General features: G+C 39.5%; 4 protein-coding genes across 8 annotated transcripts; 3 read left to right on the plus strand and 1 right to left on the minus strand.

The window, feature by feature from the left end:
* Positions 1-1,414: 1,414 nt before the first annotated feature.
* Positions 1,415-40,024, minus strand: Caps2 (calcyphosine 2). The gene is given in 17 exon segments (XM_059245754.1): positions 1,415-2,327; positions 6,126-6,222; positions 8,338-8,463; positions 12,441-12,595; positions 15,035-15,111; positions 15,996-16,114; positions 19,490-19,583; positions 19,670-19,765; positions 20,460-20,534; positions 23,616-23,735; positions 25,838-25,905; positions 32,103-32,225; positions 33,519-33,692; positions 35,221-35,346; positions 35,437-35,482; positions 38,025-38,080; positions 39,926-40,024. Coding segments are annotated over 17 exon segments (1,827 nt in total). The 3' UTR covers positions 1,415-2,151.
* Positions 40,025-45,904: 5,880 nt separating this feature from the next.
* LOC131895308 (GLIPR1-like protein 1) lies at positions 45,905-54,871 on the plus strand. The gene is made up of 5 exons (XM_059245753.1): positions 45,905-46,234; positions 48,086-48,328; positions 50,083-50,180; positions 52,072-52,157; positions 54,732-54,871. The coding sequence occupies exons 1-5, from the start codon at positions 46,040-46,042 to the stop codon at positions 54,809-54,811; spliced, it is 702 nt and encodes a 233-aa protein (XP_059101736.1). The 5' UTR covers positions 45,905-46,039; the 3' UTR covers positions 54,812-54,871.
* A 4,801-nt stretch (positions 54,872-59,672) lies between these two features.
* On the plus strand, positions 59,673-84,476 carry LOC131895307 (GLIPR1-like protein 1). Of its 3 annotated transcripts, none has more exons than XM_059245750.1 (5): positions 59,673-59,991; positions 61,459-61,701; positions 74,230-74,330; positions 76,111-76,196; positions 84,337-84,476. In XM_059245750.1, the coding sequence occupies exons 1-5, from the start codon at positions 59,797-59,799 to the stop codon at positions 84,414-84,416; spliced, it is 705 nt and encodes a 234-aa protein (XP_059101733.1). In that variant the 5' UTR covers positions 59,673-59,796; the 3' UTR covers positions 84,417-84,476. The 3 variants fall into 3 exon arrangements, with proteins under 3 accessions (XP_059101733.1, XP_059101734.1, XP_059101735.1); XM_059245751.1 differs by lacking the exon at positions 84,337-84,476 and adding an exon at positions 80,339-80,408; XM_059245752.1 differs by lacking the exons at positions 74,230-74,330; positions 76,111-76,196; positions 84,337-84,476 and adding an exon at positions 69,538-69,702.
* A 3,730-nt stretch (positions 84,477-88,206) lies between these two features.
* Positions 88,207-109,027, plus strand: Glipr1l2 (GLIPR1 like 2). 3 transcript variants are annotated; one of them, XR_009375057.1, is made up of 6 exons: positions 88,207-88,483; positions 92,319-92,567; positions 94,810-94,913; positions 99,280-99,411; positions 107,933-107,959; positions 108,045-108,107. XR_009375057.1 is itself a non-coding variant. In XM_059245304.1 (6 exons), exons 1-6 carry the CDS (start codon positions 88,238-88,240, stop codon positions 108,332-108,334), a joined length of 1,002 nt encoding a protein of 333 aa, XP_059101287.1. In that variant the 5' UTR covers positions 88,207-88,237; the 3' UTR covers positions 108,335-109,027. The 3 variants fall into 3 exon arrangements, 2 of the variants coding, with proteins under 2 accessions (XP_059101287.1, XP_059101288.1); XM_059245304.1 differs by having other exon boundaries at positions 99,280-99,365; positions 108,045-109,027; XM_059245305.1 differs by lacking the exon at positions 108,045-108,107 and adding an exon at positions 108,186-109,027 and having other exon boundaries at positions 99,280-99,365.
* The last annotated feature ends 19,437 nt before the right edge of the window (positions 109,028-128,464 follow it).

Genomic DNA, 128,464 nt, shown 5'->3' on the forward strand with positions numbered 1-128,464 from the left:
ACTATTTATTATTTGTTGGCAAGAGCAGAGGGGAGACTGCTGGAGCCGCTGCCAGGACAAGGAAGATGTAAGGTACCAGTAAGCCACAAGCCATGTGGCAAAGCATAAATTAATAAAAATGGGCTAAATATAAGAGTAAGAGCTAGACAATGATAGGCCTGAGCTAATGGCCAAACATTTTAAATAATATAAGCGTCTGTATGTTTATTTTATAAGTGGGCTAGGGAACTGCCGGGGCTTGGCGGGAACCAGAAAGAAAACTCCAGCTACAATTACTCACCAAGTTTAAGTGACTAACTCACTGAATGGTGACCAAATTAACAGTTCATCTAATGTTCAGCATTAATTGGTGTGGAGGAGAGGTGTGTGTGTGTGTGTGTGTGTGTGTGTGTGTGTATGTGTGTGTGTTTTATATATGTGTGTGATGCAGAAATATAAGTGTGCAGAGTGCACTCATGCAGAGACCAAAGTCAGAAATCAGTTGTCTTCCTCCTTCTATTTCTCTCCCTACTTTCTTAGTATGGGGTCTTTCACTTTGTGCTACACTGGCTGACCAGAGAGCTTGAGAGATTTGCCTATCTTTACCCTGTAATGCTGGGGTTATGAATATCCTATGACTGCTCCATCTTGTGAACGTCTAGTCTTTCCATTAAAATACAATTTAAAAATTTAAAAAAAATACAATTTAAAATCCCTAGATTATATCCCTGTTTTTCTGAACATTCTGTAAAAAGAAATGTACAAGAATAGAGACAGTACAATCAATACATTTCTGGTCAATGAAGTCATTATGGTGAACTGTTAGAATGATTCTATACCACATCAGGCAAGCAACTGGCAAGTATCTAGCTAATTATAAAATCCATTTGTTACCCAATTCATGGAACAAAATCACAAGGTAAAACATCTTAAACTTAATAAAAGGTATTTCAGAATCTTAAAGACTGTTGGGAATAGGGAACACCAGTTGTTAATGTTTGAATGTTTGAAAATGTCCCTTCCTTCAATACTCTTCTACTAAACTGTATACTAAGTAATTTTACTATGCCAATGTCTAAGAAGAATGTTGGTGGTGAAGCTAATCAAATCAGAATGATAGGTGATAGAAAGGTAGACAGATGATAGACAAACAGACAAACAAATAAATAGATAGATAGATAAAAAGGAAGACAGATTAAAAACTAACCATGAAAAACTTATACTTCTCATTGGTAAGTTTCTCGTATGACTTCTTTATTCCATGTTCTTTCTCCTAAAGTGTTAATTAGCATTGGTAATACAGATATGAAACTAACAACAATTTAAAAGTTTCATATCCATCATCCCAATGCTCAGGACATTCCATGCATGGAAAAGTGAAGAATGCAATTTAGAAAGAGTGAGTGTAGAACTGGAAGACATTAAATACACCATATTTAGAAGAAAACAATCTGACTGTTTATTATACCAAAAAGAGGTGCCTAGAATAATATCACATCTCCATTCTGTGCCACAAAATATGCTTTTACACTTTGTCTTATTGTTGAATTATCCTTGAATTTTTCATTTAATAGTCTAAGGAAATATTTCTACATTCCAATATTTTCTACATTTTATTTATATGTAAGTACCATTTGTATACAGATAATATGACAATTAAAGTAAAAAACACAGTGTAATTTTTCCCATTGAACAAAGAGTAGTATGTAATTTTGAAGACAAATATATATATGACAAGTCTTTTAAACAAACACTAAGGGATAAACACCAACCACTCAAAATATAATGCACAGAAAACACCTACAATCATACAGATTTAGACATTGCTTTTGTATATACATTAATAATTTGATTACTATATACAAGTCCTCACATAGTTTAATGAGGGTGTTACTTTTCTATTAAGGCTAATTTTTAACTACTTTTCTAAAATATAAGGATAAGGAGTAACACAAAAGATCTGTCTTTATAAACATTTGGACAGGTAAGCACATGTGCTCACAAACACATATCCACATCTATTTCTAAGTAAGTCTTACCAGACTCAACTATTTTTGAAAAAAAAATTTAAAAACCTTAGAAAAGGTATATTACAAGTTAATCACATTTGATATAAAATTCACCTTTTCTATAAAATACTTGGTGCCTTTGAGACTGTGCACTATTAAAAAACTAAATTCCCCATGGAATACGTAAGATGCTAACAAAATCTTCGTCATCTGTTATCCCTATACTTAGGCCTTCATAGTAATCTTCAAATTCACCATATGAAACTTCATCAGGCTTGCTGCAGGCATCTCTTAATGTCTCTAGAAAAGATGATTTGATTTCCTCCTCTGTTGAATGCCCTGCAGGAAGAGGACGAACTGTGAAATATTTTCCATAAAAGTTCAGCAAGATGACGGATGATGATAAAGGGATACTTATTCATCTTATGAAATAATTTCAGCAGTTTAAAATCATATGCCAAACTTCCCTCTAATTTATTTAAACATGAAGCAGAATTCATTTCTCTCATAATCGGCCTATCGTCTCCCCTTCTTTCTTTCATACATTGATCTATTCTCAAGCTTTTAGCACGGAGTGTAGAAAAAAAGAAAATATTCATAATAGTAAACAGATTTAAGGATGAAACGTTACAGAAAATGGTCAGATAATATCCAAAATAAAATGAATAAAAGCATGTGTTAACAAAGCAAAAACAATGGCAGTGGGTAATCTATGATCTTTAAAATGGCCTTTAAAACTATTTTTAAGTCAGAGGGCTCAATGACCAAGGATACTTGCTGCTCTTCTAGTGAACCCAAGCTTGGGCCCAGCACCCACATTGTGTGGCTCACAGTGGCCTGTAACTCCAGCTCCATGTGATCTGACACCATTTTCTGGCCTCAGTGGGTACCCACACCCCCAAGAACAGACACAAACACACATACGCATATGTAAAAATAAATTCAAGAAAGACATGTCGCCGTCACTTAAAAATATACATGATAAATAGGAAGAAAATGATCATTTATTAAAATGAAAGCAGTTTGGATGGAAAAGGAGTGGATAGTGTGCTATGTAAAAGATAATACTATGTGAAAAAGTAGATTTGTGATTGTTAGTCAAAGCTAAATCTAATCAACATCTAATGTATAGGGAAACAAATTTTAACATAAATTCTCTAATTAAAACAAATTTTACTTAAACTTATGCCTCAAATACCAAGAATTGTATACCTTCTTAAAACCACCCACCTAAAAAATACCCATCTCCCATTATCCATGACTGAATTTTCTTTCATTGCTCTGATTTAATTGTTACAAAATTAAATATTGGATTTCTATCATTAATGAAAACCTGTATTGGGGATTTCCCACTTCTATTAAAGCATGTTTTTCTCCAACAGATTACTTAAGGAGAGAGAGAGAGAGAGAGAGAGAGAGAGAGAGAGAGAGAGAGAGAGAGAGAGAGAGAGAGAGAGAGAGGAGAGAGAGAGAGAGAGAGAGAGAGAGAGAGAGAGAGAGAGAGGAGAGAGAGAGAGAGAGAGAGAGAGAGAGAGAGAGAGAGAGAGAGAGAGAGAGAATATTTTCTACAACTTAAATTAAACTGTGAAGCCAAGCATCATGCAGGAGGCAGAGGCAGAGGGGAGCCAGGAGAAGACTGTCCTGGTCTACACAGCAAGATCCTGTTTCAAAAAGAAGGAGAAGAAGAGGAGAGGAAGAGAAGGAGGGAGAAGAGGAGGAAGAAGAAAATGGAATAGTAGACAACTTTTATCCCAGAAATTGTCATGTAAATATATTACAATCTATAATGAAACATAAAGATAGGATTTTCTTTGTTATATTAAAGCATCGCTGGGTTTTCTCTTTTAGGCACATGCAGCCTGCTTAGCTTCCTCTCCTTATTGTGAATGCAAAGACAAAGTAAGTCATCCCTGGAAGGAGCCAAGGCTTACACAACAACAAGAGTGAACCCCAACTCAATCTCTGGCCCATAATAGAAGTAAAGCTGTCCAAGCAAAGTCAATTGAGATTATTAGTCACAAAGACAAGATAAAAGATAAATGATATTGAATTCACCTAATTTTGAAATAAGGAAACTCTTTTGCACTTGTGTTAGGTATGACTAACTAAATAGAAAGATGTGGGGGTGGTATGCCCAGGCTGGCCTTGTCCTTCTGATCCTCCTGCCTCCCGCTCCTGAGTGTTACAAGCATATGACACAAGCGTAGTTTATTCACAACTGGACTCAAGCTCAAGGCATCACACACATTAGGCAAGCACTCTACCAACTTTATTACTGAAAGAAATGAAGGTGGGGCTGGAGAGATGGCTCAGCAGTTAAGAGCACTAGCTGCTCTCCCAGAGGACCTGGGTTCAATTCCCAGCACCCACACAGCAGCTCACAACTGCCTCTAACGCCACTTCCAGGGGATCTGACACTTTCATGCCAATGCACATAAAATAAAGTTAAATTATTTAAAAAAATGAAGGTAACTATTATGTATCCTTGTTAATATAAAATGTAAAAAATTAAATTCCAAAAAATAGTCTTTCATATTCACCCTATGTAACTATCCAGAAAAGGGAGTCAAAATACTCATAAACAAATTCATAAGTGGACAGGGTGTGGAGGTAAACACCAAAATCCCAACACTTACAAAAGTGGAGTTAACTAAGAGTCTGGCCATGCTCCAATGATTCTACGGCAACACAACTGAACTTGGTATATTATTTTCTTTTGGGGGGGGAGAGGGTGGGTCTAGAAGGAATGAGAATCAAGTATGATCAGGATACATTGTATGAAATTCTCAAGTAATTAATAAAAATATTATGTTGGGAGAAAATGTGAGTCTGGGGGCTCTCAAGGGCAGCCTGGGTCACATGGCAGGACCCTGTCTCCAAACAAAACTAGAGAATATTCAATAAGTAATGAAAATATTTTACCTCTGTATTAGAGAACTTCAAATGAAGTTAAGACCAGGGAGTTGAACAAAAATAATTCTGCAACAAAAGGCATTATAATCTAGTGTGGACCTAGCTATCACTGCAACAGCATTTGGAAGTGCCAGTTGATATTGGAAATGTGGATAGCCTAGATAAGTCTAGGTATTGGTATCATATGAGGGAATCCGAAGAAAAGGAACCTAAGGAGTCACGGACAATGTATGGCTCATTAGACGCACATAAATAATTAGAAATTAAAAGTCCACCAATAAGAGAATAACTGTACACATTGCAATGTATTGATTATTAGGAGAATTATACGTGGCAAATAAAAATAAACATTTCAGTGTGGATTTACATGGAAATAGCTCCAAAATACACTGTTGAGTGAAGAGCAAATTACAGAATATTACCTCTAATACAGCTTTCAAGTCAGAAAAAAATCTGCAAACTGTTAGCAAAGTATGAGCTATGAAAAACCATAGAGTAAGGTCTGAAAGATATGTCACATGGTTACAAGGTTTATTCTTTTGAAGAAAAGCAAATGAAATGAAGGAAGTTTCTGTGGCCAAGCATTGTGATAAGTTGCAGTCATAAATCAACTACACAAAAGGGTAAGAAATATAATAGGAAATGTATCTTTAAAATTACTTTAGGAAATTCATTATACACCCCCTCGTATTTTTGAGGCAAAATCTCACTACATAGCCCAAGCTAGCCTCAAATTTGCACACCTTATGCCTCTCCCTCCCTAAGTGCTGATTATAGGTGTGTCCCGCCACTCATGGCTGGATTTTAACAGACACATAGGTGCCACTGTATGTATAATCCCGCCCCTGGATAAAGAGATAAATCCTCTTCAATCCTCAAGGATGGTTAACTGTATACAAGAAGATACAATAATCCCATCAGGGAGCCTAACAGAGGTTTTTACCAAATCTCTTTTCAACTGCAATTCCTTACCCATTGCAAGCGAGAGATGAGTGTTCTATCTTGATTGTAAGTGTCAAAGAAATCAATAAGTACAGACAATAGACCTAAGAATTTTTAAATGAATAAGGGAAAGCGGCCCTAAAGCCATTGTCTCAAACAAAATTGGTTCTACTTCCTTCCTTAACAGCCCCAGCTGATGTTTCAGACTTAGCATAATTTAAAGAAGACACTTTTATTAACAAGCATGGTAGAAATCAAATGTACTTGGCATGCAGTAGTTACCTGAAATCACACGTGGATGCTTCTTGGCACAGTAACACTTTCTTATGTCTATAATGGACACAATGCCAGTTTTGTTGAAATCCAGTTTCATGAAGACCTAAAGAAAGACAGGGTTTCCCTCTGTGAAATCATTAGGCTTGAGAAGCTATTGTGCAGTCAATGGTTTCTGAACTGTGAACAGGCATTTTGAAGGAACTAAACATGTGCTTGGGAAAAAAAGCATCATATACACAAGAGGGAGGAGACTAAAGCAAAAACCAGGAAACCCTCACTCAAGCATTTCATGTGTTCACTGTCTAGCATCCTGACCTGCAGAAAACAGTCAATCCCACTGTCCTACCCTGGTTCTGCTGGGAACCTAACTATCTGGTCAAAGCCCTTGGTAACTTTCAGCTCCAGGACTCGTGAAATTGATAAATGACCCAAACGAAAAGCTAGGAAGTTATTTGAAGGGTGTTTTTTGTCTATTTGTGTGTGTTTTAGTTCAAAAGGGAAGCTACAAACTCCATATCCAAAGAATGAATGAACAGATGAAATGTTTATTTCTCAACACTGCCTTTCCAATTACTGGTTCACTTACTGTTCTTCCAACTCAATGCAACGCTGCATCTCAAAAATACTAAGAAAGAAACCAGATAAACAGAACACCAATCTGTCCACAGAGGAAGCCTGTGTTTGCCAGGAGTCCAAACCAGGAGCATCTTCATTCACTCACAATAGTTAATTCACTGCAGCCTTGTACCAGCTTTAGATTTACTTGTGCCCCAAATTCCTTTCCTGAATCCTAATACTTAGCTGCCTCAGAAGAGGACTGTGTGCAGAGAAAGAGTCCTTGAGGAAGTAATTAAGACGAAATGGAAGCATTAGGGTAGGCCCCAGTCTAGGGATTAGTATTCCTTTAACAAAGGACAACACAATGCATAGGGAACAGCCATGGGATAACAGTGAAAACAGCCACCTGCAGACCACAGAGTGACCTCAGAAGGAGCCAAGCATCCCCGCCCTGTTTGGATTTCTATTCTACAAACTATGAGAAAATAATTTGATAGGCCAGTCTGATACTCAAAATTTTATCATGGTATGCAAAGAACAATTAAGTCCAAAGTTATAGATGGGTAATAATCTCGCTTTACTTAATGTTCTTAGCACATCTCTTGGTCAGTAAAGGTAGAGAGCTTTAGTTTTTTCACATTAGACTGATACTCATTATAATTACTTATCCTACTCTACATAGAATAGCTTTTTGTAAATGTAATATATATACATATTGTATTAAAAACATACATAAAAGAAAAACTATACAACTCAAAATTATACTCTAGACATGTCTACTAAAACTGAGTTAATCTATATTTTCTATTTAAAAAAATTAGGGATCTATGTGTATGTGATGTGCATTGTGTGTGCATGTATGTGTGTGTGCAATATAAACATGCAGGGTGTCAGTCCTTATATCACACCTTGTTTGAGGCAGGGTCTCTTTGTTGTTAGCTAATCCATATTGATGCTAGTCAACTATGAGCCTCATGGAGTTTCCTACCTGTGCTTTTCATTCTGCCGTAAGAGCACTGGGATTACAAACATATGTTACTAAGTCTAGGTTCACTACAAATCTAAGTTCTAGATTTGAACTCAGGTCCTACACTTGCACTAGAGACATTTTACCCAATGGTCTGTGTCTCCAGCCCCAGGACTCTAATTCCAACTTAATATGACCTTGGTTATTTTCATTCTAACACTTGGCATGCGTATCATAAAAAGCACAGAAACGCTTTTAGTCATCACCTTAAAATAATCTATGTTGAGCACTGATACTGGAATGGTTGTAATTTCTGTGAATGGAACTATCACTTTCAATCTTTCCACTAGTTCTCTGCGGGAGGAGAGCAAGTGAGGCTTAGGATTTCACACAGCAATGTAGTTGGATAACTAGGAATTTACAGACACCAATAATTTATGAAGAGAACTCAATCCGAGATTTTCTTTTTCTTTCATCAAACCTTTTCTAAGACATATATACATATGATTTTGTTTTATTCTGGGTAGACTTGGACAAGTATATATAAGCTTGCTTACTTTTAGCCTTTCTAAGCCCAGTGTGCATGACAGCTAAAGTGATGTAACATGTTTTCATTGATGACCCATCAATGATGCTAACCAGTGGATCTAACAGTCTAGTAAAAGTAATAGTTTGAGATCAGTTAACAGTTACCTTGCGAACAAATGATTTCCTATATTCATTCATTTCACCAAAAATGGCACGTTTGAAGTCTCCATAATCAACCGTGTTCTTGCCAGGGCCATTGCCTTGCAGAATTAGCCAGGAAGACTCAAAGTCCTAGAAATTCCCACAGAAATCGCCATTATATCTTTCAATTATGTAAGTCACAAGATCAGAGTCATATTTTGTTAGATTATCTGTGGTCCTAGACAAGGTGGCCTACTTAGTAAAAAAAAAAAAAATCAGAAAGTTACAGATAAACCTAGTAGAACAACTGTGGAAGGAATTCTGGGGTGCACACTTAAGCAAGGTCCAGGGCCTGTTCTGACTGTTCTGAATAAGTGAGAACTCACAATATATCCTTTTTAAAAGTATGTGATTTGAGGGCAAGGAATTGCTGAAGGTTGAACCTAGGACCTCTTGCATACCATCAAACACTGATCTACATCCTAAGGGTCTTATCATGATCTTTTTGCTAATAAATAATAGTATATGTTGGAAGCATAACATGATATCTCAATGTACATAAATGATGTAGAAAGAACAAGCCAAACTAAATGCTATCTCTGTCATTTCAAATATTTAACATTATTGTAGTGAGAATATTTAAATTCTGTTTTAGCTATTTTTAAACACACAGTACATTATCCTTGACATTATTCACCCTGCTGTTCAATAGATAAAACTCATCCTCTTATCCAAATGCAAATTTATGTCATCTGGTCAAGCTCTCCCTTTCTCTTGATACTTTACACTCCCCACCATTTACCTTTCAGTGTCTTTATATATAAAGTGTAGTGGTCGTTGTGCACTCGGTCTTGGATGTATTTTATTCTCCATTTTTAAATTATATCTGTGGCAATTTGAAAACCTGCTCAGGTTCTGAAATACTACTTAGACACTAAGACTATTAATGGAGGTTCTTCTGGTCTTGGGAGCAGAGAAAGTTTGAATGACTTCCAAACTATTTCCAGATTTATACTAAGCAGTATAATTCTAACTAAACACCTTATGTTTGTTTGCTCACTGCCGTTCCCATGTGCTTCTTGGGGACAGGTGCTATTTAATACAGTGTTCTAGTCAGTGATCTTGATAACAAAAGAAAGCATAGCATTCCTTTATTAAATCTCCGATAGATATATTTTCAATGCTTCTATCAAGTTGTTAGCTTTGAATGAAAGTGTAAATAACACACCCACCTTGGCAAATAAGTACTCAAAAAGTATTCTCGTCCACTTCCTAGCATTTACAAATAAAACTGTAATTAGAAAACTAAGATCCAAATTACCCTGCTTCCCCTCAGCAGCCAATGATCTATACAGTTTTTGCATTTCAAAATGCTTCATACATTACAAAGAAAACATGTATATACACATTGAGTTAAAACTGAGTTGAAGTTTAACATTTATAAACCATGAGTAAAATGGAGGAGAGGAGACAAATGTGTTCACTTAACTAGAAGAATACCAGACTTAAAAGGACTTCTCAAGGCTCAGAAGAAATGTTTTCAAGAATTAAGCAGTGCAACATAAGTGGAAAAAACATGCATATGACTATGTCTACATATGATTCAGAATGGACACTAATTCAGATGGAATTTCAACTTCATTGATAGTACTTCTATATATAAACTTGGCTCTTTGTAGAGCATATCACTTTTCATTTAAAATCAGAGAGAATGACTATGTCTTTTCATAAATAGGTTCTATTTCTACAGTGAGACCCAGACTGGTGATTCTTATATCTGATTCTCCCATCCCCCTGCATGCACTTATGATTGCATGAGCATATATATTGCATGGGTAATACAAGAAGGAGCAAAACAAGAGTATTAGTTAAAATATGTGAGATGGTTGGACATGTAGATCAATGGTAGCAAAATTACTTTGCATGTATGAGACTCTGGGCCAATTTCAAGCACCAGAAAAAATTAATTAATAGATTAAGTTTATAATAAAACAAGATATATGAGAAAGGATGAGACATGTTCTTATGTTATCTTGCTTAGCAATTGTGGTGGTTTGAATGACAATAGCCCCCATAGATTCATATATTTGAATGCTTGATTCCCAGTTTGTAGAACTGTTTGGGAAGGATTAGGGGGTGTGGCTTGTTGGAGGAGATGTGTCACTGGTGGTAGGCTTTGAGGTTTCAAAAGACCATGCCATTCCCAGTTAGCTCTCTTGCTCTGCCTCAAGATTATTGTGTCAACATGTAGGATCTCTACTGTTCCAGTGACATGTCTGCCTGCCTGCTGCCATGCTCCATACCATAAGGACCACGGACTCTAACATTCTGGGGGAACTAAGAGCCTTCAATTTAGATGCTTTCTTTCATAAATTGCCTTGATCATGGAGTTTTTGTCACAGCACTAGAAAAGAAACTAAGACAGAAGTCTTAGGCAACTACACTCTTATTCACTAGCTATTAACATTTCATAAACAAATACAGAAGCATCGAGGTAATATAGTACTTTCCCATATACACAGGGCCAGATTATCTGGACACCGGTCTCTATCAGTTATAGGTTACTTGTTTGTTTAGCAAAAACATACCAAAGAATTCTAATTTCCTATTATTGTTTTATTTTTTTCATCTATGAAAGAAAGATGTGAAGGTGGATGGCCCCTGGGTTATTATCACTAGACAGGCAACAAGATTAAATGTCATCATCACAACCAACCAAAAGACAATTATGTCACAACAGTGATATGCAATGTCACACTGACACAGAATTTTATACTTGATAAAGCAAATTCCCATGTAATTTTTTTTATTTGAACTCCCATGCCTCTCTAAAAATAGCAATTGTCTAAGAATTGCTCAGGCGGAGCCTATCAACGAAAGTCAAAACACTTGAGTAATATTACCCAGCTAAGTGACTCTTTTCTGGATAGTTACATAGGGTGAATAAGAAAAACTATTTTTTTAATTTAATTTTTTGTACTTTATATTAACAAAGACACATTGTAATTACCTTTGTTTCTTATCATTAATAAATATTGTGTGTGTTGGGGCCTTGGCTTGGTGGGCAGAGTGCTTGCCTAATTACAGAAACATATATTATGTGACAAGACAATTTTTTCAGCAAAAGAGAAAAATGCAAAAGAATCTTGTATATGAAATAGTTGATCTGAATCATTTGTGTACTTTTAACATACAAGCAAAATTTCCCAGTACAGAACACAAGGCTTTCACATACCAGATTTAATTTCTCCCACTCTTTTATCTGCTTGCTCAAGCTATGAACTATCAGTTCCATGTTTGCTATACCAGATTCAGTTCAAGGTGCTAAAGAAAGAGCAGGAGCCATAGCCACCCTGGTCCCCATCCAGATGAGACCTGCCATTTTATTGACAGGCAGACATAAAGTGCCATGAAGAAAAAAAAAGTGGAAGCTGATATAGAACTGATTGGAGATCAGATGGCAGAGAGCTCCTCTGTAAAGAAAGCTGTGTCCAAAATGATGAGAAAAAAATCTAGCACACACAGATCTAGTGCAAGATCGTTCACATCAGAGTGGAGGAAATGAGCCCCTGAAGCCTGGGCTTGAGCCACAGTTCATGCCTGGAATACACTTCTCCTTTCCACGAAATGACAATTGTCTGAGCCATGCTCCCCTCTTTATGGAAGATCCACTGTCCACCTCTGCTCTTCCTTATGCTCCTCCAGTTCATTCTTCCTCATTATCCAAAACCCAACTTGTAAGCATCCACTTCCCAGAGCCTTGTCATGGTCTTCCCTCTCCTTCCTGCTAGCTTGGCTTAGAACTGAGGACCACCACACATGCTCCCAAAGCATCCTCTATTTGATGCGGGTATGAAGTTAACCACTTTCTTCATTTAAAGATTACGAGAACGGAGAATATGTCATCTCAGAGGCTAGCACATGCCTGGCTACTAAACACTTGACAAATAAATGGTAAAGGAATCAATGTCAAAATTCTAAAAATCAATGGGACTTGTTGCCTGGTGGCTTAACACTGACAGGAAGGCATTAAAAAGGAAACAAATGAGCTATTAAAATCTCATTAGAAAAGTGAGCGAGGCCATGCAAGAGTACACCCACAGCAGAAAATGGTGTGTGGTACATACCTGTTCAGACACCTCTAAGTGAAAGGCTTTCAGAGCTCGCTGAAAATCTGCCTTTTCTAAGAGCCCGCTTCCTTCCTTGTCCACGTGTTGAAAGTATTTTCCCAATCCAGTCAAAATACGAGCACCTCTCTTGTGGAGTTGTTCTTTGAGTTTATCTGTTTAATAACAAGAGACACGGAAACAAACTAATTGCTTCTGTGCACAAAGCTATCAAAATGCAGTTGTTTCTCTTTTGAGAAAATTATTTGGCAATAATGAAGATAAGGCACGTGAATATTCAAGGGAAACATGCATTGGTCTGACAGAGACTTTGGAAAGTGGAACGTTTTTAGTAAAGACAACAATAGCAGATACAACTGCATGTTTATAATATGCCAGAACTACAGTGCCACTGTGTGGTCAAAGTGTTACATTTTACATACAGGAAAATAAAGTTTCTCTTTACTCAGAACAATCGAAATGTTACAAAGAAAATCTTAGTTTCTCTTGTTTAGACCCCTTCATCTAACTACCCATATCTTCACTGCCTTTCTTATCTCTTTATTTAGATAACTGAATTATGAAATTGATGCCAGGCAAATCTCTCTCTCTCTCTCTCTCTCTCTCTCTCTCTCTCTCTCTCTCTCTCTCTCTCTCTCTCTCACACACACACACACACACACACACACACACACAAACACACAATCAGTTCAGAAATTTTTAAGTAGTCTGAAAGTTTCAAACTGGATCATAATGTGCCAAATGGCATCTAGGCTTTGGTGTCCTAGCCTATACGTACATATTCACAGTAACCATTCTTATCCTGAAATTCCTAGAGGTTACAAACTCTGGCTCCTAAATTCTCTGTGTGGCAACGCCATCTGCATCGTATTACAATGAACACATTAGAAAAAAAAAAGAAAACAAGTGTCACTAGCCTTGGTAGTGACAAAAACTGTATTGGCCATGACAGAGCAGGGAGAAAAAGAAATCTGCTAACAAGGGGATTGAGAATCTTCTATACCAACCAGTCTCCAGTCTCATCAAGCCAGTCTCTCTCTCTCCCTCTCTCTCCCTCCCCCCCCCCCCCCCCCCTCTCTCTCTCTCTCCTTTTGGTTTTTGTTTGTTTTTGTTTTTTGAGACAGGGTTTCTTTGTGTAGCTTTGGTCATCCTGGAACTGCTACTCTCTTTCCTCTTTCTTAATGTGGATGCCTTATCTTGACTAATATCTCAAGATTCATAAAATTCTACAAGTGTGTGTTGACTTCTGTGATGAATTGTTTTATACCTTTCTCCCTTCTCAGCTATGAAATCCAACAAAGGAATTGTTTATTACAGCTAGTATGCCGCACTAGTTATATGACAAGGCCTCGGAAGTTTATAAAAAATGTTTGAGTGCCCCACGCCTACCCACATCTGGTTCGCTCCCTGTGTCTCCCCGGAGACGTTAAGGAGACATCACCCTCACTGAGAGGTGAAGTAAGAGTTGCCAAGGATTGACACAAAGTTGCATGTCTACTCAACAGCAGGGTCTATTCACAGACATCAGAACACATTCAATACAACATGAGATATACAGTCAAACACTAAACCAGGAGTCCCTTCAGGACATCATCTGAGGCATAAAACAAGTATATGATGGGTCATGCCTATAATTCAAGAACTCTGGAGTGAAGGTAAAGGACTGCCATGAGTTCCAGGCCAGCCTGGTCTGTACAGTGAGCATCAACCCACCTGAGCTAAGTGTGAGGAGCCTTTCTGTGTGTGTGTGTGTGTGTGTGTGTGTGCATGTGTGTGTGTTTGTGTGTATGTATGTACATATGTATGTCACATATATCGTGTATATGTATACACCATGGCCCAAGGACATGGGTTGGTGAATAAAGGTAGCCACCAATCCTGATGACCTAAGTTTGAGTTGCAGGAAAGAACTAACTCCTGCAAGTTGTCATCTTACTTCACTCCTGTGCTGTGCCACACATGTCCACACACAGAAACACACACATATACAAATAAATATATTTAAAACTTTTTAAAATTCAGTTTCATACTTTATTTAGCTTATAATCAAAACCCATAGTATCTAAAATTTCTAAAATTATTGTTATAATTCACATGTTTTTTACTTAGTATGATTAATACAGAAATATCATGAATTTTAATAATTATTTTATTAATTAGTTATATATATATTTGTGTGTGTCAAGATATATTTTATTAACTATTTATGTATATATAATTTTTGTCTGTGTGTGGGTACAGGCACACAGGCTTATGGGTGATCGCAGAGGTTAAAAGAGGGCATGAGATCCCCCAGAGGTGGAGTTACAGAGGGTTGTGCACTACTCGATGTGGGTGTTGTGAACCAAACTCGGATCCTCTGGAGTAGCAGCAAGCTCATCTACGTGGTTAGTCATCTGTCCAGCCCCATAAAAGATATTATATATATATAATAAAAATATATGCTCTTTTTAGAAAAAATATGTGTACTTCCTAAAAAATAAGAATTATAAATCAAAGTCCATAAAATATGGAAGTATCAGGAATACTGTTTTAACTGATAACAAGGAAACTAGTTGAAAACTATAAATAGTACTTGAGAATAGAGACAATACCCTGAATGGCCTGTAGTACCAGCCGATCCTGAGCCTCCTGACTGATTGTGTCCTCCCCATCTTCCTCAGAGGTAGTTCTGCAAGTGAGAAGAGACAACCTAAGCTGCACTTCCCCACTCCAGACCCAAGGACGTTCTCAACAGACACAGAGGCATACCGCTAGAGCAATCCCAACCTCTGCCCACTGCCTTGGATTTTATGGAGAATTGTCTAGAGCTATAAAAGGATCACAATCTTTGATGATATTAACTTTTATAACTGCTTTAATGTTTTCAAATATTTAACTGAAACTATTCATTTTAAAAGCAGTTGTCGCTTGCAAAGTATGAACTGTAAAAATGCTTTTAAAGCCCCCAAAATATTCTTAAGCTAGATTGTAGCTTAAGAATATTTATATATATATACATATAAGGGAACACAGTCTACAATCTATATATGAATATATATATATATATATATATATATAGGCATTTTAATCATATTTAGAGTAAAAAAATTCCACAAAAAAGTGTGTATTTCTATTATTTAAAACAACCCTTGATGTCATTATTTATTCCTAGCACTTTTCACTATGTAGTTAGTCAATGAATAGCACCACCATAAGGACTGTGACTTTTCATGTGATAAAAGGCATCACACCAGCAATGTAGGAAACAGTTATAAAGATGGACTGATACCCTGTCTTTTAAAGCACCACTTTGATGGCATTTAGTAAAATAGCAAAGACAAATGAATAAATTATTTTATTATAAAATAAAACAACTTTAAATTTTTAATTGTCATAATTGTTCCCAAACATGGAGTTTGATTATAATACAGGACATAAAGTAGATTCGCATAGCTATTATTTGTAAATACAAACCTTAACTTTAGCCTGAGTACTTTGCAATGGCAACTCCTTTTAAGATACAAACTATAGCGGTTTCACTTATTTTCAAAATGACAAATGCATTTGACTTACTTCAGAGAACTCAAAGCTATTTGATCAATATTTGTAATTCGAAGTCTAAATAATATATTTTCCTTTATGCTCTTTGGAAGGCTAGGATGATCACAGCTCAAAAATGTCAAAGTTGCACCCTGAGGAAATGAACAGACAGATTTTTTAAAGCTAGAAGGTATCCAAAGTTAAAATACAACTCATTCTGATTGAAGAGATTTAATTTTTATTATAGTTGCCAGGATATTCTAATAGTGGCCAAAATAAAGTAGATTTAAAGAATACTTACAGACTATATGGATCCAGCTAATACTATAGAAAAATGAACTAATTTGAAAAAAAAAACCTAACACAGTACACTTCTATACAATAACCCACATGACTAAAGGAGACTTCATCTATTAAATAAGAGCCATGGGAAATATGACATGAGTTCCACTGAATGTGTGGCAGTCCCTGTGGTGGTTAGTTTTGTCAACATGACATGAAGCAGAATTACCTAGGAAGGGAGTCTCAATCCAGGGCTGTCTAGTTTAGGCTTACCAGAGAGCATGGGGTTGGGGCAGGGGGACTATCTTTATAACATTGAGTTGGGAAGACCCATCCACTGTATGTGGCATCATTCCCTGGACAGGGGATCCTGGAATGTCTAGGACTGGAGACAGCAACTTGAGCATTGCTCGCTGCTCTTGGCTATGGATGTGACATGACAGACCGTTTCAACTTCCTGCCGCCTCTGACTTTTCTGTGATGACGACTGTAACCTGGAATTGTGAGGGGGAAGAAACTAATACAAACCCCAACTTTAGAACTAGAGCTCTTGGTTCACAGAAAGATGCCATGTGGAATGGGGAACTCTGGTAGACTGATCACACTCTTGCGCCTGCTCTTTCAATAATACATATCACAAAACTACCAAACCAAATTTTAACCTAATTAGAGCATCAGTTTCAATGACAAAATTCCAACTAAAAATTCTCGACCCAAATTACAGAATTACTATTCTAATTTCAGAGTTGGTCTCACGCACATGTGACCAATGTGTGGACAAATGCAAACTCAATAAAAGAGTCTTCGTTCTTCCTATAAGGAAAAAGAAGGGGCCAGGCCATGGTGGTGCACTCCTTTAATCCCATCACTCGGGAGGCAGAGGCAGGAGGATCTCTGTGAGTTCAAGGCCAGCCTGGTCTACAGAGTGAGTTCCAGGAAAGGCTCCAAAGCTACACAAAAGAAACCCTGTCTCAAATAAATAAATAAATAAATAAATAAATAAATAAATAAATAAATAAATAAATAAATAAAATAAGAGAATAAGAATAAGGGAAGTGTTTTCCCTTCCTCCTTCTTGGATAGTTACTTAAAAAAAAAAACTTAATAACTGTGATGTAGGCACTTTCTTCTCCCTTTAGGGCACATATAACCTCTTTTGAAAACTAGATACCTATTGTTAGCTTTATGACCAAGCAAAGTCTTTCCCCAGGACCATAAACCATCTCAGGAAAGAGAAATGTCAAGAGAAAGACAACACTCCAAAACTGCTATTGTATATAAAGCTGCTGAGATAATCTTTCAAAATGTGTCCTGTAAACACAAAGTTCACACCTGAGGGTGACGCTTCCTTCCTCCCTCCCTTCCTTCTTGCCTCTGTTTACCCCCCTTTCTCCATTCATAACTCCTTTCTACTTCCTTTCTTCCTCACTTTCATGGAATTGAATTCCCACATTTGGTTCATATGAAGAAGGAGGGTAACCATAGATCAGCAGCTACACTGAATTGCCAACAGCAGCAGCTCAGAAGTGGTAGTAACTGTCACCTTCAGTAGACAGTAAGCATGCTATCTTCAGAACGCACAGAAGGGGTCGGAACCGACCTTCTCTAGACATCAGGAGACAGGTATGAATGCCATGGGCATGGTGTATTTAACCCAAGACTAAGAGATCTAGCATTTCCTCCTCCTTTGCCCCTTCACAACTTGGTCATCACATCTTAGTGGTTGTATCCCTAAGGATTTATTTTCTATCTCTGTAGCCACTGCTCTTGCTAATCAAGTAATATAGTAATATTTGGTTGGAATATAGCCATAGAGTGGGGATGAATGAAAGTAGACTCGGGCTGGGGAGACAGTCCAGTTGGCACAGCACTTAATCTTGCAAGCAGTCGTGAAAGGATCAAATTCCAGAACCCATGTGAAAAATTCAGGACTTGGTAGCACATACACACACCATGAGTTCCCTCCCTCATTAATATCCATCCAGCTCATGCCTGCCTTATGTGCCTGGTCTTCAAACCATTCCACACGATGAAATCAGAGAGATATGTCTAAATTACAGATCTGATCATATAGCCTCTCCATTCTACCCACATCCTCTTTTCAGTGACTCCCTGATATATTACATATTGCTCTTTAATATCAAGCTACTTTTTTATTTAGTTGGGGGAGGAGTGGAGTACAGGTACTTGTGTGTGGAAGTCAGGGGACATCCTTAGATAGCATACCATATGTACTATCCACCTTTTTTAAATAAGATGGACCTGTCTCTCTCACCCCAGCACTGAGATTACAAGGGTGGGCTGTCAAGTCCTGAATTTTTAACATGGGTTCTGGAATTTGATCCCAGGTCCTCCTGCTTGCAGGTCTGAACACTCTGCCAACTGAGCTATCCCCCAGCACAAGTCTACTTTCTACCATCCACACTCTATGCCTGTATCCAACCAGACTGACCTACTTTCACCTCTCCAGATAATCCATGTGCTTTCTTGCTTTTGTTCTTTGTACATGTTCCTCTCTGCCTCGAAGCCTTTTCTGTACCCTCACCTAGTCCTTAACTCAGCCCAGATGGCATGGCACTTTCTCTAGGAGCTCTTACAGCTTATACAGTCAGGTCCACTGTTTCTCCACTCTGGCTCCTATCTAACTGGTTCCCATTACACTCCAAGTGCCACAAAGCAAAGCATGGCTCTAACTTACCCAGTATTCTATCTCCAATGTTCAAAATGTGAACATACGTAAGTGTTATATGAATGAATGGTACAGAGAACGTTTCATTGTAATGTATGTACATTTAATGATCTAACGGTTCAGCACACTGGGGAATATGGGAGAGTCACAAAAATAAAGGCTATCATAGTCACAGCTCCAGAGGACTGTGTCACTCTACAGAGAAAATCAAGTACCTCCTGAGGTGGAGCATTGCTCCCAGTGCTCCTGAGGTAGTCACTTACCCAGAACGGGCCTTCTACAGAGAGCTTCAAGAATACCCAGAGACAAGCTCTCTTGGCAACAGTCTCCATTAAGGAACAATGTGCGGATGTTTATGGAAAATAAACATTATGCTTAAGATTATGATCAGGATTTAAATGGGAGGCAGAACCTTCCTGGGAAGTATCAACCATTCACCATTTACACAAATGTCTCTGCTCAGGAAAATAAACTGGACCCGCACCCTCTCTCCACACCAGAGAGATGCACATAGTACAACACACGGCGCTAAGTGCCAGCACACACACGAACTTACGGTGTAGAAGTCACCAAGCCGATACTGCTTTCCCTGTCTTCGTCCACACTGATGACTATAAATGCCTTTTTTAATAAAAGGAAGCACATTTGTTCTAGAAGTTAAGCAACAACAAAATGAAGTCATCCGGTTCTTCTTGGGAGCAATTCTCTAGCATTCTTACAGGGTTTCAGAGCATACCTGTTTTTCCCGAACTTTCGATATTCATACACGGTTAGCGACTGGTCATGGGTAAAGAAAAACCCAATCAGTTCTCTGCAGGCATCACGTCCATTTCTAGAAAAAACAATGTCAATGATTTTAAAATACAGTGATTTTTTTTTAAAATTACATAATAAACTAAGATCATACATCACAGGTGGCAATAATGTAAGTCCCTTGAATGTGTGGCAGTAAGGGTCACATAGGTTTGTGGGAAATACACTACAGTTTGCAGAAAGCCCCATTTGAGTTAGATTTGGATAAAGAAAAAGACATAAGCTTAACAGTGGTGAGCGTCCAGCTCTGTCATAACACAGGATGCTAATGGCAGACACTTAAGATAAGGCAGAAGGCTTTAAGAATGCTGAGTTTGCAAAATGTACAAGATTGAAGTAAAAAAAAGTAAAAGCCGTCTTCCCTGTCATTGGCTCTATCAGTAATCTGCTAACTCAAACTATTAAAACTAAAGTAACCATCAGATATAAAAATTAGCTTCAAAATGGTTTAGAAATGTCTATTAGTAATACACTTATCCAATCTTTTCAAAAAAAGCTTAAGATCAATTTTTAAATACTCTTACTTAAAATACTTATAATATAGTGTCTTATTGTATATAGCAATAATAGGTAATGCTTAAAATTATATAACCCAAAAATTCACATTTTTTAAGTATTAGTATAAATTTATCTAATCTTGACATTTCTATGAAAGAAGAGAATATATTATTACAATCACAGAAGTAAAAAAAAAATAATAAAGTGGCAGTTACCTTGATAAGACCCTCCCATCAAATTCTACTTTCTGAGAAAGGTCATTCTCTGTTAATGTGGAGGTGGTTCTCACCCTGTCAAAATACATTTTGTAAGTCATTGTTCCAGAGCAATTGCAATTGATACAAATGACAAGGGTACCAAAGGGCTATGGCAATATTTTGAAATGGCACAGATTAAAAATGAAAATGAAAATTCAAAAACATGATTATCTAAAGACGCAAAAGACATAGTACCCCGAGCCACTTTGTCTCCTTCTATTCCCTTTCTCTTCCTTTGCTGTTACACCCTTACTGGACAGTCTAGGCTGGCTTGGCATGTGCTATAGCTGCAGACCTGAGCCTGCACACCAGCTCAAGCCATTTCCAACCCTGTTCTTATGCCTTCCTCCCAGCATAGAGCTTGGTTTCTTGCAATTATGACCAACGAAAGCAGTTTTGCCAATAAACTCATAGGAAAGCTTCATGTCCTTGTGAGATGGGAGGATGGGCAGAGTTTCTTGAAAATGAACATTAAGGGGAATACGATGACAGAGGCCACCACGGCCCAGAGCTGCAGCACCACTGAGCCATAGGACCAAAAACAATATGTGCCTCCTTCCAAGCAGCTCAGTGACTACACAGGGAGACAAATCCTGGCACACTGAGCCCTATCCGTCAGATTTTCTGTAACAGGCAGCTGATACTATTCCTCACTGAAACAATGGAGGGAAAGAGTGCTGGATGAATGAACCACATCAGGCTCTGGATATATCAACGATATATCATCATACTCTATAGAGAGCATTGCTGACCTTCTAAAGGCTCCTAGCCCTAAAAGTCTTTAAAATAGGAAGCAAAACACAACGCGTACCCTTTCATACCCTATACTTAATGGTGTCCTTTATCTTAAGAGATGAGAGTCAATGATGTGCCCTTGCTGTTCATCTAGTTTTATGAAAACTGCAGGAATAGTCAAATAGCAATGTATGACAGTGATAATGTGGGCAGCAGTCATTGGAAACAGGCAACGCTTTGCCTCTGTAGTGTCTAGGTCCCCCAGAACGGAAGCTGGAGATAGGAACCAACAGCCTGCTAACCCAGCGAGAGCTTGGGAACACGGGGAGGAGCCCTGCAGACTGCATCATCTCAACACAGTGTAAGCCACTGGAACTAACGAAGTCATCCATCGTTCACTATGTTCCGGGAACGACTTTAAATGCTGGGAAAGTAGCAGCAGCAGTACCGGCTACCATTTATTGAGGACTTTGTAGACACTAGTCACTATTGAGTCACTTTAATATGCAGTGGTTTATTTAATGCTTGCAATAAAATTTAAGAGTAAAATACTGAGGTAAGCACTATTATCCCCGTTTAATAAATGTATTTATCATGGAAGGCAGGCTAAGCAGTTGCTTACGGCCACAGGAGCATGTGACAGATCTGGAAAACAAATTGCTTCCTAGTGGTGAGCAAAGGTGAGATAATCGCATCAGGGAGCCTGGAGTCATCACAGAAGGACACCAGCAAGTACATACTTATACTATGAAATGCAGAGTGCCGCGTGAGGTCCCAGGTGCCCAGGAAGTTGCACAAATGCTTCTCTAGAGAAGTTCCGAATCAGTTGGAAAAGAAGAATTAAGCACACTGAATATTAACTGAAGGTGACTGCTATCACTGACAAAGTCGGTGGAAAGCACGGTTTGGGCATGCGGCGGCGACAACAGGCTAAGTGTGTGGCACTAGAATGACACAGACTAACGGCTTCTTTTCACTGATGAAAAGCCTGTGACGCCTGATACAAGGATGAAATGTATGCATCTGCAGGAAGCTGACTCCAGAGAAAAGAGAAGACAGGGCTCGCTATGCACGCCGATCCTACTGCCTACTTATAAAGCAAGGTTCCTTTTCTCTTCCCCTCCTCTTCCTCCTCCTCTTCCTCCTCCTCCTCCTCCTCCTCCTCCTCCTCCTTCTTCTCCTCCCCTCCTCCTCCTTCTTCTTCTCCTCCCCTCCTCCTCCTCCTCCTCCTTCTTCTTCTCCCCCTCTTGGGAAAACAAAAGAGTGGGAAGCCATGGATCTGAAAATCCTAATGGATAGGCACCATGGGATTTTCTGAACTGGACTGACTTTAAACAAGCTGTATGTATTTGTTATGAAGCAATACTTAGACAGGTGCAAGAAAACAGATGAGAACTGAAAAACAGGCTACAAACCATCTGTGCACTTATGACAACTTGACACACAATATAGTAAAATTAAAACTCAGGGTGATATTTACTCTCAAGTGGGTTCAGATCTCTTAAGAAAAGATGCAAAGGATACCAACAATCTAAGAACAGATTGGGCAATTTGTCAAACTCCACATGAGGACATCTGGATGAACAATGCGCACGTGAAAATTAATCAGCATCATTAGTCTCCAGTGAAATGCAAAATAAAAGCACCAATACACATTCAGTAGGAGAAAGACAATTAAAAAGACAGGCAACACCAAGTGCTGGCAAAGAAGTACAGCAATTACAACCAGACCATGCATCCTGCCTCCGGGGTTACTATTTGACAGTATCTTGTAGAGCTGAACGTGGGCATGCTAAATAGTCCGGAAAGGCTAAGTATTCCCTCAGCATAACGGAGTATGTGTGTTTACCAGGAGGCATGCACAAGCAAGTTCACAGCAGTATGATTCTTAAGTCACCGAGCACATTAAGCATCTGCAAATGGTAAGCTGTGGTATATTCATATGATGGGATGATGGGCAGCAATGACAAAAAACAACTACAAAGGACAACATGGATGTCACTCCTAAAGATGATGTTGAGGAAAAGGCACCAGGCAAACTTCATTGAGAGTCTTTATAAAACATCACATTAGATTGATAATGATGATTATGAGGAAGAAGAGGAAAGCCGGACAAACAGATAAATAGGATTACAGGAAAAATAACTAGACACAGGGCTAGAGAGGTGGATCAGCTGTTAAGGGCATGTATCTTCCCTTCTAAATTATAAATGTAAAACTTGGAATGCAAGGAAGATAGAATAAAAAATTTTAGGAGACAGCATTGAGGTCTGAAATTCCTAAACTTTTACTTCTCCTTATATGGTTTTAAAAACATGCAAATGCATTCAGTAAAGCACAGAAATACATTCTAACAATGCATCATGAAGCTTTTCTTACTTCGTTTCATGGAGAGTTCGTCTCCTAACTCGAAGTGGCACCCTCTCTGAGTCTGGAGGGACATGAGAACTCTCTTGTTCCTCGGTGTTTAAACTTTGTTCTGGATCGCTGATGACAGCCCTGATTAGGAAGACACAAAACCTGATGTCTGGCATGACAAAATGTGTGCTCACTTATTTCCGAGCAGTTGGAAAATGTCAGACACCAGATGGCAATTTGTCCCGTTGTCGTAATAATATTTGTCATATACGAGTGTACTTGATTATCAAAATACTGTCCACGAAAGGTGAATACAGTTATTTGCATTTTCATCCAAAAGGAATGTAAGAAACTCCGAAGGCAAACAAGAGCTTTGCGTCTTTCTCTTAGTACTCTTCACTCGCTGGTTTCTGATAACACTGGGAGGAATGATGGTAAAGAAAATTTGCTCCAGTTTTCTTCCTGTTTCTGTAAAAGCACTAATCAAAGGCAACTTGGGGAGGAAAGGATTAATTTCATCTTGCACTTTACATTTCATTACTGAGGGGAGCCAAAGCAGGAGCTTGAAGCAGAACCCAAGAGGAAGGATGCTTACTAGTCTTCTCCCAGGTCCTGGTTGTCAACTTGACATGCCTAGGAAGAAGGAACCTCCAATGAAGAATTGTTTCTATCAGACTGGCCTGTGGGCATGTCTGTGGAGGCATTTTCTTGATTGTTAACTGACGCAAGAGGACCTAGCTCTCTATGATTGGTACCATCCTTAGGCAGGTATCCTGGGCTGTGACTGAACCTAGAAGATGCGGAATTCATGGATCACAGCTAAAGACTCTAGATGAACAAGAGCTGAGAACAAAGGCTACAAAGAGAACAGCCAAGTGCAGCGAGCAGAAAGCCAAGCAGATCAGAGAACATTGCTTCTGAAAGATGCAAGGTCTCCGTGGAGACAGACACTGCTCATGGGCCAAGAAGATGAGAACTGAGAAGCCCCTTTATCTAGTGTCGTGACATCACCACTTTTCTTATGAAAAAAAAAAGACATCTTGCAGACCGTGACCTCACAGAACTTGCTGGCACTTACACAGTATATGGAAGGCCCTAAGTTCAATCTCTTGCACCAAATGCAAAAAAGGAAAAAAAAGGAATATGCTAATCAGATGTGGATAGCCACCAAACCAAACATGTTTCTGTCACGTTATAATTTATCAATTTATGTATATTTCATACAGTTTTCTGAGGGATGTAAAAATTATTGACAATTACTTTCACAGTTCTCAACTCTACACCACCCTGGTTACCACAGTGACTCTGTGGGATTTTCATTTCTAATGGAAAGATAGGATGCTCGTCACCATTTGGAAACCATAGCAACAGGCTCAGGGGTAAGTGCTGGTTTCAACAAGGTATCTTTCTAGTCTCCTTAAATGATAGCACATCTTTGAAAGGCAATTTTCTAAGGTGCTATGACAAAAAGCCAATATCATGTGAAAATCAATATAGATCAGAAGGTAACTCCAAATAATTCTATGGTGCTCAAAAGCATACATCCCATTAGAAAGTAATTCTAGAAATCTAATGATTAAATAAAAAAATGTTGTCTTCTAATTCATATGCAATTCAAATGTCCGTTAAGTTGTCAGGAAATAATTAAGTAGTTTAAATAAAAATATTTAATAAAGACAATCAGTAGAATTTTTAAGTGTGTGTGTGTGTGTGTGTGTGTGTGTGTGTGTGTGTGCATGTGTTGCACACATGCATGCATCTGGGCCTGCATGCCTGGGAATACATGATCATGTGGGTGCATATGTGTGCCCATGTGACCGGACGCCAGTGGTCAAACTCTGGTGTTACTCCTCAGGAGCCACCCTTCCTGTTTTTTGAGACAGGGTCTCTGACCAAGTAAGCTAGGCTGGCTGACAAGCAAGGCCCAAGGACCCACCTGTCTCCTCCCCTGCATGGTAATTACAGACACTGGCTACCACGCCTGTCTTTTTCACATTGGTTCTGAGGATTTAAAGTAGGTCCTCAATACTTCATAGACTGAACTGTCTCCCCAGCCTGAATGTTAAGTATTTCTACTCATCTATTTAAAAAAAAAAGTTGCTAAAATGAAAAGAGTGCAGTGAGCAGAAAGTTTGGGAACTGGCAGGTACGCATCGGTTGACAAGCATAGAGGTGTTTCGCAAGACAACGGTATTTAGTGGTCAGTTTCAGGATAGAGGACACTTATGAGTGACCAGCCTCACCTGGATAAGTGGTCGATCATCATTTGCTCGGCAACAATTTGCTTCTTCTTCTCTACAGCCACGGTTTCCTGAGAAGATAAAAGAAAAACAACTTTATTGTCCACAAAGCAGAACCGTTAATGCACATTATAAAATATGAATGTTTTGTTCTGATTGTCCCCATAAGTATAGATTACTGTTGTTAATGTTAAATTCCAATTATTCAATTTTTTTAAAAAATTTGGTTTTTTTCAAGAGAGGATTTCACTATGTAACAGACCTGGCTGTCCAAGGACTTACTTTGTAGACCAGGATGGCCTCTAACTGGCAGAGATCTGCCTACCTCTGCCTCCCAAGTGCTAGGATTAAAGGCATGTGCCACTACCGCCCAGCTTTATTTTTTTTAAGACTTATTTATTGATGTACTTTGAGTGCTCTATCTGTATGTACATTTGCACGCCAGAAGAGGGCACTGGATCCCATTACAGATAGTTATAAGCCACCATGTGGTTTCTGAGAACTGAACTCAGGACCTCTGGAGGAGCAGCCAGTGCTCTTAACCTCTGAGCCATCTCTCCAGCCCCATTAAATCTTAAATTACCATTTACTAAAAAAGAATGCATTAAAATTTCAGTCGACATCCTGCTCCATTTCCAACAAGCTGCCTTGCATTTCGCTGTCAGAACAAAGGAGGAGAATGTGGTGGCCCTTTTTCCCTATGAGCCCCCTGGTGAGACACCCTGCAAAACCCATCTCAACTTGCTGTAGTGAGATCCTCAACACGAACACACACACACACACACACACACACACACACACACACACACACACACACGGGGGGGGGGGGGGGGGGGGGCGGGGAATTTTGTCTAAACAAGTCACAGTAGAGAAGACAAACAGAATTGCAGTCAGTCAATTTTCATCACAAACCTAAAGAAAACTGATGAGGTGGTTCAGCGGGCAAAAGCACCTGCTGTCAAGCCTCATGATCTGAGTTCAATCCCTGGGACCCACATGACCAAAGACGAGAGCTGACTCCTGTAAGTTGTCCCTGACGACCAAGGGCTCACTGTGGTGTAGGCATGCCCACATACATACATGTAGCTAGAGTTTTCCTGCCTGGCCCACAGTCAGGACAAATCTTTCTCACCTGCCAGTCCCACAGCCTCAGACCCGACCAAGTAAACACAGAGACTTATATTAGTTACAAACTGTATGGCCGTGGCAGGCTTCTTGCTAACTCTTCTTACAGCTTAAATTAATCCATTTCTATTAATCTATACTTTGCCACATGGCTCGTGGCTTACCGGCATCTTCACATGCTGGTTGTCATCGTGGCGGCTGGCAGTGTCTCTCTGACTCAGCCTTCCACTTCCCAGCTTTATTCTCCTCCTTGTCCCGCCTACACTTCCTGCCTAGCCAATGGCCAATCAGTGTTTTATTTATTGACTAATCAGCAACACATTTGCCATACAGAACATCCCACAGCACATACATGCTCAAATATATTAACCAATTAACATTAAAAACGCATATTATAGAAAGAATAACAATCTTTGCCCTGCACATAGTGAATTAATAATAATAATATTTTTTCTTGATTACTGATTGTATTAAACAATCTTCATAAATGCTTCCTTCTGGATGCAGCATGACTGCTGTACTCATAGACCCAGAGCAGCAAGAGATACTTGCACAAGATCTAGACAACCAAAATTCTGCCACAGGTGCGAGAAGTGCTCTCCAGGCCCCACCGCTTTCTGAGAAGCTACTGGTAATGGATAGCTACTGCAGAAAAAAGAATCATTCTTTTTTGAAAGGGAAGTCCTTAGCAGGTTTGTCATGCTCTGGTTGATTGTCCCACACCCCTTCATATACGGACAACACTAAGCAGACTTTAGTGCTCTCTGTCTGTCTGTCTGTCTGTCTGTCTCTGCCTCTCTCTGCCTCTCTCTCTCTCTCTCTCTCTCTCTCTCTCTCTCTCTCTCTCTCTCTCTCTCTCTCTCTCTCTCACACACACACACACACACACACACACACACACACACACACACTAGACATTAAGTTGAGAGCAGGATGTGTTGTGGGATATAAGGAGAGAAGTTGGGGGGACCAAATAGGGGCAAATATGGGTCATATTTCATTGTATATGTGTATGGAATTTGCAAAGAAAAATTATTAAAAAATTATAAAAACTGTCTTCACATTATTTTTTCACTTTCCAAATCACCTGAAAGTATGTTTCGCTATTTTTTAGGAAATATTCAATTGTAAGGTTTGTTCAATTTCAGTTGGCTTATCGTGCAACTGTAAACACTAAAATATTTCGTTTGACAGATATGTCAGAGTTTAAATTTAAGAGTCAAATCGAAGCATGTTCTGGTGTTAGCATGTAATTCCTGCCATCTCTACTCGTCACTCCAATAAATAAAAACAAGTATGATGGCATTGTTTTAAAGAGAGGCTTTGCAAACATGGTTTTGTTTGAAGCAGACATAAAATAGTTAATATTAAAATCATAGCAGCAAAATAAAAAGTAAAGAGTCCTTAGAAACCTAAGAAATGGGCACAGTCACCTAAATGGTAGTCTTAAATTAAATTTAGCTTTTATTTGTCAGAAATTTAGGATGCAACATTCATATATCCAAATAGAGCTTATATCACTTAATAGCTACATTCTGTGCTGTTTTCTAAGATCACCACATTACAATTTTCATCTAATAATAAATTTAGAGCAGAAATTAAATAAAGCAATGTGCACTTTATGATATTGAAGGGTGGTACAAAGAGTAGACAATAACTAAAACATATTTAAACTATATACAGAAAAAAAAAATCCATGTTGGCCAAAACATAGTTGTAAAACCCGAGAACAAGCAGAAGAGAGTGATTAGTGACTGTCACAGTCCATGAAGAAAGTCTGGTTTGAGCTCTAAGGTTCATGGTGACTTAGACTTCCTGTCAAAGATTGGACCCACCCTCAATAAAAACACAGGTGACCTGTCCACACTGCAAAAGTCGCAGAGGAGCTTGAGAAGAAGGTCATCAAAAATCACAGCTCTGTTCTTTGTTTAAGTTGCTGGAAACTAGATCAAGGTGCTTCCACGGGCTTTTTTTTACAGTCAACAGGTATTCGTTGCAGATGCCTTCAAAATTCACTCATACAAATGTTTCCGGGGAGGTGTGCGGGCACAGAACAGAATCCCAGGAGTACCACAGCCGGGAAGTATGCCTTGGGCTTACTTGATGATGCCATTGTAAAGAAATGAAACCCATTCATAGCCAGATGGTTTGGGGTTTTGCAAAGTACAATATCTATGGGACTTAGGTATGGGCAACACCCATTTCAAACACAACTTTGGGAGATGACAGTCAGCCTTATCTGGGACAGAGTTTTGCCTCGTGAGTAGCTTTTGTTATTTTTGTATGATAACCTGGGTAAGGTTCTTTATCCCTCTGAACAATAAAAGGCACAGAACTGCTTATGTGGTTCTACAGCAAGAACTGTAACAGACTCACATCCACAAAAAAAAAAAAAAAAAAAAAATTACCCTCCCCATCCCGCTATGAAATCCATTGTGTACTGATTCTGGATGACAACAATTAAATGTCTATATCTTGATTGTTTTTCCCCTTTAAACCACAGGTTCTCAACCTGTGGGTCATGACCACATTGGGGGGGGGTCACACATCAGATATCCTGAATATCAGATATTTACATTACAATTCACTACAATGGGAAAATTACCTTTATAAAGTAGCAACAAAAATAAACTTATGGTTGGGGTCACCACAACATGAGGAGCTGTATTAAAGGCTCCCAGCATTAGGCAGGTTGAGAACCAATGGCTTAAATCATAACACTTTTATAGCTGGGTAAAGCATATTGCTTTGTTATTACTTGGGCCATCCAAACCACAGCTTTCCAAGTTTGTGAGTTATCACATTGGTGTTTTATCAGCCTTTGTGGGATGTCTAAGGTGTTAATCTCTTGGCAGTTAGGGAGGACCAGAGGACTTCATCTTTGCGCAGCCTTTTCCCCCCTTACTACAGGACACCAGAGAAGTGTGATAATTATGTATAACAGGCCTGGCCTAAGTAATAGTTATCAGCTTAACTGATATTGAAAAAAAAAACACCACATAAATTTAAGTTTAATATTAAAAGCCTGAAGAGTGAGTGTGTGTGTGTGTGTGTGTGTGTGTGTGTGTGTGTGTGTATGTGTGTGTGTGTGTGTGTTCATATGAACATCTGTGTGCAGGTCAGATGACAAACTGGGGTGTTATTCTCCAGATTCCAAATACCTTTTTTTGGTTTTGTTTTTATTTTTTGAGACAGAGTCTCTCATTGGCCTGGAGCTTACCAATCAGGATAAGTGAGTGGTTCTCAACCTTCCTAATGCTGAGACCCTTTAATACAGTTCCTCATGTTGTGGTGACACCCCACACACATACACTCTAAAATTATTTTCATTGCTACTTAATAACTGTAATTTTGCTACCATTATGAATCATAATGCAAATTTTGAAGATCAAGGTTTGCCAGAGGGGTCATGACCACTGGTTGAGAATCACTGGGCTAGACAGCGGGGACACTGTGCCCAGGATCAGCATAGCCCACTGGGTTAGAAGGCTGGGGCCACTGTGCCCAGGATCAGCATAGCCCACTGGGTTAGAAAGCCAGGGCCACTGTACCCCCAGGATCAGCATAGCCCACTGGGTTAGAAAGTCAGGGCCACTGTGCCCAGGATCAGCATAGTCCACTGGGTTAGAAAACCAGGGCCACTGTACCCAGGATCAGCATAGCCTACTGGGTTAGAAAGCCAGGGCCACTGTACCCCAGGATCAGCATAGCCCACTGGGTTAGAAAGCCAGGGCCACTGTGCCCAGGATCAGCATAGCCCTACCCCTAGCACTAGGATTACAAAGCATGTAACCGTACTCAGCTTTGGTCATGTGGGTTCTAAGCATCAAACTCAAGGCCTTGTGATCTCAAGGAAAATACTTGCTAACTGAACCATACCTCTGGCCCCAAAGTCTACAGTCTTCATTTTTCTTTTTCTTTCTTTTTTGGTTGTTTTGAGACAGGGTTTCTCTGTGTAGCTTTGGAGCCTGTCCTGGAACTGGTTCTGTAGAGCAGGCTGGCCTCAAACTCACAGAGATCTGCCTGTCTCTGCCTCCCAAGTGCTGGGATTAAAGGCATGCGCCACCACCCAGCTACAGTCTTCATTTTATCTAAAGAAAACTTACTTGATTCCTGGACTATTGTAATGATATTGTGTTCCCCAAAATATTGTGCACCCTAATAAACTTATCTGGGGTCGGAGAACAGAACAGCCACTAGATATAGAAGCCAGAAAATGGTGGCACATACACCTTTAATCCTAGCATTCCGAAGGCAGAGATCCATTGGGATCTCTGTGAGTTCAAGCCACACTGGAAACAGCCAGGCATGGTGACACACGCCTTTAATCCCAGGAAGTGATGGCAGGAAGCAGAAAGGTATATAAGGTGTGAAAACCAGCAACTAGAAGCTTGTAGCCTGGTTAAGCTTTCAGGCTTTTAGCAGCAGTTCAGCTGAGATTCATTCTGAATGAGGACACAGAGGCTTCCAGTTTGAGAAAACAAGATCAGCTGAGGAACTGGCAAGGTGAGGTAGCTGTGGCTTGTTCTGCTTCTCTGATCTTCCAGTATTAACCCCAATACCTGGTTCTGGATTTGTTTTTATTGATAAGACCTTCTAACAATTTGTGCTACAGACTATTCCATAGCTGGCCTAAAATGTCTATAATATCAGTAGCTCATGAATTATATACATGTGTGCATAAATATATACATATGCATATATGTGTGTATATATGTATATGCACATATATACATATATATGTACACACACACACACAGAAAGGGTTTTGAGGGAGAAAGGTGAAGGGATAAATGTTGTAATCAAAACATAATCTTAAAAATAAACCAAAATATTAGGCTTATTTTTGTGGCAAGAAACTGGTATCAAATTCAAAGCATACTAACATAGTGGCCAATAAATATTTTGAGCAGAGTAAACTAAATTTTTCACAGACTCAATGATTCAAAACAAATTTTCCTCAGAGACTATACCTAACACAAGTAAATTGTTTATAAACACTGAGGACTCAATTTTGATATTAATGAGTAGTTAACCTAGTTCAAATTCACTGTTATAATTCTTTACTCAATTATGACTGTACAATCTTGGAGTGTAAGTACCTTAGTGACTTATCAAATAAACCAAACTGCTGACGGCTTACCGCATCTGATTTCCTTGCGCTGTTCCTTATACGGTAAGGGCTATCTGCATAGCCTTGCTGTAGGAGGGCTTTCCTGTCCAAAGTCACAAGGTCATCCACACTGGCTTCTTCAACCTGATCACACTATACAATAAAAGCCATAAACAAACCATCAGGCACATATTCACAATACCTGCTTTTAACAAAACCAGGGAAGAGATAACCAGGAAATAGATCAAAGGCTGTTTCCGAATTAAGAGTACAAGCCTGTCTTGGGATGCAGTTCTTCCATTTGTTCAGCTAGATGACCTCTCTGAGCCTCATTTTAGTCATAAATTGGGAATACTATATCAAAAATGGTAAGTAAGATGATAAATGCTTAATGCTTAAAAAGTACCTGATATACAGTAAACATTAAGGAAAAGACAGAAATGGCCATAATTACCATTGTACACATTGAGTCCTTAACATTTTCATAAATGTGGCTATGTCCTGTGGCAAGGAGAGGAAGTCCTGTGTGGTATGAAGTCCTGAGGGGATGTGTGTTGTTGACATGGGCACAGCTATGTCAAGGACCAATGCCTCAGCCCCACGGGAGATCTCAAAGCCTTCCCCAGGCTAGGCTCAGGGAAATGGCAAAGCCCTTCCCTCCTGGTCCAAGTGCCAATGTCCATTAGGTGTGCAGAAAATGTCCATCGTAGCTTTCTCCCTCCAGAGGTTTGCAGCCTGAGGACTGTCCCCTGCAGAGACGGCTCTGTAGATTAGCCACACCTGCCTCCTCATTCAGCAGCAAAGAACAACCCTGGCTCCTTGTTTATCGGACGAATAACTCTGCCTTCCTATTCAACTCTATATGACAAACAGGCTGAGCTTCTGGGGTGATGCGGGTTTTCTACTGAGAGCCCAGTCTACCCACTCCCAGTTTTTCTGTGCCCATGGGCTTTCCTTCCGTCATTCCCTCACTGCCAAAGTCAGGTCAATCCTCGGAGCCATGAGGAGCAAGGACTATTCTCCTTGAAGTATATTCAAAAGTACTAAGGGAGTCTTTGGGATTTCAAAAAGATAAACACCAAACTTCCTATAAATGGGAGATATGTAACTGCTTATACATATATATATATATAACTAGTCAAGAACCTGACGGACTTCAGGAGTCTCTCCTCCAAGATTTCTCCTCACTGTCTGTCTTCCTTGCAAGGTCACACATATAAGAGTATAGGAATACAATTTTCTGTGTGAAAGATACTGACAATAGAGTTTTGGGTTTGTTGTGAAGATTAGCCTAGTTGATATATATAAAATACTTCAAGTAGCCCTGGCTTATGGAAATAAAGGTTCGGTATTAAGCTTTCTAAGTTAACAGCAGAAACGGCATTTTTAAGACACAGGCCTTGTCCACTTTAAATTTCATTCATACTTTACAAAGGTTCACGTTACCTCTTCATTCACTTTGAGTTTTAAAGTGTCCGGCATTCGAGCGGCTTTTGCCTTTTCTGCCATCCTCTGAAGGTACTGTTTATAACCTTCTTTCATGTCAGTCGCATATTGCTGATACTTTAGCTTGTACTTGCCTGTTGGTGCTGGCAAATCCTCAGGAATTATGTCCTGTTCCTAGGGGCAAAACAGAAAGTCTACTGTCCACGAGAAAAGTATTCTGTTCCTAATATTTTTATGGATTATTGGGGAATTTCACTTCATAAACAAACCCCGGGCACACTCACTTCCCAGTCCTCCTAGGCCCTCCCCACAACCCTTGTGACACGCATCCCCCACGGGGGAAAAACAAAAGAAAAAATAATAAGCCCAATTTGTGTTGCCCATATATTCACTGGAACAGGGTCGAACTCCCTCCCAGTGACCAGCCTCTTAAAGAAAACTGAGTCCTTCCCCATCTGCACCCTGCCTAGAAGCTATTAATTATGGAGAGCTACACTTCCGCATCCTTATCACAATTTTTCAGAGTTCTTGTTGATGGCCAGAGAAGGGTTTTTGTTTTTTTTTTAACTTTTTGGTTTTGGGGGTGGTGGGTGTTTGTATGTTTGTTTGTTTGTTTGTTTGGTTGGTTGGTTGGTTGGTTGGTTGGTTGGTAGTTTTTTTGTTTTGTTTTGTTTTTCCAGACATGGTTTCTCTGTATAGATCTGGCTGTTCTGGAATTCAAGCTGTAGACCAGGCTGGCCTTGAATTCACAAAGATCCGCCTGCTTCTTCCTCCTGAGGGCTGGGATTGAAGGCGTGCGCCAGCACTGCCAGAGCAGAAAAGGATTTTCTTTTAATAGTAATTTTCTGGTTGACATTGCCAGGCTTACCATTTACTTTAGCTCTTAGCTCTAAAGAAGACTACCATAGTCCATGTTCCAAACAGAAGGGACATTTAAAACATTCGGCTGAGAGCACTGACCAGAAGTGAACTGACCAGAATGGGCACTTGGCCTCAGGAATCCTTTACCTTTTGCTCGGCTGAAGGTCTGCTTACAAAAGTCAATTTAAAGAATTAACATCAAAGTTTTTTCTTAGGTATTTTATGTAGGTTTTTTTTTTTATTTTCTGATCAAAGCTGTCCTAGAAATTAGAGATTAACAACACTAAGAAGCACTGGTCGCCATTTCTAGAATAGTACCATATTTTACCCCCTAGTACTTTGTGGTTGCTTGTCCAATTTCCATGGTAGCAAGAGATAACAGATAGAGTCAGTGGACATCCGTTCAATCTTAGACAAGCCCTGAGGTCACAGTTAGAGCAACAGCCATTGAAACATACAGACTAAGGTGGTATTATTTATTACTATTATTATTGATGAAGTAAAATTATTTTCCAACTCCATAGTATTCTAGGAACTTAAAATCTGAACTAATTTCTAAGAAATCAATGTTCTGTCATTCAAATAATAAGATATGATCTCATTTTCTAAATTTTTAAAAAAATTCCTGTCATCCATATTTAGATACACCTGTAATTTCCCAACTTTACAGGAACTACTTAAAATGTCATTCCCACATTTGAAAACTATCAGTATTAAAAAACTATCAGTAACATTCTTGGAAAATTTTATATGCAAACTATGTAAACCAAGCAGAGCATAGACCTATCGGCAAAGAGTTTAAGCCCCAGTGATGTGTAGTAACAGTGAAACACATACTGACCACTTCGTTTAGATGACGTTGAATATATGGTCTTTGACACGGCATAACCCAACCCAGAGCAGAAGGTAACTGTGGTGGCTTGAGATGAGCACGCATTGTACTACATGGTGCTTGTGAAAAATTATCCTAAAAAAAAATAAAATGGAATGATAGTACATGCTCATGGGTGCTACTGTAGTCAAATGTTTACTACATTAAATATAAAGTTAAACTTACCTCCTCATCAGAGTCAACAAGGCTTCCCAAATCAAGCGGCGGGACCCTAAAAGAAATAATCTATACAGCTCATAAAATTTAAAGTGAGTCTGTAATAACAGAAAAACCATTAATCAAATACATCATCTACACAAAGTCACAATTAAGCACTTCCTGCATGGCAGGAAGTGTTGTAGTTTTTTGATAAATATTCATTCAGTAACTTTTCAAACTGACTGTTAAATACAATCATTATTAATAAAATATAATAATAACAAAGTGTACAAATTTATAACTAAATAAATTATATTCAGAACAAGTGTGGGGCTAAGGAGGTGCCTCAATGACCAATGCATTTTCCAGGCAGGACAGTAGTTCAGATCCCCTGAGCCCACATAAAAGCTAGGCAGGTATGGCAGCTGCTTGCCATCAGCACTCAGGAGAATGAGAAGGGCTCCCCGAAGCACAGATGCACAGCACACACATCTACAGACACACGGGAAAAGAACAAAGGCAGTAAATACTCCACATCCACTGTCCTACTGGTTTTCCTGCTCTATTGTACATGCCTGAGGGTAACTTGTGTGCTGCTGAGGTGAGGACGTAGCAGGTTAATAAGATCTGTATCTGTGGCGTATTATAACTGCACATGTCCCGTCCCAGTTCTGTTCACCAGCAGTGGATTGTTTGCAAGGAAATCAGCAAATACTATGAATCAAGAATTGATTTAATATTTTGTTGACTTCTGAGACTTAAAAAGATGAAGGAGAAATATTAATAATGAAAATCAAATGAAATACACTGTATATGTAGCTGTCAAGTAGTGGATAGCTGTCTCAGTTAGGGTTCCGATTGCTGCAGTGAAACACCATGACCAAAGAGCAAGTTGGGGAGGAAGGGGTTTATTTGGCTTACACTTCAGCATTGCTGTTCATCACTGAAGGAAGTCAGGACAGGAACTCAAATAGGGCAGGATCCTGGAGGCAGGAGCTGATGCGGAGTCCATGGAGGGGTGTTGCTTACTGGCTTGTTTCCTATGGTTTGCTCAGCCTACCTTCTTATAGAACCCAGGACCAGCAGCAGCCCAGGGATGGCTCCATCCACCACCGGCTGGGCGCTCCCCCATGATCACTAATAGAGAAAATGCCTTACAGCTGGATCTCATGGAGGCATTTCCTCAGCTGAGGCTCCTTCCTCTGATGAGTCTAGCTTTTGTCAAATTGACACACAAAACCAGCCAGGACAGTGGCACAAAAGAATATTCAGCAATATTATTTTAAGCATTCAAAATTGGTTTTACTAAGTAACCACTCATAATATTTTTTAGCAAATAGAAATATCAACCAACATTCAACTTGCAACTGGTTCATCACTACAGCTATAGGCTGATTACAGATATTTAGAGAAAAACAAAGCATTCTATAGGTACAAATTGGCTAAATAGACTTTATAATAGTTTAACTATTTTATTAGCTGTATAAATTTCTTGCTATATATAATTTACTTAACTTTGATTAACTTAACATACACTTACTTTTTATAATGAGCAAATAAAAATGTATAGTAAATAATAAATTTTCACAACTGTAAAACATATATTAGCACACAACTGGAACACCACTTGCTACACTCTGTTGACACACCCCTTGCTACATTATCTATATTGTGTTCAGTGTGTAAGCTTAAATTTTTACTTAAACATAACTTAAGTGTCACGTTTAGCTTAAGATAAAGGTATCTATAATGATGACAGAAACAGATGAAATTATTGAGTTTGCTTATTTTTAGTCTACAAAAAGTATTAATGTAGTGTGAGTCAACCTAACAAATTACATGTCTTGCCTGGCGGTGGTGGCGCACACCTTTAATCCCAGCACTCGGGAGGCAGAGCCAGGCAGATCTCTGTGAGTCTGAGGCCAGCCTGGTCTACAAAATGAGTTCCAGGAAAGGTGCAAAACTACACAGAGAAACCCTGTCTCGAAAAAAAAAAAATTACATGTCTTGTAATCGAAACTATATGAAAAGTACACTTCAAAGTATTTAAGACTTTTCAAATAATGTATGACATATTCTAAATAAAAAATAAAGCTTTAATAATATCAATAACATTCTCATGTGCTTCAGCATAACAGTTTTAGACACAGGTATAGTTACTACTAGATGATGTTTGCTATGCCAATCACAAAATGAAGAATGTCATAAATATGCATTTAATATATGCATTTAGAGTGGGTATACTTACCCTGATTTTATACATGTATCAAAATACCCTACAGAATTCCTAAACTCATACAGTTTTGTGATGTTATGTACCATTTTAGATTAAACTTATTCTTAAAAGGACAGAATGAATTTTCTAAGAAAGAATTTATTTTTTCAGGAAAATGTGAGAACAGTATTAAGTAAGAAAAACAGAATATTATCCATATCCCTATTATCCTATTAAAAGAAGTTTTTCAATTCTGGAATGATAATATTCAGGCTTTTTCTATGTAGATGTTTCTGCAGTTCACAATAAAATTTATATGTATATGGATAGTTTTTAACTACTCAAGCTATCATAAACATATGCCAGTTCAGCAATAAAAATGTGAAGAAATGTAGCTCACACAGGTAGGCATGGATGCTGGATTGCCCATGATCTGGAAGTCCATCCTTGCTTTAACTGAGAGAGAGAGAGAGAGAGAGAGAGAGAGAGAGAGAGAGAGAGAGAGAGAGAGAGAGAGAGAGGAATCAGTGTGCATTATACATTAAAAGTATACATACATTAAGTCATGACTGGATGCGATTCAAGACAATTATATTTTTTTTCAATAAACACCATAGAAAATGTGCTAGAAAATGTGCCTCCCAAGACTCATTGTATTTAAGATACAGAGAAAATGATAACTAACACAGATAATGGCCACCTTCCCAGGACTCTGTCAGTTTTGAAAGATATGCCCTCAAGCAAGACTGGAGCAGGCAGGAACACTGTAACAGCCAGAGGACTGGGATGTCCCCTGTTAGGTATATACATGACAGGGAAGCTGTACTCATGGACCCTCAATAACATGGTTGTTTAACCAAGACCTGAAAAATAACACCACCAGTTGACATGCCATTGTGGATGGAGGAAATCTTTCAAGGTCCCACCCCTACATAAAGAGCTACAGGCAATAAATAGCTGCTGAGACAGAGAGAGATCCCTCTTCTCCAGGAAATAGCCCCTAATGAGTTAACCAATCGCAAGGAGTTAGCCCTAAATGCATATACCTATGAACAACACTAAAGGGACTCAGCAGGTTCTATTTATAAATTATATACATATGTATTATAATAAAAAGTAAGCGGCCATGTAGGAAGGAGTTTGGGGAGCGTGGGAGGAGATGGAAGGAAGTGAGGGAGTAGAAAATCATATAAATATAGTACTAATATATGAAATTATCAATAAACAAATAAAATCACTACAATATATGAGAGAAAGAGAGAAATTGCATTTAGTTGCTTCATTGAGAGTTGAGAAGAAGGTTCCTCACAATACAAATCCAGATGCCCTTCCTACATAACCAATATAAAAGCATAAGATGTGCTGTGCCAACTTTTTATTGGGTTTAAATACAAAAAATAGCAAGGTGGCGACTGCTCTATGATCCACAGCTCTGCGGCTTGACGCTGTAGCCATGGCTAGTGTTGTTAACTTCTTTACCTTTTTGCCTTTCAGAGTTCTGAACACTCAGAGAGAGTGAAGGTGTCATTCCCAACGAAACCTTTTGTTGCAGCCTCCATGTTACCATCTTTCTGCTTTAAACGTCTACGGCTTTCCTTTAAATATTTTCTTTAATTGAATTTAATCCTGTGAGAATATGACTCTCTTCTGTAAGACTAGAGGAGCTACTTCTTCATTTCATTCATTGCTGGGTCTTTAGTACTTACCATTATGCTAAGCAGGTTATGAGTACAAAATAAATAAAACTCAAGCGATTCAAGTCACTGAAATTCCACTTTAAATAAACAGTATACAAGTTAGAGAAAGTTCAGTTTATGAGCTCTTAAATCTTCCTTTGTACATAAATTACACTATATCTTATATGAACACTAATACTTTTAGAGTATTTAATATTTAATAAAATGATTATAAGGTGTGTAATTAAATATGCAGTTTAAAATGATGTACCAATTAAACATGAACCCCCTAGCATGTAATAGGGGCAACATTGTAAAGAAAATAGTATTTTCTTCTTCCTTTGTATTTTCTCCTTTCTCTTATATTTTCTGTAAACACATGGGGATTTTGAAATAACAATGATAAAGCAATAATCTTAAATTTTAAAAAATTAAAACTATATCGATCAATGGCAAATTTTAAAATAATGATTATCTTCAATTTTGGTGGCCCCGGACTTTCAAATCTAGGAAACGCTGATCCTGAATATTTGTGGGTATGAACAGTCATAATAACAGGAGGAAAGGACGGTGGAAGCAATTGAAGGAATCGTTCTATAAGAGGAACATTCCGGGGCTCACATACTTGTAGTGAATTCTTTCGTCGAGAAAACAGGCGAGGTTGGCTCCTAGATGCGGCCACTCCTTTGACCTCTAAATCCATTCAAATGTATGTATTTCTCATGCAATACGCTGTACTTTAAAAAAATAAAATAAAATAAATGCAAAATGGTCATTCTTGTTCTAATTTTAAATAACCCATACACAGTACTTTTCCATAGAAAGAAATTACACTGAAAGGTTATGGCTAATAATAAATCTTTAATAATTTTATAAACTGAAATCAAGTTTGAGTGATGCAAATATGTCACGGTTCATGAAAGTCTGCATGACGTATACACAAAGAGGTCCATATCTTAATCTCTACACTCTGTGAACGTGTGTCTCTTTCACGGCCAAAGAGATATTTCAGGTGGAGTTAAATTTAAACTTTGATATGGGAAAGCTGACTCCCTGGGGTTCACTGGCTCCACATGGGATTTTAGAAGAGAGATGCAGGAGGAACTGGGTGAGGCAGAGAAGGTTGGGAGATGGAATCACAAGTCCGAGAGGAACACAGATGCTATGCAGCTGCCACCAAAGATGGAAACGATGCTGAACGCCTTCTAGAAAGGACAAGAGACAAGGAATGACTCCTCCCCTGGGACCTCCAAAAGGAACCAGTCCTGCTGGTAGCTTGTTTTTAGCAGTTCCAGACAAAATGTGTGCACTGACCTCTAAGACTGTAATACAATACATTTGTATTATTTACAGCCACCCAGTCTGTTCTAAGATTTTAGAGCAAAATTGGGAAACTAATAATCTGCCTATCTTCCCTACCACATGATCTCATTCTTCTTTATACTCATTTCTCAAGCCATTATGGATTTTGATATTGTCAGAGTGGACTAACGAAAATATTTCTTCTGAACTGGTTCGTAATGTATAAGACAAGTTGAATATCAGCACCTTTTTCATCCTGATGGAATGACATAGCATTTAGTAGATGGCAACAATATCTATTATTTCATGCCCAGTATACTCTAACCCCAATTCTTTTGTACCTTATCTTTTTTGTGCTCCCCACCCCACCCCAGATCCTTCTCCTCTAAAAATCACTCACCTTAGGCCAGGAATCCTATGCTAATAGTAAATTGAAGATTATTTTGCAACCCAGAGAAAACATATTCTGAAAATGGGACAAATCATCAGATTTGAAAATAATCCTAACCATGCTTCAAGTGGCTCTCTTTTCAGTGACCTTTCAAAAGATGCAACTTTTATGTTCTAAGCCCAAGGCCCATTATTTGATCATGTCACACAAGTTACCACATTTGTAGGGTAGGCTTGTAGTCCAGTGGTTCTGGCACTTGTCCAACACATCCAAGGCCATGGCTTCAATCCCAGAACAAGTTACTGTTATCAACTAACAAGTGATTCTAATTAGGAAGGTTCCCATAGGCTCACATGTTTGAATATATGGTCCACACTTGGTAGATTGTTTAGGAAGGACTAGGGGGTGAGGCCTTGGTGGAGAAGGTGTGCCTCTGGCGGTGGGCTTTGAGGTTTCAAAAGCCTGCATTAGGCACAGCCTGATGTAAGATCTCAGCTACTGCTCCAGTGCCATGCCTGCTTGCCTGCTGCCATGCTACCTGCAATGATGGTCATGAACTCACCCTCTGAGACTGCAAGCATGCTTCAGTTCAATGCTTTCTTTTATAAAGTGTCTCAGTCACGGTGCCTCTTCACAGCAACAGAACAGTCACTAATACACAAACCAAAGTTGAGATGGAGATGTTGAGCAGCCAATATATGGCTGTCTCTGATACACTACCAGCCTCCCAGCTTCATACCTTAGTAACTATTGTGGCCATTTCAAATAATTGTATGACATATTAAATCACTTGACTTTGTTTGCAATTAATAAAAAGAGCAATGTCCTGCTTCTACTGTTTCCCGGAATTCTCCAATGTCATTAGCTTTCTGAATTTCTAATGTCCAATCACAACCACAAAAACTGGTATTTACTGCCCTTTGTATGTCATAGATTCTTAAAAATGATTGTTACTTGATAGAAATTAATTCACTCCAAATGTCCATATACACTTGGAATATACCCATGTTGGATTCATTTACATATATCTGACTATGACAATAACAAGGCCAACATACAAGTCTTTCTGAAAACAATCTGGAAACAATTGGGTGTTTGCAGCATGGAATAGCACCAAGTACTCTTCAGGAAAACTGTAAGTTTATAAAAGCCATGATTACTGGGGCTGCTCACTTTATATTTCAGAACTTAGCAGAAAGCCTAGAAAATGGGAGAATTCAGTCAATTAGGTATGAGTTAACTCAGAATGACACAGCATAAAAGTGATTCAAGAGAGTTCAAAGGGAAATGATGTTATAAGGGGCACACTGGAGTCTAGAGAATTAGCATCTGCCTACCAGCACCCCAATTAGAGAATCTAAAGATTTGGACAGGGCTTCTAAAGCTAAAATCACCTAAGCTCCTGATTTTTTTGTTTGTTTGTTTGTTGTTTTTTGGGGTTTTTGTTTTGGGTTGGTTTGGTTTTGGTTTTGGAGTCAGGGTTTCTCTGTGTAGCTTTGCACCTTTCCTAGAACTCACTCTATAGCCCAGGCTGGCCTCGAACTCACAGATATCCGAGTGCCTCTGCCTCCCGAGTGCTGGGATTAAAGGCATGCGCCACCACCACCCAATAAGGTCCTGATTTTTACACTGAGCAAGCTGAGACCCAGAAAAGTGAATGTCACTTGGTTTAAATGTGTGCCACTAATTACAGAGTCTTAATTCATACCCGGCCTCTGAATATCCTTCCAATATTTCACCTTTGCTTGGCACAGAAAATAGAGGCCTCAGGAAGCAATTTGTTGTGAGGACTAAAGAATAGATATTTTATGCAAATGGCTGAAAGCTGGGCTTTGGATTGCATTGAGGGACAGCAAGGCTCCTGGCCCACTCAAACCACTTCAGGTATAAGATGCTAGTGTGTAGTTACTATTGCTGACTAATGTCTTGGGTGATCTTAACCACTGAGTCACCGCTTCCTCCCTTCCTTGTTTCTTAACAATGACCATTTCTACCTCCTATTATTATTACTTCTCTCCTGATTAAAAGTATCAGTGGCTTTGATTTTGTTTATACAAATTTTAAAGAGTCAGAACACAAGTGAATGAAAGAGATAAAGGGAATCTAATCTACTTCGTAAACAAGGAAGAGGGAAAAGATTAATAAATACAGTTCAGTACTAAAATTCCATGAGGGACATAGACTAAGTCCACCCTGAATCTGTGGTGACAACCAACCCAAGATCTGAAAATGAACAAAAAATTGTTCTTAATTCAATTAAAATCTTACTTCACAGTACCTGAAGTGCTCCAAATCTTGCCTTCACCCAGGACTCAAGGGCAGGCTAGGGACACAGAGCAAGCCACATTGCCTTGACCTAACAATATCAGCTCTGTAAAGCCCAAAACAGGAATAGAAGGGCTGGACGGGTATAAACCAGGTTCCACCAAGAACTACCTTCTGGGAGCTTCCCACAGGCAGGCCCAAGGGGCAGTTCCCAGCAAACACAACAGTTTAGACCAGAGTCTCTGGTTGCTAGGCAACAGGTCTCTGGTACACTAGGCTTCCTCTTTGAGCTCTCCAACTTCCTCAGTAATATTAAAGGGGGAAGTTTTTATTCAACTCCACGTCCTCAGTTACCTCTTGGAAACCTCTGGGTCCAGTGCTGTGTATCCCATCCCACCACCCAACAGACCAGTTTCCACACCCTGTACTCACAGGCAAACTCACCCAGAAGTCTAAGAGATTTCTGCTTTAAGACAAGAGCTTCCCAGGCCTGAGAACCCTGCTCTGCCCTAAATCCTGGACTGGAGTCACAGCACAGGAGGGGACTTATTCACAGCAAGCTTCTCCTGCACCAGGAGAGCACCAAAACCTGGGAAGGATCAAGACCATTGGTGGATCATTCATTTAATGGAATTCTTTTGAACATTATTTCAAGCAACTACTACATGTCCAGAGTCCAGGTTATCTGAGGAGAAAACAACATAATAGCATCCTGAATCCCAGTCTACCACCAGTTTTCCCACCTAAATCTTAGCTATTTCTGTAACATCTTTGACACACCTACCTGGCCATTAAGGGACAAGGCTAGCCTGAGATATTTGTAAAATTCTACTCCAATAATAATAGGTAGTATCTTGACCAATGCAATGTCAAATCCGCAAATCTTATGATGGTTAAATTTTTTTGTCAACTGCAGTATCTTTCGAAAAATGTCTAAATATGCACATTAAAAACAGTTTCACAATAAAATTTCTATCTCTTTTGAAGATATGAAAATACGTCTTCTCTCCCTCCATAGAAATTCTTGAGGGTCCTCGGATTTGCTGGTGTTGTTTGTGTGTGTTTGGTTTGTTTCTGTTGTCATCTCATAACTTAATTTCTGCTGTAGAAAAAAATGGTAACTCATTTCATCAAAATAAGTTTTTGGTTATTTGTTTTGTTGGCGAGGCTAACTGATTGTGACAGAACATTCATTGAGTGTAAACATGAATTTGCTTGAACTAAATGACACTATAAATAACCTAAGTATGAAATGAAACAGCCTGAGAATTAGATATTCACCTAGAAATACTGAAAAGTATTGATAGATGTTACAGAAAATTTCTAGATTATGAGTGAATAACAGTGACTGACAAATAGATTTAAAACAGTAAGCCAAATGAAGGTATGTGGTGATATATTGTGTACCCCAATAAAACTTGTCTGGGGATCGGACGACAGAGCCAGCCACTAAATTAGACATAGAGGTCAGGTAGCGGTAGCACACATGCCCTTAATCCTATCACTAGAGAGGCAGAGTCTGTGATCTCTGCGATCTCTGTGAGTTCAAGGCCCCACCGGGTTACATGAAACAGAGCCAGGCAGTGGTGACACGAGCCTTTTATCACAGGAAGTAATGTGGCAGGACATAGAAAGGAATATAAGGCATGAAGAAACAGGAACTCTCTCCTTGAGGCTGAGGATTTCATAGAGGTAAGCTAGTGGCTGGCTGTTCTGCTTCTCTGATCATTTAGCTTTCACCTCAATATCTGGATTTGGGTTTTTTATTATAAGACCTTTTAGGATTCATGTTACAAAGGTAAGTTATACTTGGTTTTCAGGAAAGTGAATAAGCAACATACTCTGCTCAGAGTCCTAGTCTGCAGAACACAGATGACCTAGAATCTGCCAGTATTCATACAATAGGGAGGTTCTAAATTATCAGAAGGGGAGATTTTTACAAGAAGAATTCATTTGGCTCTAATTTTCCACACACCTATAGTATTTTTATTTTTCCAGATAATCACTCAGAAGGAAAAGGAAACAAAATCCTAAATATTTGACAAGATAATAACTGAATGCTATAGGTTGCCATGGGATTACCAGTTGCCTAGTCTATGTTCCCGGTTTCTGAAGAAAGGAATAAAATAGTATGCAGCTTATTTTAAAAAAGTAAAAAAGCTAAGCATGGAAACAGAGTCTATGAAACTCATAAATTATTTGCTCTTTTGCCCCCATCCTGACAGGGTCTCAACCCTTGACTAGCCTGGAAGTCGATGTGTAGATCAGGCTGGCCTCATACTCACACTTCCTGACTCGGTCTCCTGAGTACAGTGATAAAACCGACTGCTCCAATATGTGCAGCAAAGTCGTGGTATTTTGTTTGCATGGGTCTGCTGTGGGTTGGTCTGTATGTCAAGAGTGTTGCTGATTGGTCAATAAATAAATCATTGATTGGCCAGTGGCTAGGCAGGAAAACTCTAGCTACATGGGTCAATCTGACCCCTCCTCAGCACCCTGGGACATCCCCTTTCACAATCCAGACTTTCCATGCTGAGATTAGCTCTTCAGAAAGCAAGTTGGTTGGTTAGAACTGTGCACCAGAAGGCGCCTCAGGCTTTCCCTGAGAATTTAAGGAGTGGCTCAGAACTCTGTGTGCATCAGTCTCCATGGCAACACTGAAGCCAGGGAAGCAGTCTGCTGCTTACTACACAGAAGACCAGCCTAATCAGAAGGCAGAGCCTGTGTAGAGGGTGATCCCTGTTCCGGCATATTCAGTAGGGGTATCCTCTACATCTTTCCATGGTCCTGATGAAGAAACTTAATTGTTTCTGGACATTAGGTCTATGGTTGTTAGCTAGCAAACTTTCCAAGACATCGGGCAAAAGTCTCAAGGTACCATCTATCTATGACCAGAAATTTATACAGGAGATTGTCGACAGTCATAATGAACTTCGAAGCACGGTCAATCCCCCGGCAGCCAATATGAACTACTTGGTGAGAAAGACCGGCGTGCTATCCAGAAGAAATAGTTTAAGCAAGAGAAGGCTCTTAAATCAATTGTCTGGGTTTTTTGTTTTTGTTGTCTTTGTTTTGTCTTTTAGCTACACCTCATATGATTCAATAATTAATTAAATAGCCACAGAATTTCTGTCCCAGAGCCAGGCAGGTATTCTGTGTTTAAGACATGGCAGTCTGGGAGTACTATAGAAACGATGGTAATTAAGGTTTAAAGGACATCAAGGACCACTGAAATGTTATCTAGTTCCATTGCTGATGTTGACTAAGAGGGACACCAGTTGAAGAGCTCTCTTAGATCAAGAGGCCATAAAAAAGGGTTATTGAGAGGTCTCATTGGTAGTGGTAATGCAGAGAAAATGGGTGTAAGTCCAACCAGCCAGAAGACAGTGAAGGGCACTAGTTCCACATAGGAAGAAAGCCCTGAGTAGTTAACACACATGGTGATGTCTGGTGTCTTCATTTGGTTTTTACTGCTCGCAAAAACCCTATCACCAAAAGCAACTTGGGGAGGAAAGGGTTTTGTTTTTTTTTTTTACCACACACTTTAGAGCCCTTCATGAGCAGACCTCAGGGCAGGGACTCAAAGCAAGAATCTTTAGGCAGGAACTGAAGCAGAAGCCATAAAGAAACGCTGCTTACAGATTTTCTTCCCGCGCTGTGCACAGCTTGCTTTCTTAGTCCACCCAGGACCTCTTGCCCAGTGGTGGCACTGTCCCCAGTAGCCTGGGCACTCTTACATCAGTCCTTAATCCAGAACATCCAGGCCTACACACTTGCTCCATGCAGTCTAATGGATGCATCTGATCTTTTTTTTGTTTTGTTTTGATCTTTTGAGGTTCCTCACCTTAGATTTCTCTAGCTTGTATCAAGTTGACAAAGAAATCTAACCAGGACATCTAGGTAGAAAAGTAAGTGGTTAGTCGTGATATAAAAGAGTAAGTTGAAGCAGAAGAAATAGCATATATATATATGACTATTGCAAGGAGAAGTTGAGTGGAGACCTTTAGTGTTAGAGTGATACAGCTTGTTCGATTTACCCAGGACAGGTTACAGTTTGGAGGACCATTGTTAGTTGTAGCTAGAGTTTTCCTGCCTGGCCCACAGTCAGGACAAATCTCTGTCACCTGCCAGTCCCACAGCCGCTCAGACCCAACCAAGTATACACAGAGACTTATATTGCTTACAAACTGTATGGCTGTGGCAGGCTTCTTGCTAACTGTTCTTATATCTTGAATTAATCCATTTCTATAAATCTATACCTTGCCACGTGCCCTGTGGCTTACCGGCATCTTCACATCCTGTTTGTCATGCCGGCTGGCAGTGCCTCTCTCCGCCTTCTCTTCCCAGAATTCTCTCAATTCTCCTCTCTGTTAGTCCCACCTATACTTCCTGTCTGGTCACTGGCCAATCAGTGTTTTATTTATTGACCAATCAGAGCAATTTGACCTACAGACCATCCCACAGCAGTTAGTCTCTGCAGAGACTGGGTTGAGGAGGGCCCCTGGCCTTGACCTGGCCACTTCCTGTGTCCATTGCTTCCTGTTCACCATAAAGAAGTTCCTGGTGTTAGCCTCATGATGGGCCCAGAAACATGGCACCAAGTGACTACCATATCCTGAACTCTCTGAAATGGTGATTTCAAAGTAACTTCTTCTTTAAGCTATGTGTTTCAGGTATTTGATTATAGTATTAAGAAAATAACTAAAACAAATACTTTTTAAAAAATGTTGTCTTTAAAAGAGCTACAATTAACTGAATTTATTACATTTATAAGAGTGATTTTATTGTAAGCAAATATGTACTAATCAATTTAATTTTTTTTTTCAGTATTGGGATAAGAAATTAGCAAAAGTGGCCGAATCATGGAGTAAAAAGTGCCAATTTGCTCATAACCCCTGTACTAATAATCAACATGGATGCATTAAAGATTATGACTTTCTTGGAGAAAACATATATTTAGGTGGAATACAAACTACACCAAAACGTATGATTATGTATTGGTATAATGAAAGTCAACATTATAATTTTGAGACTATGGCATGTTCTAAAGTTTGTGGACATTATACACAGGTACGTACTTGACAGGTTATTACTTGACAGTTTGTTAAGTAGTTCTTGTGTTCATTTTAATTACAAGAAACATTTTTCAGTATTTTCTTTTACATTCATTAAAAAACTCCATTTTATTGGGTATTCCATGTACTGAGTGTAGTTTTTCTAATCTTTACAAAATGCTACTCAGCTGCCATTTTCTTCACATTACTAACAACAAGCAATATACTGTGATTCTCTTGCTCAGCCCTGTGGCTTTTCCACACCTAGGACTGTGTTGACTTCTTTCCAGTCTTCATCAATTTTACATGAGGTGTCCGGGACATCTTCACATTCCTTGTGCTATAGAATCTTGAGCTTAGCATTCCAAGTCTATAGATTAAAACACATTTGCAAACCCTAGGTTGCTGATCCTTACAACACTTCCCTCTCCTTTCCCTCTTCCTAGCGGCCTGCTACCAGTGTTGGAAGCGTGCGTGAGCCATGCCAGTTTGATGCCTCTATTATGTTCATGGAATTTTTCTCTCGGTGATCAATTTGATAATTTTATCACTGTGTCTTTTACTCACAGTCATTCTTCCACATGCCAATGTCGCATTAATTGGATTTAGTTTACTTTCTTTCTCTCTTTGAAATTACATTATAATTACATCAGATTCCCCATCCCTCTCTTCCCTCCAGCACTTCTCCTGTACCCCTGCTAGCTCTCTCTCAAATTCATGTCCTCTCTTTCTTTAATTGTGGTTACATATGTATGTGTGTGCCTAAATACACAAATACAACCTATTCGGTCTGTATAATGGCACTTATATGTATATGATTTCAGGTCTGACCACTTGGTATTGCGTAACAAATTTGGGGGTTCTTCTCTGGGGAAGACTACTTCTCCCACTCTTAATGTTCCTTAGTTGCCCATAGATCTTGTCTAGCATTGAAGCCCAGTGAGATGCCTCACTTCCTCGTTAGCATGTCTACTGGTGTGCTCTTTCTTCAGGTCTCATTTAGGGATCCATGTTGATGAAACTCAACGGGTGTAGCTTATACCCTCTCTCCCACTATGAATCCTGAGTCTATGTACAAGAGTTGTATTATAGATGTATCAGTTGGGTTAGGGCACCACAGAGTCACATGCTCTCCGCATTGTGGTTTTCTGTAATGATATCCATGTGTTGCAAGGAGATGTTTCTTTGACGAAGGGTAAGATGTATACTTTAATGTGGACATTAGGATAAATATTTAGAATGCAGTTAAGATTTATGCTGCTTGGGTAAATTGGCAGTTGTAAGTCCTAGTCCAAGATCCATGACTTCACTCGCTAGATAATTGGCTAGGTTTCCAGTAACATACATGATTTCCTTTTTGTTGAGAGGACCTTAGGTATAATTAGGGAACTGTTGGTTGCTGCCAAGGTATGTATGTATGGAAATTGTTATATTCATTACTAGTCTGATTTTGATGTTTCTTGTAATATGCCCACACAGAGAATTAAAATATGCTTCCTTAGTTTCTAGAAGGAATTTTGATTTTAACCATGTATTATATTATGGCTTAGTTATTAAGTTATCCTTTTGGTTTATGATAATTATTTCAGAAGGAAAACCATTTAAATTGCCCCTACGAAAGCCACTTTAACAAAATATAACTTAATGTGTTAGATATTAGGAAAAAATATAATAAATTATGTGTATGTAATTAATATTGTACATATTCTCATAATGAATTGTTTACAAGAATTGTTTTAATATGATACTTCTTAATTCCTTTTCTTATAGGTAGTTTGGGCCAATTCACTTAGAGTTGGGTGTGCAATTTCAAATTGTCCTAAACTGGGAACCTCAACTGGACTATTTGTATGTAATTATTCACCACCGTAAGTTAATTTGCTGAAATGAAAAAAATTTCTAAGGTGATCACAAATGTTTACAAAGCTGGGTGTGGTAGAGTACACCTTTCATTCCAGCACTCAGGAGGTAGAAGCATCCTGTGAGGTCCAGGCCAGCCTGGTCTACATAATGAGTTCCAGGCCAGTCAGTGCTACATAGAGAGACTCTGTCTCAAAAGCAAACAACAACAACAACAAAACCCAAATGTTACAAAACAAAATCTTATGCTAGACCCTAAAGTATTTTTGATGCAGCCTCCCTCTGCAAAACTAATTTTAAAAATGAAAACAGAATGGTGACAAGTATTGCCTAAATGAAAAGTCTCTCCATTCATGAACTATTTCAACATAAGAAGAGAAATGATAGAAATTTGTGGTGATATATTGCGTACCTGAAGATCAGAGAACAGAACAAGCCACTAGATTAAACATAGAGGGCAGGAAGTGGTGACACACACCTTTAGTCCCAATACTTGGGAAGTCACACGCCTTTAATCCTAGCACTAAGAAGGAAGTGAGGGCTGGGCAGAGAAAGATATATAAGACATGAGGAGACAGGAACTAAAGGCTTTTTCGGGCTGTGGAGTCTTAGAGGTTCCTTTGTCTCTCTGGTATTTCAGCAATTATGCCAATATCTGGCTCCAGGATTTTTATTATAAAACCATTTAACAATTTGTGTTAGAGAAATTGTTTCTAAAGTTTAAAAAGGGGAGGCTGGGAAGATGACTCAGTCAGTAAGATGGTTGTCTTGAGTCATAAGGACCTGAGTTTGGTCCCCAGCACCCACATAAAAGGCCAAGCACGGCGGGCTTGCCTATAATACCAGCACTGCCCTTACCAAATAGGCAGAGTCAGGAAGATCCCTGGTACTTGCCGGCTCAGCCAGTAAAACCAGTCAGTGAGCCACAGGGTCTGTGAGAGACTGTTTCAGAAAACATGCTCAAGAGGGACTGAGACAGACACCCAACAGTCGTCTTTACACACATGGACACAGGCACATGAACACAGAGGCAAAGGCAATTTAAAATAAACTGCCATAAGATGACCTAAACGTAAAACACAAAAAGTTAGCAAATGCAGCTCCAATGAACATTAAAATGGAATAAGAAAAGAATAAAATTACATTCTTAAGAGCAATTTTTTGAGTAAAGAATGTAATTGTTAAATGCCCTATCGAGAGTTCTTGCTCAAGTGAAAATATAAACATAATGAAGTCTAAAAATGAAATTTAGGACTCTAAACCAAATATCTACAAATATAAAAGGAATATTTAAACAGGTGATAACTTGTTTCTTCAAAAAAAAATTTAAAGCTAAAGATCTGTAAAGGAAAACACAAAGAATAAATACACAGGACTGATGAAAAGAAATGTGTGTATCTATGGCTGTTCTTTCTTCTGCCTTTCACTGAGCAGCTAAAGCAAGATGACAAACATTGCCCCCAAAGAAACGGCGAATACCATTTCTCCACATAGCAACAGGATTGTGTAACTGCTGTCATGCAGCATCACATTTCTTTGGAAGAAATCAAGAAAGGCTAACCATTGATGAAAATCACTAGAGGACAATACCACTTTCTTACAATTCAGGCTTTTGGAAAGGAAGAAGGGGAAAGAGGGGATTGGGGAAGAGAGGAAAGAGGGAGAGAAAGACAAAGGAAGGGAAGGAAAAGAAAAGGAAGGGAAGGAAGGAAAGGAAATGAAGGGGAAGTTTTGATGGTTTCTTAGTACACAGGAAATGAGTCTTCTGTTGAACAACAACTGTTGCTCTTGTTCTTTCTAACGTGTGACTTACTGAAAGACAGAAACAGCTTGCATAAACATAGATCTAAAAAAGTTAAAACAGCATCATTGGCTCATGAATGTTCTCTGTTTTTGCAGAGGAAATTATAGAAACACCAAACCTTACATAAAAGGAGAGTCCTGCTCCAAGTGTACAACAAGTGACTGCCAAGATAATCTCTGCCGTAAGCAAAAAGGGAAAATAATAACATCAAACTTAGACAGTAGTGTTTCCATCATTTCATTAAATCTTTTTTATTTCTAGCTCCTACTGTTTTTAATTCCTAGATGACTTGGTTGTTTCTATAAGAATATAAAGCATTCACCATATTTTATATACAAATATATTTAGTTTGGATGATTATCCCCTGTAGTTGGTTGTTTTTTTTTTAATCCCACCATTTTGGTGGCCAGCCATCCAGATCCTAAATAAATCACACAGGGAGGCTTATTCTTTCTTAAGAATGCCTGGCCTTAGCTTGGCTTGTTTCTAGCCAGCTTTTCTTAACTTAAATTATCCCGTCTATCTTTCGACCCTGGACTTTTACCTTTCTCTATTTCTGTATACCTTTCTTTACTTCTTACTCTGTGGTTTGCTGTGTAGCTGGGTGCCTGGACCCTGATGTCCTCCTCCTTCTTGTTCCTCAATCTTCTCTTCCCAAATTTCAACTCCTATTTATTCTCTCTGCCTGCCAGCCCCACCTATCCTTTCTCCTGTCTTGAATATGGACCACTGAGATCTTTATTAGACCAATCAGGTGTTTTCAACAGGCAAAGTAACACAGCTTCACAGAGTTAAGCAAATGCAACATAAAAGAATGCAACACATCTTTGCATCATTAAAACAAATGTTCTACAACACAAACAAATGTAACTCATCTTAAAATAATATTCCACAACAACCTCTTCCACTGATATTTCCCCTTTGAAGTAAAAAGACAAAAACAAATTAAATACAACTCAGATCTAATTTGATACCTGATTGGGAAATGTTTCTCCATATTTGTCTTTCTCCAAATTATTCAGAAATTATTTGACTGTTCTTGCCCCTTTGGTTTTGCAAATTCATTTTAGAGAAAACTGTCCATCCCAAATAATCAGCTCTGGTAAGTACATTGGATTTAGGGAGAAACTAGACTTTCATGCTCACTTAAAAATTTGTAGGAAGTTATAAATTGAAGACTGTAGAGGTAGCTCATTGGTTAAAAGTATATACTGCTTTTTCAGAGGATCCAGGTTCAGTTACCAGTACCCAGGCAGCTCACCATTGTCTGGACCTCCAGTTCCAGAGTATCCAATACACTCTTCTGGCATCTGAGCTTACCTGCACAAACCAACATTCAGACATAGACAGAGACACAAAATTAAAAATAAAATCTCTAAGAAATGATAAATTTGGAAAGAAATATTATCACATGGACAACAACTTTCACTGAAAATAGTGATTTGGGTGTTTTTTAAGTCTTTCCGTTAAGTTTTGAAATGTTCACAGTAGTGGTTTTACATTTCAAAGTAGATGCCTCACTGGCTACATCTTGATCAGAATGTAACAGGAAGTAGACTGATTCACTAGGCATGACTTGAGCATATATGAGCCCTCAAAGCCCACCTCCACAATGACACACTTCCTCCAACAAAACCACACCTCCTACTAGAGCCTTTCCCTTTGAGCTTATGGGACCCAATTACATTCCAACTACCACAAAGACCACTAAATACTCTGGTTTTTAACTGCTTTGTCTGTAGTTATGTTCCATCTAAGCCCTGTGACTTCTGATGTGTTTTCTTTTCTATTTGTATTGGTCAGTATTAAAAATGTCTAGATTAGTTGGCATCTTTTTTTAAAAGAAAGGAATATTGGTAAGGTTTAAATATGTAGGTGTTGGAGTCAGACACCTTAACTTGAGGAGTGATTGAAGGGATTAGACATGAAACATCATACAAAGCGATATGAACACAAAGCAAAGGAAGGCATCAACAAATACTGGATGTTGTGAGAAGTCCCCCATCATATTTATTAACCCAATATATATTTTTCATGGTGTTAAGCATTCTGAAATGACCACTTTTGGTCCTTTTATTCATTCCACTGAAAAATTAGGGACAGCTTTCCTTCATTGTTTTCTCTTTTCTGGTAACCATTATGTCCAAAGCTTAAAATCATATTACATGGTAGGAAGTGAATGAAAATACATCAGTGAATGGGGGTAGTGAGCACACAAAAAGAATGAATTTTGAGCATACACATGATCCTCTTAAAATTCAAAATTGAGGAGAAAATTTAGATGTTGGAAGGATGAATTTGGAGCAAGTATCACTACAGAAATGAAGATCATATTTAAAACTTCACATAGAAGAATTGTATTTTCCTCAGAAACTTAAACTGGGCATGGTTGAGTGCCAAAATGAAGTTAATTTTTTGTGGGTTTGCCTACTTTAGATATTTATGCATCGAACACAAAAGGCATTCTAGAAATATATATTGGCAAGATACAATTATTAGGCAACATTGCAAAGATTTTAAGTCCAGTAAGTCTTCAAAGTTTTCCAATTTTTGAGCTCAAAAATCTTCTCTGACTTGATTACCTTATCTTTAAATCTAGAAAAACCAATCAATATTTTTTCATTTTATATAGCTTTTCTTTCTTTCATTAAATCTCCATAAATTGTATATACATGAGAGTACATACAAAAGTATTTCAGTTATTGTTTCTTTTGGAAATTAAATGGAGCTTTTAATTGTTGTGTTTTATTGACAGGTCACAACATTGGGAGAGCAACTCAGCAGAGAGCATGCCATCTACTCATGCTAGGTTTTATTCTTCACAGAATATTTTAATTGTCATTTTTATTGAGAAAAAAATTTTAAATGCTACAATAAAGACTATTTTCTGACTAATTAGGACTCAAGTTCTGTTTAGTTCTCCATTATATCTTCTATATTTTTGTCTGAGATTTAAATTCAATGTCTACTTTTCCACTCAAAAAGGATATATGTGTGTGTGTGCGTGTGTGTGTGTATGTGTGTGTGTGCATACATATATATACATATATAGCATAGATAATGTATGTACATATAAATGGATATTAGTATAGAAATTGGGAAGCAGTGGAGTAAAGTTAAGGTTGCGTTTGTATTTCTTAAGATTGTTTGCTGACAATGCACATGTATGTGTGTAGGTATGTGCACATGTGAAGACCAAACAATGTGGTAAAGTGTTTGCAACACGGAACAGCACCAAGTGATCTTCAGTAAAACTGTAAGCTTCTAAAAGCCAGGACTACTGAGGCTGCTCACTTTACATCTCAAGACTTAGCAGAAAGCCTAGACAATGAGAGAGTTCAGTCCATTAGCTAGGAGTTAACTCAGAATGACACAGCATAAAAGTGATTCATTTTAAAAAAAAAAGAAAGTGATTCATTCACATTCTGTAGGGTCCGAGGAAACACTGAAGGAAGACCCCAGACTCAAATAGTATACAAGACCAAAGAGCATTTACTCTACCAGCACGCATGTGGGGTCGGTCACCTGTACAAAATGGCAACCACCCGAGAGGGACATGCAGGCTCCTTTTAAGTACAGCTAAGGGGAGTTTCAGGGTCAACTACATAATAACTGCTTGGTTAAGCAAGTAGCAGTTACATTAGTCTATTTCTAATTGGCTGAGGTTCAGTCTTCTCATTTTTGGACACATCTGCACGAGCTTGGACATGACTCAGAAGGGGGCTGCTGGGTTTGTCCTTGAGACACTGTGAGGCTGACTTAGACCCTCTGGGTTTGTTCTCTCCCCAGACCCTGAATGTAAGGGCCTTGTAGATAAATGGCCCTTTGATGGGAAGACACCTGTTTGTCCTTCTCAGAGAACTGGAACCTAAATTCAGTTGTGAAAGTAGGGAGAGTTTAACCCCTTCCATACAAATAAGTGTATTCAAAGGGAAATGTTACTATAAGGGGCACCCTGGAATCTAGAGGATTAGCATCCACCTACCAGCACCCCAATTAGAGAATCTAATGATTTGGAAGGGCTTCTAAAGTTAAAACACCCAAGCTTCTGATGTTTACACTGAGCAAGCTGAGACCCAGAAAAGTCAATGTCACTTGTCTTAACTGCATGCCACTCACTACAGAGCCTTAATTCATACCCAGCCTCTGAATCTCTTCCCAGTATTCCACCCTTGCAGGTACAGAAACCAGAGGCCTTAGGAAGCCACCTGTGGTGAGGACTAAAGAATAGATATTTTACGCAAATGGCTGAAGCCTGAGCTTTGGATTGCATGCCAATGTCTGCATTTCTGCTGAAATACAGTACTTAAAAAAGCAAGTGAGGAATGGTAAGGCTGCTGGCCCACTCAAATCACTTCGAGTATGAAATGGTATTGCTAGTGTGTAGTTACTATTGCTGACTAATGTCTTGGGTGATCTTAACCACTGAGTCACCGCTTCATCCCTTCCTTGTTTCTTAACAATGACCATTTCCACCTCCCGTTATTATTATTTCTCTCCTGGTAAAAGTATCAGTGGCTTTGAATTAGTCTATACAAATTTTAAAGAGTGTGAACACAAGTGAATAGAAGAGATACAGGAAATCTAATCTACTTCATAAACAAGGAAGAGGGAAAAGATTAATAAATACAGTTCAGTACTTAAAATCCATGAGGGACAGAGAACATGTCCACTTTGAATCCTTGGTGACCACTGACTCAAGATCTGAAATTGAACAAAAAATTGTTCTTAATTCAATAAAAATCTTACTTCACAGTACCTGGAAGGCTCCAAAAGGAATGCACTGTCTCCCCCACCCAGTACTCAAGGACAGGCTAGAGACACAAGTTGCTTTGACCTAACAATATCAGCTCTGTAAAGCCCAAACCAAGATTAGAAGGGCTGGACAGGTATAAACACTTTCCCCCTAACTATAAAAAGGGGACCAGAACCCGCCTCCACTGCCACAACCTCAGAATGCCAAACACTGGCCGTGGTCTCAGCTGGCTGATAAGCTTTTGTGCCCCACGGTAATTTTTTTTTCTTTCTTTGTTTTTTTTTTTTTTTTCTGGAATAAAATCTGCTTCTGGATTAATAGACTTTGGTAGTCTGTCTCCCATTATTGTGTGACCCTAGACCCAAAAAGATCATTCCCAGCTACATAGTGAGTTGAAGAACTACAGCCTGAGCTACATTAGATCTTGTCACAAAAGCAAAAACAAACAGAAAACTTGTCAGGATCCATCTGTCTCCTTCCCCTCCCTCAATGCTGTGGTTATAGGCACATATATCTAAGCCTGTATTTTTGCATGGATACTGGGAATTCAAACTCAGGTACTCGTGCTTACAGAACATGTATGTAGTCTTACCTCCTGGGCCATCTCCAGCCAATACAAAATTTTCATTTGAGGTTCATGTTTTTACTTTCAATATTTATTTGCATATTCACTCAGTCGTTCACATCATCAACATACACACACAAAAAAAATACACAATCTGATAATGTGCCAAAGATTAGAAAAAGTAAGATATATAAGCCTATGGGTCATTGCCTCTTAAATCACTGACAGAATCAGGAATGTTTATTAGGCCCTCTGTGCATACAAAAGACAATTAAGATACAATTTCTGTGGGGTCAAGAAGATTAAAACACATAAAACATAATAGTAACAAGCTCGTTTCTTTATTCAGTCAACAAACATTTACTAAAGGCTTAAAGTACCTGTTTTAGGTACTAGAGAAAAATGAATGAAGAAAGTAAAGCCATTGTTCATGGGAAGGGCCCAATCTGCTAGACAGGTGCTACAAAAAAAGAAATAATTTCAATTAGCAATTGATTCAATGAAGAAATATGGGCACCTTGGGGTAGGAACTGCAGAAAGTTCAGGGGAGACTTGAGAGAGCATGGAGCAAGCATCCTTGTCAAGCTGAAAGATGTCGCTGAGGCAAGAAGGTATATACTAATGGGACCAGTGTATCAGCCGTAGTCGGCTTATATGATGGCAGAGGCATATAGGTATATACACAAGTATGTGCTTGGACTTAGAGTCTGTCTGAACGTGTGTGAGAAGACACATACCTATCTTTGTATTAGAGTGTGGGATATGAGAAACTTGCCTATGTGAGGGACAACACCTCAGGCCAGGCAGCCAGCCCTCATCATCAGATAATAAATCAGAAATGTGTCCTCTCTCCCTCCATAGAAATTCTTCCGGGTCCTCCGATTTGTTGTTCTTGTTTGTGTTTGTTTGGTTTCTATTTTCATCTCATAAACTTAATTTCTGCTTTCTGCTGTAGAAAAAAAAACAGGTAACTTGTTTCATCAAATAAGATTTTTAGCTGTTTTTCTGGCGAGGCTGATTGACTGGAACAGAACGTTCGGTGAGTGTAAACGTGTATTTGCTTGAACTAAATGGCACGACAAATAACCTAAGTATGAAATGAAACAACCTGAGAATTGCAGATATTCACCAGAAACACTGGAAAGTATAGTTAAATGTTAAAGAAAAGTTCTGGTTCATGAGTGAATAACAGTGACTGACAAATAGACTTTAAACAGTAAGCCAAACGAAGGTGACTTATACTTGCTTTTTGGGAAGGTGAGCAAGCAACATACTCCACTCAAAGGCCTAGTCTTCAGAAGACAGATGATCTAGAATCTGCTAGTATCCGTAGAATAGGGAGGTTCTAAATTATCAGAAGGGAAGACATTTTTACCAGAAGAAACTATTTGGCTATAATTTCCCACATGCCTATAGTAATTTCATTTTTCCAGATAATCACTCAGAAGAAAAATCCTAAATGTTTGAAAAGTAATAAGTGAATGTTATAGGTTGCCATAGGATTACCAGTTGCCTAGTCTATGTTCCCGGTTTCTAAAGAAAGGAATAAAATAATATGCAGCTTATTTTAAAAGAGTAAAAAAGCTAAGCATGGAAACAAAGTTATGAAACTCATAAATTATTTGCTCTTTTGCCCCCATCCTGACAGGGTCTCAACCCTTGACTAGCCTGGAAGTCGATGTGTAGATCAGGCTGGCCTCATACTCACACTTCCTGACTCCATCTCCTGAGTACAGTGATAAAAACCGACTGCTCCAATATGTGCAGCAAAGTCGTGGTATTTTGTTTGCATGGGTCTGCTGTGGGATGGTCTGTATGTCGAGTGTTGCTGATTGGTCAATAAATAAATCATTGATTGGCCAGTGGCTAGGCAGGAAGTATAGGTGGGACAAGGAGGAGAATAAAGCTGGGAAGTGAAAGGCTGAGTCAGAGAGACACTGCCAGCCGCCATGATGACAAACAGCATGTGAAGATGCCGGTAAACCACAAGCCACATGGCAAGGTATAGATTTATAGAAATGGATTAATTTAAGCTGTAAGAACAGTTAGCAAGAAGCCTGCCACGGCCATACAGTTTGTAACCAATATAAGTCTCTGTGTTTACTTGGTTGGATCTGAGTGACTGTGGGACTGGCAGATGAGAGATTTGCCCTGACTGTGGGCCAGGCAGGAAAACTCTAGCTACATGGGTCAACCTGACCCCTCCTCAGCACCCTGGGACATCCCCTTTCACAATCCAGACTTTCCATGCTGAGATTAGCTCTTCAGAAAGCAAGTTGGTTGGTTAGAACTGTGCACCAGAGGGCGCCTCAGGCTTTCCCTGAGAATTTAAGGAGTGGCTCAGAACTCTGTGTGCATCAGTCTCCATGGCAACACTGAAGCCAGGGAAGCAGTCTGCTGCTCACTACACAGAAGACCAGCCTAATCAGAAGGCAGAGCCTGTGTAGAGGGTGATCCCTGTTCTGGCGTTTTCAGTAGGGGTATCCTCTACATCTTTCCATGGTCCCGATGAAGAAACTTAATTGTTTCTGGACATTAGGTCTATGTTTGGTAGCCAGCAAACTTTCCAAGGCATCGATCAAAACCCCCAGGGTGCCATCTATCTATGACCCAAAATTTATACACGAGGTTGTCGACAGTCATAATGAACTTCGAAGGAAGGTCAACCCCTCAGCAGCCAATATGAATTACCTGGTGAGAAAGGGACCGGCGTGCTATCCAGAAGAACTAGCGTAAGCAGGAGAGGGCTGGCTCATAAATCAATTGTCTGTTCTTTTTGTCTTTTAGCTGCATTTCATATGATTCCCCAATTAATTAAATTAGGCAAAAAATTTCAACCCCAGAGCCAGGCAGGCATTCTGTGTTTAAGACATGGCAGTCTGGGAGTACTATAGAAACGATGGTAATTAAGGTTTAAAGGGCATCAAGGACCACTGAAATGTCACCGACTTCCATTGCCCATGTTGACTAAGAGGGACATCAGTTGAAGAGCTCTCTTAGATCAAGAGGCCATAGAAAAGGGTTATTGAGAGGGCTTGTTGGTAGTGGTAATGCAGATCTAGGGAACAATGAAGGCAGAGAAAACGGGTGTCAGTTCAACTAGCCAGAAGACAGTGATGGGCACTAGTTCCACATAGGAAGAAAGTCCTGAGTAGTTAACACACATGGTGATGTCTGGTGCCTTCATTTCGGTTTTATTGCTTGAAAAAACACTATCACCAAAATCAACTTGGGAAAAGAAAGGGGTTTGGTTTTGTTTTTGTTTTCGTTTTTTACCACACACTTTAGAGCCCTTCATGAGCAGACCTCAGGGCAGGGACCCAAGGCAAGAATCTTTAGGCAGGAACTGAAGCAGAAGCCATAAAGAAATGCTGCTTACAGATTTTCTTCCCACGCTGTGCACAGCTCGCTTTCTTAGTCCACCCAGGACCTCTTGCCCAGTGGTGGTACTGTCCCCAGTAGCCTGGGCACTTTTACATCAGTCCTTAATCCAGAACATCCAGGCCTACACACTTGCTCCAGGCAGTCTGATGGATGCATTTGAACTTTTGAGGTTCCTCACTTTAGATTTCTCTAGCTTGTATCAAGTTGACAAAGAAATCTAACCAGGACATCTAGGTAGAAAAGTAAGTGGTTAGACGTGATATAAAAGAAGAAGTTGAAGCAGGAGAAAAATATCACGACAAAACAAAACTGTTTCAAGGAGAAGTTAAGTGGAGACCTTTAGTGTTAGAGTGATACAGCTTGTTCGATTTACCCAGGACAGGTTACAGTTTGGAGGACCACTGTAAGTCTCTGCAGAGACTGGGTGGGGAGGGCCCCTGGCCTTGACCTGGCCACTTCCTGTGTCCATTGTTTCCTGTTCACCATGAAGAAGTTCCTGGTGTTAGCCTCATGATGGGCCCAGATACATGGCACCAAGTGACCACCATGTCCTGAACTCTCTGAAATGGTGATTTCAAAGTAACTTCTTCTTTAAGATGTTTGTTTCAGGCATTTGATTGTAGTACAAGAAATCACTAAAACAACAAATACTTTTTTAAAAATGGTGTCTTTAAAAGAGCTACAATTAACTGAAATTTAATTTACCATACTTATTAGACTGATTTTATTATAAACAAATATGTACTAATCAATTTAAATATTATTCTATTTTTTCAGACATGGGAAAAGGAATTTGCAAAACTGGCCAAATCATGGAGTAAAAACTGCAAATATTCCCATAATCCCTGTTTAAGAAACCGATATGGATGTGTTGAGGGTTATGACTTTCTTGGAGAAAATATGTATTTAGGTAAAATAGAAGTTACACCAAAGGAAGCTATTTCTTTTTGGTATAATGAAAGTCAACATTATAATTTTGAGACTATGACCTGTTCTAAAGCTTGTGGACATTATACACAGGTACGTACTTGACAGGTTGTTACTTGACAGGATGTAAAGTAGTTCTTGTGTTCATTTTAGTTACAAGAAAAATTTTTCAATGTTTTCTTTTACATTCCTTTAAAAACTCCATTTTATTGAGTATTCCATGTACTGAGTGTAGTATTTCCAATCTTTTAAAAATGCTACTCTGGGGCAGTGGTGGCACACGCCTTTAATCCCAGCACTCAGAAGGCAGAGCCAGGTGGATCTCCATGAGTTCGAGGGCAGCCTGGTCTATAGAGCGAGATCCAGGACAGGCACCAAAACTACACAGAGAAACCCTGTCTCAAAAAACCAAAACAAAAAACAAACAAACAAAAAAGACTAAAAAATGCTACTCTGCTGCCATTTTCTTCACATTACTAACAACAAGCAATCTACTGTGATTCTCTTGCTCAGCCCTGTGGCTTTTCCACACCTTGGACTGTGTTGACTTACTTCCAGTCTTCATCAATTTTACATGAGGTGTCCGGGACATCTTCACATTCCTTGTGCTATAGAATCTTGAGCTTAGCATTCCAAGTCTATAGATTAAAACACATTTGCAAACCCTAGGTTGCTGATCCTTATAACACTTCCCTCTCCTTTCCCTCTTTCTAGTGGCCTGCTACCAGTGTTGGAAGCGTGCGTGAGCCATGCCAGTTTGGTGCCTCTATTATGTTTATGGAATTTTTCTCTCGGTGATCAATTTGATAATTTTATCACTGTGTCTTTTACTCACAGTCATTCTTCCACATGCCAATGTCCCATTAATTGGATTTAGTTTACTTTCTTTTTCTCTTTGAAATTACATTATAATTACATCAGATTCCCCATCCCTCTCTTCCCTCCAGCACTTCTCCTGTACCCCTGCTAGCTCTCTCTCAAATTCATGTCCTCTCTTTCTTTAATTGTGGTTACATATGTACGTGTGTGCCTAAACACACAAATACAACCTATTCAGTCTGTATAATGGTACTTATATGTATATGATTTCAGGTCTGACCACTTGGTATTGCATAACAAATTTGGGGGTTCTTCTCTGGGGAAGACTACTTCTCCCACTCTTAATGTTCCTTAGTTGCCCATAGATCTTGTCTAGCATTGAAGCCCAGTGAGATGCCTCACTTCCTCGTTAGCATGTCTACTGGTGTGCTCTTTATTCAGGTCTCATTTAGGGATCCATGTTGATGAAACTCAAAGGGTGTAGCTTATACCCTCTCTCCCACTATGAATCCTGAGTACAAAGTTGTATTGTAGATGTATCAGTTGGGTTAGGGTGCCACAGAGTCCCATGTTCTCTGCATTGTGGTTTTCTGTAATGATATCCATGTGTTGCAAGGAGATATTTCTTTAACGAAGGGTAAGATAGAAATTTTACTGTGGACATTAGGATAAATATTTAGAATGCAGTTAAGAATTATGCTTTTTCAGGAAAGTTGCAGATGTAGGTTCTCTTCCAAGATCCATGACTTCACTCTCTAGGTAGTTGGCTAGGTTTCCAGTAACATACATGATTTCCTTCTTTGACGAAAGCTTTTTGGGTGCCTGCCCCAAAGAGCTTTCTCCCAGAGTCCAAGGAAGAATGTACAACCAGCTAGGAAATCTACTTATCTGAGGGTAAGAATAAATCTATGCACACTGTGCCCTTTCAGTCCATCACTTTATTGTTCTAAGTAAGCCTCCTGATCTCCCTGCTGTTCTCTCCTTGTTCTACTGCTTCTCTAAATCTACAGCTTCTTTTCAGCTCTCACTCTTAGCCCCTCTCTTGCCTGACTATCCATACATCTCTAACAGGGACTTCTTGCAATCCTGAGAAAAGTTTCAAAACCCTCAAGTCATAGCACATTCCCTAAATGAGCAATAAGGAGCAAAGCCATTACCATGGTAACACAAGGTTCCAAGGTCTCAGGACCAGAGGGAGGGGGTACAGTGCCCATTGCGACAAACTCTGAAACATAACTTTTTCTCAGCAGACTTGGCAAGTGAAGAATTGGCAGGATTTTCTTGGGGTGGTTTGTATCAGTAGCCTTGGTGGAACACCTGCAACTCTGCTCTTGTGCATAACTGTAAAGTTTTAAACTTATGGTCTAATTACAAAGGCCTTTAGTCTAGTTTGCATTTCCTCTGAGGTAAAACTGAGCTAAATGCATGCAGTTTGTGTTAGACTGAGGACAGATTATTATTTTCTGTGTTAGTCTGAGCAAAAGGAACAAATCAGGCTTTAAGTGTCTACAGTCTCGTGGGACAATGGATTTGGCTATGAAATGTAACCTACCATATTTTCTATATATCAAAATTACACAGCTAAATGACAAGCCATCTTCCTGACCACCCACAGATCTATGTACCCATATGACTGAGATGTAATCAAATGATATTACATATACACATTTTATGAAAATGCATGGTAATGGGGAGATATCACAGCTCTTATTGCACAAGAAGTTTACAAGAAACAACCAATTCATTCAAAAGGCAATACCTCCAACAAGTCTTGTGTGGTAGCTTGGTCCTCTACCAGAACCCTTGGTTCTGATAGGTTGACATTTTGAACACTAATTGTCACCTACTGTATACTCCCATGGCCTTTTGCTACCAGCAGCTCTCAATATTTCTTGTTGATAGCATCTTACATACAATTAGAGAACTCTTGGTTGCTGCCAAGGTACATATGTCCCATATAGTTTTTTATTATTATGGCTGAGGAATATCTTGAGATATTGAATGGTACTCCCTCCAGCAGTCTTTTTGCTCAGGATTAATTTGGCTATCCAGGGTCTTTTATGGGTCCTTATGAATTTTAGAAAAGTTATTGTTATATTTTATTTGAAGAGTAAGATGGGGATTTTGAATGAGCATACACCAAATCTGTTCATTGCCTTTGGTAGAGTAGTCATTGTTACAACACTAATTCCATGAATCATGAGCATGGAGTCTCTTTCCACATTCTTGCATTCTTGTGTCTCTCTTTCTCTCTTTCTTCAGATGTGTAGTTTCACTGCAGAGGTCTTTCTCTTTTTTGGTTAAGTTTATTCCTAAATATTTTATTTTCTTTGAGACTATTGTGACCAGAGGAGGTTCACGATCTCTTTCTCCACAAGTTTGCTGTTGGTATATAGAAAAGCTATTGATTTGTCCATGCTCATTTTGTGTCCTGACACTTTGCTGAAGTTTTCTAGCAGAAATTTTGAGATCTCTCATGTTTAATATCATGCCATCTGCAAATAGAATTGTTCGACATCTTCTTTCCCTGTTGGCTTCCCTTTAATTTCCTTCTCTTCTCTTACTGCTCCAGCTAGTGCTTTGAACACACTGTTGTAAAGCAGAGGGGATGATGGACATCCATGTCTCATTCCTGATTTCAGTTTTTTGCTAAATTTTTCTCCATTTAAGATGATGTTGGCTGTAGGTTTCTCATTTATACCTCTTACTATGCTGAGGTAGGTACCCTCTAATCTTATTCTAGTATTTTTATATTATGAAGGCATACTGGATTTTTGTCAAAAGCTTTTACTTCATCTTTAAGATGATCCTATCATTTTTATCTTTAAGTCCATTTATGTGCTATATTACACTTATAGGCTTGTGTGTGTGTTGAACCATCCCAGCATTTCCAGGAGGGAGCCAATCTGGTCATGTTAGAATTTTTTTTTTGTTTTTTTTGTTTTGTTTTGTTTTGTTTTGTTTCCAGAGCTGAGGACTGAACCCAGGGCCTTGTGCTTGCTAGGCAAGCCCTCTAACACTGAGTTAAATCCCCAACCCCAAAAATGTGTGCCACCCACCACCACCACCCTTAAGGACCATAAGGAATTATTTTGTTTGGTTGGTTTTTTTGTTTTTGGGTTTTTTTTTTTTTTTTTTTTGGTTTTTTGTTTGTTTGTTTTTTGAGACAGGGTTTCTCTGTGTAGCTTTGTGCCTTTCCTGGAACTCACTTTGTAGACCAGGCTGGCCTTGAACTCACAGAGATCTGCCTGCCTCTGCCTCCCGAGTGCTGGGATTAAAGGCATGCGCCTTTGTTATTGTGTGTCTACATTTGATTCTCAGGTATTTTGTTGAATATTTTTGTATCTATGTTCATCAGGCATATTTTCTTTTATGTTGTTGGTGAGTTTTGTTTTGTTTTGCCTGGTTTTGATATCACATTGGTAATGGCTTCATAGAAGTAGTTTGGAAATATTCCTTGTGTTTTGTTATTGTTTGTTTGTTTATTTTTTAGTTTAAGAATGATTAGCCTAGATCTTCTTTGAAAATCTAGTAGAATTCTGCTTGGAACCCACCTGGACTTTTTTAGATGGAAGGCTTTTCTGTCTGGTTTCAATTTCTTTATTTGTGATAGGTCTGTATAGATTGTTGATCTCTTCATAGTTTAACATTTGTGATTTGGCTAAATCTAGAAATTCATCCATTTCTTTTATATTTTTCCAATTTAATGAAGCACAAGTTTTTAAAGTATTCCCTTATAATATTCTAAATTGTAATGTTTCCCTGTTCATTTGGGATTCTGTTCATTTGGGTCCCTCTTTCTTTCTTTTGGTTAGTTGGGCCAAGTGACTATCAATGTTGTTTATGTCCTCAAAGAACTATAGCTCTAACATTTGTTGATTCTTTGTATTATTTTCTTTGTTTCTACCTCATTAACTTCAGCTTTGATTTTTATTATAGCTTACTATCTGGTTGTTTGGGTTTGGTTTGCTCTTAGTTTTTCTAAATGTTGAAGTTCCATCATTAAGTCATTTATTTATGTTCTCTCTCTCTCTCTTTCTTCTTTCTTTCTTTCTTTCTTTTTGAAGAAAAGGTTTAAGTAGGGGGCTGTGTTTTATGAAGGTCAGAGTCCATGACCATCATGGCAGGGAACATGGCAGCAGGCAGGTAAGCATGGCACTGGAACAGTAGCTGAGAGCTCACAACTTATTCACGAAAACACAAGGCAGAGAGCTAGCTAACTGGGAATGCCTTGGGCTTTGGAAACCTCAAAATTTATTCCCAGTAACATGCTTCCTCAAAAACACCATACCTCCTAATCCTTCCTAAATAGTCCCACCAACTGGGGACTAAGTATTCAAATACATGAGCCTATAAGGGCCATTCTTATTCAGATAACCACATTCAACTCCCTGGACCACATAGATTTGTGGTCATCTCACAATACAAAATGGACTTAATACAACTTCAAAATCCCCTATCTCAACACTAATTAAAAGTCCAAAGCTAAAGGTCTCTCCTGAGATTCAGGGTAATCTCTTAATATTGAGGAATTAACCAGTCCTTGGAATTCTCCTATATTTGTTATTAAAAAGAAATTTCAAAAATGGAGAATGGTAACAGATGTAAGAGCTGTTAATAAGGTGATTCAGCCAATGGGCTCCTTACAGTCTGGAATTCCCCTGCCTTCTCTATTACCTAAAGTATAGTCTATTATAGTTATTGATTTAAAAGACTATTTCTTCACTATAAAAGAAAAGGATAGAGAAAAATTTGCCTTCACAGTGCTTCTTATAATAATTCTCAGCCTGTTAAAAGATATCAATGAAAGATTCTCTCACAAGGGATGTTAAACAGCCCCACCTAGTACCAATATTTTTATAACAGCCATTGGAAATGAATCATGTACAGTTTCCTCCATCTATAATTTACCTTTATATGGATGATATCTTACTGGCTGATTCAAATATAGATACTTTAAAGAAAATGTATTAAGAAGTAAAGAAAATTTTGCCTTGTTAGGAATTACAAATTGCTCCTGAAAAAAATACAAAAAGGAGATTCTATTCATTTCTTAGGATATAAAATAGGTTTACAAAAAATTCAGCCCCAAAAGGTACAAATTAGGAGAGATAAATTGTAGACTCTTAATGACTTTCAAAAATTGCTGGGAGACATTACCTGTCTATGGTCCACTATTGGATAACAACTAAGGAACTGAGTAATTTGCTTCAAACCTTTAAAAGTGACAAGGACTTAAATAGTCCAAGAGAATTATCAGCTGAAGCTGAGAGAGAATTGGCTTTGATGGAAAAGAAATTATAGGATGCATATGTGGATTATTTGGATCCAGAGTTTGATTGCATCCTGGTTATTTTACACTCTACACATTCCCCTACAGGGATTTTAATGCAGAGGGAAGATAATATCTTAGAATGGATATTTTACCACACAAACAGAGTAAAAAAAATTAAAGACATATGTGGAAAAAATTTTCTGAGTTGATTCTAAAAGGAAAATTAAGACTTCGTCAATTGACAGGAATGGACACAACAAATCATAGTGCCTTTTACTAATGCTGAAATTTCCTCTTTATGAGCAGAAAATGAACATTGGAAAAGAGAGTTTGCAGTAATTTTTGGAGGAGAGATTAACAATAGATATCCCAAAAGCAAGAGACTTCAATTCATAAGGAGAACTAACTAGATCCTTCCTCACTTTCGATGGGGAACACCAATTTCTGGAGCCCCTACATTCTATACTGATGCAAACAAACCAGGAAATGCAGGTTATAAATCAGAAAATTTGAATAAAGTGGCTCAAAGCCTTAATGATTCTCTTCAAAGTCAGAATTCTATGCTATTTTCATGGTATTATTAGATTTTCCAGAACCTCTTAATATAATACTGACTCTCAATATGCAGAAAGAGTTGTTTTACATATTAAAACTGCTGAATTTATTCCAGATGATACAGAATTGATTTCATTATTTATTCCAATACAAGAAATAATCAGGAATAGGAATAATCCCATACACACACACACACACACACACACACACACACACACACACACACACACACCTGATCCCATACAGGTCTGCCAGGCCCCTTAGCATAAGGCAATGATGAAATTGATCAGCTATTAATAGGAAATGTGCTGGAGGCCTCAGAATTTCATAAAAACACCATGTCAATAACAAGGATTTGAAAAAGGATTTTTCCATCACTTGGCAACAAGCCAAGGAAATTATAAAGACATGTCCTACTTGTTCCTTGTATAATCAAACTCCACTACTGCAGGAAGTAACCCAAAGGGTACTCAAAGAAAAATTTGGCAAATAGATGTGTTTCGTTGTGCAATTTTTGGAAAATTAAAACATGTACCCCAAACCACAGATATATATTGAGGATTTCAATGGGCAACTGCTTTGAGTTCTGAAAAGCCTGATTCTGTAATTACACATTTATTCAAAGTCATGGCCATCATGGGAATACCTGTGCAAATTAAGACTAACAATTCTCCAGCATATGTCTCTAGTAAAAAAAGACTTTTTGGATATTAAAACATAAAACATATTACAGGTATACCACATAATCCTACAGGACAAGCAGTTATAGAAAGATCTAATCAAACTCCAAAAGATAAGCTTAATAAACAGAAAGTGGTAATAAAGACCTTCAGAGATAGATTGCATAATGTTTTATTAACTTTAAATTTTCTAAATGCAAATGAGAAGGGAGTGACAGCTATGGAGAGACATTGAATAATAATAATAATAATAATAATAATAATAATAATAATAAACTACTGAATTAAATCAGTTGTATACTTTAAAGATGTGCTGACCTCAGAATGGAAATCAGGATATGTGTTACATTGGGGAAGAGGTTTTGTTTTTGTTTCCACAGGAGAAGTAAAGCTATGGATACCATCAAAATTGATAAAGAATAAATTTGAAAAAGACAGACTTCTTAAGAAGAAGTTGATAGTTCATCAACCAGCATGACCTTTCAAACTAAACTAACTTATAAGACTAACAAATGTTTTCCATTTGATCAGATATAACTTGCCAAAATGGAAAATTCCCAAAGTTAGGGTTGGGGCAGGGTTATTCTTTTGTCTTTCCAGGAGAATGAAGGCAACCAGCTAAGGAATCTGAAGACCACTGGACAAACGAGACAGCTGAAGAAAAATGATGAATCATCCAGAGAAAAATGTCCCAAGAAAAGGAGTAAATTGGCCTATTGGGATATCATATTTCCAACAGAATAAAATTTCATATATCTCTCCAAATATGTGTTTCTGTTGTTCTCTACAGACACATAATGCCAGTGGTCTTTTTGTAGTCTCAGTTCAATTAAAAATTAAATCTGGGGGTTGGGGCTTTAGCTCAGTTGTATAATGTTTGCCTAGCAAGCACAGGGCCCAGGGTCCGGTCCTCAACTCTGAAAAAAAAAAAAATTAAAGTTGGAGTTGGAACATGGCTCTCTCCATGAGAGAACTAAACCCAAGCACACTTGTTAAAAGGAAAATCCAAATCTCTTTTTTATGTTAGAAAAGCCACCTGATATGGGACAGAAGAAAAACCAAGATTGCCACAATCTCATGGTCCTTTGGTTTCATTTTGATTTTTTAAAACTTTTATTAAGGTATGAATGTTATATCAAAATTTGTTTTATATATATATATATATATATATATATATATATATATATATATATTATAAACTTTTTGTCCTGATATTAATGGTCATATAGAGTACTAATTCTAGAAAAGGGCTTCATCTAGCTTCTTGTACATGATTTTGGGTTTGTCTCTATCAGGTAACTAGGAGTTTTTGTACTCTGGCTGTATATAACAAATTATGGTCCTTTAATCTCTTTGAGATCTGCTGTATATGACATTTAAAATGTTAAGTTTTCTGCAGTGAACCATGACCATTCCTAACAGCAGCAAGTCTCTCCAAAAGGAGGGTGGGGCCCCACAATGATGATTATACCTGGAATATGACAATGCCACTAAGCTGACTGATGCCACTTAAATATTGGCTCTGGACTACAAACCACTCAGGACAATTTCAAGGTGGCTACTGAGATGGTTCAGCCTCACAAACTATTTAACCAAGACTTGTCACAAGCCCTGCACTTTCCCATTATACAGAGACTGAACAACAAATGATATAACTAGCTCTCCCAGGACTTGATGATTATCCCAATATTTTTCAGGGTCCCCTAAAGATGCCATCACCCCCAGACAGCTGGAAGTAATTTTGAGAATGTGGTGCCCACATTCCCAAGAGGTGGGGTGGGTGGTTTTTGGTTGTTCAGTTTGGGTTAGAATATTTGTCACCATTTAGGGTGCTTGGTTATATGTTGTTATTGGTAGAGCCAGGAAAAAAAGCTGAACAAAGGAGATTAGATTCAGGGATCTTGTTCTAAAAAGAAAAATGGGGGGGATATAGAAATAGGATAAAAAGGTAGATTATTGAATCTACTTATAAACTTAAAAAAAATCTACTAGTTTTAAATATTTTATGTTGGCTTGGAGTCTTATATATTGATACAAAATTGTACTGTATATATGTTATAGAAATTATAGGATAAGAAGGTAGATTATTAAATCTACTTATAAACCAAAACAGCAACTACTAGTTTTAAATATATTACATTGATATGGATTCTTGTACATTGATACAAATTTAAGCTTATGTTGGTTAGAATATACTGTACACATGTTTCTACTCTTGTTCAAGGTATTGTCCCTATACAGCTCACCTAACAATGTAATGTAAATTTCTAGTCCTTGAAAATTATTATTACAAAGTAAGATAATAAAGAAATGCAGGTTAGTAGTTAGTCACTTATTACGATCAAACTTGTAGTTGTGTTAGGTGTGTTTTCAAGGTCAAACAGAGATATATTTTAGATAGACAGTCTATCTTCATATACTTCAGAGAGCTACAGAATGTGGCATTTAAGATGTTTTAATAGCATAAGGTCCTTTTTTATGACAATGAGAGATATATGTCCAGGCAACACCAGATTACTTCAGAGAAGATGATGGGCATCAAAGAAAAACCATATTTCTTTGTGACAAAAGTTAGCCACTGGGCAAAAAATCTGCCTTTGCCTCAACTGCTGACCGTATGCTGTCCAAATTGGACAAGCAGGATACAAAAGAAAGTTACTGAAGAACTTTGCCAAGACAAGGGGGAAAATCCTTCAAAAATCCTGCTTCACAAAATAGTCTGTCAGATATTCTAGGCATGCAGGCTGAAGATGGATGCCCCAATGTTGCAGAGGAACCTTGGGTGACTGTCCAGGCAGTCAGCTGTTTCTGTCATTTCTTATTTTTGGAAGTTGTTTTCTCTACATTTCCTGTTTACTCAGGTAATATTATATCCTTCTCAGGTCTCTGATGAAGTTGAGGACTAGATAGTTATAGTTATAGTTTTCCTTGTTACCAGACTCAGGAAAGAAACTCACAAATAGAGGTGTAAAGTATATAAAGTTAATTGTATAAGGTATAAAAGTATAAAAGGATAGTTTTGGGTTGGTAATGAAAATTAGGATAGAAAGTGAATTAGGTACAACACTTTGGACTCACCAAGATAGGATCGATAATGGAGTATTTTCTCTGAATTTGTCAAATGCTAATGGACTAGGCATTGATAATGTAATTATTACTGGTATATATTTGTATATAATTATTGTGCTTATTGTATGTACTTTTTCTATGTTAGTTAAAACCTTCACTTTTTATTTAGACAAAAATGGGGGATTATGTGATATTTCTATTGTATTCTCACAAATAAAGCTTGCCTGGAGATCAGAGGGTGGAGCTAGCCACTAGTTAACCACAGATGTCTGGATGTCTGTGCAGACAGGAGCCCGGAAGGGACAAGGCTGGGTAAAGACAGGAGTGATAAATTGGGGTAGAAACAGGGGTTGGCCCTTTTTGGTCAGAGGATTGATAGAGGTAATAAGTCTCTAGTGGCTGCTGCTCTGCTTCTCAGATTTTTCAGCTTTCACCCTGATATCTGATTCCTTGTTTTTAATGATAACACTAATTAGGATCATGAAAGAACCACACTTTAAAGCTATACACTATCAATATATGTTCACTAATCTCAAAACTAAAAATATCACAATTTAAATACTAAGCAGTGCTGGGGAGATGGATCAATATTTAAGAGTACTTTGATGTGCAAACATAAAGTTTTTTTTTTTTCGAATCCCCAGAACCCATGTAAAAATCTGGGCATTGTCATGTATGACTATAACTCCAGCACTGGCAGGAGTTTGGGGGGAAGCATAACAGAGACAGGAGGGTCAATCCCTTAGGCTCTCTGGCTAGACAGCCTTCAGCAGGCTTAATGAGAGACATTGTTTCCAGAGAATATGAGAGAGAACAATAAAGCAGGAACCTAACATATTCTTGCTTCCATGCATGCAGAAACCCATTCACAGAAAAATACACATGAGCAAACACCACACATATAACACACACAAATACACTGAGCAAATAGAATTTGTAGTACAGATACTAATAAACCAGACTCTTAACTAGCTCTTGGAAATATATACATTTGCAGTTGTTCCATCTCAAAAAAATTTTTTAAATATTCAAAATAATTTTTAATTAGCCTAATCTTATTTTTATAATAGCTCAGAAGTGATCTGCTACTCTGAGCCAGCTATGTGGTGAGAAGCAAAGTTCATCTCTTAGTCCTCAGCTAACCGTGCCTGTTCCTGAGCTGTGCTGTCTCTCAGGCAACCAAAGATCCACTCAAATGTTTTTAGTAAAATAATGAATTACATGTATTTCAGCCATGAAAAAAAGTGAATAACATCTCAAACTGTGAAATAGTTTCATTCATTTTGGTAATGAAACTATAAAGTGTAAAAAGTTAGAAAGTCTGTTTGCTCAATTTTTTTCTTAGATTATTTCTTTTCTTTTTTTTTTTTTTTTTTTTTTGGCTTTTCAAGACAGGGTTTCTCTGTGTAGCTTTGTGCCTTTCCTGAAACTTTGGAGACCAGGCTGGCCTCAAACTCACAGAGATCTGCCTGGCTCTGCCTCCCGAGTGCTGGGATTAAAGGTGTGCGCCACCACCGCCCATCATTAGATTATTTCTTTCCCAAGGGATATCCATAAAATATTTCCTTCTCTTTTAGTTTGGAGAATAGGAGATATTCAATTCTGTCATTGACACAAGGGACTGGAAATGTTCATCATCTCTTTAGCTCTTTCTTATGGTGCGTTTTCCATACAATTCTTCTTCTTTTGAAATTAGTTTTCCTTACATCTTAAAACATATTAAAATTTGCCACTCTTATCATTGACCATTTAAATAAACTTTGTACATTCTTAATCCATAACTATCTTATGTCTTAACAAAGGTAAGATTATATTTAAAGCTGTGAACTTTAAAATTCACAAATTAGCAACACTTTTTCCTAAGAAAAAAGAAAATTATTTTCATTCCCAGGCTGATTTTGATGTTTCTTGTAATAGGCCCATGGAGAGAATTAAAATATGTTTTCTAAGTTATCGAAGAGAAATTATGCTTTTACCAATGTATTATATTATGGTTTCATTATTAAGTTATCCTTTTGGTTTATGATAATTATATCTGAAAGAAAATGATTTAGATTGACCTTATGAAAGGCCCATTAATAAAAATGTAACTTAATGTGTTAGATATTAGGAAAAATGTAATAAATATATATATATTATATATATAATATTGTATATATCCTCATAGTGAATTGTGTACATGGATTGCTTTATTATGTTATTTCTTAATTCCTTTTCTTATAGGTAGTTTGGGCCAATTCACTTAAAGTTGGATGTGCACTTTCAAATTGTCCTAATCTGATGGGAACTTCAACTGCGCTATTTTTTTGTAATTATTCACCACCGTAAGTTAATTTGCTAAAAAAAAAAAATAGTGTTCTAAGTTGATAACAAATATTTACAAAGTTGGGTATGATGGAGCACACCTTTCATTCCACACCAGGAGGCAGGGGTAGTTGTATCTCTGTGAGGTCCAGGCCAGCCTAGTCTACATAATGAGTTTCAAGCCAGCCAGTACTACATGAAGAGACCCTGTCACAAAACAAAACAAAACAACTACAACCAAACCCAAATGTCTACAAGACAGAATCTTATACTAGACTCTCGAGTATTTTTGATGAAGTCTCCCTCTGCAAAACTAATTTTAAAAGTCAAAATAGGACGGTGACAAGTATTGCCTAAATGAAAAGCCCTTCCTCTCATGAACTACTTCAACATAAGAATAGAAATGACAGAAATTGTTTCTAAAGTTTAAAAAGTAGAGGCTGGGAAGATGACTCAGTCAGTAAGATGGTTGTCTTGAGTCATAAGGACCTGAGTTTGGTCCCCAGCATCCACGTAGAAGGCCAAGCATGGCGGGCTTACCTATAATACCAGCACTGCCCTTACCGAATAGGCAGAGTCAGGAAGATCCCTGGTACTTGCCGGCTCAGCCAGTTAAACCAGTCACTGAGCCACAGGGTCTGTGAGAGACTGTCTCAGAAAACATGCTCGAGAGGGACTGAGACAGACACCCAACAGTCATCTTTACACACATAGACACAGGCACATGAACACAGAGGCAAAGGTAATTTAAAATAAACTGCCATAAGATGACCTAAACGTAAAACACAAAAAGGTTAGCAAAGCCGGGCGGTGGTGGCGCACGCCTTTAATCCCAGCACTCAGGAGGCAGAGGCAGGCGGATCTTTGTGAGTTCGAGGCCACAAAGATCACTGTGGTCTACAGAGTGAGTTCCAGGAAAGGCGCAAAGCTACACAGAGAAACCCTGTTTCGAAAAACTAAAAAAAAAAAAAAAAAAAAAAAAAGGTTAGCAAATGCAGCTCCAATGAACATTAACCATGGAATAAGAAAAGAATAAAATTACTTTCTTAAGAGCAATATTTTGAAGAAAGAATGTAATTGTTAAATGCCCTATCGAGAGTTCCTACTCAAGTGAAAACATAAACACAATGAGGTCTAAAAATGAAATTTAGGAACTCTCAACCAAATATCTACTAATATAAAAGAAATATTTAAACAGGTGATAATGTAATTCTTCAACAAACAAAAATTTTAAAGCTAAAGATTTGTAAAGGAAAACACAAAGAATAAATACACAGGACTGATGAAAAGAAGGTGAGAGATGGAAATGTGTGTATCTATGGCTGCTCTTTCTTCTGCCTTTCACTGAGCAGCTAAAGCAGGAATGACAAACATTGCCCCCAAAGAAAGGGCGAATACCATTTCTCCACATAGCAATAGGATTGTGTAACTGCTGTCATGCAACATCACATTTCTTAGGAAGAAGATAAGAAAAGCTAACCATTGATAAAAATCACTAGAGGACAATACCACTTTCTTACAATTCAGGCTTTTGGAAAGGAAGAAGGGGAAAGAGGGGATTGGAGAAGAGAGGAAAGAAGGAGAGAAAGACGAAGGGAAAGAAGGAAAGGAAATGAAGGGGAAGTTTTGATGGTTTCTCAGTACATAGGAAATGAGTATGAGTCTTCTGTTGAACAACAGCTGTTGCTCTTGTTCTTTCTAATGTGTGACTTACTGAAAGACAGAAACAGCTTGCATAAAAGTAGATCTAAAAAAGTTAAAAGAGCATCATTGGCTCATGAATGTTCTCCGTTTTTGCAGAGGAAATGAGAACAATACCAGTCCTTACATAAAAGGAGAATCCTGCTCCAAGTGTCCCACAAATGACTGCCAAGATAAGCTCTGCCGTAAGCAAAAATAATAACATCGTATTTAGATCGTAGTGTTCTCATAATTTCATTATATTTTTTTATTTCTGACCCCATCTGTTTTTGATTTCTAGGTGACTTGGTTGTTTCTATAAGAATATAAAGCGTTCACCATAAATTATATATAAATATATTTAGTTTGGATGATTGTCCCCTGTACTTGGGTTTTTTTTTTTATTCCCACCACTTTGTTGGCCAGCCATCCAGATCCTAAATAAATCACACAGGGAGGCTTATTCTTTCTTAAGAATGCCTGGCCTTAGCTTGGCTTGTTTCTAGCCAGCTTTTCTTAACTTAAATTATTCCGTCTATCTTTCTCTATTTCTGTATACCTTTCTTTACTTCTTACTCTGTGGCTTGCTGTGTAGCTGGGTGCCTGGACCCTGATGTCCTCCTCCTCCTTGCTCCTCGATCCTCTCTTCCCAAATTTCTCCTCCTATTTATTCTCTCTGCCTGCCAGCCCCACCTATCTTTTTTCCTGTCTCAATATGGGCCACTGAGCTCTTTATTAGACCAATCAGTATTTTCAACAGGCAAAGTAACACAGCTTCACAGAGTTAAACAAATGCAACATAAAAGAATGCAACACATCTTTGCATCACTAAAACAAATGTTCCACAACACAAATGAATGTAACACATCCTAAAATAATATTCCACAACAACCTCCTCCTCCACTGATATTTCCTCTTTCAAGTAAAAAGACAAAAACAAATTAAATACAACTGAGATCTAGTTTGTGGCTGTGCTCAAAGTAGCTACTGGTTGAAATGATTATTTGCACATGCTTATAACCATGGTCATTTGCTTGTTATTACTCTAATAGTGAGTCATTTAGAGGTAAACAGCAGTCTCCACCAGAACTGTGATTAAAAAGATGTTTCTTTTCCATCATCACCTTTTTTATTGATTAATTTTGCTGTTTCACAGCTTCCTACCTCTGTAGAATCCATTCTGATTATTCTACATCCCTGCATTCTCCCTCTCACCCCTGTGAAACTCCTCTCATTCCTACCAGTTCCTCTCACTATGCAGCCAACAACAACCTTCAGTTCCTGACCTTCCTGCCTTTGCCTCTCGAGTGCGGGGATTACAGATATGAACAACCATACCTGTTTTATACTGGCGCAAGGATCAAAATGCATTGTAGGCAAGCACTGGACCAAGTGAGCTAAATCCCCATCCCGGTGCTTTTGAAATTATTCTATATATATTTGGGATTAAATCCATAAAAATTAATTTGAATTTGTAGTTGTTGTGATGGGTACCTTTGAAGGAAAGTGAATAATCAATTGGATGAGGATGACTAAAGACTTTCTAGCCCAATGCACAGAAAGCAAGAAGTATAGGCTTGATGGTAATTCACCAGACTCCCCAGCTGATGAGTTCTGAATTAGTCTCCATTGAAATGATATTTTATTTTAAAATGTATTTGAAATTATCTCATAGTTCAGATTTAATTAAAAGGCAGGTGTTTTAAAGTAATGTGATCTTTGCCTCATATTTTCTAGTCAAAAGAATTTAGAGATAACAACAATCTATCTACCTTTCTTCCACTTCTCCTTCCTGCCCAGTACCCAAATTGATAACGTTTTTTGCCAGCATCACTGCTGATTCCTATTTCTTTTCTTATGTGTGTATATATGTGTATGTGTATTATATGTGTACATGTGTATATATGCACATTATATATATATATATATATATATATATATATATATATATATATTGCTTTATGCCAAGAAAATAAGATCAGATTATTCCTTTCCTTCAACTGCTCAGTTGCTTTGTATTAGAGAAGGAAAAAAACCTTCTTCCAAACCATACAACTAAAAAGGTAGCACTGCTGCTGCTCCCCTCTCTCACCATCCTTTCCACTGTTCTTTCTTTGAAATCAACACTAAGCTCCTTTATCACCACTCCCAATATTAAACTTCCTTCCCCAAAGCCAGTATCCATATCACCACAGATCTGTGTGTAAGTCTAAGACTGCTTCTGCTGTGCGTAATATGCTCGGTCTGTTGGTATAAGGTGAATTATCTTTGCAGATACGATGAGTTTCCAGCATCCAGAATTGGAGAGTAATTGTATTCCCCTTGAGTAAAGACTTTTTAGTTCTTTGGCTAACCGACAAGAAACCAAAAGCTTTAGCCTTCTGCTCTATTGGAAGCCCCTTAGTATAGAAAGGAATTCACACTCTTACTGGGAATGACGCTGAAAAAGTACTGGAAGTAGAGACACCATTTCCTGTTCCAATGCCAAAAGAGCTTTATGTAAACACAGTCATGATATTGAACCCTAATGATTCCCAACTTAGATAATTGTGGGAAATAATTATTTGAGGTTTAAGCCATTAAGGTTTTATTTATTTGTTTAGTTAGTTACTGCTGGTTATTTTGAAGCAGGGTCTCATGTGGCTCAGGCTAGCCTGGAATGTGCTGTGTAGCAAAAGATAACTTCAACTCTTTGACCTATCTGCCTCTCTCTTTCACATGGTAGAATTACAGGTGTACGCCACCACACACAGTGTTTGAGCACACGAATTTAGGGAGGTTTATTTCACAGGACGTCTTGGGAGCACTTGCTATTTTATTTGTATTAAAATGTTATTTGTATGTTAATAAATAAAGTTGCCTGGGGGGTCAGAGCTATTAGCAAGCCATAGGAAAGCAGGGCAGTGGTGGCGTACACTTGTAATCCCAGCACTTGGTAGGCAGAGCTGGGTAAGTCTCTGTGTGTTCAGGGATACAGCCATTATTGGACACACATGCCTTTAATCTCAATACCAATCATGGAAAACCTGGAGGCCTATACAGACAGGCCGTGACGAGGTGGTCATGTGGTTGGGTTTACAACCAATGAGAAGGCAGAACAGGAACTCTATATAAAGACTTTAACACAGGGGTAGCTGGTTCGGAGAGGTAGGACCACTGTAGGAGGAAGGGTAAGGTTTTAGCTCTTAGCTCTGACCTCTTGGCTTTCTTCTTTGCATTGGTTCTGTGTTTCTTATTTAATAAGAAGGTTGGTTACATCTACAGTGTCTAGTAAATTTTTAATTAAAAATTAGCTGAACAGGAGCAAGACAGAAATGGTTCGCGATGCTGAGAGGAGAGATTCAGGGTTGTGTCACTTAAATCCAAAGAAAATCTAGTTAAATCTGGGCTACAATTGATACAAGGCTTCGTTCACCTCTTCTTCACCAGCTTCCAGGGGTCTCTGGTCACATGTTCTTTCCTGCCACTCTTTCCTTGGAGGGTTCTGAATGCCCACTGCCCTAGCAGTCCAGAATTGCTGAAAAGTTTGCTCTCAAGAGCACTTTAGCCTAGCCATGTAACCTTTTCTTTTCCTTTACCCCCTCACAACTGAACAAGTCACCTGAGACTAATATGGGCATCTCTTAAGATTTTTATATCCCTTGGGGCTGGAGAGATGGCTCAGAGGTTCAGAGTACTGCTTGCTCTTCCAAAGGTCCTGAGTTCAATTCTCAGCAACCACATGGTGGCTCACAACCATCTGTAATGAGATCTGGCGCCCTCTTCTGGCCTGTAGGGATATGTGCAGACAGAATACTGTATACATAATAAACAAATCTCTTTTAAAAAAAAAGAAAAGAAAAAAGATTGTGTCCCTCCCCTTATCCATTCACCCAGATCTTGAGTTCTCTGTTCTCTAATTGGTCTGTCTAACACTGCAATGATAATAAAAGCACTACTGGCTTCTCTCTGGCCAGACAACAGCCTCTGGCTAACAAAAACAAAAATCTAGATTTTTTAGCCTGAATCTTGAGCCCAGAATCAACACATAGACCCCAGGTGAACACAGTATTGTTTCAGCTCATCTCTCTGGGGGTCTCCTCCCATGAGATCCACATTCCTCCAGTCTGCTTCTCCAGTCATTTTCTTGTGCTCCTCAATATTGTTTTTTTGCATGTGATTTAGATGCCACGGTTATGCCTGAGCAGAGCCTTTGTCTGTCACAAACTACTCCAACCAGAGACTTCAATAGCCAGTGACAAAGAGGATGTCTTATTGAACCATGTAGTGTGTGGGCAGAGAGCACATTAGGGTTTGATACCTGATTGGGAGATGTTTCTCCATCTTTGTCTTTTTCCCTTTCATTCAGAAATTATTTGACTGTTCTTGACTCTTTGGTTTTGAAAATTCATTTTGAAGAAAACTGTCCGTCCCATACAATTGACTCTGGTAAGCACATTGGATTTAGAGAGAAACTGGACTTTCATGCTCACTTAAAAATTTATAGGAAGTTATAAATTGAGGACAGTAGAGGTAGCTCATTGGTTAAACGTGTGTACTGCTCTTTCAGAGGATCCAGGTTCAGTCTGCAGTACCCAGGCAGCTCACCATTGTCTGGACCTCCAGTTCCAGAGTATCCAATACACTCTTCTGGCCTCTGAGCTTACCTGCACAAACCTACTCTCAGTCATAAACATAGACACACAATAACAAATAAAATCTTTAAAAAATGATATATTTGGAAAGAAATACTATCACATGGACAACTTTCACTGAAAATAGTGATTAGGGTGTTTATGAAGGTTTTAGTTAAGTTTTGAAATGTTCACAGTAGTGGTTTTACATTTCAAAGTAGATGCCTCACTGGCTACATCTTGATCAGAAGGCAACAAGAAGTGGACTGTCTCACTGACTGTGGCTTGATCATAGAGAAGCCCTCAAAGCCCACCTTCACAGTGACACACATCCTCCAAAAAGCCACACCTCCTAATAGAGCCTTTCCCTTTGAGCTTATGGGGAGCAATTGCATTCCAACTACCACAATGACTATTTGATACTCTGGTTTTGAACTGCTTTGTCTGTAGTTACATTCCATCTAAGCCCTGTGACTTCTGATGTGTTTTCTCTTCCTTTCCTATTGGTTAGTCTTTATTAATAAACATTTTGCTCAGTTGGCTTTTTTTAAGACAGGGATATTGGTATTGTTTAAATATGTAGGTGTTGGAGCCAGACAACTTAACTTGAGGAGTGATTAAGGGGATTAAATATCATAAATCATAAGAACACAAAGCAAAGAAAGGTATCAACAAATATTAGCTGTTATTAGAACTCCCTAATCATATTTTATTGACCCAATACATACTTTTCATAGTGCTTAGCATTCTGAAATGACCACTTTTGGTCCTTTTATTTATTCCATTTAAATATTAATGAGAGCTTTTCCTTCACTGTTTTCTCTTTTCTAATAACAATTGTGGAGGCCCACAAAGGTTTCCTAATGAGATCTGAGCTTGCTTTACCCAGCAGAGCTGCATTAGAGGATTGTTTGACCACCATGTCTGTGGTTACCAGGTGATTGGAAGGGTCTGCACTTGGCTGTGCCAAGAGGAGGTCTTTTGCTCCACCCTTTGGCATTCCTATAAAAGGCCCTTTAGAGCTGACAGAAGGGGCCAGTGGATAATGATCCGGGCCCTCCCAAGGCTATCCTGTGATTCTATCTGTTTCTTTACCCTCTATCCTTATCCCTCACTCAAGTATCCTGTTGTAAAATGTGGGAGCTGGTCTCCCAGCTGGGCTCATACAATTGGTGCCAGAAACAAGGACAGGGACTTGGTAAAAGGAGTGTTAGGGGGTGTTGCAGGTGTAAGGGGGAATGCCTGATAATGAATTAAAAGTAAAGGTGATGGCATTTAATTCTTGGGAGTGAAAGTAAAGTGGCTGAATGCCGAAGTTAAAAGTGAGGCTGCAGTGAGTATCTCTCTCTATCTAGGTTTCTTTCTTATTTTCTCTCTCTTAATTTCTATCTATGAGAATTAAGGAAAAATGTAAGATAGAATATAGAAATATAGTGTAAGAAGAAATTTAGAATAAGAGTAGAATTGGGTAAAAAGAAACTTAGGGTAAGGTAGAATAAGATAAGCAACAAGACAGAGGGGCTATGTCCTTGATTTTCCAGCTATGGGACTATAAACACAAACTGGGAAGAATCAGAGTCATGAAAAAATACTATAGAAGAAAACAGGCAGAAAAAGATTCCTGTGGAAGCTTTTGGCCTGTGGACAACTTACATCTATGCCCTGAGCAGCAGGGAAAGAATTTTCTCTGAGGCGGATGTGGATGAAATAAAACTCTTCACTCTGCTGGCATCACCACTGTATGAAAACATCGTACCATCAGAATTAGTTTCCTATTAGCCATGAAGCCAAAGTAAACATTGGCATCATTAAAAGAACTCATGGCAATCTTATGATGCAGCTTTAAAAAATTAAGAAGGGAGAAATTGTATCCTCAGAAGTTTGCTGGCTGTCTGAGTCTGGTGAGGAGTATGGAAAAGAGGAACGTCAACTCCAATGACACTCCTCCAAAGGCCTAATAGCTGCACAGGAAATTTTTTCTAAGAGCTTAGCTCAGTAGGTAATTACTCATGATTTGTGAACTTTCTGTCTTATTGGAAGATAACGTAAATAGTTCAATTAAGAGATCTTTTCTAGATGTTTGTTAAAGTTTATAAAGTAGTCCTATAGAGTTTACTTTTGAATATACTTCAGTTCTGTTAAGCGATTTTTAGATAAGTTTGTAAAATGGTTCTATAGAGTTTCCTTTTGAATATGTTTGTAAAAAGTGTAAATATGTATAGCAATATTCATGCTACTTGTAAATATGCTGAATGTAAGTTTGTAAAAAGCATAAATATTGAATGTAAAGAGTGTAAATGTTGAATGTAAGTTTGTAAAAAATGTATAGTGATATTCATATGAGAACTGTTTTTATTACTTTAACTTCAGTTATATTTGAACACTTTTTATAATAGCTCAAAATATCAGTGGCCCCTGAAAAACTTAAGTGAAGGTGTTATAAGTAGGGGAGCTTTTCTGTCTTCTTCCTAGAAACTTCCACTCCTCCTCTGTTTTTGTTCAGAAGAAAAGGGCTTAGTGCAGCTAAGACTGTTGTAGTCACCTTAGACCCATTCCAAAAAGGATATTCCATCTTTATTATCCTCTACTCCTTTACTGAGAGATGTGGCAGCTATGGAGATCACTATGGATGTTTGCAAGCTCTTAGCAGGGACCTAGGCCAGAGCTGAGTTAGGCTCTGTAGCCCCTCTTGCCAGAGGCTGGTAGCCAAAGATGGGCAACTTCTTGATAGCTTCTTGAATGTATGTATGTAAAATTAATCAAGATGAATGACCTAATACAGGCACAGTCTATCTGAGGGGCCTGAGGGGCCCTTTACTATATCAAGAAGTGGGAGTTTTGGAGGCCCTCAAAGGTTTCCTAGTGAGATCTGAGCTTGCTTTTCCCTGCAGAGCTGTAGTAGAGGATTGCTTCACCACTATGTATGCATTTCTATAAAAGGCCCTTTAGAAGAGACAGAAGGGGCCAGTGGATAATGATCCAGGCCCTCCCACAGCTATCCTGTGATTCTATCTGTTTCTCTCCCCTCTATCCTTCTATTTAATATCTCTTATCCCTCACTCCTCAAGAGTACCCTGTTGTAAAATGTGGGAACTGGTCTCTCAGCTGGGCTCACACAAACCATTATGCCCAAAGCTTAAAATCACGGCACATGGTTGGAAGTGAATGAAAATACATCAGTGAGCAGGGGTAGAGAACATCAGGGGTAGGGAACAAATGAAAAGAATGAATTTTGAACACACATAGGATCCTATTAAAATTCAAAACTAAGGAGAAAATTTAGATGTTGGAACGATGAATTTGGGGTAGCAATGAAAATCATATTTAAAACTTCACATAAAAGAATTGAATTTTCCTCAGAAAGTTAAACTGGACATGGTAGAGTGCCAAAAGAAAGCTGATTTTTTGTGGTTTTGCCTATTTTAGATACTTAAGCATCTAATACAAGAGTCATTCTAGAAATATGTGTTGGCAAGATACTCTTGTTAGGCAACACTGTAAAGATTTTAAGTCCAGTAAGTCTTGAAAGTTTTGGGTTTTCAAGATCAAGAATCATTTCTGACTTGATTTCCTTATTTTAAAAGACAGAAAAACCAATCAATAGTTTTCATTTTATGTAGTTTTTCTTTCATTAAACCTCCATAAATTATACATGAGAGTACACAAAAAAATTCAGTTATTTTTTTCTTTTGGAAATTAAATGGCGCTTTTAATTGTCGTATTTTATTGACAGATCACCACATTGGGAGAGCAACTCAGCAGAGAGCATGCCATCTACTCATGCTAGGTTTTATTCTTCATAGAATACTTTAATTGTTATTTCTAATCAGAAGAAATTTTTAAATGCTACAATAAAGACTATTTTCTGACTAATTAGGACTCAAGTTCTGTTTAGTTCTCCATTACATCTTCTATATTCTTGTCTGAGAATTAACTTTAATGCCTACTTTTCAATTCAAAAGTATATATATATATAGATAAATATTAGTTTAGAAATTGGAAAGCAGTGGAATGAAGTTAAGCTTGTGTTTTTATTTTTAAGGTTGTTTGCTGATAATGCACATGTATGTCATCACCCATGTGTGCTGGGGTAGGTGTGGCAGTCCACCTAAACCCACCACGTGGGAGGTAGAGACAAAGGATTCTGAGAGCAGGCTGGCTCTCAGCAAGCTAGGAGTTTAACTGAGAGACCCTACCTCAATATTGAAGGTGGAGAGCAGCACAGGAAGACATCCCATGTCATCTTTAGGCCAACAAACATGCACATGCACTACACTTGTACATCCAGACACATGTGAATACACATACACCAAAAAAGAAGTAAAGGAAATAGGAAAGACTGATAAAAAGAGTCAACAAAGTTCAAGCATATTCCTACTATGCAGAGGACAAAATCATACATTTGTGTATTTTTAATGTTATTCCTTGTTTTTTCTCATTAAATGAACACAAAAGATATATTTTTAAGTTTTCTAGTTTTCATAAAATTTTAGTAGCCAAATTAAACTTCTACAAGAAGAAATAGAAAATCTGAATAGGCATATGCTTATTAAATAAATTGAAGAAATAATCAATTAATTTCCCAAACAGAAAGCATCAGGCCAAGATAAACTCATTTGTAAAATTTACAAATATTGAAGAATTCTATTATACATAGGCAGAGGCTGCTGAATCTCTGAGTTTGAAGCCAGCCTGGTCTACAGAGTGAGTTCCAGGGCAGCCAGGGCTACACAGGGTGACCCTGTCTTGAAAACAAAACAAAACAAAACAAACAAAAAAGAGTGCTATTACAACAGCGGTCTACAGACATCTGTAGAAGACACACAGAAAAGGACACACTTCCCAACTCAACCTATTAGGTAGTGAATTTTGCACACAACACCAAAGGCATGATCCGTGACAGGAAGAACTGAGATAAGCTATAACTCATCAATTAAAAAGACTCCTAAGTTGCTGACAAAAGCAAGAAAAAGATAAAATACTTTCAAAATCATACTTGCACAGTGTGCAAATGCTCCTTCAAACTCAAGAATTAATGCTAAACTCATTAGAAAAAAAAGAGGACCAAAGACCTTAGCCTCAATAAAAGGAAAAAAGCATATAAAAAGGCACTGTACTTCGTAAATCAACAGGGAAAGGAGACTAAATGTAACAGTTCCACACACCTATTAGAAACCTCCAGAAACTGACACCACCACATGGGAACAAACGATGTGAAACAGCAGAAATTCTCATTCAACCCTGGCTGGAAAGCACAGGGTCCAAACACACTGCAAAGTAGTACACCAATTTCCAATCAATCAAACTGATCAGAGAGGCCTGGGAGGGAGTTCATCAGGTCAAGGTACCTGCTGCAGAAGCATGGTGACCTGAACACAAGCCTGGTGACCTGAATTCCAGTTCATATAAGGGTGGAAAGGGAGAAATGACATCTCAAAGTTGTCCTCTGACCTATACATATGTGTCTGTGCCATGGCACAAGTGCTCAGACATAGAGACACATAAACAGTAATAATTAATAATAATATAATGAACAATCTTGAGCACACTCCTGCCATATGAGCAATAAGCATGTCCCTTTGCATTGCCTGCAAGAGTTGAACATCATTTCCATACAAAAGTCTTCAAGCACATGTTTGCAGCAGCTTTGTTTATAATGGCTCAAACTTGGAAGAAACCGTATGTCTTTCCTTCAACGGATAGAGGAATAAATTTGTACACTAAAAAAAATGGAATATCACTGTGTCAACAAGAAATGAGCTACCAAACCATTAAAGGACATGGAGGAAATTTCAGTGTAACACTGCAAGAAAGGTGTCATGTGACCGGCTTACATGTTGCATGACTTCAACTGTACAACATTCTTGAAAATGCAAATTGTAAAAAGAGTGTTTGGCAAGATGTTGAAGGGAAAGAGAGATAGACGCATGGAGAAATTCCTGAGCACAGGAACTCCTCTGTGTAACACCAAAATCATTAATTTTAATGGTGTATAATATGCAATGATGAATCATTACACATTTGCCCAAATCCATAGAATGCCTTGCATCCAAAATGAACCTTAATGCAAACTGTGAAATCTGAATAGTAACATGCCACCATGGGCTCATCAATTGTAACAAATATACAAACTAGTGAATTTGTTTTGTATTGTTTTATTTTGGGCAGTAAACGGAGAATTCTTAATGAAAGTGGGGTTGGGGAAGCTTTTTCATTTTGTTGCTTTGAGAAAGAGGCTCACTATGTAGCCCAACCTGGTCTGAACTTGCTGTGTGGCCCAGGCTGGTCTAAAATTCATAATTTCCCTGCCTTAGACTCCTTAGTCCTGACATTATAGGAATATACCATCATGCTTAGCTCCAGTGAAGGATGATGATAATGGAGAAGCCTTCATGTTTTGCAAGGACAGAGATCACATGGGATATATCTGTACTTCTCCACCTACAAATTTCCTCTTAGAGAGCCTATCTTTTGTTAAGAAATACCTAAAAAAAAATTGCCTTCAAGAATTAATGACAAGATTGCTTTAGACAAATTACTTGACTGCCCCCACAGACACACAATGATTCTCCATCTACTTGAGGAGATACAAATGATCAGTATTTAATAAAGATATTATCTGACTAAGTTCATATTTTACAACTGTTTAAAATAGTGATAGACAAATTTGGTGAGATGAATTTAAAGCAATATTCACAACTGCATTGTAATTCACTGTTTAATAAATTATTTGTAGCACTGGATGGACTTATTTCTACTTTGCTCAGCTTTTATAGCCTCGTGGGTTTTAACTGATGGGAAGTATTAAAGAAACATTTGTCAGGATGAGGGAGATGCCCAGTAATGGCATGAGCTGCCCAGGAGATGGGGGCTTTCCTATAAAATTGGTCAGAGGGTGTGACCATCACCAGTCCTTATTACATTAGAGACCATGCCTGATAAATGGGGTCCATGCAAGTGTCAAAATATCATCCAAATATAAAATTGTCTTAAAGAAGGGCTGTGTCTTGTCTGCTGGTCCTTCTCAACCATTTAATATGCTGCCTCACTATATACACTGAATGAATAAAGGCACGACTGAAATCATCTTGTGTCAGTTTACTGCTTTTCATCTTGTGAATCAAAGATAATTTTTGACAATTCCTTTCAGGTATTTTTGGATAAGACTTAACGAGAATCTTCTGTCCCTAACAGAGACAATAATAAAAACACTCACAACTCAATAGATAAGACAAAAAAAAAATTTTAAAGTGAGCCGGATGCCCGTCACTAATACAGAACGAATGACTATTTCCCCTTGCACAATTACAAGGTATCTCAGAGTTGGGAATCATTCAACACTTGGGGTACAAATTAATGTTTGATTAGTAAATGAAGGCACACTCTTCAGTGTCAGAAAACAACTCTAGATACTGCTCAGTTAGTCTTGTGAAAAACGTACTTGTTTAACTCAGGTCTGACTTTGGTCCATCGGCAGCAGACAGTTATCACGAATTATGCTCTCCCAGCCCACTCCTCGCTCCGCCTCCTTCTCTTCCCACTTGTGAGCCCTCTGCCGACCCGTAGATTGGCAGGTCTCGGCGGGCGGGCGGGCTGGCGCATGTGCACTGGCTCGTCCTCGGTGGTGGGTGGCCATGAAGGCTGCTCTGCCTTTGTGTGCGGTGGGGGGTGCTCCGTCGTCGTCGTCGCCGCATCCCCTGACGCTAGGGGCTGTACTGCAGCTGTGGCTGTGTGAGCTGTGGATCCTGCTGATGGGCTCTGGGTTGAACGCCGGCGTTCTGCCTCACGAGGAGAATGTGGACTTCATCAACGAGTACATCACTCTCCATAATGAGATCCGAGGCAGCGTCTTCCCCGGAGGGTCTAACCTGCGCTTCATGGTGAGGCCGGAAGGCTGGATCCCAAACCTCCCACCACCCAGGCCACTGCTCTCGAAAGTGTGGGGAAACGCAGAGAAGCACACGTATCTGAGCTTAACAATACATATCTAACCACTGTCGCTCTGATACATGATGATCAGTTCCATGGTTTTACATAGGACCAAGTGTGGAAGAAGTGGGGGTACTCCCCGGAGGTGCAAATTTTAAGGGACACCAATTTAAAAATTGTATTTTAGCCGGGCGGTGGTGGCGCACGCCTTTAATCCCAGCACTCGGGAGGCAGAGCCAGGCGGATCTCTGTGAGTTCGAGGCCAAGTGAGTTCCAGGAAAGGAGCAAAGCTACACTGAGAAACCCTGTCTTGAAAAACACCCAGAAAGAAAAGTGTGCAGGAAGAGGGAGATGAGAGGGTAGGCCAGAGCTGTGTGGAGATGACAGAGCAGGGAGAGCAGCAGGGAGGCAGGTGTGGGACAGGAGAATGTACAGATGCTCTCTCCTTATGTGGGTTGCTGAGGGGGGTCCCTGCAGGTGTCATACCGGGAAGCGAACCACACAGAGGTAAGAATGAAAATCCAGTGCAGACTGACTTGGATCAGACTTTAGGGAGTCTAATAACAGGCGGTTGATTCCCAATGTATTAAATTTAAGCCCAGTGCAGTTTGGAAAAAGTTTCCTGGTGTCAAACAATCCCCATTGCACAAGGAAGCATAATTACATGAAACGCAACTCAGGATACATATCCTTTCTTCCAAGAAGATAGGTTCAGGGTCTAGCCTGGTCTCAGTCGTATAGATAGCATAGAGGTCATTTGGGTTATTAGCCACCTCAGTCCTGGTTGTGGGAGCTTGGGAGAGCCTCTGGCTATAAAGGTCATTTAGATGACTAGCCATCTTTGGTCTTAACTGTAAGCTTGATGTGGCCTGGCCGAACAGATAACGCAGATCACCAGGCAGTTAATCCTTTCCAATTCTCAGTTTTCTGGGTGGAAGAACAGGTTTTTCATCTTTCCCACTGGAAAGACAATCATGTGTGCTTAACATTCCTATGCTCCCGACAGGTTGCCTATCTGTTTATAGTAAATCTCTTAAACCTGAGGCTGGAGAGATAGCTCAGTAGTTAACAGCACTTGCTGCTCTTGGAGAAGACCTGGGTTTGATTCCCAGCCTTTATAAACTACTGTAACTCAAGTTCCAAGGGGGCTCTAAGACCCTCTTGTGGCTTCTTTGGGCATCAGGCATGCAGGTGGTGCATCTATGTGCATGCAGGCGAAACGTACATGTAAAAATAAGAATAAACATTTGTAAGAAGTCTTAAAACTTCGATGAGAGCTACTCTTTTTCCTTTATGCATGTCCTTTTGGTACTGTCTTAGAAAAAGCATCACCAAATCCAGTTTATTAAGTTTTCATCTACATTTTCTTAAAAAACAAAACAATTTCAGGTCTTACATTTAGGTCTTTGATCTATTTTCGATTAATTCTTTGATATGATACAAGATCAGGGCCTAGTCATATTCTTTTTTGTGTGGATATCCGTTTTTTCCCAAGGCTTGGTGCAGAGTACTGGTTTTTGTCCATTAAATGGTCTTGGCAGCCTATGCAGAAACCATTTGCCTTCCTGCGTGTGTGCAGGAATTTATTTCGGAGCTTTATCTCACTCCACAGTCTGCCAAGGCCTCTTCTGAGTTTGTTTTCTTTCAAGACTTTTTTTTTTTTTTTTAATCCTATTTTGTGCCCCTTCAGAGTCTCTCAGAGTTGCTCTTGGTGGGAGCCACACTACTTCACAGAACGTTTTGTGTAGTGAGGGCATCTCAGTATTAAGTCTCCCAGTCCCTGGCCTCAGATACCAGTCTTCTTTTATTTTCTTTAGCAACATTCTATGGTTTAAAAAAAAGTCCAGTTTGGTTAAGGTTATTATTATTATTTTTTAGTGTTGTCATGGTGGATTGATGTGCCCAGTTTTTCTGTTCAGATTGTTCATTAATGTATGTAAATGCATGTAATTGTGCATGCTAACTTTATGACCTCCTATTTGACTCAAGTCATTTCTAAATTTCTATGCAGAATACATCCTTTAATAGTTCTCTCAGTCAGGCTATGAATAATAAGTTCCAGATTTCTGTATCCAAGATAACCTTCATTTCTCCCTCTGTAAAGCCTTTATGTGTGTGGTGTATGCTTGTTTGTACATATGTGTGCAGGTGTACATGTGTGCATATTTATTTGAGAGTGTATAGAGGCCAGAGGAGGTCATTCAGTGTCTTCCTCCATTGCTTTCAGTCTTATTCTTTTGAGACAGCATCTCTCACCAAGCTCCAAGTTTATTCTGCTATGCTGGCAGCCAGTGAGTGACTAATAGGAAAATAAATTGACGGGATGCTTAATTTTTTAAATGTTTAATATATCTTTATAAAAAGTATTTTCCAAAACCTTTTTAGTAACATTTTACCTTACAACTAGGGCAGGTTAAGTTTTAGATTTCCGTTTATGATTATCACCTTGAGCTCTCTGTAAAGAAATACTAGAGAAACAATGGCCTGTGTGTAAACAGTAATCTGGTGCTGAGAAAATAAATCTCAGCCCATAGACTCACTGTGTTATGCTCAGAAGAGAAATCATAATTTTGTTCCAAAGTAAAATGACCAGTTGCTACAGGTGAGAAAGGAAATTTTAAGATAAGAACTCAATGAAGGGCTGGAGAGATGGCTCAGAGGTTAAGAGCACTGACTGCTCTTCCAGAGGTCCTGAGTTCAATTCCCAGCAACCACATGGTGGCTCACAACCATCTGCAACGAGATCTGGTGCCCTCTTCTGGCCTGCAGTCATACATGCTGTAAACCTAATAAATAAATAAAAAAATTAAAAAAAAAAAAAAGAACTCAATGAATATAGAAAGTTGTCAGAAAGCTTGTGGGAAAGGAATTTCATGTGGTGCTATAAGTAGTCGGCAGTTGGATGTATTTATTGATGAGATATTTTATGAGTAAATTTAAACATCAAAGGAGCTTGACACAAACTAGAGTGTGCGTGTGTGTGTGTGTGTGTGTGTGAGTATGTGTGTGCTTGTGAGTATGTGATGCTTGTGTATGTGTGTGAATGTATGTTTGTGTGTGTGTGTGTGTGTGTGTGTGTGTGTGTGTGTGTGCATATGTATGATGTTTGTGTGTGAGCCCAGAAGTGTATGCCCAGAGGTCAGAGGAGGATGTAAGGTGTCCTTCTCTCCACCTTACTTCTTTAGGACCGGTTTCTCCCTAAATCTAGTGTCATTTTTTGTTTTCAGCTAAAATGATAGCCAGGAAGTCCTAGCGATCCTCTTGTCTCTGCCTCCTCAGGGCTGGGAATACAGCAACTTGAGGACCAAATATAATTGACTTCTCATTTTATAACTGAAAATAATATTCTATATATAATGAATGCTCACTAAATAGTTATTAGATGGATATTTTAATTTACTGGACACAAAATACAGAACATTAAAAATGTTTATTCTGATCAAACTATGTAAACTTATTATGTAATCCTGAAAAGGCTATATGCAATAGTATTAGAATGATTAGTTTAATCTTTCCCTTGACTATTTCAGTTACAGACATATATTGGGCTTTGCCTTGGGAAGTAGTCATTTTATTTTTGATGACCTGAAAAGAAGTTTTTCCTACAAATATTGCTCAGAAAACAAAAAGCAAAAAACACGTAAATAATAAAGAGTTGGTCTAAGAGAGTGAACACCAAGAAAATAAATTAGAACATTAAAACAACATTATTTTTAATTATTTTGTTTTCTCTTGTGTGTGTGTGTGTGTGTGTGTGTGTGTGTGTGTGTGTGTGTTTATTTTCAGACTTGGGATGTAGCTTTATCACGTACTGCTAGAGCATGGGGGAAAAAGTGTGTGTATCAACGTAATACGCATTTAGACAAAGAGCATGAGGCCCATCCTGTATTTACTGTTGTTGGCGAAAACATGTGGGTTGGTCCTGAAGAGGAATTTACTGCAAGTATCGCTATCAAAAGTTGGCATGAGGAAAGGAAAAGCTATAATTTTCACAACAACACCTGCGTTGATGATGACTGCTCTCATTATATTCAGGTATCTGATTTGTGTATTGTTATTAAATTAGTAGATTTTTAAAATTGCTTTACCTAGTTTTCTGTTTTAAATTTATAAGCTCACATGATAAAATTACTCCCTTAATAAAATAAAAATTTTAATCCTCTCTATGCCTTTAAACGTCCACCATTCCATCTGTTACGTGAATCATACAAGAAATAGGCATTGTCTGCATACCTCAAGATCAAGGGGGTTGTTCTGAAACTAGCGCCTGGTAGAAATGGAAGGAAAACTCTTAAAGAAAATGACTTATAAATTACTGACCATGCACAAACATAAAAGGTATTCACACAGAGTGTGTAGACTATGTAACTAATTGGCCAGCTTCTAATATATTTCTACCACCCATGCCCAGCACTCCAGGTGCCCCATTACCTTCCAGGAATTCTCAGCCACCTTTCATTTTCTGTCTCACCTTTATTATTTTACACAGTAACTGAAATAGCTCATACTGCACTGAGAACAGAGACCTTGTCTTTTTACCCACATATTCTCAAAACAACGTGACCCTGCTTCCTTTCTTCAATAAGTGTTTATGTCAGAAATCAAAGAGATTTTGAATGAACATGAATTTATTTGAAACCTGACATGATCTTCTCAATCAATTTATATCATATTTCATGTAAAACATAATTTTGAGATTTCTTCATGGTTTTGAAATCTACTCTTTATTTTCCAGTAAGTGAATTCTTCAAAGAATTTTTGATCTGTTCTTTTTTTATCAGTTCCTCCTTCTTATGGATAGCAAAGTTAGACTCCTTTTTGTGACTTTAATCACCCTCCTGTTACTTTACTGTTTTCTTTTCTGTAATTCAAGCCACCGAGGCATTCTTGTTCCTTATATCGGACCTGCTAGATTTTGCTTCAACTTTTTTTTTTCAAGGTCAAACAGAGATATATTTTAGATAGACAAGTCATTTTCAAACACTTCAGAGATCTACAGAATATAGCATTTAAGATGTTTCAATAACATAGGGTTTTTTTTTTTAATGACAATGAGACATGTCTGCTCCTGGCAGCACCAATCTACTTCAGAGAAGATGATGGGCATTGAAGAAACTCCATTATGGAGTTTACTTTCTTTGTGGCAAAAGTTAGCCACTAGACAAGAAAGTGCCCTTGCCTTGACTGCTGACAGTATGCTGTCCAAATGGACAAGCAGGACACAAAAGAAAAGACTGCCAAACCTTGCCAAGACAAGGTAGGAAGGCCCTTCAGAATATCCTTCACAGAAAACTGTGTCAGATATGATAGGCCTGTAGGCCAAAGATGGATACCCCAATGTTGCAGAGGAACCTTGGGTGACTGTCTAGGCAGCCTTTGCTTCAACTCTTATATTTTATTATATTATTTTGTTATTTTTGCAGTAGTGGAAAAGTACTAGGGCCTCACACATGTTACTTGAAAAGTGGTCTACCCTTAGATTTTTGTCTCTATTCTTTAATATATCACTACATGTCTTTAAGAATTAAAATTTGAAAATAACACAAGTTTGTTAAAAATTGAGGAGGAGACAGAAATAGCTCCCCTTCCCCACATGGTATGAGCCAAAAGAAGAACTTTTTCCTTACTTGAAATCACACAGCATATTTCTGGAATGTCTCTCATTACTCCATCCTACCCCCACCCCACCCCACCCCGTCGTAATTCAGGGTCTGTCTTTTTGTTAGAGGGAGCAGATCTCCTCTAGGTCTTTCCTAATGAAAAGCCCATACTTTGTTTCATTTTGTGATCCAACTTCCTCTACAGGAGGAAAGGTAGATAGATAAATGCTATGCCACTGCTAGACTTGCATCTTGTTTCCTTCCTGTCTATAGCCCTAATAGTCCTCTTTTCTCCCATCTGCTAGAAACTTCCACTTCTACAGCACTTCTCCTCTTCTCTCTCTGATCTTTCTTCCTCATTGCCAAAGACCTAAGACTGTCCAATTTAACCTGGTACTGGGAAATCACTTTGTCAGATGTGAGTTTCACTGGCTTAGAGCACTGCCCGCCATCAGTGTTTTTCGGCTGTTCCCATAATATGAAACTATGACAATGTTGATGTAAATACATTTGGGAAATGCTCCCTAAATCCATGACAGTCTCTTGCCTGGGTCTAAAACCAATTTTTGATAGTCCTTGAATTTCCTAGTTAAAGATTCTGTGTGAATGGAATGTAGTGTATATAGCCTAAGTACTTCTAAATAAAATTTACATTTTCTTTGACATGCTTATTTCAGCTTGTTTGGGACAATTCCTTCAAAGTTGGTTGTGCTGTTACTCCATGTAAAAGAGTTGGCGGTATCCTACACGCAGCACTTTTCATATGCAATTATGCACCAGGGTGAGTGATTTTAAAGCAATAAAAAAAGAATAAAATGAGACTACTTCAACTTTAAGTTTCCCTAACTTGTAATATGTGTTTGAAGTCTTTATTGGTCATTAAAGTTTTAGATATATTAATAGAAGACTTCATGACAAAATGTTTTAAATTTCATAAGAAATAAGTCATACCTTGGGCAAGTTGGCTTTACTTACAAACTCTTTAATGGTTACCACCTGTAGGAAAGAAGCTTAGCAGTAACTAGTTATAATAACTAGAGGAGCTGCAGTAGGGTTTCAGTTATTTTCCAGAACAGTGTATTCTCACAGCACTAATAAAAGTTGTAAAACTCAGCTAGGTTGAAATTTGTGTAATAAGAATTGCGTTAGAAAGATTGCAGTTTTGTAACATGAGGTACACTTCGCTAACCCAAGATGGTGGTTTGGGCTAATGTGTATCATACAAGGATTCATTAATATCAGAGACAGAAGAGCTTCTTCAAAAGTCTTTGAGTCAGACTATCCACTGGAAGCTTGAATTCTTTCTACTTACTCCTCATATGACTATTTTCTTTATACTTGAACACCTGCCATTTAGGGCAAGTAACTGCTCCCCAATCACCTTCATCTCAGAAAAACTCTTGTTTGGAAGTTCTGAGTCATATAATGCTATTAGTAACAGGACTGTAACTTCCAACTAGGCGGGGGAATATTCTAATCAACGTCTTAAGTGGAAAAAAAGACTTGACTACCTCTCAGGATCAAAGAATACTCTGTGAGACTAAACCAGGGAGTGGGGAGAGAAAAAAAGAAGGGAAGGAAAACAGAAAGGAAGTCAGATCTCATTGTTTACAGGTTGTTTTCTCCTAGATAGAGAAAATAATGGAATTGTGTTATATGATGAATTAAACTTAGGAAGCTCCTTCCCAGTGAAAAGCCATCCGCGTTTATAGTCTCAGCAAGGAGATAAACCTCTTAATAAGTAAGCACACAAATTATATTTTAACTAGGCAACGATGTATGCCATAAAAATAAAGCAGAGGAAACAAATAATGATTGGGATGGGAATTGGAGAGATGGCTCAGTGGCTCAGAGCACTGGCTGCTCTTCCGTAGGACCCAAGTTCAATGCCCAGCACTCAGATGGTGGCTCACAACTCTCTGTAGCTCCAGTTCTAGGAAATCCAATGCCTTTTTCTGGCCTTTGTGAGTACCAGACATACAAATGGAGCACAGACATCGTGTAGGCAAAACATCCATGTGGTGGAGGGCTAGGGGGAAAGAATATGAATATTATTGATATGGAAGAAAACTAAGTTAGTCCCATATCATAGCATTTGAACTGAAAGCCAAATAAGAAGATAGACAAAGAATATTCCATGTGTAAGAGTTTCATTAAAAAAAATTACAGGGGCCATTGAGATGGCTCTGTAAGGGTCTGAGAAAATGCTGAAGGAAGACTCCAGATTCAGATTCAAATAGTATGCAAGAACAGAGAGCATGTATTTACCAGCATGCAGGATGGAACACCTGTACAAAATGGCAATGACCCTGAGAGGAGCATGCAGGCTCCTTTGAAGCACAGCCAGGGGAATTTCAGGGACATTTAGGTCATCTCAAATGGTCAAGCAAGCAGCAGTTACACTGGTATACTTTTAATCGGCTGAGGTTCAGTTTTACCATTTTTGGACATACTTGAGTAAGTTTGGTCAAGTCAGGACATGACTCAGAAGGGGGTTGCAGGATTTGTCCTTGAAACACTGTGGTGCTGACTCAGGCCTTGTGTTTGTTCTCTCCCTCCTCCCTGAATGTAAGGGTGTTGTTGACTAAGGGCCCTTTGTTGGAAGAGAAACCTGTTTTGCCCTTCTCAAAGGACTGAAACCTAAATTCAGTTGTAAAAGTGGGAAAATTTAAACTCACTCAGCAGGTAAAGGTGCTACCAAGCCTAACTGTGTAAATTCAATCCCAGAACCTACGTGGTAGAGACAACCAACTCCCAAAAGCTATCCTCTGACCTCCACAGATACACCATGGCACGCCCATGTGTGTGTGCGCGTGTGTACATACACATACACACACGCACACACACACACACACCTAAATGAATGAATAAAACAAAATTTAATTTTTAAAATTCTCTGCAGTTGTGTGAATTTAGCACATCTAAGAAGTGGGTAACCATGGTTAGAAGTTGGGGTGAAGAGTATGTGGTAAGTAGACCAAAGAGAAAAACAATGCCATGTTAAAGATTCCAGAATTGATTCTAGAGAGTGGCAAAGTCATCAGAAGGTCATAAGCAATTGACTACCATGATCTCGTGTGTGCTTTATAAAGAATGGCTCTTTTGAAAAAAGAAGATTAATCTGGGTGCTCTGTAGAGCGTGGACTATAGAGAGAGCATATCCAATCGGGGTATCCCCTTAGCGCAGACGCAGACAGTGATATTTGGAGTAGGGGCTTAGCATATGGACAGGCCTTCTACTGCTGCACATTAAATACCACAAACACCGTGCTTATGAACAGCATCCACTTATATCAAGACTCAGAGGTCATACGTTCATTCACACGTGACTGGGTTTACTGCTTAGGGCCGCAAAGACCAAACTCAGTGTGTCCACTACATTATCAATGGGGGAGAACCTGCTTCCAAACTCATTCAAGATGTTATCAAGAATTCAGTCCCGTGAGGCTCTGGGACTTGGGTTCTCAACTGCTTCCTAAATGTCAGCCAAGCTTTTCTCTCATTTGCTAAAAGCTCTGTATTCCTTGATACACCCCTCAACACACACACACACACACACACACACACACACACACACACACATTGGGTAAGCAAAAGCAGAATCTCACACTTCAAATATTTGATTTTTTTGCTGTAATCAACCAAAAAAAACTCTGCTTTAAAAACATGCTAGTGATTAGATAAAGCTCACCTTGTCCCATATGAGAAAATTATGAATAAAATTCATAGTATTCAGTGTCCCAAGACTTGCATATACAGATGTAGAGGATCCTGTGGTTTGTTTTAAGCAATCTATCATATTATTTTTCAAGTATTATTTTATTAACTTATTGGGAATTTCATACAGTGTATCTTGATCACACTTACTCCCATTGAGGACCCCCCCCCTCCTTTCTACCTCCTACTTCATGCCCTATTTTGTTTGTTTTTAGAAGAGACTATCTTGTAGCAGATGTCCTGGTCCACTGGCTCTTACAGTTTTTTGTTCCTTTTATGCAAAGTTACCTGAGCCTTTAGTTAGAAGTTGTATCGTAAAGGTATTAACTGGGGGCAGGTACCCCACAGTCAATTGATTTCTGCATTTAGACCAGTTGTGGCTTTCTGTAATGGTCTTTGTATTAGGGTTATCTAGAGCAACAGAACTTACATGATGAATACACACATACACACACACACACACACACACACACACACACACACACACCCCTATATATAGAGGGGGGGTTAGTGGAATGACTTATAGGCTGCATTCTAGCTAATCCAACAATGACTGGCTGTGAATGGAAGTCCAAGAATCCAGTAGTTGCTCAGTCCACAAGGCTGGATCTTTCAGCTGGTCTTCAGTATATGCTAGAATCCCAGAGAAGCAGGCTCTCCAGTGAAGGAATGGATGTGCTAGCAAGGGGAAGGCAAGCACACAAAAGGCAAAAGCCCTTTTTTCCCATGTCCAGCAGAAGGTGTGGCCCAGATTAAAGGTGTGTCTCCCACCCCAGGATCCAGATCAAAGGCGCATGTCTTCCCACCTCAAAGGTCGGAACTAGAAGTGGATTCACCCACTTTAAACCAAGCAAAAAAAAAAAAAAAAAAAAAAATCTCTCACAGGTGTGCCCTCCATTTCTGGATTGAACTTCACTCCAGATGGAGTCAAGTTGACCACCAAGGACAGCCATCATAGTCTGGTCTGCTGCCTAGAGAAGCTTCTTTGATGAGAGTGAAAGCTACATTTATCTGTGGGTATAAGGCTAAGTCTTTCGACTGCAGTTCCAAGTTACGCTGGTTTAGGCACGTGGCAGTAATAGGCAGTCTCTAGGTTCCATGGACTCACCAGCTGTAGGTAGGTGGCCCCGTAAACAGTTCCAAGCACGAATTCCTTCCTGGACTTCAGTCCAATTAGGTGGCTGTCACTGAACACCTCGGTTGGTCTCATAACTTAGCAGTGTGAAAAAAGCTGCAATGAACCTTATGTGCAAATACCTTTTCGGTATATCCACTCAGAGGTGAGTCTGTTTTCTTAACTAAATCTTAAAATAGTTAAACGGAACCACACCATTTCATTAATGTAAATTAATAATGTAATGAACAGAAGTTGAATTAACATTACGTAGCATGAAAACTAAGTCTTTTCTTCCTTTCTGCTTTTTTTCTAGAATAATTCTGGCAAGGAGGCCTTATGAAGCAGGGCCGTATTGTAGTCGCTGTCCCCCTCGAGACAAATGCACAGACTTTCTATGCAGTAAGATCAAATAAATCCGTAAGACGTAAGACAGTGAGAAGGCAAGGTGCTTGGCACTCACTTTATTGTGCTGCTCACATTGACCCCGGCTCAGATGCTGTCACTGTACTATCAAAACAGTCTTACCTGTCGCTTCGTCACAAACTGCAGAGTCCTCTCTGCTCTTCTTGCTCCCTATTGCTCCCCCTAGGAAAATATAAAAAAAAAAAAAAAATCTCAGCATTAAGGAAAGAACTAACAGTTTACTCTCGGAAAGAACTTCACAACGAACTCCTTAGAGACAATGACTGCTTCAAAGAATAGAGTATTCCAAAAATATTCATAAAAAAGAAAAAATAGTACAGTAACATATTTAAGAAATCTTGTTTATTGCTCTCCCTCCATGGGGGAAAGTTCCTAAAGTATTCAGAGGGGAAAAAAAAATCTAGAATGTATGTCTGATTAATTTTTCTATTACTTCTTCCAAACATAAGAACTTACAATCCAGTGATAGAACTAAAGCTGGAGTATATGACACTTAGAAGAATGTCATATATATCTACATACCTAACTATAACAGTAGTGGGCAGTTTCCATGCAACAATGTTGAATGTGCATTAACATTGCTGCCTTCTGGTTTTCCTGGAGCAATAGGCAAGATGTCTGCCAACATATGGTACGTTCAGACCACCAATAAGGAATCAGGTGACTCGTGTGTTCACACTAAGCCTCCTGTTTTGTTTTCTGCTTATTCCTCACTGATTCTTTCTATGTCCTTTTGTATGTTTCTCTTGATTTTTTTTTTTTACTTTTTTACACTCTATTCAACTCATCTACAATGACTGATAACTTCCCTGTGTAAAAATTTCAGTAGCTCTTTCTGTAATAACTACATACTTAGTTAATATTTCTTTTTGTTTGTTTGGTTGGTTTGGGGTTTTGTTTTGTTTTGTTTTTCGAGATAAGGTTTCACTGTGTAGCTCTGACTGTCCTGGAACCCACTTTGTAGACCATGATGGCCTCGAACTCACAGAGATCCACCTACCTCTGCCCCCCAAGTGCTGAGATTAAAGGCATGAGCCACCACCACCTGGTGTTAACATTTCGTTCTATTTAGAATCAATCTAAATAGAATATAGAGATCCCTTGCCCTCCTCATATATCCCACAGTTGACTTACATTATTCTGTACATACCTTGAAAATGGCATCATTGGCATGCTTTTACTTTCAACTCTCAACTGTACTTAAAAGAATTCAAGAGCTGATGGCCCACATGTATCGTTTACTATGTTTACACAGCTCATCTCTCATATTGGCCTCTCCTTGGCTCCTCATTCCTAATCTTGTCTTTCTCCTGACATCACTTACTTCTTATGTGAGGAATTCACTTCAGTAATTCTTTCACAACAGGCCTGCTAGCAACCAATTCTCTTAGAGTTCCTCCAGTTGTTTATTTCCGGATTTCTCCTTTTTCATTCCTAAAGACATTTCTTCTTTTTTATTCAATTGCTGGACAACATGGAATTCTTGAGCATTCTGTTCATTTTACCTCTTCAAAAATACCATGACTCTTCCTTCTGGCTTCTATGGTTTCTGATGAGAAATCCAGTTGGTTATTTAAGTTTCTTTATAGGAATGTCATTTTCCTCTGACTCTATTTGAAGGTAGATTTTGTCTTAAGTTCCAACAATTTGATTACGATGTTCTGGATGTGGATTGCTTTGGGGTTATTCTACGGACCGTACAGTCGGCTTCCTAAACCTATCATTTACATCTTTTTCAAACTTTTCTAAGTCTCAAGCCCTAATCCTTTCCATTATTTTTTCTATCACTTCACTCCTTCTCCTTCTGGCATTTTCTATGACCTATATAGGAGAGCTTTTGTTGTTTCCAGTTGGTTCCTTGAAGCTCCCGTGACTTTTTATTGCGCATTTGTTTTTTTCTCTTTAGAGATCTTAGGTCAGTCTGTTAGTCACCCTCCAAACTCAGAAACCCTTCTGACATCTCTAGTTTCTATTGAGTCCTCCCATGTTATATCATCTTTGTTCATGTCTTTTTGCCTCGGCCTTGTTGAGACTTCAGAGGTAAAGCTTCCCTGGCATTTCTAGATGAAATCTCACAGGAGATATCGTGTTGTTCTGGCTCTTACAATCTTTCTACTCCTTCTGCTGTATTCTCTGAGCCTAGGTGCAGGAGTTATATTATAGATGGATCAGCTGTGGCTGGGCACTACACAAGCATTTAGTCTCTGCGTTTTGGTCAATTACAGTTTTCTGTGAAGTTCTCTGTCCTTTGCAAAAAGAAGTTTCTTAGTTGAGGGGTGAGAGCTATACTTACCTCTGGTGTAAGATATATGTTTAGAACACATTTAGGAATTATGTTAATTTAGTAAAATGTAGTTGTAGTTTCTCCTCCTGCATGTATGTAGTTTCATACCTCACTAACCCTAGGTAGTTGCCTCGGTTTCCAATACCAGACATGATTTCCCTCTTGTTGAGCAGGTCTTAAATTCAAACTCATACCTTGGTTACTGCCAACGTATGAGTACCACTGTTAGTCCTTAGGATTATTCTGCCATGCTGATCATTGTTGTAGGCCATAGGCATCATAACTGGGTAGAATTATTGGTGGCTTCCTGTGGGGGACCAGCCCCCACTTTTATGACCAGGGGACTCTTGAGCAAGAAGTGGGAAATATTTAGATAGAGATGCCGAGATGATGAGAGGAAAGACAGAAATAGAGGATAGCCTCAGGAGGGCCTGGGTCAAAACCCACCAGCCCAGAACTTTATTCGAAAGGACTTTTATAACAATGCCAAGGGGCGAGACAAAAGACCTCCCCCTTGCTAGATATAACCAAGTGTAGACCCTACCAAACACCTGGTACCCAGGCCTGTGGCCCAGTCATCGTCTTATGCCATCCTGCTGGGTAAAGCCACTAGGAATCCTCGGTGGGCTCCAACAGCTTCCTTCCCTTGGAAGGTTGCCGATGCCTTCTGGTACCATAAAAGCTGTTCCTCAAGGAGGAGGCTTTCATGCCAGATGCAGCTTGGGTCCTCTGCATCTTGTGTCTGAAATACATAGTGTCTTTAGCAATAGATCTCTTCAACCTCTGGGATGCAACCAAGGGCAATAGCAATAGTCTACAATGTTTTGGAAGTCTCTTGGTCTCCCCAGACCAAGAACTCATAAGGGAATTTCCTATGCCTGGTATTGGGGATTTCTTAGTCTGTGGCTAGGTTCAGGTCCGAATTTCCAAACTGCTTTCTTCTGTGGTCTGTCATTCTGAGGCTCAGTTTCTTTTTTTGAATGCTACCACCAGTCCAAACCCCATCACTTAGAGACACAGGGAAAACTCTTTATACATTAGCTCAGCTCTCAAAGTCTTTAGCATTCTATTTAGTATCAGATCTGGGGGTTGGGGATTTAGCTCAGTGGTAGAGCGCTTGCCTAGCAAGCACAAGGCCCTGGGTTCGGTCCTCAGCTCTGGGAAAAAAAAAAAAAAAGACAAAAGACCAAAAAAAAAAAAACAACAAAAAAAACAAGGTAACTAGTATCAGATCTGTATCCAGTCTAGGTGATCCAAAAAGTTCATCAACATTTAAGGTGGGTTTTTATTATTGCCTTTTGGTTTTGGTTTTGTTTGTTTTACATAGTCTCTCGAGGTAGCCTGGGCTTCCACCTTCCAAGGACTAGCATATGCCTCCACACCCACCATCCAGTTTATAAACGCTCTTCCTCTCTTCTTCCAAGCATATAACCCTTTGCAGTTTATCTGGGATCTTCCAGTGATGGAACCCACTTTTAATGTTGAATCATGTTCAGGGCCAAAGCAACAAGCAAACAGATGTGCAAAGGAGTCTGGCCTGAAGTCTTGAAGCTACAGGTCAATGAAATGATGAAGACAAGTCTCCCCCTCAGAGGATTGGCTTGGGTTTCTTTTTGCTGGCAATCTCCATTGCCCCCACCACTGCTCCCAGACTGTTTGGGAGCTGGCCCTTGAGTGAATGAAGAAAAGGATGGTAAAATTAACTTAGTGATTCCTCTTCATTCATTGAATAGTAAGATTCTGTTTCCTGCTCCTTCAGCCAAAGCCAGAGTACTCTCCTAGTTCTGCCCATACTAGAGGGTCCAAAGAGTTGGAGGAAGTATTGAATTTCAGTGGGAAAGTATAAGAGATGGGAAAGCCAGTAAACACACCAATTTGTTGGCATTCTAAGTCCTGACGTTCTCTCTCAATCTGCCTTTAGATAGTTGCTCATCAAAGTTATCCTAATGCTGTGCCATGAATTCTATGCTAGGTGTATAGTTTTATCCTCCAATGGGCAAGAAAAGTTAAAATATGTTTCTACCATCTTCTTTAGAGCCAGACCTGGAAATTTGGTTCCTAAATAGTGCTTAAGTTTGACTGTTCCCCTTTCTCTTTAAAAACCACTGAGAACCCGAAGAAAGAAGAAGTATGTTTCGTCTTCATTAGAATTATGAGTCATTTCTGTCACTTTCCTACGTAGATCTATAGGTAGTCAGATTTCAAGACTGTGTCTGCAGTTGCAGATTCAAAGCCAAAGGAACACATTCTCAACGTGAAATTTTTTGTTTCAAGGCTTCAGGTAGCAGACCTGAGAGACACACTCTGAAGTCCTTTTCTGACACATAGGGTCAAAATCCATAGCCTGGACTCAACCACTCATGAACATTTTTCCACCAATGAGAAGAACAAGAGGTCATCTGCAGTCGAAAAAATAATCCTTTCTAGTTTTAAATTGACCCAGAACGTAAAGATTACCTTCTGAGGAAAGGTAATCCAGTAATTAACAGTAATTACTACTAATTATTGGTAAGATGGGGGTGGTCCTTGACAAGAGTGGTCTCTGGATTCCCGATAGGCATCCTTCTTAGAAAAAGAAAGAACCCAGAGGAAAGGCCACATGAAGATGGAGTGGTGAAGCAACAAACCAAAGAATGCCAAGGACTGCCAGGAACCATTGCTAGGAAGAGGCAAGGAAGTTATCCATGCTTTGTGTTCGAAAGGTTGCTTGGGCTTCCTTGAATTGTAATTGCATATTTCTGTCTTCAGAATTGTGGCAGAATAATCCAAAGGTAAACAGTGCATGGCTGTTTCCAGTGTGGCTTTAAACTCAGAGATCCAGAGGGATTTCTGACGCTGGAATGCTAGGATTAAAGGCGTGTGCTACCACTGCCTAACCTCTATGTTTAATATTGTGGCTGTTCTCTGGTCTTCTAGCATTCACCCCAATACCTGGCCCCAGGTTTGTTTTATTAATAAGACCTTCTAACAATTCCTGCTACATTGCCAGAATAAGAAACCACCTAGAAAATGGTGTGTTCACAGTAAGAAGTCTGTCCTGAGCCAGCAAAACTGCTTTGACAGATTTGTAACAGTCAAGCATTGCCTAGCAAGGAAAAATGGTGGGAATCACATTGGAAATAGCACAAGAAACCAAGATACTGGAAAACAGTAAAAACTGCATGGGTCATGACTGAAATACGAAGTTAAGAGAGTTAAAGGCCAAAGAGAACATTTGAAATATACACTGGTAAGTCAGACTCAAACAGTGGTAGGATCTGAAGAGCCGAAGCCAAATAACAGCAGGAAATATAAGCAGGGACAGTTGCATAAATGTGCAGTGAAAGGACACCACCTTCTCTCTAGGGATAAAAATGTTAGTTCTAAACATTGAAAATGAACACTGTACCATGAAAGGGTGGCACAAAGTCAGTGTGTAGTTGATATACGTGGTAAGTTCATGGATATCAGCGGAAGAGAAAGAATCCTTTAAGCATACAACCCAAAATACAAAATCCCTTATTGGACTGTGTAACACTCTGTTTGCCCAAGGCATCAGCAAGCACAAGCATTCTGGCAGGGAAGTGTAGAACACAGGAAGTACAGTTTTGTGTGGATGGTAATCACAGAGAAGTGGTCACAAACCAGCAGTTCTCTCTTCTGTTCAGTAACCACTGTGACTCTTGTGTCCCTTCATGTCCCCCTCTGGCTTGCAGCAATCTCTTCAGAATTAGGCTATCTAGCTCTCCTACAGCTTCCAAATACTGTGTATGTTCTAATGACCGGTAAATTCTAAAACTGCACAGAGGATAGAATTCACAGAATTCTTGTTTCTGGTCTCAGCTCTATAGTAAAGATTTGGCTTTGCACCAGTGTTGTAGCAATTCCACATTGGCAAGGTGACCTTCTCACTTAAGGGAAAAGAGGGATTTGCCTTCACCTCCCGTACTACAACATTCAGAACTAAGAAACAGTGGAACAATGCCTAGTTTGCCTTTACATGTAGAGAGTCAACCAACAATCTCTACATAGCTAAACTTTGTTTACAATTAAAGACATAATTTTTTCTGGGAGCATACAAGAACTGTTGATGCATAGCTCAGGTGAGTGCTTTCTCAACAAACTCCTGAAGATGACCTTCAACAAAAAAATGGGTCGTGTTTGGGGAGTAAAGTGAAATACATTTGTAAGAATTGCATCATAATTTATAGACTAAACAAAATCGGACCATTATTATTGCCAAGCAAAATGTAATGAAAAATTGTAGCAAGATAAAAAAAATGGCATAATTAAGCCAGGTGTAGTGATGAGACACCCTTAGTCCCAGCACTTGGGAGGCAGAAGCAGGCGGATCCCAGTGAGTTTGAGGCCAGCCTGATCACAAAGTGAGTTCCAGAACAGCCAGGGCTATTACACAGAAAAATCCTGTCTCAAAAAAACAGAAAGAAAGAAAATAGAGAAAAAGAGAGAGACATAATTAACACATAGTGTACATATATGAAATTGTGAAAAATAAAATAAAAATAATAAAACATAAAAATGATGTAATTAATAAAATGGGAGATGAATGATATAGATTTGTATTTTCATATCCCGGGGCCAAAAATACGACTTAAAAGCTGGCTGACATTGGCTTTAGTGGGCAGGTAAGTCAAAGCCACCATGAACTCCAGTTCCATGAGACATGGCACCTTCTAACCTCCACAGGCACCTGCATGCATGTGTGCACAGATATCACATATAAACACACACATAGACTAAAATATTCCTTCAAAAGCAGATAAACAATACATCTGTAAATAGATTTAAATTTGTTTAAATATTTGATACAATACAAATATAAAAGAAGGCCGGGCGGTGGTGGCACACGCCTTTAATCCCAGCACTCGGGAGGCAGAGCCAGGTGGATCAGCCTGGTCTACAGAGCGAGATACAGGTCAGGCACCAAAGCTACATAGAGAAACCCTGTCTCAACCAAATATATATATATATATGTATGTATATACGTATATGTATATATACATATATATGAAGAAAATATGAATAGTAATAAGAATAATAATATGAAAAGTAATCAATGAAAACTAATGGTGACACGTGAACAAAGGTGATGAGAAAGAAGGCTCTGTGACATCACAGCTTCTACTAAAGGGTCTTCAAGTCCATTACCCCTACAGCAGGAAGAGACCCTACAAACCATATAGAGGAGGATTCCTTTCGGAAAGATGCTCTGATATAGTCACCACATAAAGTACGAGGGACCAAAACCAAAATACCAAAATGACATCAAAGGTGCAACAGAGTGCAGGTCATCTCCAAGGACCCTAGAAAAATGAATTCTAAATTTCACCGTAGAAGTAATATCAACGCAAGACAAAGTCCACAGCGGCATTACACTTTCCACATGTCCACTAGTTTATCCTCTTACTAGAGGTCAAGAATGATTGGCATGGAAAGGGAGCAGATCCATATTGGAGGGCAGGTGGGGAGGGACTAGGAGGAGTAGGGGGAGGGAAAATTAATCAGGGTGTATCATGTAAGAAAAGAATCTGTTGTCAATAAGAGGGAAAATGATTATCTGACCCTCTCCACTCACTTGAGCAGATGAAAAGGAAGTTGTCTACTTTCAAATATAATTATCTCATTGCAAAAAAAAAAAAAAAAAACCTAACTTCAATGACTTAACCTTGCTGTTTCAGAAATGAAAATGAACCAAAATGAAAACTAAGAATTACATGAAACATGAGTAAATCCATATTAATTTGGAGTAATATAAGTGGAGAAAGATGGAAGAGCTGTGTGTGGTACTCTGCCTTGTCAATGTGGGAAGGGTCTTTAGAGGGTAGAAGTGAAGTGCTTAGCTAAGGTGACATGGTGCTTTGGAGAGATCATCAGCACTAGAATCTGTATCTCCTTAGCCATGCATTTCTGTAGCCAACCAGGCTGGCTTCTACTGAAAAGAATATTGCATCAAAAACTATAGAGCAGTGGTTCTCAATGTTCCTAGTGCTACAACCCTTCAATACACTTCCTCATGCTGTGGTGACCCCCAACCATGAAATTATTTTCGTTGCTACTTCATAACTGTAATTTTGCTACTGTCGTGAATCATAATGTAAATATCTGATAAGCAGGATAGCTGATATGTGATCCCAGGTTGAGAACCACTGCCCTAGATTCTAAGAGCATGAAGAGTGGCGGCAGTACTGTTGAGAAAATTCTTATAAAGATAGAAAAAAAAAAGTATGTATTTCTTTATAGTCTTTATTTTTCTTTCTAGGTGATGCAGATCGTGACCAAGCTACATGTATGTATTGTTGCCCTTTCTTTCTTAAGCAGATTAAGCATTTTATATGAACTCTAGCTCTCTTCAACTGCTTCTTTATCTACAGATTACCAGTTCTGGTACCCACGTTGGGAAGTGCCCCGCCCACTCGTGTGTGATCTTCTGTGCATGTTCATCTTTTCGCTGAGACTAGCATGCTTTGTGCTCTGTGTTATCGTTGTTTTGATAATACAGTTTCGATTCCCAGATATCCTAAAGGAAAAGAAGATACTTTCGGAGAGTAAGGTATTTTCAACAGAGGAGGAAATGAAACCTGAGGAGGAAGAAGAGGAGATGGAGGAGATCAGGGAGGAGACGGAGGAGATCAAGACGGAAGAAGAAGAAGATGAAGGATAAGGAGAAGAAGGCAAAGCCCAACAGAAAAAAAGTCCCAAAACATTGAAAAGTAGAATGCTGAACTTTAAGAAAATATACAAGCCTCAATTGCGATATGTTTTTCATTTCTTTTCTACACTTATTTAACAAATTTAAATTGTAAAACAAAAACAGTGTAAATACAAAGCTTGCATTGTACAGAAAATATTAAGCCCTTAAAGACACAGAGAACAGATAATAGAAACAGCCACAACAAAAAGTTGACTTAAGATTTTCTTGTGGTATCTGATAAAAAGAAGGAATATTTATATTTCCATCTCTCTGTGTAGCCTTTTTATATGAGTTAACAAGTATCTGAAGTATTAAGTTAAATGAAATTGTCCATGTAAGATGCTTAGGACCACTCCAAGTTTAGAATAGCCATTTGGTATATTTATAATATTTATTAGCTTGCTTTTATTATTCCTATTATAGTTATCAGTAGCAGTTGTATGTGAAATTTCCATGTGATATCAAAACATCAAATATTGTTTATATTTTATGTATATTTGTGAAATAGTTTACATGATATTATTCCCTTCTGTTAGAAGATAAATGTGTAATTTCTACTTCGTGGTCAGTAATTCATCAAAGACTTGCTGTAATTTTTGTCTTATAGGTCCAATGAATCCAAAAATAATTCATTGTAAATAAACAAAGCTGCTTCTAAATATATATGATAAAGTACATCTCAAGTAATCACTTATAATTAGCATGTTTAGTAGAAGTTTACACATTTATAGGAAAAATAAGTTTACAATATGAATGGTAATACTAATAATTTAATTGAATAAAATTTTAGCCTGGCAAAATATACAAAATGGCATCTGTTCTTATAAAGTCTAGGCATTTCTGTAGTTGGAAAATTTCCAGTGACCCACCTGGCCCTCCATGGTCCAGCAAATCTCTCTCACCCATGGTCCTGAAGCCACTTATAAAATAATCACTCAGAAGCTTATATTAATTATAACTGCTTGGCCATTAGCTCAGGCTTATTACTGACTAGCTCTTACACTTAACCCGTAATTCTTATCTGTTTAGCCACATGGCTTGGTACCTTTTCTCAGTTCTGCCTTGTCATCTTGCTTCCTCTGTGTCTGACTGGCAACTCCTGACTCTGTCCTTCCTCTTTCCAGAATTCTCCTCATCTGCTTGCCTGCCTATACTTCCTACTTGGCTACTGGCCAACCAGAGTTTTATTTATCAACCAATGAGAGCAACACATATTCACAGCATACAGAACGACATCCAACAGCACATTTCTAGTTATGACTAGCATCATGTTAAAAGCTTTTTTTTTTAAGTCAGACAAATGATAATAACACAAAAACAACCACAAACAAACAAAGGAACCAGCAGCCTAGACTACCCTCTTTGACCTAAGTTTCTAGGATTTTTACTACTCGTTTAATTTCCCTTGTTTTTTTCGAGCCATCTAAATTTTAGAAATTGATGTGGTTTTCTATTATAGAGTCACCTGCTTCTACTCCGCATCCTGGGGAGAAGGGTCGGGTAGAAACATGGAGATGCACTCTATAGTGAGTGAATTGAATGTCATTATTGTGTGTTTGTATTCTACTCAATAGCTTCCCGGAGCACCTCCATGCAATTTACACTCAGAGCCACTCTGTGAAGCTATTGTTGTTTCTATATTTAAAAGGAGACATCTGACTTCAATATGTAAAATCGTTTAACTAAACCAAGACTGACAACAACTTAATCTCTGAACATGCTGATGCATTTAGAGTTATAATTCTTTTTAACACCATGCTTAATTGTGACAATTGGCCAACTCTTTTCATATCAAAGAATTTGCATTGCAATGTCCTACAGCTTTCAGCATACTGGTTATTCACACACAATAATGAATCGCTCGGCAGTGCCTTTCACATCACCACATGGGTAAAGACGTCACATGTCCTTGAATCTTCTTTCCCAAATGTTATGCTAAGTGTCATCTCTAGCCTTCCTCAAGCCCTCATACCTCATGCTCTGGCACCCTTAGTTCCTAATTTTCCTTGTTAGTAAACAAATTACAAGTTAATCTCTTCAGTGAGCCTATGAGATTAACACACACACGCACACACACACACACACACACACAAAAAAAAAAAAAAACAAAAAAACAAAAAAACAAAAAAAACAAAAAACAAAAAACCCAGGTGCCTGGGAGAACTAACCTTTCTTCTGCTTCCATGGTATTGAGTTCAGGAATGTACTTTAGTCACAGTATTCTTGCCTGCCCTGAAATTTGTACTGGGGAATAAACATCTGCCTGATTCATGTCTTAAAGTAGTGTGCATTCTATTCTGCAACATGAAACTCTTGAGACTCCTGAGATGCCCCCTGGCCCTTGAATTATCTCTAGCAAGTGTCTGCTGTAGATTATGTGAAGGAATGCTCCAGCAGGTGTGCAGGCTGAGAGAAAGGAAGACATGCTTCTGTGGTGGCCTTCTTCCAAGGGGTGGGGAGAGTTCTTACACTCCAGTAAGTAACCCCTCACCTATGCTCTGTAAGTAAGCTCAATAAATCCATTAGTTCCCCCAGAGTGAACTTTGGTAGAATTTTACCTTGGTTTGTCTTTGAGACCTTAAGAGAAAGGGTAGGCATTGCCCAAGTCTACCTGTGGGAAGGAATTTTAGCAATGCTTGGTATAAACAACAGGATAGGATAAAACTGAGAAATTCTGAGTTTGGGAAGAGCAATGGTGTTGTCCCTAGTATGGAGAATGAGATAAACACGCAAAATGAAGTTGATTTGAGGGATAATTTGCAGAAGAAATTTTGACATGGTGGTTTGTCCCTATAGGACTACTGGGGTAGTGGTTGGGACATGAACAGGGCAGAGAGTAGTGTGAAATGTCACTGTGGTCAGGATACCTGGGCAGAGGCTGTCTGTAGGGGAAAATCTTAGGGTGACAGTCTTCTAGGTATGAAGTGGTATGCATGACTGATGGATGAGGTCTGCCCTGGGTGTATGGAGATGCTTTGAGAGCAACCAAAGATCTAAAGCAGACATTATGAGCCCTGATTGTAGTACATCTGGCAAGAACATCAGCAAGCAGATGCACAGGCAGCCTGGATGCTGCTTTGTGTAATAAGTTCAACACAGGTGTAAGGAGGGAACTGGGGCCAGAAATGGATCTAAGGTTGGAGGCCCAGCTACTGATCTCTGACTTCGCAGGAAAATTGGATGAAAATGGAGGAAAAATGGAGATCTTTGCCCACTGTCTTTTTACAGCTGGGGGCCAAAGGGGTAAGAGGACCTAAATTACAGAACCCCTCCTGGGACACCAAAATCCGTGGGATGAGTCAGGTGGCCGAGGAAGGGAGTTACCTAGAAATAACAGAAGGCCCTACCTACCTTTAATCCAGAGAGAGAGAAAGCATATGCTCCAGTGTGCTGACAGAGGTCTTCACAGTGGTCTGGAGCCAGAAATTATGATAATCAGAATATTCAGTGCCGGGACCTGTTGGAGCTGGGGAAGACTTTTAACAAGCAGTGGAGGAGCCTCTTGCCACCTGCCTTGTGAGGCTGTGGGACATGTGGGCAGATGGGTCCATTTGAATGCCACGGGAGCAGAAAAGTTGAGCAATATAACCCAACCATCCCTTCTCGAGGAGAAGGGCTTCCCAATCTAAGGCTACCTCAGGGCAATCAATCCCTGGGGAACTGGCTCAGACAAGCCAGTATGACTGGCTAGTGCTTGTCCTCAGCTGAGGTTCTCGTGAATATCAGGGGCAGGAAACAATAGAAGGGCAGGGGCTACTAAAGGAACTGGGTATTGGGAAGTGGTGTTTGATGGCCAGTTCACAGGCCTAGGCAAGACTGTATTCACAGGAGACTAAGAAAGACATTAAACCAGAGCTGTGAGACCAGTGCAGGACATCAGTGGCATTTGAACTATGAGCACCTGCATGAAGTGGGCCAGTCTAACCATTTTGGATCTGCATGTAAAATATAAAATGTTCACAAGGTGCTAAAGCACTAGGAGCAAGTTGAGAGGGGGAGGAGCCAGGCAAAGTGCCTCTCCACATGTTCCGAATACAGATGTGGCTGGACTTGCACCTAGTCAGAAGCCTTGGGGACAAAACTGGTAGGCAATGGGACACTGTGTTAGTCAGCCTACAGAGGGCTCTAAGACCAGACCAGCAAGTCACTCCGAGAGTAAAGGGGAAAGGTGACCAAAAGGTGCAGGCAGTTCCTACCGCACACCCGCTGCAAAGGAGGGTCTCTCGGGATGACACCCTTCCTAGCTACTCCCCTGAAGTGGTGCTGTAATAACCTGACATTCCCAGGGACCAAGGGACATTCAAATGCCTCACCAAGGGTTATGTCCACACTGCCACTCTTCATTTTGGCGTGGCTCCGGGCTTGACAACGTTGTTCTGCGCAGGCTCCGTATAAAGGTCTTCTTACACATGGATAGCGTTAACCGTAAACTTGGCTGGACTGTTTCACTGAGTCGGAGACTCGGTTAAGAGCCAGGCAAGTGCACAGGCAAGAAGCAAGCATGGGGACTTAGGGCACAGCGGTGCGAAAGGCCAGGTGTGGCTGTGGCCAGGTGTGGCTAGGAAAGTCACAAGTGATAGCCATCAAGGTAATTGTGGAAGATGGCCGTAGCCTGTGCCTGCAAAAGTTAGAGTATCCAAAAGGTAAAAGCATGCTCCCAGAAGCCAAGAGGGGATTGATTGGCATGCCAGTTGGTTTTTATGTCAACTTGACACAAGCTAGAGTCATCCAAGAGGGAACCTCAACTGAGAATATACCTCCCTAAGATCCGGCTGCAGGGCATTTTCTTAATTAGTGATGGATGTGGGAGGGTCCAGCTCACTGTGGGCAGGGACACCCTTGGCTGGTGGTCTTGGGTTCTATAAGAAAGCAGCAGCTGAGTGATCCTTGAGAGACGAAGCTTGTAAGCAGCTTCTGCTTCCAGGTTGCTGACCTGCTCTGACTTCTTCCAATGATGAACTGTGATACGGAAGTGTAAGCAGAACAAACCCTTTCCTCCTCAGGTCACTTTTGGCCATGGCGTCTCATCACCGAAGCTGTCACGTAAGTGAAACCACTGGGTGTCTCGGTGTCAGGAATGGGTTACTTTCCTCAGGGTTGTTGGTTACAAGGGCTTTAGAGACCACTGAAACAATAAAGGCTTTTGCCACAGTTGTTAGTTGCATTCCAGAATGGACGTTAAGACTCCGTTGCTAAAGCGAGTGCATGCATGCTTTGGCTGCCAGACTTGGAGAAACAGAGCTAGGACTGGACCGAAGTGCCTCTTCCCTGCTAGCTAGTTATTATGGATGCTGCTGGGGGAATTGAGGTTGCAAGTCCTGTTCAGCTTGGGTCCTAGATACTTCACAACGGAAGTGCCAGGCAAAGTGTGTCAGATAGTGCAATGAGTGCTTATGGGTAGACCCAAATTTCTGATTGGGCTTAAGGACAACTTCACAGGGGGGAAAGTCACATCTGGTACCTGGTACAGGGAAGCAAAAGTCTGTGGCCAGGGAAGTCACAGGGTTTCAGCGGCAAAGCGACCCCTGTGATTGGGTGAATGATGTGCCAGCTAAAATGCTTCTCCACATTGGTGTTGACAGTCCTTGTTTGTTACTACAGCCTATGGCCATTTGGAAAATTTTCTGTTCCTGTTGTTTATCCTTTTCCTCATCTGTGTTTTGTAGTAAGAGAGAGAGAGACCGCCCCCGCCCCTAAGTTACTAACAGCTGTGAGATAAAGGCAACATGAAAGGGCACAAGGGTTTGTTCCCTGACTGGATTTAGAGGACAGACATCTATGCCACCGCCCTCTGCGAGCCTTGTGGGAGTGGAGGGCAGAAAGAACGTAAGAGCAGGAGGACATGGTAGAGATGTTGGATGTTGTACAGGACTAGCCTCCCAACCAAACAGCCGCCATCTTGAGTTCAGCTGTGCCTGTTTGCAAATAATGATCATCCCAGCTGCGCTTGTTGATAAATTGCATCGGCTCAAAGAGGAGTGAGGAGGGTCAGGAGACTCACCTACGTACCCAGTCACTCCCTACCACGTGCTGTATGTAACTTTGCCCTTACTGTACAAGGCCTCTGGAAAGGGGCTAGAGTCTATAGTAGGAGGGGGAAAGAGATTAGGGTAGGAAGGGCTCCATCAGTGCAGTGATGGGAAAATCATCTCTACTGGACAGAGTTCTGGTGTGGCTTTGGGGGAGAGCCCCACATGCTAGTAAGTCACCCCTCCCCCGTGCTCAATAAGGAAGCCCAGTAAACTCCTCAGTTCCCCAGGGTGAACTTTCATGGAATCATGCTTGGTATGTCCTTGAGATCTCAGATGGGAGGTAGACATCATTTGTGTCCCCCGCAAGAACTTTAACAGCATCTGCTAAATTAACACATTACAAACATATCATCTAATAATAAGATATAAGTCCAACATGGAGGCTGATAATATAAATGCCCTACTAAGGAGACTAAAGATAGTCCGTCACAATCTGGGCCCTGGATCTTCCACATTCCATCTCTCCACAGTCACGGAGCTCTAACAAGTACACGGGAGTGTCACCACGTGCTGCTTCGGGGCACTTCAGCTCACCTTGATGAGGAAGGGAGAATGGCTGTGTAGCCCTGTGATATAGACTCCGCTATATATGAGCTGATGTCTCTGCACTGTGAATTTAAGTGTTTCTCAGCTCCCCTTTGCCCTTAGGCAGGACAGGGCAGAAAAAGAGGCCTCAGATTGGGTATTTTCCTTCATTCAGTTCTGCTGAGTTCTGAGCAGATTGCAGGAGTTTAGGTTTTATTAAATGGCTATTCCTTGTGCTCTGGGGCATTTCAACGTGACTTCTCCCTTCCCCCCCAGAAGCCAAGGGATTTTCCTCTGGTATTTACAGTGAGGATCTTGGTAGCATTCCTGGAGGTGAATGAGAAAAGCATGGGCCCTGGGCTTCCTTAATTGAGTTCCCTGAAGGTTGTCTGTTTGAACTATAATTTTTATTATCTCATTGGACAATTGTATGAATGTATATAAACAGCATTCTGGTAACTCTCACCCCATTACCCTCTCCTGTCTCCCTCCAAGCACCAACATCAACTCTCCTCTTCCCTGCTGGGGACCAGCCTCAGCAGTTTCGGGGTCCGAAGGACGGGATACCTGGAAGGCATAGAAACGACTCAGGGACCATGCTCATGCAAGCTGACAGGTCACTTCCGGCTTCTGCAGTTGCTAAGCAGCTTTTTGCTACAGTTTCTTTAGCTTCTGCTTTTGCCTTGGTAACCTCAGTCTTTTATTTCCCTACAAGTCCCTTTCTCACATTCACGACATTTTGTTCTGTTTTGGAACCCTCTGAGTTTATCCAGGGTCCCCCTATGATCATGAGTCTGGACCTGTCCATTGGACATGTGTCCCTCCTCACCCTCCACCCCCATTCCAGTGTAGAAAAAACTGAAAACATTTGGCTGTCCCTCCCCTAGGATCCACCAGTAGTTTATAGTTCATCCTGGAAGACAGTCAGCCTCTCCCAGTCTATGACTAACTAATGACAGGCCCAATCTCCTGCAGGCTGGTGGTTTAGTCACCTAGAGCCTCTAACAACTCATCAGTTCCTGTTACAGATTTCTCGCCCTGTGGCTGCTCTCTCTACTCTCTGGTAAGTTTTCAGTTCCTCTATTTGCTTGTCTCTTTGAGATCAAATGGCTGGCCCTATCCTCAGTTCTTTTCATGGATCCCAAAAGACTTTTCAGTCTGTTCAGCTCCTTTCTTTTTAGAAAGAAGTAGTAACTTCCAAGGGCAGAAGAAAAAACACAAGCCAGAAGTCTCCCTATTGACCTTAAACAAAAGTCATTATATTTGATATTGTAGTTAATCCCTACTGTAAGCAGGGAAAATCGGTGAGGCTCAGTGCAGCTTCCCAGTCCAGGGAACTGGCTCCTTATTTGTTCTGTACCATCAGACCCAGCCTAGTAAGCAAAGTGCTCCACCACTGACCCCCCCCCCCCAACTGTCTTCCCTCTGTGGGAACAGTACTTTCTCTGCCGGGAACCTCTTTTCTTTCACGGCTCTTGGTGTTGGTTTTGGTGCTTTGTTTCTTCAAGTCCTTTTCCCAGACACTTTGAAGTTCTCCCCTGCTCCCCTTGAGATGACGAAGTTTTGCATTTGAGCCAGGACAATATCTTAAACAGCTGTATAACTTTTTGTTATATATAATTATTAGGATGTAAGTGTTTGATGGCACCAATTGATATGTTAGCATCGAAGTGGCCATTGCATAAGAGTTCCTCTTCTATTTTAATACTGAACTTAATATTCTAAAAAAAACCCTGAAAATCAATCATTTTAAGCATCTAACACTTATTAAATAACCTTTTAAAAGTAGACTATAATTTCAGTTTTAATGTGATCTCATCTGTCAAACAATTTATGTAACTTAAAGGCAAGAAAATATTTTTGCAGGTAAATGAGAAAACGCTGTCTCATCATAAAACCCCAACACTGGACTATCAATGGTTTCTGTACCGCTGCTTCTGATTCTGTCATAGAGGTATAGTAATGTGTTGTAGAATATTATTTCAAGATGCGTCACTTTTGTTTACGCTCTGGAACGTTTGTTTAATGACGCAAAGATGTGTTTGATGAAATAAAATGAACCTGGGCTGAGTCTGAGTCCAGCAACCAGCTGACAGGAAGTGGTAAGGGAGAGCCAGGTGGAGAAGGGTTTGTAAGGAGGGCCAGGAGAAATGCGGAGCTTTTTGGAGGACTCGAGCAAGGAGAGGAGGTGAGCTACTTGCTATTCAGCCTCTCTGAAGAGCAGACTTCCCCCTTAACCTTTGGATCAGTTGAGAGTTCTTTAGAGGGACAGAGGTGTAGTTAAGTTCCCTTTGTAACTTTGCAAGAGCTGGAGCCCAAGGGAGCCCTTGGGGCCAAACCGCAGCTGGTAGCTGTGGAGTTGCAGTGGCTGATTCAGATAGCTGTGCTTAAAAGGCAGCAACCATTTAAAAAAGGACAACAGTGTTGTCTTGGGGTTTGGGGTTTTGTTTGTTTGTTTGGTCTTTGTGTGTGTGTGTGTGTGTGTGTGTGTGTGTGTGTGTGTGTGTGTTTACCTCCCAGAGTCCTGAGTGGAACCCAAGCAAACCTTTTCTCTAAGTAGATCCAGTGCTCTGTTATCATCCTCTCCACTCTGCTATAAGGAAGTATTACCCCGACTCTCCAAATCAGAACTAGGTACAGTGTTGACTAGAATTACTGTACCAAAGTATAACATACTAGATGACTAACAAGTCATATCTGGAGACTAGAACCCTTAAGTCAAGGTCTTGGCCAGACTCTGCTCCTCCCAGAGCCTCAAAGAGGATGCTCCCTGCACTGTGCCAGCTGCTGCTGGCCCCAGGAACTACTGGCCTCATGGCAAGCAAGCCCATTCTCTGTCTCCATCTTCCCATGACCCCTTCCTCCCATGTCTGTTTCCCTATGGTTTTCCTTCTCCCTCGGTCTCTGTCTCTTGTTTCTTTGTCTCTGTCTCTCTCTCTCTCTCTCCCTCTGTCTCTGTCTCTGTCTCTCTCATGTCTGTACTCCTAAGGAGAGCAGTTATACTGGGTAAAGCAACCTTAATAGCTTTCTTTTAACTCCATTGCACCTGCAAGGACTTCATCTTTTTTCGTTAGAAGGGATGAGAATCTCAACATTTTGGAAGTTGTGCCAGTTAGTTTTACCCAGTTGACACAAATTAGAGACACCTCGAAAGAGGAACCCTCAGCTGAGGAATTGCCTCCATCAGATTTGCCTGTGTGCATGCCTGAGGAGGTGTTTTCCTGATAATGATTGATGTGGGCGGGCAGGCCGACCCACCCCACCCCACCCCTTGGCAGGTGTTCCTGGGTTAGGTAAGAAGGCAAGCTGAGCGAGACAGTAGTAAGCAGCATTTCTCTCTGGTCTCTGCTTCAATTGGGGTCTCCAGGCTTCTACTTTATCATCTCTACATGATGCAGTGTAAGCTGTATGACAAAAACAGCATTTTCGTACCCAAATTGCTTCTTGGTCATGGTGTTTATCACAGGAACAGACAGAGGGTCATAACTCAACCCTCACAATGGGGTTTAGCTCGGGATGTTGGCGTCTCTCTGTATAACTCTTCTGGAAACTGTCTCTGTTGTATCCCTACTCTGATACGTACCATTCTTTCCTTTTGTATGTCTGCGGTGAGTCAGGTGACCCTGGGATAAAAAAGCATGAGCAGAAAGGCCACATGCTGATAATCAACAAGCAAGGATACTCAGAGAGCTTATTAAAGCGCCGCTGGTATTGTATTCCTGCTTTACTGGTTCTGGATTGCCCTTGGCAGTCTTCGGACTTACGCACTGAGAAAAATGCCTTGTCATTTAGCCACAGTGGATAAGTTTTTGTACAACTAACACACTTTTTCTCCCTTTGAAAACAACTTGCAAAGAGTGAAACTGAAAACGGACCAGCCTATGCTTTGAAGACGGTCTCGTTAGTGTTTCAAGTACGCCCTGGGTTTAACTTCTTATGCAACCCTTCTAAAGTCAATCATGCATATGAGCAGTTTGATATGGCATGTCCTAGGAGCTCTGAAGAAGCAAGTGACGGCTTTTTAAAAATAATTAGTATATATTTCAATTCTCCCCCGCCCCCCGCAACACACACTCAGTACAATTTTGACTATGCATTTATTATGTATAGCTTTTATTATGTTGAGGCTTGATCTTTCTACGTCTAATTTGCTCATGGATTTTTATCACGAAGGAAAGTTGGATTTTAACAAACCCCTTGTCTGTGTCTATAGAGACTGGATTGTGTCCATTCAGTTAATGGGCTGTACTCTGTTAAGTCATTCTTGCATCCCTAAAATGAAACCAACTCGATCATTGTATTCCTTTTTGATATTTTACTGAATTTGATCTGATAATAATGATGCTAAGAATTTTGGCATCAACTCTTATCAGGGATATTGGTCTACTGCAGCAGTACTCCACCTACAGGTCGCAACCCTTTTGGGAGACAAACGACCCTTTCACAGGGGTCACCTAAGACCATTGAAAAACACAGATATTTTATATTACAATTCATAACTGTAGCAAAGTTACAGTTATGAAGTAGCAATGAAAATAATTTTATGGTTGGGGGTCAGCACAACATGAGGAACTGTATTAAAGGGTCACAGCATTAAGAAAGTTGAAAACCACTGGTCTATAGCTTTCTCTTGTGAATTTCTCTGGCTTTAGTAAGAGGGTCATGCTGGCCTGATATAATGTGTTTAAGGGATTGCTCCCTTTTAGTTATTGGGAATAGAGGAAAACTGGCCTTAACTGGAGGGATCTTCACTAGGAAAGCCCAGGACAGTTTCGTTTGAAAGGAGGTTACTGGAGCCAAAGTCCCTTCTTCCCTCAGCAGGATTTCCTGGTTCCAGGGCGTAACACCCTAGTTTCCTGGGACACTCCTGAGGACGGCGATATCTAGTCCAGGAATGGGAACTCAGAGTATATCAAATACCCCAGGATTCTGTTGTTCTGTCTTCATTTCCTGTTTCTAAATTTGTTTTCATTTCATGCATGTGGCTATTTTGCTTGCATGGATCTATGTGTACCACATGTGTGCCTACTGCCCGAGGAAGCCAGAAGAGAGTATTAGATGCCCTGGAACTGGGTTACAGACAGTAGTGTGAGCTGCCATGTGGGTGCTGGGAATTGAACCCAGGTCCTCTAAAAGAACACCCAGTACTCTTAACCACCTAGCCAGGTCTCCAGCCCTACATGTATGTATGTATGTCTGTGTGTGAGTGCATGCATTCGTGTGTATTTATGGCTCTGTGTGTGTTTGCATATGGTGTGCATGCACCTGTGTGCATGTGTATGGAGGCCCTCATCAGGCTGTGGGGATTTCTGCAGGCACTGTTGGTTCTAGTTACACTAGTAAGAGTGAGGCCAGTGAAAATGCTGGTGTGACATGTCTGTAAACTGTTGCATACTACCTCTTGGGCTTGCAAGATGGAAAAATAGGTTAGAGTTGGTGATGATAGGCTGAAAAAAAAAAAATGAGAGGCCTGAAGCCACTGCCAGTATGGCGGCAGACAATGCAGACATTAGGCACCAAGGAGGAGAATGTTACAACCCAAGGATAGGAATTTAGAGGCGAAGCAAGTCTGGTTAGTAAGGCCCAAGCTATGTCTCCACAACTCATTTGTTAAAAAAAAAAAAAAAAAAATCATAGAATAGCGTTGGTCTAGAAGAGCACTAGACAATTCAAATTAACCAAGACTATTGGGGGCTGGCCCCTAATAACCTTTTTCCCAGGGTCCATGGAAGAATCTAACAACCAGTTGAGGAATCCAATCGTAAGGATATCCAATGAATCCACATACACGAAGCTCTTTAGTCCATTCACTTTATTCTTCTGAGTCCGTTCTCTCTCTACACAGCTTCATTTTCTGTTCTCATACTTAGCTCCTTTCTTCTACATTTTCTGCTGCTCTATCTTAGCTCTATCTTAGTTCTCCATTCTTAGTTCCCCTCAAGTCTCAGGATTCCAGTTATATACCCATATATAACTGGCCAAGGCAAGATCACAAGGCTTGAATTCTTCCAGGGTCATAAAGGCAGATAAGAGTTTACACTAGGCGGGGCGTTGGTGGCGCACGCCTTTAATCCCAGCACTTGGGAGGCAGAGCCAGGCGGATCTCTGTGAGTTCGAGGCCAGCCTGGGCTACCAAGTGTGTTCCAGGAAAAGACACAAAGCTACACAGAGAAACCCTGTCTCGAAAAACCAAAAAAAAAAAAAAAAAAAGAGTTTACATCAGGCAATGACTGTCAGGTATCCTATTCCAACCCAAAAGACTAATGGGAGGATTTAAGCTTAATTTGTACAAGAAATAAAGTCTTGTACCTAACATCTGCCTGGCCTTGGCAGTTGTCTCAGTAAGATATTTACCTTAGGAAACTAGCAGGCGATCTGAGTGCTTATCTATCTGCAGTCTGTCTTTGGATGTTTGAGAAGAATCTCAGAATACTTCTGTCTGAAGATGGCCCTGGCCAGATGCTTGCTAATTACAGAAAGGCAGGCTTCTCAGTCTAACGCTAAAAAAGAGAACAAAGGCCTAAAAAAAAGAGAGGTCTCGACTGTGTGACTGTTGTCAACACAATTGGGGGATGTTATCCAAATACCCCAAAAGTATAGAGGAAATTGTGCCCAATGGATGATCAACCACACTGTTAGAAGTTCTTAGGAAAAGAATCAAATAAGAAAGCTACAATAGCACACAAGAAATTCACTGCAGGAAACAGCTAATATATTCAAAAGCCAACATCACCAAGACTCCTTGAGTTCTGGCTTTATCCTCTGGAAGAGCTTTTGACTCTTCCAGATAATAGCTTTTGCGATGGTCAGCTGAATTCCTACTTCATATTTCTGTGGCTCGCAGCATCAAATAGAGAGAAAGACTTTATAGGCCAGTGCCAAAGTGTCTTGGGACTATAAAAGAGATTTTCAGCTGATGGTGTTAGTGTAGAATGTGGTATAATATGGATTTCACATATCTAAAACACTCCCAGGGAAGGCCTGGTAGTGGCAGTCTGGAAGCGGCAGTAGGAAACTGGAAGATTTGGATGTCAACAGCCCAAGATACAGGAGATGAGATTACTTGATTCAGCCTATCTTTAGCAGGGAGAAGATATCATTAGGGGAAAATAAGCCCAGAGATGTCAAGTAATGGCTTTCATATGCCACAGCCCAGAAATACTGAGAAGAGCAGAGTAAAACCACCGGTCACTGTGTTGGTACCAAGGTCTGAAAGCCATTGCTACTATGAAAAGAGACAACTTGGGTTTACTTCCTTTCTTCCATTTTCTGTGTGTGAACTGGGCCAGTTCTCCTGCCCTTGGATTCTTCATCCAAAATGTACCTATCATGGGGTGTGGTTGGTGAGTACCTAAAATACCAGCACTTAGAGGAGGAGACATGAGGATCAAGAGCTCAAAGTCATCCTTGGCTACATAGCATGTTCAAGACCAGCTTATCTCAAGAAAGTAAAATAAAAATAGGTAAACGTTTTGAAAATATAATGTACCTATGTGATTCCAGGGTAATAAGGGAGCAAACATTAATAGACTATGTCAGGAGATAGTGTCATGAAAAATACAAGGCTGCTGGTCACGAGTCATGATGACCTGGCAGGAGATGGCTGTCCCATCTTTTTTTTTTTTTTTTTTTTTCTCGAGACAGGGTTTTTCTGTGTAGCTTTGCACCTTTCCTGGAACTCACTCTGTAGCCCAGGCTGGCCTCGAACTCATAGAGATTTGCCTGGCTCTGCCTCCGGAGTGCTGGGATTAAAGGTGTGTGCCACCACCGCCCGGCTAAAAAGATTTATTTTATGTTTTTTTTTTTTTGCCTGAATATATGGAGCCAGGTAACCTGGAACTAGAGTTACAGATGGTTGTGAGCCACCATCTGGGTGCTGGGAATTGAACCTGGGTCCTCTGGAAGAGCAGCCAGTGCTTTTAATCACTGAGCCATCTCTCCAGCCTGTCCCATCTTTTAAGTCAGTGGAATATTCTATCATAAACCCATTAGTCGTCTTTAGTCTTAGAGGTAAGATCAATCCCAAAGAGCTGAAAAGATATGAGTGTGTAGCTAAACAGTTCAAGAGAAAGAGGAAGTTGTGTTACCACGGTAACCACAACGGCTCACAACCTATCCACAGGAGAGCTGATTTCCCTGGAGTTCTCCATCTGTGCAGTGGTCTTCTCGGCGGCTAAGAATTTGGTAACATAACTGCCGAGGCATAAGCCTTCCCCAGTAGATGTCACTGGAGAAGCTTGACAGAGCACACAGGCAGATTCTCTTCTTACAGAGACAGGAAACCTCCGATGCTTATGTGAAACCTAGTTACTCGTATTTCCGCTTTAAAGCATACATGTAGAAGTGAGAAATATGAGAGAATATGAGCCCTTTTTAAAATACTCGAAACATACCAGTGCTATGGAAAGTTTAAAATATATTTGCTTGCCGGGCATTGGTGGCACACGCCTTTAATCCCAGCACTCGGGAGGCAGAGCCAGGCGGATCTCTGTGAGTTCGAGGCCAGCCTGGGCTACCAAGTGAGTCCCAGGAAAGGCGCAAAGCTACACAGAGAAACCTTGTCTCGAAAAACCTATATATATATATATATATATATATATATATATATATATATATATATATATATATTTATTTATCTGCTGTAATTATAGCTGTGTGTGAGAGTGTAGGAGTGCATGATATTCACTCTCAGCACTATCATAGTCTGAAAAAGAAAGGTCTCCGTGGGCTCATGAATTGGGGTGTGACAGCCAATTGATTGGTTTCGGGAAACTTATTAGTTCATAAGAAATTACTGAGGAGTATGAAAAGTAGGAAATGGGGCCTAGCTGGAAGAAGGAATTAATTAGAGCCATGCCCAGCAAAGATGCATTTTGTCCCCTGACTCCTCCCCCTTGCTCTCTGCTTCCTACAGTCATGCAGTAGGAAGCACTGTTCCTCTACACATGTACCACCTTACCCTGGCCTAGAAACAACAATGGACTGAAGCCCTAAACTAAAATCTCTTCTTTGAGGTGTCTTCCTGGGAATCTTGTCACAGCAGTGAAAAACCTGGCTGATGCAATTACTTTCAAATTCCTTCTTTTAAGCCACGGCTGTGTTCTAGTGTGAGCACAAGTTGATCCTGGCACTCGTCATGTTGATTTGGGAGCTCTTTTCCTTAGTATATAACACCACAAATCCAAGGGCAAATTTGGAAGTTCCAGGTCCGATCCATCTTTGGAAAAACTGTACCCCAAGATCAGCTCAAGTTAGGAAGTGATAAGCTAGAGTCTAGCATGCAAGAGGAGGAAAGAGGAGATACTGAGTGTTGACAAAACTTGACCAAACTGGCCAGGACAGGCTAAGCACTCATCTGTGCTAGGCCTTACCCTTTACCCTTTGCTAGACCCGCCTAGATCAGCTTTAGCAAAAGTGCTTTTCTGGCAGTTTAGCGAGTGTATCATCTCTCCTGTCTTGATATCTGAACTTTCAATCTTGACATCAGCAACTTTAACTCAGTCTTAACAGAAATCTGCTGTCCCCTTGATGTCCTCTACTTGATAACTATAACTCCTCAGGTGTCTTCATTATATTTGAAATTGAGCCCAGTTCTATACTAAAATTTCTTTTTCTCTAGTAGTTCCAAAATAAAAGTTATTCTGGCCTCTTGCATTATTATCTCACTCTAGTGTTATCTAACAGTATGAAAAAAACATATATATATATACACACACACTAATGATATACTAATGATATATACTAATGATAATATAAATTAGTATAAGTTCGAAAAGTAATTGCACATGATTCTCTAAAGATTTCCACAGCATTATTTATGGAAAAAATCTGAATATTCATATGTAGGTATGTATATATGTTATAGTATGCAAATTAATACATTCATTTGTAGAAAATACAGCTCATGAAGTATTTATGAAGAGTTACAATATCCAATAGCATTCTTATGAAACTATGACTATGGAAAAATGATACAATATGCATAAAATTATGGCCTCAGTGAAATCTCTGAATGTGCAGATTGTATTTCTTTAAAACACACAGATGTGTGTTCAAATGTACATACACTCATAACTGAAAGAACAGCAGTATGTTAGAGAATCTTGCTGAGTATGGTAGCTCATGCCTTTAATCCCAGTACTGGGGAGGTAGAGGTGAGTGGAACTCTGTGAGGTCGACACCAGCCTGGTCTGTTTAGTAAGTTCCAGGACAACCAGGGCTACAGACTAGATACAGACTAGAGAGACCCTGTCTCAAAACAAACATTAGAGGCCAGGTGTGGTAGCTCACTCCTGTAATCTCAGCAATTGAGAGGCTGAGGCCAGAGGATCACAAAGTTGAGGACAGCCTAAGCTAGAGAATAAGACCTTGCATCAAACAGCGAAACCCCAAAGCCAGAATTCCTGGTTATAAAGATGAACTACCCAACTTGAAATGGTGCTTATTAAAGGAAAGTCTCTAGGGCAGTGGTTCTCAGTCTTCCTAATGCTGCACTGTTGAGGTGACCCCCAACCATATGATTATTTTTATTGCTGCTTCATAACTAACTTTGCTACTGTTATGAATCATAATGTAAACATACGTGTGTCCTGATGGTTTTAGGTGACCCCTGTGAAAGGGTCATCTGACTCGAGGGGGGTGGTCACGACCCATAGGTTGAGAACCAGCTTGCTGGAGGCTTTTGAAGCCTAGGTGTTTCCAGAATCTAATTAGAGAGGGTAAGAGTATAGTGGGTCCTATGTCATTTCTCCTCTACCCTCTCATGCGGTGACAGTCATGATACAGGGGGTACCAGTATCCTTTTATCTGTGCACAGGTTTATCACGCTGTGTCTGTGTGTTAATGTGGGTATGACTCCAAAAATAGTGTTTATTTTCTTATTACAAAATGTAGTATATCTGCACTGTTAAAAATAAAAATACTGAAAATCTGAAACAGAATTTCCTGAAAGCCAGGCAGGCGGTGATGATGCAGGCCTTTAATCCCAGCACTCAGGAGGCAGAGCCAGGTGGATCTCTGTGAGCTCGAGGCCAGCCTGGGCAACAGAGTGAGATCCAGGACAGGCACCAAAACTACAGAGGGAACCTCTGTCTCGAAAAAAAAAAAAAATTGCTGAAACAGCACTGTGGCAAAAGACTGAAGTCAAGGAGTGGAGGGAACCCGACCCCTACCCCCCACCCTCTTCATACCCCCCCCACAACCCCGTAAACCTTCCGAGAACTGCAAGTGCTCATTTCCGCTCTTCTGTGGTAAACCACTTCTGGGCTTCGGCTGCAGAAATGCAATGTGACTAGAGAAGGTGGGGGTGGGGCCTGAGGGGTTAAGTTGCTCTGAATAGTGACCAAGAAAATGGCCTCGGATGGCACTTTCCTTTTTGAAGATTAGTTCTAGGAGACTGGAGAAAAGGCCAATTGAGCATTTCGGTATTGTGCTTGCTAGGTTTTTGTCAACTTGACACAAATGGCGGTCACCAAGGAAGAGAACCTCGAGTAAAGAACTGCACCCATCAGACTGGCCTGTTGGCAAGTCCGTGGGGCATATTTTTGATTCATAATTGACATGGGAGGGTCCAGCCCACTGTGGGCGGTGCCAACCCCTAGGCAGATGGTCCTGGGGACAGTTAAGAGAGTGAGCTGAGCAAGCCTGTGTTCTTCTCAGTTTCTGCTTCAGTTCCTGCCTCCAGGTTAGTGCTGGAGTTCCTGCTCCGACTTCCCTCACTGATTGGGTGTGGTGTGGAGTTATAAACCCTTTCCCTCCCCCAAGCTGTGCCGCCCCATGTTTGATCACATTAACGGAAAGAAAAGTAGAGCAAATTTCAAGATGATAACATTCACTCTTGGGAGCTGTGTGTGTGTGTGTGTGTGTGTGTGTGTGTGTGTGTGTGTGTGTGTGTAGCAACCACTAAATTTGCTCACGTGGCAGGTTATGTTTCTTGTTCTGTGTTCAAAACCCAGACAGTGTAGCTAACAGACCCCAAGGATGGAAAGTAAGCTACAAGGAAGAGCCTACTCACTGCTAATGATTAGCACAGCCATCCAAACGTTGCTTCTGCGCCTCAGCCAAGAAAATGCTTAGTCTGTATGGACAGAATGGAATGCTACCAGAAACAGAGTAGCCTAGACAGAATTCGAGATTATACCTGTCTAGCAAGGCTATTTGCTTAGATAGCAGTAGCAATGCTGCTATAAATTTCCTATCTTTTACTTAATCCTCACCTATCTGAATCTAGACTCAGAAAAAAAAAAAAAAAGAAACACCAAAAAACCTACTGCTAGATCAGTGGTTCTCAACCCGTGGGTCGTGACCCCTTTGGCAACCCTCTATCTCCCAAAATATTTACATTACAATTCATGACAGGTATCAAAATTACAGTTGTGGTGTAGCAATGAAAATGATTTTATGGTTGGGGGTTCACAGCATGAGGAACTGTATTAAAGGGTGGCAGCATTAGGAAGGTGTGCTAAGTGAAAGCTGTTATCTCTGCCCTTCCCATGTACCCTCTCCTGTTGACCCCCCACCTTTCTGTGCACCCCATTCAGGTCAACAGGCTGTACTATATTTGCTCTTAACCTCATCTCATAGCTCCTTTCATGGTTAGAGCCATAATTGTTTTTAGCAGCTTTATATCATTAACCCTAATACACACAGCGGGAGTTTAATGTATTGAATTAAGGTTTGTTTGCTCTTCCCAAACCTCTATGATCAAGGAGACAGAAATATCCCCCATCAGCCTCACTTAATAGGTTTCTAAGAGTATGCTAAGCTGTTCAAGGTCTCACAGCTAGTTGCTGGGCACAAACAGAAATGAAACTATAACACCCCGCCACACCCTTCTCCCTCCCTCCAAGCATGCCTGGGCGTGTGCATCACACAATTCCACCTTTGAATTTTGCATAAAGTAATGATGCTAACCAGACACAATAGTCCCCTCTTACTTCAGTCACTCGTGGTCAACCACCATCTAACAATATTACATAGAAAATTCTAGAATCAAACAATTCATAGGTTTTAAGTTGGGCACTGTTCTGAAGAATGTGAAATTTTGTGCCTCGGCAAATTATTCTGTACTGAAAGTCACCCCACCTTTGTTCAGAACATAGTATATACATACTGTGGTTTTGGTCACTGGTCATTGGTCATTGGTCACTTAGTAACTTAGTAACAGTTTTTTTTTTTTCAGATAAACTTTAAGTATTACTGTCCATGTCCTAGAAACCTTTATTTTACTTAATAATGGCCCCACTGCATACAGGGGTGATTCTGGCAAGTTTATCAGTAAGTACCCTTGACTGTTTATGTTGATTCTTGTTAGTGTTATCTCTTACTGTGCATAAGCTATAGCTTCAAGTTTACCATGATGTGTAGGAAAGTAGTCTGTACAGAGCACTCATTCAGACACTCACTGATAAAGCAGGGACCATTTTATTCCCACCACAGTTTGCACATAGGAGTCCAACAAAAAGGTTTTACAAAAACATTTGCAAGCCTTTTGGTGGAGAGGTGAGATAGTCATCTTGGCTGACAAATTGACTCCATCTGGAAT

The sequence above is a fragment of the Peromyscus eremicus genome, chromosome 18 (genome assembly GCF_949786415.1).
Source record: "Peromyscus eremicus chromosome 18, PerEre_H2_v1, whole genome shotgun sequence".
NCBI classification, from domain to species: domain Eukaryota; kingdom Metazoa; phylum Chordata; class Mammalia; order Rodentia; family Cricetidae; genus Peromyscus; species Peromyscus eremicus.

Coding starts and splice junctions, on each gene's coding strand:
- LOC131895307 (XM_059245750.1), top strand. CDS start 59,797: ATGGTCCCGATGAAGAAACTTAATTGTTTCTGGACATTAGGTCTATGT. Junction 59,992..61,458: donor CAGCCAATATGAATTACCTG/GTGAGAAAGGGA, acceptor CTATTTTTTCAG/ACATGGGAAAAGGAATTTGC. Junction 61,702..74,229: donor CTTGTGGACATTATACACAG/GTACGTACTTGA, acceptor CTTTTCTTATAG/GTAGTTTGGGCCAATTCACT.
- Glipr1l2 (XM_059245304.1), top strand. CDS start 88,238: ATGAAGGCTGCTCTGCCTTTGTGTGCGGTGGGGGGTGCTCCGTCGTCG. Junction 99,366..107,932: donor ATGCACAGACTTTCTATGCA/GTAAGATCAAAT, acceptor TTTTCTTTCTAG/GTGATGCAGATCGTGACCAA. Junction 107,960..108,044: donor AGATCGTGACCAAGCTACAT/GTATGTATTGTT, acceptor CTTTATCTACAG/ATTACCAGTTCTGGTACCCA.
- LOC131895308 (XM_059245753.1), top strand. CDS start 46,040: ATGGTCCTGATGAAGAAACTTAATTGTTTCTGGACATTAGGTCTATGG. Junction 50,181..52,071: donor GTATGTAATTATTCACCACC/GTAAGTTAATTT, acceptor CTGTTTTTGCAG/AGGAAATTATAGAAACACCA. Junction 52,158..54,731: donor CTGCCAAGATAATCTCTGCC/GTAAGCAAAAAG, acceptor TTTTATTGACAG/GTCACAACATTGGGAGAGCA.